General features: G+C 42.2%; 2 protein-coding genes across 4 annotated transcripts; one reads left to right on the plus strand and one right to left on the minus strand.

Annotated features, from left to right (window-relative positions):
• Positions 1-32,977: 32,977 nt before the first annotated feature.
• Positions 32,978-53,067, plus strand: dnajc19 (DnaJ (Hsp40) homolog, subfamily C, member 19). The gene is made up of 6 exons (XM_055645398.1): positions 32,978-33,147; positions 39,572-39,623; positions 48,671-48,744; positions 51,412-51,488; positions 52,738-52,808; positions 52,890-53,067. Exons 1-6 carry the CDS (start codon positions 33,145-33,147, stop codon positions 52,958-52,960), a joined length of 348 nt encoding a protein of 115 aa, XP_055501373.1. The 5' UTR covers positions 32,978-33,144; the 3' UTR covers positions 52,961-53,067.
• A 4,979-nt stretch (positions 53,068-58,046) lies between these two features.
• On the minus strand, positions 58,047-116,399 carry fxr1 (FMR1 autosomal homolog 1). 3 transcript variants are annotated; one of them, XM_055645396.1, is made up of 17 exons: positions 116,256-116,399; positions 106,967-107,019; positions 106,444-106,537; positions 100,130-100,201; positions 98,656-98,804; positions 97,502-97,595; positions 94,167-94,283; positions 92,162-92,332; positions 88,329-88,407; positions 86,334-86,443; positions 83,188-83,274; positions 79,190-79,382; positions 73,329-73,538; positions 68,963-69,172; positions 68,436-68,531; positions 60,403-60,500; positions 58,047-59,080 (listed from the first exon to the last, which is right to left on the minus strand). In XM_055645396.1, the coding sequence occupies exons 1-17, from the start codon at positions 116,304-116,306 to the stop codon at positions 58,919-58,921; spliced, it is 2,046 nt and encodes a 681-aa protein (XP_055501371.1). In that variant the 5' UTR covers positions 116,307-116,399; the 3' UTR covers positions 58,047-58,918. The 3 variants fall into 3 exon arrangements, with proteins under 3 accessions (XP_055501371.1, XP_055501370.1, XP_055501372.1); XM_055645395.1 differs by having other exon boundaries at positions 79,184-79,382; XM_055645397.1 differs by lacking the exon at positions 68,436-68,531 and having other exon boundaries at positions 79,184-79,382; positions 116,256-116,398.
• Between the last annotated feature and the right edge of the window lie 27,780 nt (positions 116,400-144,179).

Here is a 144,179-nt window from a genome sequence, read left to right on the forward strand (position 1 = left end):
CACCTCACACTTGTCAGAGTTAAATTCCATTTGCCATTACTTAGCCCACCTTCCTAATGGATCCAGATCCTGTTGTAACTTTAGATAGCCTTCCAGTTATTCCAGCAGTCATTCTATAAGCCAACATCTGCAGTTCCTTGTAATCAGTGCTCGATTTAGATGAAGAGAGGCCCTAGTCTATTGCACTTGTGAGGCCCCTCCCAGTCCCCCACGACTAGAGGAAGATGGAAGAGTCCACCAGATTGACACCGATGTGCAGCCGAGCGTAGTCAATGAGATAAGGGGCGGGAATTTGAGGCCCTAGGCTTCAGCCTACTAAGCCTATAGGTAAATCCGGCACTGATGAATAATGATATCATCTGAGATGTTTGCAGTTCCGGGAATCATCTTCAGCTTTGGAATGATCCTTACCATGTCCATGTCCTTTGGGAGTGCCAGTAGATGTCGTCTTGTTAACTTGACTTCCTCCATCCAATCCCATGGTCTGTAACTGGGTTTCTACAGCTTCAAATGAACAAGCAATTTTCAGTGTTTCACCTAATGTGAGCATGTCAACCTTCTCCAACAACTTGCGTCTTAATAATGCCCCTGTCCCACTTAGGAAACCTGAACGGTAACCTCTGGAGACTTTGCGCCCCACCCAAGGTTTCCGTGTGGTTCCCGGAGGTTTTTGTCAGTCTCCCTACCTGCTTCCACCACCTGCAACCTCCGGCAACCACCTGCAACCTCCGGGAACCACACGGAAACCTTGAGTAGGGCGCAAAGTCTCCAGAGGTTTCCGTTCAGGTTTCCTAAGTGGGACAGGGGCATAAGACATTTGATTTGCAACTTTGTACAACCTGATCCCTGATTTGATTATCCAACTCAACTCCAAAGTTGCAGCCCTCATAAACTTGACAAAATCTTGTGACAAACTGATCAATGCTTTCCCCCTCTCTCTGTGTCGTTTGCCAGAATACATGTTGTTGAAATGTAGCATTTGTTTGTGCCACATAATGCTTCTCAAAGCAGCAACAGCCATTGCATAATCTGCTTTTTTTCTTGTCTCCGGAAGTGTTTTGAAAGTCTCCCGAACAGAAGCACCAGCAATAACAATGCTCTCTGTCGTGTGACCTGCATCGGCGTTGCTCCTTCAACAAGCAGACCTAAGCTATCTGCGTAGGAGTCAAATTCCTCCAACCATGGCTCAAACTTTGCACTCACAACACTCACCTACCCATTCGGGTCGAATGGATTGAAACTTCTAATTCCAGCTGCTTCGTTAAAAGCCATATCTGCTTCAAAAGTTGAACTAAACAATTACTAGTTCATCCTCGTCGCCAATGTCAGATCCTCGCCTGGATCGAATTGTAATAAACACACTTCAAGGACATTGAACATAAACACTTTGGTTTATTCATCCACCATTCCTTTACATCCCGGCAACATGCGTCCTTTGAACTTTCTGACTCCCAGTAACATGTGATACATTTAAATATGCCGTCAGTTACCAGGACACAAGTGATTTGATTTTCTGAAGCAGCTCAATATGGGGGACCTTGTCAAATACTGAAGTGCATGTAAGCCACACTCACTGCCCTACCCTCATCAATCATCTTCATAACTTGCTAACTTGCATAATTGTGAAATAGGACCTTACTTGTAGAAAAACATGCTGATTATTCTCCCCAACAAATTCATGCCTTTCCAAATGTGAGTAACTGCTGTCCCTCAATCTTCTCCAATAATTTCCCTACCATTGATGCAAGGCTCATGGGCCTGTAGTTTCCTGGTTTGCACCTATAGCCATGAAGCCATCGCAGTTAAGGATTTTGTCTGTTAATTTCCTCGTATTGCCCCTCTTAAATAAAGGAACATTGACTTCTCCAGCGTCTGGCACCTCACTCATGGGTAATGAGGATACAATGATTTCTGTTTATGCCCCAGCAATCTCCTGCCAGAGTTCTCTCAGTATTCAGGGGACTTAACCTTCATAATGTTCTTTGAGGCAACCAACACCTACTCCTACTTTGAACACAAAGTGCTTGACGAACACTGCGGTCAGGCAGCATCTCTGGAGGGCATAGATAGACAACATTTCAAGAAGTGACCCGCTGAGTTACTCCAGCACTTTGTGTTCAGCGCAAGATTCTAGAATATGCAATTCCTTGAAGCTCTACTTCCTCTTACTTTACATCTATATACCCTTCTCTAATATCACCGTCATCCATGTCCTACTCCTTGGTGAATACAGATACAAAGTACCATCTACATTTTCTGGCTCTAAACATATGTGTATTTTTACAATACTGGAGAGATTTTGAGGAACAAGATTATTATTCAGGTGTTTTCACCAATACACTGTTCTTAACTAAAATCTACCCAGCATGTGAAAGCTTATAAATAATAGATACTAGACTAAGTGGGACCCATTGGGTCCCATGTTCACACGGGAGGGCTGGTCCCCCGACGCAATATTCCACCTCTCCACCAATTCCAATATTGGTGGCCAGTGGGGGGGCTTTTGGGAGCGCTGGTATGGGTTCTTTGGGTGACAGCTCAGTCCCTCAAGCCTGATCTGCTGGCAGCTCACTCACGGCTGGTGAGCTGGCAGTTGACTCATGGCTATTCCTTGAAATTCCATTTCAAGCAGGGTGTAAGGCCACCAAATTCAAATCCATTTTCCTACCATTTCAAGCAGGGAGAAACGCCACCAAATTCAAGTGCAGTTTCTTACCACTTTGAGCTGGGTGCAAGGCCACCAAATTCAAGTGCAGTTTCCAACCACTTCAAGCAGGGTGCAAGGCCACCGAATTCAAGTGCAGTTTCATACCACTTCAAGCAGGGTGCAAGGCCACCAAATTCAAGTGCAGTTTCACACCACTTTCAACAGGGTGCAAGGCCACCAAATTCAGTGCAGTTTCATACCACTTCAAGCAGGATGCAAGGCCGCCAAATTCAAGTGCAGATTCATTCCACTTCAAGCACGGTGCAAGGCCACCAAATTCGTGCAGTTTCATTCCATTTCAAGCAGGGTGAAACCACCATAAAACCACACAAAACACCAAACTCACAGTTCACTAGACATTCAGTGTGTTCAGTTGATTCACAGCTCAGACAGAGACGTGACCTCTCCCTCCCCCATCATGCAGAGACTGAGCCACACCCACACTTCTGGGTTTTATAACCCCTCCCCCTCCCACCAGAAAAGGCGTGGCCTTCATGGCGTGATTGACAGGAGAGAGATTCTCAACATTTTTTTAACACTAATAACACTTTTACTTTTCATTGATGGGAAGAATTCTCTGCACCTAAGTAAGATGGCCAAAAATCACAGCCGTAAGTGGTAGCGTTTTATCTAAAATCAATATACAGTGCAAACAGGAAGTAAGTGCATTTGCAGTAGTGCCTTTAACTTCAAGCCAAAGCACCCAAGCCACCTTTTGCAGTAAGTAGTGCCTTTCAACTTCAAGCCAAAGCACCCAAGCCACCATTTGCAGTAAGTAGTGCCTTTCAACTTCAAGCCAAAGCACCCAAGCCACCATTTGCAGTAAGTAGTGCCTTTCAACTTTAAGCCAAAGCACCCAAGCCACCATTTGCAGTAAGTAGTGCCTTTCAACTTCAAGCCAAGGCACCCAAGCCACCATTTAGGTACAGGTCGCTAAAGTCACGCACTGCCGGACTCAAGAACAGCTTTTACCCATCAGCAATCTTGGAACTGAACTCTGTCTCGGGAGCGGGTTATGGGGAAGGAGGGGGGGGGGACAGTGTTAATTTATGTAAATGTGAATCCATGAGGGGGGGGGTTGGGGAGGGAGGGAGGGAGTGTAAAAAGTATGAGTATGTGAATGTTTGAAGTTCTTTTAAATGGAGAGACATAGTAATCTCATTGTATGTGACACATGCAATGACAATAAAGCATTCTGATTCTGATTCAAGCCACCATTGGCAGTAAGTAGTGCCTTTTAACTTCAAGCCAAAGCACCCAAGCCACCATTTGCAGTAAGTAGTGTCTTTTAACTTCAAGCCAAGGCACCCAAGCCACCATTTGCAGTAAGTAGTGCCTTTTAACTCCAAGCCAAAGCACCCAAGCCACCATTTGCAGTAAGTAGTGCCTTTTAACTCCAAGCCAAAGCACCCAAGCCACCATTTGCAGTAAGTAGTGCATTTTAACTTCAAGCCAAAGCACCCAAATAACCATTTGCAGGCAGTGCCTTTTTACTTCAAACAAACCATATTTTCATTTTCAAACAACATTAAGGGGACTCACAGTTGAGTAGACATGTGTTCAGTGTTATTCAGAGCTCAGAGAGACGTGACCCTTTGGCTTCAGCCATCTTGCAGAGACTGAGTGAGGCACACCACTTCCTGGTTTTATAGTCCCTCCCCCTCCCTCCAGCAGGGGCAGCAGAGAGAATGGTGATTTTTTTAAAAACATTAATATCTCTCTGATGTGTCATCGATGGGAAAAATCCTCAGGTCCAGGAAGGCGGAGGGGGACTTTGAGCGAGGTGGCCAAAAATGACGGCCGTAGGTGGTGGCGTTCTCTCGGAAATCTCAGCACAGTGGGCCAAAAGTGGTCAAGATCAGACTTTTAGTAATATAGAAGATAAATGAGATAACCTAAAGTCAAAAAGTTTTTTCATTGTCATGACAAATTTTCATCGTTTTACCACCATTTTGGACACCAAAAAATGTGACATAGAAACTCTGCCACATTTAGTCATGAATATTGAATTCATAAATAAACTTCATATGGCCCCTCGTACATATACGTTTTTATATTGATCTAGGGAAATATCTTCATGAATACCAGGAGAAAAATACTAAGTCTGGTAATCCGCCTAGCAAAGATCCGGCAACGGTCGTTGTGCTTGGTGTCCATTGTCACAATGACTAAGCCTCTACCGCTTTTCACAAACCCCAACGAGGTATCCTATGGTAGTAGTGATTTTTGGGCGAGTAAATTATTTTTTCTTATATTCGCATTTAATATATCAAAAACATCATGGTGTCAAAAACACAACGATTGTTTAAGATATATTTTCTGACTTTTAAAGTCAATTAAAAAATGTGGGGGCATAAATTGGTCATCAAAACTAAGAAACTGAGCCAATCTTCAATTTGGCAACATACTGTCACTTGTTTACATTTCGTACGGACCACGTCGCCAACTTAATTCCTTCGTGTCAACTTACGGAAGCTCCACAACGACCGTGACGGAGACATTTTACTTACTAAAAAATCATCCCGAATCAAACCTTCTGACGAATCATCGGCCATTGATATAGCTCGAATCCATTAGGTAACGTACCGTTTAGATCACATTGGTGAAAATGTTTGGTTTTCTCTAATAATGTAACGTTCGTTTTCTGGGACACCAAACCTTTGATTGTCCACCGCAACATACGTTTGTGTATATGATCGTGTAACACGCGTCATGGTGTCCACTCAGATGGATGCAGTATTCTACTACGTGATCAGGTGAATGAAGTGAAAACTGTGTTTGCAATTTTATTGTTCCGTGTGGTATTCATTAACATAGAAAGTAATACGAAACACGTGCACTTACTGTGCCAACCAGGTCGCTGATGGACACTACACGACAACCGTTACAATGTATTTGTGTATTCTGATGCCATTTTCGGAAACTTGCCATCAATATGCTATATTTTCTTATATTTTTTGTTGATAGTTATGAACCCAATAAAGTGCTTGTCAACTTTTTTTGAAGGAATTTGTAATTTGCCCCCTTTGTCACATTATTGTGTGCCAGTATTATAAAAATACACATATATCTTCTCTTTGTCCTTGAGTGGATCATCCCCTTCACCAGCTACATTCTTGCTCCTGTTCTTTGTATAAAATACCATGGGATTCTTCTTAATTCTATTTGCAGCAAGTTTGTGACCCCTTTTAGCCACCCAAATTTCATGTTTCCTGCTTCCTTCACATTCCTCAAAGATCTGTCTGATTTCAGCCTCTGAAATCTCAACATAATTATTTTTTCTTTCTGTCTAAAGATACTAAGATTCTAAGATTCCTGAACCTTGTGAACCTTACCTTCCATCCATGCAGGAACATGTTGGTCCTGAATTCTCATCAATTGGTCTTTAAATGACTCACACCAGATGGGATTTAGCCACAAACAACCACCATATTCTTTTTCACATTCCTGACTAATTAGCATGATTTTTTAAATTTGTTTATGTTCAAATTATCCACATAATATAAATTTAATTAGAATATTAAATTTGAAACATCTCCAGGTGCATGCAAACATAGTACTAATTTCAACTTTTATATTCCAAGCAGAATAATTATATTTACATATATCAATAGTCTGTAAGTAATTTACAGATCCCAGTTTCCTATCCCCACCAGCAATAGTTTTCTGTCCTTTTTAACAAAGAATCTCATCACTTCAATGCTATAACAATGTTAATATTAACAAGCAAATATTTAATCATGCTAACCTAGTCTGCACAGCAGGCAGTGCAGACTGAATTAGGTTTCTACATATTTCTGCTTGCTATAATCAGTTTCATGACCAAACATCAGCACATTACAATCCAAAATCAATTGGTATTTTGTCCAAATCATCATGGGCAAAGCTAACATTTTAGATTGAAATAATTAAAGAAAGAAAAATCAGTTTGACTTTGTCCACAATCTAAACCTGCTGAAAAAAATGTTCATCATCAGCACAGTTCATTGCACTCAGCTGTAACCTTGAATTTATCCTGCACTTTCTGGTAAGGTATCTAACATTATGCTGTCACGAGAGAGAGGTGAAATGTAGGAATTATTGCTGAGAGACAATCTTTGGGAAGGCAGTTAAAGGCTATGGCCATTCCAACGAGCAGGGAAGATTAAAAAGTACATAGAAACAATAAGAAATAAGAGCTTCTTCCAATCAGTTTGCCATTTAATTAAATCAAGAATTATCCACCAAGTTCCTACTCTGTGCCCATAACAATTAATGTTCTTTGCATCTCAAAATAAATGTATTTCCTTCTTAAATATTATCAGCAACTTAGCCTTGACAGCCTTCTGCATCAGCCTGATGAGCCCTGTCAGAATTTTTGATATTTCAATGTGATTTCCTCTTATTCTTCTAAATACCAGTGAAAACAAACTTAGTCAATCCAATATTGACTCGTAAGATAGTTCCACCATCCTAGAGCCAGGATTTTGCCATAAATGCCTTTTTTTGATGATTTCACCAAGATAAAGCCTTTTTCACGATCGAGTGCCTAAATCAGCCTTTTTTTGCCATTTTGCTAAAAGGTCGTGCTATTTTCTCTAGTTGTACCGTGATTACAATTACGTTTTCTATGTTAACACGTTAATATTAATGTTATTATTAACATGTTAACATAGTATAACTTATGGGCCTGTCCCACTTACGCAACTTTTTAGGCGACTATGAGGTCGCCACATGGTCGCCACATGTTCGCCGGGGTGTCACCTACATGATGGTGAGCCATTCCCGTATTGTCGTAACTAGTCGCGGCTTCATTCTGGTCGCTGCTAATTATTCAACATGTGGAAAAATTAGCGGCAAACAGAATTTTGACGTCATGGAGAGTAGCGATAATTCTCATGACGTAGGTGCAGTGGTAGTGGGTCGCCATGAGATCGGAGCTTCTCGTAGGTTGTCGCTGGTGCTGACCAGTGAATTTCATTGGCTCATTGGGGAAAAACAACATAAACAGTAGTTTTCAGAACCAAGGATAGCCGACAGGTAATGTTAATGTCCGCCGAGCTTCACAGCTGTGTATCTCTGGCTTCTTAAAAGTTGTCTCCACTCCTTCTCCCCACCCCGTCTCCCCCTCCTCCCTTAGACAATAGACAATAGGTGCAGGAGTAGGCCATTCAGCCATTCGAGGCAGCACCACCATTCAATGTGATCATGGTTGATTATCCCCAATCAGTACCCCGTTCTTGCCATATCCCCTGACTCCGCTATCTTTAAGAGCCCTATCGAGCTTTCTCTTGAAAGTATCCAGATAAACGGCCTCCACCGCTCTCTGAGGCAGAGAATTCCACAGACTCACAACTCTCTGTGAGAAAAGCTGTTTTGTCTCCGTTCTAAATGGCTTACCCCTTATTCTTAAACTGTGGCCCCTCGTCTGGATTCCCCCAACATCTGGAACATGTTTCCCGCCTCTAGCGTGTCCAAACCCTTTATATGTTTCAATAAGATTTCCTCTCATCCTTCTAAACTCCAGAGTGTACAAGCCCAGACGCTCAATTCTCTCAGCATATGACAGTCCCGCCATCCCGGGAATTCACCTTGTAAACCTATGCTGCACTCCCTCAATAGCAAGAATGTCCTTCCTCAAATTAGGGGACCAAAACTGCACACAATACTCCAGGTGTGGTCTCACTAGGGCCCTGTACAACTGTAGAAGTACCTCTTTGCTCCTAAACTCGACTCCTCTTGTTAAAGGCCAACATGCCATTCGCTTTATTCACTGCCTGCTCTACCTCTATGCTTACTTTCATAGACTGAAGAACAAGGACCCCCAGATCCCGTTGTACTTCCCTTTTTCCCAACTTGGCGCCATTTAGATAGTAATCTGCCTTCCTGTTTTTGATACCAAGGTGGATAACCTCACATTTATCCACATTAAACTTCATCTGCCCACTCCCCCAACCTGTTCAAGTCACCCTGCATTCTCATAGCATCCTCCTCACAGTTCACACTGCCACCCAGCTTTGTGTCAACTGCAAATTTGCAAATGTTACTTTGAATCCCTGCATCCAAATCATTGATGTATATTGTAAGTAGCTGCGATCCCAGCACCGAGCCTTGTGGTACCCCACTAGTCAATGCCAGCCATTTTGAAAGGGGCCAGTTAATCCCTACTCTTTGTTTCCTGTCTGCCAACCAATTTTCTATCCATGTCAGCACTCTACCCCCAAAACCATGTGCCTCAATTTTGTCCATTAATCTCCTATGTGGGACCTTATCAAATGCTTTCTGAAAGTCCAGGTACACTACATCCACTAGCTCTCCCTTGGCCATCTTCCGAGTTACATCCTCAAAAAATTCCAGAAGATTAGTCAAGCATGATTTCCCCTTCGTAAATACATGCTGACTTGGACCGATCCTGTTCCTGCTATCCAAATGTGCAGCTATTTCATCTTTTATAATTGACTCTTCCCCACCACCGATGTCGGGTCTATAATTCCGTTTTCTCTCTCCCGCATTTCTTAAAAAGTGGGATAACATTAGCTACCCTCCAATCCACAGGAACTGATCCTGAGTCCATAGAACATTGGAAAATTATTACCAATGCATCCACGATTTCTAGAGCCACTTCCTTAAGTAGCCTGGGATGCAGACAATCAGGCCCTGAGGATTTATTAGCTTTCAGTCCCATCAATCTACCCAACACCATTTCCTGCCTAATGTGGATTTCCTTCAGTTCCTCCGTCACCCCAGATCCTCTGGCCACTACTATATCAGGAAGATTGTTTGTGTCCTCCTTTGTGAAGACGGATCCAAAGTACCTGTTCAACTCATCTGCCATTTCCTTGTTCTCCATAATAAATTCACCTTTTTCGGTCTTCAAGGGTCCAACTTTGGTCTTAACTAATTTTTTCCTCTTCACATACCTAAAGCTTTTACTATCCTCCTTTATATTCTTGGCTAGCTTACCTTCGTACCTCATCTTTTCTCCCTGTATTGTCTTTTTAGTTATTTTCTGTTGCTCTATAAACATTACCCAATCCTCTTGCTTCCCACTCATCTTTGCCACGTTGTACTTCTTCTCTTTTATTTTTATACTGTCCCTGACGTCTCTTGTCAGCCACGGTCGCCCCTTGGAATCTTCTTTCCTCTTTGGAATGAACTGATCCTGCACCTTCTGTATTGTTCCCAGAAATACGTGCCATCGTTGTTCTACTGTCATACCTGCTACCTTTCCAGTCAACTTTGTCCAGCTCCTCCCTCATGGCTCCATAGTCCCCTTTATTCAACTGTAACACTGACACCTCCGATCTACCCTTCTCCCTCTCCAATTGTGGATTAAACTTGATCATATTATGGACACTACCTCCTAATGGCTCATTCACCTCAAGTTCCTTTATCAAATCCGGTTCATTACGTAACACTAAATCCAGAATTGCCTCCTCCCTGGTAGGCTCCAATACAAGCTGCTCTAAGAATCCATCACAAAGGCACTCTACAAAATCCATTTCTTGGGGTCCAGTACCAACCTGATTTCCCCAGTCTACCTGCATGTTGAAATCTCCCATAACAACCACAGCATTACCTTTGCTACATGCCAATTTTAACTCTTGATTCAACTTGCATCCTATGTCCAAGCTGCTGTTTGTGGACATGTAGATGTCCCATTAGGGGCTTTTTACCCTTACACTTCCTTAGTTCTATCTATACTGACTCCACATCTCCTGTTTCAATGTCACCCCTTGCAAGGGACTGAATTTAATTCCTCTTCCCACCTGTCTGTCTTTTCGATAGGAGGTATACCCTTGGATATTCAGTTCCCAGCCCTGGCCCTCTTGCAGCCATTCCCACATCATACTTGCCAATTTCTAACTGAGCCTCAAGCTCGTCCACTTTATTTCTCATACTTCGAGCATTCATATACAACACTTTGACCTCCGTATTCACGTCCCCCCTCGCACCGCTCGCAATGGGCCCTGGCCTTACTCTTTTATCCCTTCTCAAACTTTCCTTCCCATTAATTCGAGAATCTTTTGTAATTTTTCCTGTACTCACTTCCCCTTCAACTCCATCTTTATACTCCCAATTTGTCAATCCCTCCCCACCACTATTTAGTTTAAACCCACATGTGTAGCCCTAGCAAACCTGCTTGCCAGAATGTCGGTCCCCCTCCAGTTAAGGTGTAACCCGTCCCTTTTGTACAGGTCACCCCTACCCCAGAAGAGATCCCAGTGGTCTATAAATCTAAATCCTTGCTCCCTGCACCAGCCCTTCAGCAACACATTCAGATCCCCTATCTCTCTGTTCCTGTCCTCACTAGCACGAGGCAATCTAGAGATGACCACCCTAGAAGTCCTACTTTTCAGTCTTCCTAACTCTCCGAACTCCTTCCTCTTCTTCCCGATGTTGTTTGTGCCTACGTGCACAACTCCTGCCGGCTGTTCATCTTCCCTCTCGAGGATGTTCTGAATTCGGCTCGTGACATCCTGAACCCTGGCACCAGGCAACAGACCATCCTCGTGTCTCGTCTGCCGCCACAGAATCTCCAGTCTGCTCCTCGGCCAATGGAGACACCAACCACTATGGCTCTGCCCGACGCCGGTCGAGTCCCATCTCTAGGATTGGAGCCACCGACATGTCCGCCACACTGACTGGAAGCATTGTCTCCCCCGACAGATCCCAAGAGGGCGTACCTGTTTTCATTAGGCACAGCCACCTGGGTCTCCTGCACTCCACGGTTACCAGCCTTTCTCTCAGTCACACACCTTCGTTCTTCCTGTATCCTCTGCGTGACAACCTCACTGTAGGTCCTGTCCAGGAAACTCTCATTTTCCCGGATGGCTCTGAGGTCATCTAGCTGCTTCTCCAGTGCCCCAACACTGTCCTCCAGGAGCTGAAGCTAGATGCACTTGCCACAGTTGTAGCAGCCAGAGGCCCCATCCATGTTCCTGGGCTCCCACATTCTGCAAGCATCACACTGTCGTGTCATGTGTTCATCTCCCCCATCTGCTCCCCTCTTTTAAAGGACTTAAGTGACCCTTCACTGTGTTTTCACCATCTAAATTACAGCGTCAACCTTCCTGTTCATCGTGGTGTGTGTCTGTATCACATTGGCTTTGCACCATGTGAATTTCACTCCGACAGCGCTCCCCCCGCTTGCCCTATCCCCCGCCTGCATAACTGGCTGGTGAAGGAAGCGATGTGTGTATGTGTGTGTGTGTTCAACTCTGACAGTTACCATTCCAGTCGACGGCAGTCGCCTGAAAAGTCGCTTAAGTGGGACAAGAAAATTTCCACCACCGGGGGAGCCACCATCGGTCGCTCATTCGTACGTGCTGCTGCCTGCTGGTTCAGTCTTCTCCAAGATATATTTAAGTAAGAACTGCAGATGCTGGAAAAATCGAAGGTAGACAAACAATGCTAGAAAAACTCAGCGGGTGAAACAGCAAAAATGGAGAGAAATAATAGGCGACGTTTCGGGTCGAGACCCTTCTTCAGACTGATGTGGGGGGGGCGGGAAAAATAAAGGACGAGGCAGAGACAGTAGGACTAGAAGGAGAGCTGGGAAGGGGGGGGGGAGGAGGGAGAAGACAAGGGCTATCTAAAATTAGAGAAGTCAATGTTGATACCGCTGGGGTGTAGACTACCCAGGCGAAATACCCAAGCTTGTCTCCTCACTACATTTACTGCTGGCTCCAGTCACAAATCTGAGTTTGAGTTATCTGTCTGAGGTTTTTTAGAGAAATACACAGAGGAACATATACCAAGCGAGTCATCATTACAGAAAAACTATGTTGACAGCAACTTCAACATTGTTGTGCAGAAAATTAGAGATGAAGTTGCATGCAGCAAAATATGCGTCTCATAAGAGGAGACAATGCTGTGGGGAGATATGTTGCCAATGTGGTCATCGGTACAATGGAGGCAGGTCAACCATCAAAGGAGTATTTGTTGACATCGGAAGTATTGGAGAAGTCAAACAGCTCAACTATTGCTCAGTTGTTTACATCTTCATTTGCTGTAGTTTGGTCAGAATGTCTAAAACATGAGAATGTTCTTGTTTGTTCTGCAGTTCAGTACATGAAAAAAGCTGCTCGTGTTCTATTCTACAAAATGTTGCATTTGACATGCTTAGCTCAAGGACTTCATTGAATTGCCAAGCACATACATAGCTTGTTTCCTAATGTTGATCGCCTAGTTTCCAATGTCAAGAAAATCTTCCTCAAAGCACCTTCACGTGTGCAGTTGTTCAAGGAAATGCCACCCGAGATTCCGCAACCTCCTCAGTCCATTTTGATTAGGTGGGGTACATGGCTCTCTGCTGTACGCTGCAAATTTTGAAAAGATAAAATAAATCGTCAACTGTTTTGAAGAAGGAGAATCTGCTGCAGTCAGGATCATCATGCAGAAATAGTTCCTCCACCGCAATCTTGTGTTTATAGCTTCCAATTTTGCAAACTTCCCGCAATCTATCACTTCCCTTGAGAAACCTGGCGAAACATTAGTGAATAACGAACAGGTTTTCCACAAAGTAACTGACGATATTCGTAAAGTAAAGTGCTGTGAGTAATTACTCAGGGTAGGCATTCAGTCGGCTTAAAAAAAAAATTTAAACCGCGCATGCGCAGATTGTTCTCTCCGAAAGCTGTCAGTCTTCGTCTGTCTTATGTCTTTCAGACCTGCAGCTCCGTTGAGACGAGCCAGACCAATGTGTCAGCGTCAGACCTCGGTGGCCGGTGTTTGGGGCAACTGATGACTATGTGCTCCATTGTCTGTGTTGCGTCCCCACACTCGCAGGAGGCGCTGTCCACAAGGCCCCACCTCGTCATCGCTACTCCATAGCGTCCTCAAGCGGTTGAGGGTTGTCCATGTCCATGTAATGGTGTAGCCTAGATGGTTCCGCTGACTTCCACTGGTCTCTCCATCTCGTCTTGACCCAGGCGGCCTTAGAAGTGTCAGCCGGTGTTGTGCAGAGCAGCTCTTGAGCTTGCTTGGCAAAGGGGTGTCGTGACTTGAGGCGCACTCGTTGTGGTGTCTCTGTGACGATCTGATGGAGGAGGTGGGATCACTGGTCTGTGCCTTTCGAGGGCCAGCGTGGCTGCTTCTCATCTGATGTTGGCTGGGGCGATGCCAGCGAGGCCAGCAGTTGGTTTACTGGGGTGGCTCGTAGGCATCCGGTGACAGTCCGCAGGGTGCTGTTGAGGGCAGCATCCAGCTTCTTGGTGTGAGGGCTACGGCACCAGACCGGGGCACAGTACTCGGCGGCTGAGAACACCAGGGCCACTGTGGACATGCGCAGTGTCCTCGTCGTGGCTCCCCATGTGGTGCCGGCTAGACGGCGAATCAGTGCGGACGGGGGCTTGTCTTTGCCTTGGCACCTTCCAGGTGTTGTTTGAATGATAACGTTCTGTCGAGCTTCACACCGAGGTATGTGGGGACGGGCTGGGACCGTAACCGGGCATTATCCACCATGACGTTCATCTCGCGGGTCGCCTCTCTGTTTTTGAGGTGGAACATTGAAGATGTTGTCTTACCTATGCTGAGCTTGAGGCGACAGTTCCTCAGATATGAAGACAGGATGTTCATGTTTTCAGAGAGGCCCTCTTCTGCTGCTTCCCAGGATGGCTTACTGAGTAGCATGGCCAGGTCATCAGCATAGCCATACTTCTTTGACTGGGTTGCAGGCAGGTCATGGATGTAGATGTTGAACAGCATTGGCGCCAGCACTGAGCCCTGTGGGACGCCGTTCTTAAGTTTCCTCACCCTGCTGCGTTGCCCGTAGCTGGTGTGTAGCCTGAAGTTGCGGTTGCTCAGCATCTCCATGATGAAGCTCAACATGTACTTGTCTGGGATGGTTTCCAGAAGCTTCATGTGTAGTCCACGCAGCCAGACAGTATCATATGCAGCTGTGAGGTCCAAGAAGACAGCGCCAGCCTTCTCCCCTGCCTGGAAGCTGTCCTCTATATCTTGGCAGAGCAGGGTCACCTGGTCCGCCGTTGATCTACCGCTTCGGAAGCAAGCCTGTTCATTGGGCAGCTGGGGGTCGATCACTGGATTGAGACGTGTGGAGGAGACGTTCCAGGAGCTTGTATGGAACACACAGCAGTGAAATGGGTCGGTATCCCTTGGGGTCATCGCTAGGCTTGTTTGGCTTCGGCAGAGCGATCACCTTGGCACGCCGCCAGATCTTTGGCTGCTTCAGGCAGCTGAAACACGTGGAGAGGAAGGGGAGGAAGGAGCACAGCCTTCTTGCCTTGGTGTTTTATGTATTCCGGATGGATGCCGTCGTTGCCTGGTGCTTTGCCGGTTTTCAGCCGTCGGATGGCCTGCTCGATTTCTTGTGTTTTGAAATCGTGGGATAGGTTGGAGTCGCAGCTCGGGGCCCTGTGCAGCTCATGGACTCTCGCCAACGTTTTTCTGGTGAAGTCCTTGTCTGCGTTGGGGATGCGGCTGTTGCTCAGCAGTAGCGACGCAATGGAATTTGCAGTGATGGGACACTGTGCTGGGGTTGTCGACCTGCCCATCAACTTGTTCATGGTCTGCCACGCCTGACAGCTGGAGTGTGTGAAATCAATTGATTCCACTGTCTCCGTCCATCTTTGCCTGCGTTTCTCATTTAGTCTGCAAATTAGGTCGTTCGCTGCTTTGTCCCTTGTCGCTGGCTTGTGATTCTGTGTGGGCGCGAAGTAGGTCTTCACAATCGTCATCCCAACAGGGAACATAGGCTTTACGTACACCGCGGGGGATGTTCTTCTTGGCGGCGGCCTGCAGCATCTTGCAGTATGAGTCGTAGGCATTGTTCAGGTTGGTGGGGCGTGGGTGTGGGAGGCCAACGGCTGCCTTATTCACTTGTTGTGTGAAGCCTACCCAGTTTGCTTTCCGAAAGTTCCACCTCTTGACATCTTTCCCTTCCACGGACTGGACTAGAGATGGTTGTGAGCGATGGTCGATGGTGTGACCGGGGAAACCTGTCCAGGATGTGTCTTACTGGGGGCAGTTCGTTGTTGCGACATTTTTCGAACGCCAGGTCTGGGTTGGTACTGTTCCAGCGTGCAGAGTAGAAAGTGCGTGGCTCCTTTGGGTCGTATAGGAGTGTTGCATCGGTGGTCGAGGCCCATTCTGCCAGGAAGTAGCCGTCAATGTTGAAGCTGTGGTAAGCCCAGTCTGTATGATGGCTGTTGAAGTCACCAGCAAACACGGCAGGGGCTGGGACATCTGGCAGAGATTTTGGGACCAACCTGCTCGGAGGCGGCTTGTAAATGGTGACGATGGTAGTGTCTTTCTCTTTGGTTGTGATCCATTCTACCTCTGCATCTTCTGCAGACTGTGCTATGGCTGACCAGGCCATGTCATTACGAACGAACGTAGCTATGCCATGATGTTTGTCGGCGGTGTGACCGGCCAGGATATACCCAGGAAGTTCTTGTTTTCGGTGTGAGTCTCCTGCAGTAGAACTATAGTCGCCTTGTTTTTGATGGCAATCTGTTCGATGACGTTGAGCTTGGCGGTGGTAATGCCTTCAACATTGAGCTGCAGTAGCGCTAAACATTGACAGTTGGTGGCATTTAACGGTGCCGCCTGGCCTGGGGAGGCATGGCTTTTAGCTTTTCCCAGCAATGAAAACGCATCTCCATTTTGAGTTGCTAAATTTTGAAAGAAGGCTGGTGGGACATAGAATTTCTCACGCTCAAAAAAATAAAAATAAAGAAAGCAATTTGCCTGAGGCTTCCAAATCTCCTTCATTCTGAATTACAGAATGGGTGGGGGGGGGTGGAATGGCAGGTGGAGAGATGGTGGGAAAAATGGGAGCACACCGGGACAAGTTGAATCAGTTGTGATCTTATTGAATGACAATACTTGTTCAAGGGACCAATTGGGGGGGAGAGTTCCTTTCACAGCGTGTGGGGAGTCTGGCCAGGGGTAAAGTTGCGGGGAGGGCAGGAGCATTGAGAAGGAGGGGGTCGGAGATCATGCCAGTAACTCACTCGCTCACCGCTGCCGCTTTGTGGCCGGGACGGGAAATAGCTCGGGTGTCTGCGAGCGGCCTCGGGACTTCAGCGCCTTCTGCTGGCCCGCTCACCTCTGGCAGTGCTCTCCGTCTGAATATCTCTCACCTGCCGCTCGCCGGCTTCGCTCTTGTCAGCCGCTTCCCGCAAATCCTTACATTCTGACAGCAGAGTAACCTCAATTGGTCCCTTGATCGCGCTGTTGGAATTTAAGGATTTGCAGGAAGCGGCTGACATGATTGAGGCCGGAGAGCGGCAGGAGAGAGGTTTTAAGACGGAGAGCACTGCCAGAGGTGAGTGGGGGCCGGCAGAAGGAGCTGAAGTGGCGGCCGGTTCCGCTGTCCACCTCCCAGCCACCCGACCTACTTCTCCCCCCGGCCACAATGCGGTGGCTCCGCGCCCGGTGCATCGTGGCAAGTGAGTTGCTGCATGATTCCCGAACCCCTCCTTCTCAATGCTCCTGCCCTCCCCGCAACTTTACCCCGGGCCAGACTCCCCACACATTGTGAAAGGAACTCTCCCCTCCTCAGCGGCGCTGTCCTTTTACAGCCGCTTCCCATCAGCTGCCAGCAATGAGGGATAGACTTTGCTATCCCTCAGTACAACAACATCGTTCTTGATATTGCTGTACTGAGGGATAGCCAAGTCTATCTTTCTTGGCTAACAACCTTCCAACTTTGGCTTCCAAGACACATGTAAATTTTCGTGCCTTATTTTTAGGTAAAAAATAGCGTCTTCATTGCTGGAAAATACAGTATTTAAAAACATACAGCAGCAAGAAATTTACTTACCACATCATTTGTACACAAACTCCATTCTTCTCTCTTTGTTTCATAAGATACTCTTAAGATAATGCAATCCATGTTTGAAAAACCCGCCACAAAACTTGCGCTGTGCATGCGCAGTATGCTGCCGCGCATGCGCAGTACTGCAAAGGCAGAATTTTAGCTGCCTTCAGTCCCCTTGTCATTGATGGCTTGAAGCATCCTCGACGGCACGGCAGCTGCACAGACCTTCGCGTGTTACATGTACTGCGGATGAAAGGCACGGAGAATTATGCCTACCTAAGAGATCGATCTCTTAGGTAGGCATTATTCTCCATGCCTTTACTATTTATATATAATTACCATTTTATTATTTTAGTCAGGGTAGACAGTGCCTACCTTGCCTACCCTGACGGCACGTGCCTGGTAAAGACATAGAAGGAAAACGTGAGAGAGTGATTTTAGCTAACAAAGATCTTGAAGAATTACAAAACATAGCTAAAGTTCTCAAAAGTAGTTGTAATGCACAATATATCGACATGAATATAGAGTTGGTTGCTTGTTTTGGGTATGCACCAGTGACCTCAGCTGGGTAGAAAGAGGTTTTTCACAACTGCAGCATATTCTGTCTGACAGAAGGCATAGTTTAACACCAGATCATTTGAAAATAATGCTAGTAATTATGTGCAACCAGGCAACATTGGTCATTTAATGTAGTATACCTTTATATTATAATTTTTAACCATATTTTGGTGGTGGAAATACATGGCTTTTTTTGTCAATAAATGCCTTTTTCGTGCCTTTTTTGTAATTTTATTATGCCTTTTTGCCTGCCTATTTCAGAGTTTTTTAGTGCCTAAACATCCTGGCTCTTGTCATCATGCTTGTTATTGTAACTATAGTCTCTTTGGGTAAGTAATAACTGCACTCCTCAGCAGTATAGTGAAGAAAAGATTGTAAAACCCATCAATCTTCTAATTTCATGATTGGTCTGTCTTTCCAAATAAAGAACAAAATTAAACTTGTTTAAAATAAACAATTTCATTTTTTTCTTCCACCTCATTACATCTAGTAAATATATTGTCGTAAATGGCAATGGATTTTATGTAAAGCTCCACATAAACCATGTAAATGGTCTTTTATGACTGTTTCTCCTGATTAACCACCCATTCCAGTGCAGAGAAAGTAATTAGATCCAGAGTTAAAACTCACCTTCAATCATCACTAAATCAAAGGAACTGAACTATTTGTCTTTATTAGATGCAACATTACTGGCATAGCTGTGAGTAAAGTAAACCAGGAAAGCATCCAATACAAAACAAGCTTGACGAGCTTAAAGCAAGGCTTCTTTGTTTCATTGAAACATGGCGCATACCTGACTCACCTGGTCTTGTTATACAACCTGAGGATTTGCCCTTACCATGGAATCTTCAGGCAAAGGAAAGGCAGCGATGTCTGCTTCTCATTCAACGCTTCATGGCGCACTGATCTGACAGTCTTATATCAATCCTGCTGCCCTTATCTGGAACACCCGTTCATAAAATGTTGTTCCCTTTACATACTGTATCAAAGGAAATCACATTTCTTGTCTTGTTGGTGGTCTATATTCTTCCCCAAGCCAACAACAAGGTAGAGCTGGTCAAATTATACTCAGTCATCAATGCTCTTGAGACAGCATACCCTGATGACCTGTAGTGTAGGAAGGAACAGCAGATGCTGGTTTAAACCAAAGATAGGCACAAAATGATCATAGGAATAGAATTAGGCCATTCGGCCCATTGAGTCTATTCCGCCATTCAATTATGGGGCTGATCTTTGCCTCCTAATCCCATTTTCCTTCCTTCCATCCCCAACGTAAGAGACCCCCTCATCCGTGACATCTGTTCTAATCAAGAATTTGTCTATCTCTGCCTTAAAAATATCCACTGACTTTGCCTCCACAGATTAGCTGCCCTCTGACTAAAACAGTTCTTCCTCACCTCCTTTCTAAAGGAGGCCTTTTAATCCTGAGGCTATGACCTCTGGTCATAGACTCTCCAGTGGAAACATCCTTTCCACATCCACTCTATCTATGCCTTTCATTATTCTGTAGGTTTCAATGAGGTTCCCCCTGAACCTTGTAAACTCCAGCGAGTAGAGGCCTAGTGCTGTCAAATGCTCATTATATGCTAACCCGCTCATTCCCAGAATCATTCTTGTAAACAATGTTGGAGTAACACAGCAGGACAGGCTGCATTTCTGGAGAGAAGGAATGGGTGATGTTTCAGGTCGAGATCCTTCTTCAGATTAGTCAGGGGAAAGGGAAACGAAAGATATGGAGAGTGATGTAGATATAGAACAAATGAATGAAATATATGCAAAAAAGTAACAATGATAAAAGAAAAAGGGCATTGTTAAGTTTTCTAGGTGAGAACGGGAACCTGGTGCAACTTGGGTGGGGGAGGGATGGAGAGAGTGAGTGCAGGGGTTACTTGAAGTTAGATAAATCAAATTCATACCACTGGGTTGTAAGCTGCCAAAGCGAAGTGTGAGATGATGTTCCTCCAATTTGCAATTAGCCTCACTCTGACAATGAAGGACAGAAAGGTCAGTGTGGGAATGGGAAGGAAAATTAAAGTGTTTAAGAATGAACTGCAGTTGCTGGAAAATCGAAGGCAGACAAGAGTTCTGGAGAAACTCAGCGGGTGAGGCAGCATCTATGGTGCAAAGGAAATAGGCAATGTTTTGACCCATAGATGATGCCTTCCCCCACTGAGTTTCTCCAACATTTTTGTCTACCTAGGAAAATTAAAGTGTTTGGCATTTGGCATATGCAAGGGAGTAGATTGTCTCCAGCGGCTTGTGGTCTGTCCACAACTCAAACTCAGTGCCATGTGAACACCAAAGCCAAAGCCTCCTATTCAGTCTGGGAGCATCTTCCTTGAACTTCCGTCAATTACCTGCTTGCATACACTATGACTCTTGATTGTCCCGCATGCTTCTGTACAAGTACCGCTCCTAGCCCCACTGGACTTGCATCTGCAATAATTTGGGTTGGGGCCTTCGGGTCATAGTATCCCAACGTATGGGACCCATCAAACTCTGTTCCAACATCTGACATGCAGCTCTTTGTTTTGGAATAAACGCAAGTGCACATTCTTCCTTGTCAACCTCATCAGTGGCTCTGCCACAGAGGCAAGGTTAGGTATAAATCTTGCACAAAATTTCACCAAAACAAGGAAACTCCATACTTCAGTTGTATCTCTTGGTTCTCAAACTTCTGCCACATCGTCAATCTTGCCCCCAGCAGGATTGATGCCAGTACTGGTCACCTTGTGGCCCATAAACACCAATTATGAAACACAAAGCAAACATCTGTTTATATTCACTGTCAATCCAGCAGCTTTCACCCGAGTTAGTGTCTGCCTGAGTCTCTCATCTGAGATGTTTGCAGTTTCAGGAATCCCTTAAATTACCTTGTGACTTTCATATTGGTAAATCTATGGTGCTGCATTGACAATAACATCTTATATCAGTGTAGTCCAGTGTGTGTGACAAAAGTAGTTATTTTCCTAGACAGGGTCTAACTCCAACAGATGATAACTTTATCACTTTAGATCCACCCCTGTATCTTTGAAAATACTATGCTTGTAGATAGTTCTTGCAGGACCTCATCGACAGAAGATATGGGGTGTCTCTTTCATATTATTGCCTCATTTACTTGTCTCATGTCCACGTGAAACCTTATCTCTCCATTTGGTTTTGGTACTACTACAACTGGACTGGCATTGATTCTTCAACATGTTAAATGATATCCTGTTCAATGAGCTCTTGGATCTTAGGCTCAACCTTTTCACTTAATCCAAATGGAGCTGTTCTCATTGGTTATGCCACAGGCTTAACATTTGGGTCTATCTCGAGTTTGACTTGCTGATCACACAATTTTCCAATGCCTTCACTGGCTTCAGATTAGTGTCCACACCAGCCAACATGTCCCAGCGACACTAGTCCCACCTGCCCACGTTTGGTCAACATCTCTCAAAACCTGTCCTATGTACATGTCGAACTGTTTCATAAACGTTGGGATAGTCTCAGCCTCAACTACCTCTGCTGGCAGCTTGTTTCATTCACCCACCACCCTTTGTGTGAAAAGGTTACCCCTCAGTTTCTTATTAAATCTTTACCCTTTCACCTTAAACCTATGTCCCTGGTCCGCGATTCACCTACTCTTGGAAAGAGACTGCATCTTTTTTTTTCACTTAAATTTTTATTGATTTTTCAGAGATATAAACAAAACAGTGCAACACCGTCACCATAAATAAAACAAAATAAGAAAAATAGCAATTAAAATGAAAAAATAAGTAGATAGGGGGAAAAAAATAGATAAATAAATAAAAAATTGGAATAAGACCGTGTGGTTCATTTACCAAATTAAAAAAGAAAAAACATTACATTGATTAGTTATCTGGAGATAATTCAATATTCATACAAACATACCATCTAGTTCTATATAACACAATCTTCCCATATCTAGCTCAGCATTTATCTAATTGGTGTCATGGCTCAAATAAACGGGCAATTTTTCCCAGATCTTCTCAAATGAATTCTCCTGGAACCTCAAGGAATATGTCAATTTCTCCATATTAAAGATGTCTTGCACAATTTCTAATCACGGTTCCTGTTTTGGACTTTTTTAATTAAGCCACTGCCTGGTAATGGCCTTCTTACTTGCTGCAAGCAAAACTTTAATCAAATATGTATCTTCTATTTTTACAATACCTTTAATACGCCCCAGATACATCACAGGACGGGTATTTGGGATTTTATAACCCAAGATATTTTTTACAACTGCATTAACATTTTCCCAGTATGGCCTTATCTTCACAGTTCCAGAAAATTTGCGAGTGGTCTGCCTCCGTACTCCCACAGTCTCCAACAGTGTTGTTGGACAGCAAGTTCTCTGCTTTTTATTTTGGGTGTTATAAAAAAGCGAGAAAGATTCTTCCAGCAAACTTTTCTCCATACTAGTGAGCTTATGGATGAACATTGTGTTTCACACATTTGATACCATTCTTCTTGTCTTATTTGAATCTTTAATTCTGCTTCCCATTTTGTTTTTATGTAGAGCGTTGATTCTCCCCCGCTTCCCACCAGAGCTTGGTAGAGAACAGAGATGACCCAAGACCCCAACTGTTTGTATGCATCCACAATCACCTTGATCACATTATTTGAAGTTTCATCTAGTTCTGGCCTTATCTCTTTTATAAAGTAGTCTCTTCATTGCAAGTATCTAAAAATATCTTTGTTTTCGAGACTTTAAATCTTGGAAGTTCATAAACTTGCCATTTTCTGAAACTGTATACATTGCCTTTTTGTGCCCATTATTTGAATTTTGAATCATACACCCCTGGCTTAAACTTTGAGTCATATGCGAACCACTTCAATGCGTGAACCCCTCTTTTTAATTTGTATTTTTCCACTATAACATTCCATATTTCTAACGTAAATGCTACTATTGGACCCATAGCATGTCTCAAAGCCGCTCTCAGATATTTGTCTCCCACCAAAATCTGGGTCTGGTAACACTGTATCTCCCTTTCCATTTCTTTCCATCGAGATTCATGATCAGGTCTACACCAACAAGCCAGAGGTCTGAATTGAGCTGCATAAAAGTATTTCCTCAGATTTGGTAAAGCCATTCCACCCTTGCTTTTCGGCAGTTGAAGTGTTGTTAGTTTTATTCTTGGTTCTTTGCTATTCCAAATGAATCTAGAGATCATTTTATCCCAGGCTATGAATGTATCTCGGGGAACATTAATTGGGAGAGATTGGAATAAATATAGTATTTTAGGTAGGATATCCATTTTTACCATTTGTATTCTGGCACTGAAGTCTAGAGGAAGGGTCGACCACCTTGCAACATCCTTTTTGATGTTTTCTTCAATTTTGTTATAATTAGTTTCAAACAAGTTGGAAAGTGGTTTGGTTATAGTTACACCAAGATACTGCATCGTTTTAGAATTCCATTTCAGATTATATGCATCTCTGATTTTTTTTGGGATGGAGAATAATTGAATGAAAGAATTTGTGTTTTTGTTATATTCAGTTTATACCCTGAGTAGTATCCATATGTTTCAAATAGGTTCATTAGATTTGGGAGACATATATCTGGCCGTTCAAGAAAAATAATGACATCATCAGCGAAAAGACCAATGATGTGTTCTTTCCTCCCTATTTTGACCCACTGCAGGTCTTCTCTCTGCCTTATTGCTTGTGCTAAGGGTTCAATATACAAAACGAAGAGAGTAGGAGAAAGAAAGCATCCTTGCCTTGTGCCCCTCTCTAACGGTTTTAATACACCGAATTGCATCTTCATTGAAACCAAATCTCCTTAGTGCTTCATATAAAAATACCCAACTAACACTATCAAAGGCTTTTTCTGTATCTAAACTGACCAGGACCATATTTGTATCCTTTTTTTGAGCATTATCCACAATGTGAAGGGTTCTTCTAATTTTATCCTGTGTTTGACGCCCCCGAATAAATCCAGTTTGGTCTTCATTAATCAGATCTGGTACAAAAGTCTCGAGTCTTTTGCAAATGATTGAGGTAAATAATTTGTAGTCTACATTTAAAATTGAGATTGGCCTGAAATTTTTACATTGCTCTTTGTCTTTGCCTTCCTTGGGTAAAATGGTAATAATTGCTTCCTTCCATGATGGGGGAGCCCTGCCCTCTTTAAGGGTCCAGTTAGAGCAAGACAGGAACAGAGGTGTTAGCTCTTTCTTAAAGGCCTTGTACCATTCTGGTGGAAACCCATCGCTGCCTGGTGATTTACTAGCCTTAAGTCTACTGATTGCAGCTTCCAGCTCCTTAACCGGTAAATTGTGACGTAATGGTATTATTTTGTGTCTCACCAATGGATGGCATGTCAAGTGAGTTAAGAAAACTTCTCATTGTCCTTTCGTCAGCTGATGGTGGTTTAGAATAGAGTTTCTTATAGTATTCTTCAAATATTCTTTCTATCTCATCTGGTTCATATGATAATTGATTGGTTTTAGGATCTCTTATTTTATGAATTGTATTAGAGGCCTGCTGTTTACGCAGGCGTCTGGCCAGGAGTCTAGTTGCTTTTGGACCTGCTTCATAATAGGTCTGCTTTACAAATCTTGCCCTTTTTTCCCATATGTCCCCTGATTATCTCATTTATCTCCACCCTTATTTCCTTAATCTGTTTTAGTACCAACTGATGCTGTATGTTTTTTCTCCAATTCTTTCAATTTTTCTAATTTATGTTCATACGTAGCTAGCCGGGCCTTTTTTTTTGTGATGATGTCAGGGCGATCAGCTTTCCACGTATAACTGCCTTCATAGCATCCCACAGTATTACAGGATCCACATCCCCATTATCATTCTCTTCCATGTACCTTTTTATCTCTTCCCTTATTTGTTCCACATTTGCCATATTATTCAAAATACTCACATTGAGCCTCCAAACAGTATTTCTTTTTCTACTATTCAGGTGTACTGTCAAGCTGATCGCACTGTGGTCAGATACATCTGCCACCCCGGATTTTACATCCTGTGACTTTCACCCGTATTCATTAAAAAGTAGTCAATCCTGGAGTAGACTGAGTGAGGTACTGAATAGTGTGTGTAGTCCCTTTCTAAAGGGTGAAGTTCTCGCCAAACATCAATTAGGCCCATTTCCTGCACTGAAGTGTTAATAAACTTGGTCAATGCATCTTGGGGGGTTTTTAGGCTTGTTGTATCTAAATTATGATTCATGATCACATTGAAGTCCCCTCCACATATCAAAATGCCTTCAGTCTCTAAAGCAATAATGTCAAACAGAGTTTTGAAAAAACATTTGGTACTCTCTGGGGAGGCATATACATTGATCAGTGTCACTACTTTGTTTTCCAGCTTTCCTTTAACTAATACATACCTTCCCTCTTTGTCCCTGACTTCTTTATGGCATTCAAATTGGACTGCATTTGTAATAAGGATAGCCACTCCCCTCTTTTTTTAGTTGCTAGTTTTATAGGAACTATAAAATGCATTTCTAAAGCCAAAGCGTTTTAATTTCTCATGTTCTTGTTGAGGCAGGTGGGTTTCTTGTAAAAATAGTACCTGAGCCTTTTCTTTTTTCAGTTTAGCCAGAACCTTGCTCCTTTTAACTGGATTATTCATCCCATTTACATTGAGTGACACCAATTTGATAGTATTACATGACATTTAATTTACCTAATCCTGCCTTGCATTCATAAATCTCCAGATAACTTGAAACTGTGCAGGTCTGAACATCTGGACAACATGTGCCAAATAAAGAAAATTAAAAATAAAGAGAAAACAGTTGACTTCCAAGTAAGGGTGATTCCTTTCCACCCTGAGTCCCCGTTGGCAGGTATTGGGGAAAACCTCCTCCCAGAGGGCCCCTCACTAGAGGTGAAACACTCCATTTCAAGCATCCTAGTATCGTCCAATGTCATCCGATAGCACTTATTTTCTAGTCCAAAAGAAGTGATGACACAATAAAAGCTAGTTGGATGGAGTCTGCTCAGACTCCTGTAGTCGCTCTCTTGCTGTCCCACTCCCGTCTTCGCTCCTCTTTCCAACTCTCTGCCATGTCAAAGCCTGGAGAAGACGCTCCATTTCTGGGTCCGCCGGCTCCTCAGCGCTGTAATCAGGTGTCTCTACGGAGTAACCTCTCCTCCTCAACTCTTGCGCTGCATCTTGTGCACTATGGTATGTGCATGTTCCTGAGTCCCAGTGAATGCGCATCTTGTCCAGCAGGGTCTGGAAGCGGACACCTCTTTCCTTCAGTGCCCTCTTTATTCCCTTATAAGCCTTGCGCTTCTGGACAACCTCCGTTGCATAGTCGTGGTCAAATGTTAAACGTCGCCCGTCAATCATTATCTTCTTTCCCCAGGCCTTTTTCAATACAATTTCTTTGATATGGGGTGTCTCTCTCATATTATTGCCTCATTTACTTGTCTCTTGTCCATGTGAAACCTTATCTCTCCATTTGGTTTTGGTACTACTACAACTGGACTGGCATTGATTCTTCAACATGTTAAATTATATCCTGTTCAATGAGCTCTTGGGTCTTAGGCTCAACCTTTTCACTTAATCCAAATGGAGCTGTTCTCATTGGTTGTGCCACAGGCTTAACATTTCGGTCTATCTTGAGTTTGACTTGCCGATCACACAATTTTCCAATGCCTTCACTGGCTTCAGCTTAGTGTCCACACCAGCCAACATGTCCCAGCGACACTAGTCCCACCTGCCCACGTTTGGTCAACATCCCTCAAAACCTGTCCTATGTACATGTCGAACTGTTTCATAAACGTTAGGATAGACCCAGCCTCAACCACCTCCGCTGGCAGCTTGTTCTATTCACCCACCACCCTTGTGCGAAAAGGTTACCCCTCAGTTTCCTATTAAATCTTTACCCTTTCACCTTAAACCTATGTCCCTGGTCCTCGATTCACCTACTCTGGGAAAGAGACTGTGCATTTTCCCGATCTATTCCTCTCATGATTTTATGCCCTCTATAAGATCACGGCACGGTGGTGCAGTGGGAGAGTTGCTGCCTTACAGAGCTGGAGACCTGGGTTCGATCCCGATTACTGGCGCTGTCTGTATGGAGTTTCTACGTTCTCCTCGTGACCATGTGGGTTTTCTCCGAGATCTTTGGTTCCCTCCCACACTCCAAAGACGTACAGGTTTGTAGGTTAATTTGCTTGGTGTATGCGTAAATTGTCCCTAGTGTGTGTAGGATAGTGTTAACATGAGGGGTTCGCTGGACGGCGCGGACTCAGTGGGCCAAAGGGACTGTTTCTGCACCATATATCCAAACTGAACTAAACCCCTAATCCTCCGGCGCTCCTAGGAATAGAGTCCCAGTTTACTCAACCTCTCCGTATAGCTCAGACCCTCTAGTCCTGGCAACATCCTCGTATATCTTCTCTGTACCCTTTCCAGCTTGACATCTTAACCAGAACTGAAAATACTCTAAATGCGGCCTCACCAACTTCTTATCAAACTGCAACATGACCTCCCAACTTCCATACTCAATACTGACTGATGAAGCTTTTTTGACTACCCCATCTACCTGCGACTCCACCTTCAAGGAATCTTGCACCTGCACTCCTAGATCCCTCTGCTCTACAACACTCCCCAGAGCCCTACCATTCACTGTATAGGTCCTGCCCATGTTAGACTTCCCAAAATGCAACCTCGCATTTCTCTGTATTATATTCCATCAACCATTCCTCAGTCCACCTGGCCAATCGATCAAGATCCTGCTGTAATTTTTCATAACCATCTTCACTATCTGCAAAACCACCCATTTTTATATCATCAGCAAACTTGCTAATCTTGCCATGTATGTTCTCATCCAAATCATTGATATAGATGTTAAACAGTAACGGGCACAGCACGAACCCATCGGCACACCACTTGTCACAGGCATTCAGCCCAAGAAGCAACCTTTCACCATCACCCTCTGCTTCCTTCCATGAAGCCAATTTTCTATCAGCTACCTCTCCTTGGATCCCATGCTATCTAACCTTCCAGAGCAGCCTACCATGCGGAACCTTGTCGAATGAACTTCTCCTTTAAGTCTGCGTGACTTCAGTGAGTTCACATTTGTCCCAATGTAGCACACCTAATGCATGAGCAGTCTCTCTACTCATGAGTGGCTCTACTTTCTCCTCGATGACTACACATTTTTCCATAGTGTGCTTATCGCCTGCTTGGACCTCTACTTTGAAACATCCAACTGTCTGGAATGGTCTTCTTCTTACGTATGGCATGCATAGCCTAAAGTTGTAGGCCAACTTGTTCTATTTGATTTATTTGTTTGTGCACATCGAGTTGATTGCATTGGTCGAAACAGGGTGGACCACGTGAAGGTTGAAATCTTCCACCCCTCTGTAGTGGATTCAATTTCATCTCACTTTGTTTGAAGTGCATTTTATCTTATTCCGTTTTAAGTCTTTCCACAGTGCTCCACAGTGCTCTATTGGTAACATTCTTATCACTTCCAGAGTCTACTATAATGTCTACTTCCATACATCCAATTCTCAACTGCACCTTTGCCTGCTTATTGTTGATAGCAAAAGCATATCCTGCCTCCATCCATGTTTTGACACGTTTACATTAACTCGAATATTCATCAACATAGCGTACATTTTGATAGTATCCACCTCTCTGCCCTCTTCTTCCTCCAAATTTATTTGTTTTTTCATCATCTCTCTTTGGCTCGATACTTCTTTGCAAAATGGTCTTTTTTCCCCCACTTTCTCCACGTTTGACCCCTGGCAGGGCAGCATGAATCCTCGGCAAAATGTCCAAAATTCCCACATCTAAAACACACAGTCATCTTCAGCTTTGCTAGAGCCAGTAGACGTCATCTTGTTAATGTGGCTTCTTCCAACCAATCTCATGGTCTGAAACTGGGTTTCCATAGCCTCAAATGAACATCAGTGTTTCCGATAATGTTAGCGTGTCACCTTTCTCCAACAACTTGTGTCTCAAGCCATTTGATTTACAACTTTGTACAACCTGATCCCTGATTTGATTCTCCAACTCAGCTCCATAGTTGCAGTCCTCAGAAACTTGACTCTTGTCTTGTGACAAACTAAGCAATGTTTACCCCCTCTCTCTGTGTCGTCCGGCAGAATACATGTCGCTGATATGTAGCATTTGCTTGCACCACATAATGCTTTTTCAAAGCAGCAACAGCCATCGCATAATCCGCTTTGCCTCCCGTCTCTGGAAGCATCTTGAAAGTCTCCTGTGTAGGAAGAAGCTGCAGATGCTGGTTTAAACCAAAGATAGACACAAAATGCTGGAGTAACTCAGCAGGACAGACAGCATCTCTTAAGAGAAGGAATGGGTGACATTTCAGGTCGAGACCCTTCTTCAGACACCTGAACTGAAGCTCCAGCACTGTACAATAACAATGCTCTCCGTCGTGTGAGCTGCACCGGCGTTGCTCCTTCAACAAACAGTCCAAGGCTGACTGCGTAGGAGTCTGACCACGCTTTCCAACGTGCACTCACCACACTCAAACTTCAAATTCCACCTGCTTCGTCAAACACCATATCTGCTTCAAAGGTTATACTAAACAATTCCTAGTTCGTCCTTGTCGCCAATGTCAGATCCTCGCCTTGATCTGAATATAATACACTTCATGGACTCTAGAATACAGACATGCTGTTTTTATTCCACCTCCATTCCTTTACATCTCAGCACAATGTGACCTCTGACCTTTCTGACTCATAGTTACACGTGATACATTTAAATATGGTGTCAATTACCATGAAAGGCTAGCCGTATAGAAACATACCAGCTTTTTATTCCTGGGGGTTAATATCTCAGGTAACCCATCCTGGACCCAGCACACAGATGACCTCTTATTTCTGCAACCTTCAGGTAATAGGCACAGAACTCCCACACCACCAAGTTCAAGAACAGTGACTTTTGAACAACTCATCAGGTTCTTGATTTGTAGGAAGGAACTGCAGATGCTGGTTTATACTGAAGATAGACATAAAATGCTGGAGTACCTCTGCAGGACAGGCAGCATCTCTGGAGAGAAGGAATGAGTGAGGTTTCGGGTTGAGACCCTTCATCAGACATAGGGTCAGGGAGAGGGAAACTAGAGATACGGAAGATTAAAGTGTGAAAAATACGAATTAAAGCAGGCGACAAACAAGAGCGTGTAGAATGGTTCATTGGCTATCAGGTTCTTGAATTGACCTGCTCAACTCTAATCCCACCTCAGCAACATAAACACTTCTAACTCTACTGTACCTGTTTATCAAATTGTACTTTGCACTAATGCCATGTTTTTGCACATTATTTTATCTTTTCACTATCTTATTTTAGAGATAATTTATGTTACGATTTATTGTGCTTTGACGGAGACTGTGCCTTTCGATGCTGCTGGAAGCAAGACTTACATTGCACATTGCTATAAAACCTACCATAAGCTGCGCTACAGATCTGCCACTGCCTGTGCTTGCAATTCCGGATGCTTTGGGAGGCGTTAAAATGCAGATTTGTATTGGTTGTCAGGAGAGGGATTTCCTCGGGCTACCAGCTGATGAAGAAAAATCGTTCGCGCTTCCGTTCCCAGGTTTTTTAAAATAATTTGCTGGACCATTGCATCGCTGGGTTGAAGCTAAACGCAACTTCTAAAGCCTTCAACATCACGGGTCGCAATATCAGGACAAAAAAAAGGTATGTCGTTAATTTAACATATTATCTTGCTTTTTGGTGTGGTTTCATTTTAATCTTATGATGCGAAAAATGTTATTTAGGCATTTTACGATATCGGCTTTAAATTTATGGCAATGGCAACATTCCAATCGATCATATTCCAGAAATCCAAGATAATCAAATTCATTATTTCTTTGCACAATCATGTCATAAGAACATCCAAATCATCTATATTTTATGTTATTGTCTATCCATGATCAATATTTTCATACTAAAAATCCACAATACAGTTATAGTCAGACGTATTGTGCAAAAAATAATGATTTTGATCATCTTGAGAGTGGATGTTTCTGGATTAATTTATGGGAATTAAACATTAAATTCCTTCCATTTGGCATTTAAATTCATGACAAAGTGAGATTTAAAAATCATGTTATATTGTGAATTCTTGTATGAATGGGATCAGTTTGTTATTTGTTATTTGGATACTTCAGCTATTTAAATTTTTTAGCCTATTCTTAAGATAAAATAGGTTTAGATCTAGTAATTGAATTTGGATAAATTTAACTGATCAGACAAATTTAATTGATTTGATGAAACTGATGAATATGAATTTTTTGTTGAGTATTTACTATTTGTTTTAGCGTTTAACTTTATCATTTCTACCTTTTTTCTAAAACTGCAAATAATAACTTGTTTCTGTTAATGCTGTTCAGTGGGTTTTTTTCTTTACATTTTAAACAGATGTCTCCGAAGAAGAAATGCAAATTGTCAATCCAAATGCCCAGGAAAAGAGACTAATTGAGACAGCATTCGTAGAGATTATCCGAATTTGGACCTCCAAATGTGATGATCTACAGGACATTCTTAATGGGAAAGTAGTGGGCTGAAAGGCATGTCATGCGTGGTTTGAAGAGCAAAAACTCTTGGTAGTTTACAATGCCAAAATAGAAAAGTTGATGAAAAACAAGGTGTACAGAGTTGCTTATTGGTTACAATCTGAGGAGTATGATGATCCTACTGATTATGATATGCCAATGTACCAGCTAGCAACTGATCTTCTCCATAAAGACTTGGTATTTTGCTATAAATTGTAATTTATTTGCCTATCTGTTACGGACTTACAGCATATAATACAATAATATTAAAGTTTTGATCTTGAGAATATCACATTTTGGAATTTTCAAGGCAGTCTCGGTGTTTATTACTATTTCTATCACAACGATCCATTTTGTAATTAGCTACAATTAGGTAACTAACTAATTATATGCTTTAATTTCAGGCCATCCAAGTAAGATGTTTCATATTTGTTTCAGAATGCTTCAATCTATAATAACTGAAACTTTCATTCAGTTCTCTTAATTTTTAAGAAAGTTATGGGCTTTTGACTGTCCTTGATCACAGCTTTTGTTAAGTCAATGGAAAAGCAATAGGGAACAAGATGCTAATTTCCGAGTATGAAAATGGCCATATCTTTTTTAATACTGAAGATATGAAAGTGAATTAGGTATCAAATTAAAGTACTTTATGCTTTACATGATGGGATAAATTACAGGCTTGATTTTTAAAATCTCAAAATTTTGTAACATTCCTATACATGGTATATGTAGGAACAGCAGATGCTGGTTTGCACCGAAGATGGACACAAAATGCTGGCGTCTCTGGAGAGAATGAGTAGGTGACGTTTCCCTTCTTCAGGCTGTTTGTACCTATGCCTCGTAGTACTTGTGTATTTGACAATAAACTCCACCTGTTTGTTACCTCAGAAGTTGAAACGTTAAATATTGTTTCCCAATAAACACATAAACGCCACCTACGGTTTTGATCCCTTACCGAGACAAGCTACCGCCGTCAGCTTTACTCTGTGTGGGAAGGAATTGCAGTTGATGCTGGTTTAAAATGCTACAGTAACTCAACTTTTTTTAAATTTCAAAATATACTTTTTTAACTCAGCTTTACTCTGCCCTCTTATTGAGTGGCGGTTGGCAGCAAAGATGATGGAGCGGAACTCGGCTCGAGCAGTTGGTTGGCAGTTGACGCACAACAGCCCGACCGTGCGAGGCGGGACTCTCGTGCACGGCCGCCTCGGGGAGGAGCCGACCAATCAGCGAGCGAGAGACAAACCGGCCGCCTCGTGAGGAGCTGACCAATCACCGATCGAGAGACGAAGGAAAACGGCCACTCAACAGCCGGTTCGGAGGAGCTGACCCAATCACTGAACAGGAGACAAAGGGAAAACGGTTCAGAGGAGCGGACCAATCACCAAGCGAGAGACAAAGCGGAACGGCCAGCCCCCGGCCGTCACAACGTTTCGCGACAGCAATTTGCCTCACGGCAAATCCCTGACTTCAGGTAGCAGGTTGCTTGATTGCAGCTTCGATCAGCACCAAAGATCCTATAGCAATTGGGGGAGATGCCACTGTACTGTCTATGTCCTTTGTAATTGAAGATAATAATAATAATAATCTGCCTTTAGTTCAATATGGTAAGTGACTGAATCCGGTATAAACATTAGTTCTGTACAATATACATTATTGTTCTGTGTAATATTGTTCTATATAACAACGTTATTTTTGTTTAGTGAAGTGCATTGAAAGCTCTCAGCTGCCGAGAGCTTGCTCATTTATGCTTCAGCACAGTTTCCAGGATAATACACGATTATTGTGCTTTTGGTTGTCTTGGTATTTAGCACATGTGTCAGCTGGCTCGCGCCAAGGTGGCCTGTCAAATGCCACAGATTGCTTGATTGTTGCCCTTCAGATTTAGGTTATTATTGTCAAGTTTGTCGATATACAGTGAAAAGTTTTGTTTTGCTTGATATCCAATAGGATCAGATAATATTATACATAAATACAATTAGCCAAACTAAAATGCAATAGGGTGATTTTACGAAAGGTCACTGGAGCGTAGATCCGCACCCATGTGACCGAAAATTTAAAGTGGAGTACATGCGATACTTCCGGTACATGTTAGTGAATGGGAAAACACGCACTTTCACACCCGTTAAAAACATCGAAAATGGCCAGTTTTTGAGTTGCAATTTACTGTGCCAGTCGGGGTGACCGTGAGGCACAGCTACCTAAATTTACAGTCCAAAAAAAAGATAGAAACTAAGGTAAATTCAAGAGGGAGCTGAAGGTGCAAAACCAGCGGAAGTGATCAGCGGACATTTGTCGTGGTGATTTAAAGATCCAAAATATCGGGAATTATCGCGTTTGCTCGCTGCATTTCATCAAAAGTAAGGCATTATTGACTTTTTTTATCTTTATTCATTTGTTATATGAAAAGTTTTAAAAGTGAAAAATCCGTCAGTAAAATTGCAAAATCGCCCATGGTTCTCAGGTGGGTTTTAACATGCAAAATGAAAACGCTTCTGAAGCTACATTTACCATTTAAATAATCGTAAACTATCAATGCGTTTTGAAATAAATTTTCCTCAGATGCAAGCTAAGGAATGGGATAATTGTCAGCTTTTAGTTGGACAAAATTAGGACATTTTATTATTTGCCAAAATCAGGATTGTTGACATCATTCCATGCTGCAGGCTTGTCTGTTATTAGATGATAAATAAATAAATAAATAAATAAATAAAAAAACGGATAAATAAATAAATAAATAATAAATAAGCAGTTTGGGTGAATGTGCAGGCTTTAAACAAGAAACATTGAGAAATATATTTTGGCAAATAATAAAATGTCCTGATTTTGTCCAACTAACAGCTGACAATTATCCCATTCCTTAGCTTGCATCTGAGGAAAATTTATTTCAAAACGCATTGATAGTTTACGATTATTTAAATGGTAAATGTAACTTCAGAAGCGTTTTCATTTTGCATGCTAAAACCCACCTGAGAACCATGGGCGATTTTGCAATTTTACTGACGGATTTTTCACTTTTAAAACTTTTCATATAACAAATGAAGAAAAATAAAAAAAGTCAATAATGCCTTACTTTTGATGAAATGCAGCGAGCAAACGCGATAATTCCCGATATTTTGGATCTTTAAATCTCCACGACAAATGTCCGCTGATCACTTCCGCTGGATTTGCACCTTCAGCTCCCTCTTGAATTTACCTTAGTTTCTATCTTTTTTTTGGACTGTAAATTTAGGTAGTTGTGCCTCACGGTCACCCTGACTGGCATAGTAAATTGCAGCTCAAAAACTGGCCGTTTTCGATGCTTTTAACGGGTGTGAAAGTACGTGTTTTCCCATTCACTAACATGTACCGGAAGTATCGCATGTACTCCACTTTAAATTTTCGGTCACGTGGGTGCGGATCTATGCTCCAGTGACCTTTCGTGAAATCACCCTATAGATAGAGCAAAGAGAAATGTTCAACCTCAGGCGCCTACAGGCTGTTGCAAAGGTGAAGGAGACCGTCATCAGAGACTTCTTATTCGCTGATGACTGCGCCCTCAACACCAGCGCAGAGCAGAAGATGCAGCACGATATAGACTGCCTCTCATGAGCCTGTGACAACTTGGGTCTCACCATCAGCACTAAAAAGACTGAAGTTATCTAGCAGCCTGCGCCTGAAAAGCACTACCAAGAGCCACACATCACCGTAAAGGGGCAGAACCCACTGGCAGTCGACAATTCACCTATCTTGGCAGCACACTCTCACGAGCACTGAACATAGATGCAGAGCTCAATAACAAGATCTTCAAGGCCAGCGCTGTCTTCGGTAGACTTCGTGAAAATGTTTGGGAGAGGAGAGGACTCTGCATTCTCACCAAGATGAAGGTCTACCGTGCAGTAGTTTTCACTACCCTCCTCTGTGCCTGTGAGACCTGGACTGTCTACAGCAGACACGCCAAGCAGCTCAACCACTTTCACTTAAGCTGTCTCCGCAGACTCCTCCACATTAGGCGGCAGGACAAAATCCCGGACTCGGAAGTCCTGCAACGGGCCGGCATCCCCAGTGTCTACAGCCTCCTTCACAAAGCCAAAGCTAGATGGGCTGGCCATGTCATCCGAATGCCAGACCGTCAGCTACCAAAACAGCTGTTGTACGGAGAACTGTGTCAAGGCAAGCGCTCAGTTGGGGGGCAGAAGAAACGCTTCAAAGACAGCCTCAAAATGTCCCTCAAAGATCTTAACATCAATCTCAATAGTTGGGAGTCGCTTGCTCGGGACTGCCCAACTTGGTGAAGCAAGATCACCACAGGAACGCGTGCAGCTGAGAAGAAGCGCACCGCAGAAGCTCAGAGGAAACGCGCCGCGCACAAGGCTCGAGCCACTTCAACTTCTACTGCAGCGCCACCCAACTGTGTCCCATATGCGGGCGAACCTTCCGGGCCTGGATCAGTCTCACCAGTCACCTCCGGACCCACAAACAAAAACACTGAAGTCATGGTCTTCTTCGATTACGAAGGACAAACAACAACAGAATGGAGAATATAGTTCTCAGCATTGTAGCATAGAGACAAAGCCCAATATCCACAATGAGGTAGAGGAGAATTGGACTGTATCCCAGCTGATTGAATGACCATTCAGACGCCTGATAACAGAGGGGAAGAAGCCTCCCCTGAGTCTGATGATGCGCCCTTTTGTTTCTATATATTTTGCCTGATGGGAGTGAGGATAAGAAGGAATGACCAGGATGGGAAAGTCTCTGATTATGTTTGCTCCTTTCCCGAAGCAGCGTGAAGTGTAGAAGGAGGCACTGATGGAGAGTCAGTATGATGGGCTGGATGGACTACATCCATAACTCTCGGTTGCTTTTCCGAAGCAGCATGAAGTGTAGGTCCTAGGTCTGCAGTGGCGCTGAAAAAGCTAGCTTTCCAGGCTAGGTAGCTAGGTCGTCTCTTCCATAGGAAGACCTTGCATCTCAGCGTGGAGAGTTAGAGCGCTGTCTCTCTCTGCTGTAGGATGGCCTCACATTCCGGAAAGGAGACCTGGAGCGCTTTTCAGCTCCGCTGTAGGACGGTCTGGTGTCACGGAGCGGAGAGCTGGATCGCTTTTCAGCTTCACTATGACCAGAGTAAACACGGTCTACCAGAGATTTCCCATCTTGTTCTCAACTGCTCAGGTGAGGTTCTTTACTAGTTTGGTCTGTGTGACACGTAGCATCTATCTCATCTTCATTTCTTCTGAAGGTTACTTTTGATTGTTGTGCTACATACTCACTGGTGCGCTGCAGTGAATTCTCTGGTTGTGAAGGGGATTCCGTATCTTTGAAATATGCTGCAGGTAGGCCCAGTTGTGTAACAGCTGCCTCCATAACATCAACCTCAGTTTGAGCAGCTTCTACTTCTTTCTGAACTTTTATAGCTTCTAGCTTGGCTTCCAGTTTTGTCTTTTATATCTTTAAATCCAGTTCTCTTTTCAGGTAAGAAGCTCTAGCTTTAGCTGCGCCTGCCTGAAAGGCCATTCTCACGTTGCGAGTTGACACGAGAGGTAACCCGAGTTAAACCTCGTGGTAATAACGTACGATTAGCGTACAGCATTCGTGGACGCAACGTAGTGCATCGTGGCGCTAACGGCAGGTACTCGTGTAACTTGTCGACTCTTGCAAAAAATCAAACATGTTTGGAATTTTCCACGAGTCAATTTTACTCTTGTGGTTAAGAATTGAAACATTTTAACTCGTTGTAATAACGTAGTGGCCCGTGCGTTTACCTTAGTGTATCATGATTCTACCGTGGGAACTCTTTAACTCAGCGGGCAGGCAGCGGCAGATTGTGGATCCCTTCAGTTTCCCAGTGACAATCATCTGCCATAACGAGAGAGAAATCATGCACTGTTATAGGTCTCCTTTGCACGTCGGATTTTCTGTTTTTCTCCACTGATTGTTGGCCCTATCTATCACCACCCCCACCTACACCCCTCTGCTTCTCGGCCGTGTATGTGACCCCTTCCCTCCCCTCTCCAGCTCCCCACTGCAAGCACGGAGATCCCAGAGACCCATAGCAACTCCAGCCCAGCCCCGCTCCAACCCCAGAGGAACACGCTCCCCGTAGGGGCAGAAGCTGATGGTGTGCAAGGTACGTCTTGTTCTTGGGGTGGCGGATGAGGGGGCGCAACTCGGGCTGTGGGCGAACTGCCACTTGTCACCGTGGCGGCCCATCGGGGAGCGGATTCCTCTGGAGTTGGAGCGGGGCTGGGCTGGAGTTGCTGTTGGCTGTTGGCCTCTGGGTTCTCCGTGCTTGCAGTGGGCCTGGGGGTCGGTGTCCCGTTGGTCCTGACGTCTCCGGCCACCCCCCTGGACAGGAGCTGAGACTGGGAACTGTACCGCCCTTGCCCCCTCCCCCTGCAACTGCAAACAACCCCACTCTCCTGCTCACCTAACCCATCCCACCCCCCCACCTTTCCCTCCCAACTCCAGTCCCGTCCCGACCCCCTGGGAAACTGAAGGGAGCGCCTGCCCCGGTGCTGCTGGCATCGTCAACGTGAAGACTGTGCAAAGCCCCCGCGCCGGTGCAATGGGCGGGGAGCTGGAGAGGGGAGGGAAGGGGTCACACACATGGCCGAGAAGCAGAGGGTTGTAGGTGGGGGTGGTGATAGATAGGGCCAACAATGAGTGGAGAAAGACAGAAACACCGACATGCAAAGGAGACCTACAACAGTGCATGATCTCTCTCGCGCAATGGCAGGTGATTGTCGCCTGCCCGCTGTTTCTGACGCTAAAGCCTTGGGATCGTTGCCCTTCGTGTTGGCGTGGAGGGGGAGGGGGGGTATTGTGCTGTTTGGTCACCCCCTGCTATCCCAGGGACAGGGAGACACAGCGGCTTTTGAGACTGGTGGGCAATCACTTCCAAAGTTCTGCCCACACAGTCAGTACACCTATCCTACACTTGTCTCCCGCACTAAGATCACCCCGCAGAGAATGATCCCAGCCTAACCCAAGAGCCGTGTCACCCCAGCCATGTCCCCCCCCCAACCTCTCTCTATCTCAACTCACGCCGGGGCACCGAAGCAACTCAGGAGGCGAACCCTGAGCTCCGTCTCACAACAATCTGATGTGCACATCCGTCCACATTCAAAGATTTAATCTCCCATCTCCAGTGTGTAGACATGGCAGTAAATTCAATTAAAACATATCAAACCTGTATGTTTCAAACAAATCATAAGTATAACTGCTCTGGCACTGGATGGTGCGCATTTTCCTTTTGTAGGTCACATCAATAGATGCGGCCGCTCTGAATTATATCTTTAAACAGGATGGAGAGGTCTTCTTTAACACTGTTGCTTATTAAAACAAATCTTCAATCAGGATTGGCTCAAGAGGAACTCGGGAGACGAACTTGGAACATCGCAGAAATGACAAGTAAACGGCAAACTTGTCATACCTGTGGGAACTCGGTTAAACACTTGATCATGCACTTGCAATCTCGTACACAACCACGAGTCTTTCACTCGGGGTACCTCTTGTCTCAACTCGCAACGTGAGAATGGCCTATGAGCACGGGCTTTGGCTAGGGCTAAGCTAGCACTGGATGCTACTAATGAGCGTCCTGATTATTTGATGAAGATAAAGATGCCACTGATCTTATTTCTAGCCCTTCCTCCGGAGCAGCAGTTTCTATGTAGTCATCATCCTTGTTCATAACCTTCATTAAGTGTTGTTTCCATTAGTGGAGCTGTTTCAGAAACAATTTTGGAACCTGAATGTTTCCTTGGGAAGCCCGAATGCTTCCTTAAATGTGTTTACTTCGTGCATCATGTTCTGGAAAAAGGAATGAAGCCTCCATTGAAGCAGATATGGCATTGCAACTGTGACATAACAGGTTGTTATAGCGGATGATAAGCTGGTTTTGTGCAGTTTGTGTTGGCTGCAAAGTGCATAATTTGGAGACATTTTTAAGACGTTTCTGTGTGATAACTGCTGTGATTTGCCCTGAGCACATGTAAGCGAAAGCCACACTTGTTTAAAGGATGTGTAATAAAGCTCTTATTCTGTTTCTAGGCAAGCACAATGGTAGCAGTTGGCCTGACAGTTGCGGCTGCAGCATTTGCAGGTTTGTATTGAAACTATTATGTTATTTAACAGTTTTAATCTCAATGGTAGATTTAGTAAGAAATGGTAGAATGGTAAGAAAGTGTGGATGTTGATTTTTCCATGACAAAAATAATGAAAAAATACATTTTCCTACACTTGCACATTTGATTCCTTATAATTATTCATTACAATCATGTTGTGGCATGAATTAACATGTTATATAGAGAGTTAAAATTGTCATAAAAAATCATGGAATAAATTGTATTTGCTTATTTGGGTTAAAGATTGTGTCTCAACTATATAACTTCAGGATTTCCCACTTTGAGCTGGATGAAACATACATAAGGTAGAGAGGGCAGTCCCGGGATGATACAGCACTGATTGATATTGTGATTGTGGAAGATTATTGGTAAAATTCACAAGATAGTCCCAGTTTACTGCTTTTTCCACAGGCCTGTAAAAGGTTGGTTAAAATTTGTATCCAATTCCTTTATACAAATGAATCGGCTCTACCAACCTGTTGACAATGCAGTTTACGTTAAGATTTCTTGTGTGTTTTCCAGTGCAGATCACAAGGATGAATGGATCTTACAATCTCAGAAGCTGCATAAGTTGGCCAGTAAAAATTGAAATGGATTGACAAGAGGTTTTGATTTTTCAATACAAAAAATAGGGCTGTCCGTCATTATTAATACAAATCAATATGATGCGATAACCTCATGCCATGGCGAAAAGACTCACAATTTGAACACGCATTCAAAAAAACAGCGTAAGGCCAAGCCAGTTTCAATTGATTGAGCAGCTAAAAGGCAAAAATATAAAAAGCAGCTATAACTGGGAGTAACTACCGTTAGTGGTATATAAAGGGAAGGCAGGCGCTAGCAGAGCGGCCATTCAGTGCGAGAAAGCAAGACAATGAAATTTCCTTGTTTTGGCTTCTTTAGTCTAAGTGCAGTTAGGGCATTGGCATGGGCTGGATGTGGGAAGTCGGGGAAACTTTATTGATGATCATCTTGATGGCACAACTCAAAGACTATTTGACATCATATTTTAACTTCCCCACTATGTACTGGAACGACCATAGGGCCAAGAGCTTAGATAGGGTGGAATATGTCACGTGTGTTCAGGAAGGTTTCCTTGGTAATTCCCATTAGAGAGAAATTAAGGCTCTGGTCAGGAAAAGGAGGCATGGAACAAGTGTAAGCAGCTGGGATCATGTGTATCCCTGGAAGAGTTTCATGAACTGAGGAGCATACCCAACAAGGAAAATGGGGGAGGGGAGGGAAGGGGGCAAAAAGGGGACAAGAAATAGCCCTTGCAGGTAATATTAAGGAAAATGCAAAGAGATTGTACAAGTACATTAAGGGAACGATGGTAGCTAGAGAGTGAATGGGACCCCTCGGAAACCAAAGCAGTCATCTCAGTGAGAAGCTACAGGAAATGGGCATGGAACAAGGTCCTCAATGAGTATTTCTCTTGTTTTTACCTTGGAGAAAGACATGAAAACAAGAGAACTTGGGATTGTCCATATGATGGTCGAGAGGGTACTAGACGTCCTAAAGTGTATGTAGGTAGATAAATCTCCCAGGCCTGAGGGATACATCCAAAGACACTCTGGTACGTTAGAGAAGAAATTGCAGGAGCCCTGGCTGAGATATACCAATTATCATTTGACACAGTTGAGGTGCCAGAGGGCTGAAAGGGAAAACCCGTGAACTATAGACCATGGAGCCTAACATCTATCGTGGGCTAGTTACTGGGGAGTATTCTGAGGGATAAGATGGGATAGACGGGGATGATTAGGGATAATCAGTATGATTTTGTATGTGGGGGTTCTATTTTACGAATCTGAGTTTTTGAAGAAGTAACCAAAAAGATTGACAGTGACTGTATGGACTTCAGCAAGGCATTTGATAAGGTTCCGCAGTGGTATTCTCTCAAAGGTTAGATTGTGTGGGAGAGGAAGAGCCAGCCGACTCCATAGAGAATTGGCTTCATGGAAGCAGAGGGTGATGGTGGAAGGTTGTATTTTCGGATTGGAGGCATCAGTGTGCCTTAGGGATGGATCGGTGCTGGGCCCATTGCTGTTTTGTGGTATATATCAACAATTTGAATGAGAATGTTCAAGGCATGATTAGTAAGTTTGCGGATGAAACTAAAGTGGGTGGTATCGTAGATAGCTAAGATGGTTATCAAAATGTACAGCAGGTTCATGGTCAGCTGTGGAAGTGGACTGAGGAATGGTCAATGGAGTTTAATGCAGATAAGAGAGGTGTTGCATTTTATGAAGTCAAAACGGCAGGATCTTCACAGTGAATGTCAGGGTCCTGGGGGAGTGTTGTGGCACAGAGGGATCTAGGAGTGCAGGTACATAGTTCCCTGAAAGTGGCATCACCGGTAGATAGGGTAGCCAATGCTTCAGTACATTTGCCTTCATCAGTCAAGATATTGAGTACAGAATATAGAAATAAGGAACTAGAGATGCCGGTTTACAAAAAAAACCCCACAAAATGTTGGAGTAACTGAGTGGGTCAGGCAGTATCTCTGGAGAACATGGATAGGTGATGTTTCGGATCAGGACCCTTCTTCAGACACTCAGGCCAGGGCCAGTGAAGCTGCTGCAGCCCTTTGCCACATTCCTGGCCACAAAAGGGCCAGGCCTACCATCTTCAACCTTCACCACTTTCACAGCGGCTTTCAGGCCGTTGCCAGGATGTAAAGGACGAATAAAACAAAGCGTTTGTTGTGTCCTTGAAGAGTGTTTATTACATTCCGATCAAGGCGAGGATCTGACACCCCACCACCTTTTATAAAGGGCACTAAAAATGGTCCAAGAGATGTTGGCAAATTGTGTCCAAAAGTAATTCTGCGTCAGGAAGCAAAAAGTAATAGTAATTACTTTACATCCTGGCAACATGTGTCCTCTGACCTTTGACTCATAGTAACACGTGATACATTTAAATATGACGTCAGTTACCATGACATCCCTTCCTTATCAAACAAAAAGGATATCCACATCATCACATTGTAAAATGAACATTCCAACACCATTTTGGATATGGCATTCATTACATTGGCAACATATCACATTCACATGTCAATACATCTCATAGTCCTCATATCTCTTGGGTGGTCTTGCCTGATGTTTTGGTCTGACCACTGCCTCTGTTTGCACTGGTACTGGATTCTGATCTGTCATGTCCTGTTCCATCAGTTCATAATCTCGATTATGGTTTTGGATAGTCTGTTCCTCAGGCTCATGCATTCTTGGCATCAGTTTCGTAGTCTTGAGTCTGATCCCCCACAGTCTCAACTTCAGTTTGCAGTGTCCCTGGACTATCACATATTTGACTCCTTCTGGCGATTGGACCATCACCGTATTCCTTTGCCTGGCCACCACTGTGAATGGTTGTGGAAAGAAGGGTGTGTCCATTTTGCTTGAACTTTCTCTCCTCACTAGCACCTCATGTCCTGGCATCACACCTGATGGTTTGTCACCTCATCTCCTGTCTGCATAGAGCTTTGATGGTTTTTTCTTTTCTGCATCATGATCTCTCACCTTGATCATTTACCATGTCAGTAACCCATGGTATCTTGGTCCAGTTTTCCTTCCAAACAACAATTCTGCCGGACTCTTCCCTGTTCTGCTGTGTGGTGCAGCTCTGTACGCTGCCACATATGATAAGGGCATCTCCTTCCAATCTTCGCCTTCTGCTTGGGCAATTCTCAACCTCTTCTCTAGAGATTGGTTCCGACGTTCCACTTCTCCATTAGCTTGCGGTCACTTTGGTGTAACTTTATGATGGTACACACCTGTTCTTCATGTAGTCAACAAACTTCTGAGAAATGAACTGAGGCCCGTTGTCTAAAGTTGAGTATTGGAGCAAAGTGGTCCTTCTGCAGTTGTACAGTGCCCTAGTGAGGCCACACCTGGAGTATTGTGTGCAGTTTTGGTCCCCTAATTTGCGGAAGGACATTCTTGCTATTGACGGAGTTCCCAGGATGGCGGAACTGTCATATGCTGAAAGAATGGAGTGGCTGGGCTTGTATACTCTGGAGTTTAGAAGGATGAGAGGAAATCTTATTGAAACATATAAGATTATTAAGTGTTTGGACACGCTAGAGGCAAGAAACATGCTCTCGATGTTGGGGGAGTCCAGAACCAGGGGCCACAGTTTAAGAATAAGAGGTAAGCCGTTTAGAACAGAGACGAGGAAACACTTTTTCTCACAGAGTTGTGAGTCTGTGGAATTCTCTGCCTGTGGGCAGTCGAGGCCAGTTCTCTGGATACTTTCAAGAGAGCTAAATAGATAGCGGAGTCAGGGGATATGGGGAGAAGGTAGGAACGGGGTACTGATTGGGGATGATCAGCCATGATCACGTTAAATGGCGGTGCTGGTTCGAAGGGCCGAATGGCCTACCCCTTCACCTATTGTCTATTGTTATCTGGTTTGCAATATCACGTTGCCACATGGAATGAATGGACTTGACTAAACTTGCTTCTGAAATGGTGAGGATTTCTAGAAGCCACTTGAAACACATGGCTCAATAAATGATTCTTAATGGTTCAATGTAAAATAATTTACCTTTATAACTAGAAACAATGTCATTGAAAAGTCTCATCTATCTGTTCAAATTCCTCTCTGGGTTATCCTCCATATCTCTGAAACTTCATCTATAAACTACAGAACTCCGCATTCCTCCAGAAACTTCTTTAATTTGCTTTAATCCATCACTGGTGTATGTAAAGTCCTTCATCAAATAGCTTGATTACACACTGCTAAACCAAGGATAACTTTCTTCGATGAGATACTTAAAGTGATTGCTACCTGTGGAGTTGCATCCTGCCAGCAAAGTGAAGCAAAAACCCCGCAAAATTATGAACCAGGGAAGCCTACAGTCTGTCTACACAATGTTCACTACAGTTCTGTGACTTTTACCTCCAGCCTTAGCTTCATTTCACTGTTTAAAAGAGGAAACATATGTGCTGCATGGTGATCCCTGTTGCTGTATCGAGGTCCGCAGACAGCTTTTCCTGGACTGCAGGAATTAGAAGTCAGATTTTATACAAATCGCACATTGCAAGGCATGGGACCCAAGTAGCCGTGATTCAGATGTGAAAGTTGAGGGTAATACAAAGGTTAGAGAGCATTAATTTCAAAGCAAGAGACCTGACAGGTAAGAAGGATGAACACAGGCGTGGATCGTAATCTGGGACTGACATATTATAGCCATTACAGAAACATGGCTGATGTAGAGACTGCATGGGCAGCTCAATGTTCCAGGGTACAAATGCTACAGATGGGATACATGGGGAGGCAAGAAAGGATGGGAAGTTGCATTTTTGATCAGGGTGTACATTTTGGCTGTACCGATGGAAAGCATTCCTGGGGGAAAATTGCCTAGTGAGGATATATGGGTGAAATTGAGAACGCCCTGACCGTCAACAGGAATTAGATGAGGAAATATGTAGGGACATCATTACTATTACATAGTAACTGGGTGTTTTTTATCATCGGAAGACTATTCCACAGTTTTCTCTTTTTGGTGACAAAGTGCAGATGTTGAGATCTTGAGCAAAAACCCAAGTACTGGAGGAACTCGGTAGAGAATCTGTAGGAATGACGAAATAATTTATATTTCGTGTCAGAACCCTTCTTCAGGTTGATTGGAGTAGGAAGGAGTGAGGGGATTAAGCTGGAAAGGAGAAGGTGGTACAAAGCCTGGCAGATGATAGGTGAATACAGCTGAGGGGGGCTTAGATTGGCCGATAGTAGATATGTTGCAAAACTTACCTTCAGCGGCGCTGCAGTTCTGTCACTGCCCGTGTGCGCGACTTTGGCGCCTTTGAGAGGGGGGCGGGTATAAAACGCCGTTTCCTCCAGGCTGTTGAAATCGATGTTGTTCAGCCTGTTTAGTTGCTGACGAAAAATCGCTGCGACATTCGTTCTCTGCAGTTATTTTTAAACTAAGTTAATTGCTATAGTAAATTAAAAATCATCTTCTAAAGTCGCGAATGCCGACAATGGGACGGATCTCACGTAGGGGACATAGGAGGCAAGGTACGCTTTTTATTTTTACATTAAAAAGTGCTTCTTAAGATCCCTTTAATCTAAATTTTAAGTTGCGAGAAGGTGACTTGGACCCCATCCGAACCGGCAGTATTTTTCCTGCCGACATGGGGTTCAATTCACTGCAACCGCAATGTTCCATATGATCGCGTTCCAGAAAAACCCACTCGCAAGATGTTTTAAATGGCCATTAATTTGCAGGTATTAAACACTAAATTCCTTTCATTTGGCCTATGAGATTTAAAAATCATATTATATTGTGAATTTTTGTGTGTATGTTATTTGGACACTTAGGCTATTTAAAAATGTTGATCTTTTCTTAAGAAATGGATAGATGTTTAGACCTAGTAATTGAATTATGGAATTAGCTACAATTGGGTAACTAACTAATTATACGCCAATTTCAGGTCATCCAAGTAAGATTGTTTCATATTTGTTTCAGAATGCTTCAATCTATAATAACTGAAAATTTCTTTCAGTTCTCTTAATTTTTAAGAAAGCTATAAGTCCTCGATCACAGCTTTTGTGTTAATGGAAAAGCAATAGGGAACAAGAAGCTAATTTCCAAGTATGAAAATGGCCATAACTTTTTTAATACTGAAGATATGAAAGTGAATTAGGTGTCAAATTAAACTTCTTTTTATGCTTTATCTGATGGGATAACTTGCAAACTTGATTTTTTTAAATCTCAAAATTTTGTAACGTTGCTACAGATAGGGTGGAGCTGAAATTGCTGAATTTGGCAGTGTGGTTTAAGTAGGTATGTTGCAAAACCTACATTAAGCGTCGCTGAAGATCTGTCCCAGCCCGTGTGTGCGATTATGGCGCCGTTTAGAGGGGGGCGGGTTTAAAACGCGATTTTCCCTAGGCTGTTCAAATCGAGCTTGTTCAGCCTACTAAGTTGCTGACGAAAAATCGCTTCGAGTTTCGCTCGCTGGAGCTATTTTTACATTTTACGGGTTTATTGAATTATTATAGTAAGTTAAAAATTAACCTCTAAACCCGCGACCGCCGACAACAGGCCGGATCTCATACAGGGGACAACGGAAGGTAGGTTGTTTATTTTTACATTAAAAAGGGCTTCTTAAGATCCCTTTATACAAAGTTTAATGTTGCGAGTAGCTAATTTGGGGCCCCATTAAATCCCGCAGTATTTTTCTGCGCATATGGGGTACAATTCTACCGCAATGTGAACGTTCTAAACCAGCGCGTTCCACAGGATCCCACTCGAAACCTGATTTAAATGGCCATTAATTTACAGCAATTGAACACTAAATTCCTTCCATTTGGCCTATGAATTAATGTAAATGAGATTTAAAAATCATGTTTTATTGTGAATTCTTTGTGAATGTTATTTGGACACTTAGGCTATTTAAAAATGTTAATCTTTTCTTAAGAAATGGATAGCTGTTTAGATCTAGTAATTGAAGTTTGGAATTAGCTACAATTGGGTAACTAACTAATTATATGCTTTAATTTCAGGTCGTCCAAGTAAGATTGTTTTATATTTGTTTCAGAATGCTTCAATCTATGATAACTGAACATTTCATTCAGTTCTCTTAATTTTTAAGAAAGTTATGGGCTTTTGACTGTCCACGATCACAGCTTTTTTGTTATGTCCATAGAAAATCAATAGGGAACAAGATGCAAATTTCCGAGTATGAAAATGGCCATAACTTTCTTAATACTTGAGATATGAAAGTGAATTAGGTGTCAAATTAAAGTACTTTATGCTTTATCTGATGGGATAAATTACAGGCTTGATTTTTAAAATCTCAAAATTTTGTAACATTGCTAGTTTAAGAGGATGAAATCTGGTTGGTGTGAAAGTTTAGATGATCAATTGGGCAGTAAACTGCAAGTACAATTTAATCCATAAAGGTGCAAGGTAAAGGATTTGGGGAGGTGCAACAAGCCAAACAGAATACATAGCAGACAGCAGAATATTGAGATGCAGAGACCAAAAGGTGACCAGAAAGACACAGGATTTTATTTTTTGAGCCAAGGCATTGAATGCAAGAGTAGGGATTGTTAAGGTCTTACTAAACACTAGTTATTATTACTGCCCAAGTACTGTATGCAATTTGGGTCAGCACAGGGTAGGAATGATGTGTTAGAACTGGAGAAAGTGCAAAGGAGGTTTAAGGATTTTGCCAGCATTGCAGATTTGTAATTCATGTTATTTTCCTTTCAGAAGAGACTTGTGGTGGACAAAATTGTAAGAGCACTAGAGTCAAGAGAGTTTTTTGTCATGTGTCCCAGATAAGACAATGAAATTCTAGCTTGCTGCAGCACAACAGAATATTGTAAGCATAATACAGAACAGTTCTGTGTGTCTATATACCATAGATATACACACATAAATAAACAGATAAAGTTCAATAGACTGTTATAGTTCAGAGTTTGTTAAAGACAATTAAAGAAGCAACTATTTCCTTTGGGAGTCAAACTATGACACTATAAATGTACCATGTTTATGTACTATACAGTATGCTATTTTTATATATTCTGTTGTGCTGGTGCAAGTACGAATTTCATTGTCCTATCTGGAACACTTGACAATAAAACACTCTTGGCTCAATTTAAAGAATCGATAAAAGAATGAAAGACAACAAATAATTTTCTTCCTCACCCAGAGGGTCATGGGGTGTGGAACTCGCTGTACCTCGGTACACGTGACAATAAACTGAACTGAAAGGGTGGTAGAGGAGTAAACCAGAGGCTTGGAAATTTGGATAATTTTCTATGATTCTACAAAAAAATAGCCCTACCTGGAACATTCACTTTCCAAAAAAATATTACTTTACATCACCATTAAAACTAATTTAACAATTCACATTTTTTCTGTCTGCATTCAACAGCTCTGGAAGGAATGTCAGTCTGTCATCTCTCAATGAAACTGAATTAGTGGTTTTTTTTTTATAATCAAATTTAATTATCTGAATATTACATCACTCATTTTTATGAAGACTGGGTTTTTGTTTTGCCCTTTTAGGCCGGTATGTTGTTCAAGCCATGAAGCATATGGAACCTGCTTTGAAAAAAACCATTCAGAATCTGCCAAAATCGGTTAGTTTGTTTTATATTGTTTAGTATTTATATTGTTTGGTTAAACTGGTTAAAATCAAAGTCTGAAGCATGTCTTTACACCAATAAAGTTTTAATCATACCAAACCCTGTCTGGGTGTACTCCTCTGTAAACACCAGATGTAAATTTGGTTCCTTGTCACCACCTTTGTAGCTAGCAGTGGACCATAGTACATCAGATCGCTGTTTCCATACCGTGTAGAGCCTGTTTCTGTACAGTTCCCAAAATCCACAAGACTGATCTGGCTGGCCTGCTATTGCAGCCTGATGAGGGAAATACAAGTGGTTCTACTTCATCTTCATTGACCTGATTCGCATTAAGATTGCTCTCAAATGCTTATGATGTTAACAAGAAAATAGATGGCATAAATGTAATGTTTATTCATTTGCAATACCCTATAAAAGCATGACAGGACGTATGTTCCAGCAGATTTGAAAATGCCTTTGATACACTTGGGTTTGAACATTCTTGATGTTTAAAAGGGTGTTAGATTAAGATGAGGCAAAATAATTTGCAGTGGTTCCAGGCAAAGAGAAAACAATGGGTTTAAATGGATGAGTCTACAAGGTTGGCAAAATTAGTGACCCAAATGGCTTATTTTCACTATAGCCATCCAATTCTTTGATATCATCTTATATGTCTTATATCATCCTACACCTGGTTGACCCGAGGCCTTTTCAGTTCCTTGAATAGTGTACCAACCTCCCCCACCCCTCTACCATTGCCTTCCTTCAACTCACTGAATATGTGCTTGCAACAAACAACTTCATCTTTGTTTTGGTGAGATGTAAATGGGAGTATGTATATTGCTATGGGAACTTATACGAGTCCAAACACCACTCACATCTTCCCCTCTCCCGCACCATTCTGCTTTCTGCAGGGACCACTCACTCTGTTTGTTGGGAGATGCAACACTTAGCCGTAGGTATCATCCCACACTACCATCTAGTGATTTAAACAACCCTTCAGGTGCATTTCCTCAAACTTCATCTACTGTATTTAGTGCTCTCACTGAAGCTTCCTCTACATTGGGGAGACTGTGTATAGCCTGAGGCATCCGTTTGCAGAGCACCTGTACTCTTTGCGCAATGGTCATCTTGAGCTTCTGGTTGCATGTTACTTCAAGTCCCTTTCCCATACCCATGTGGACCAGTTTGTCCTCGACCTTCTCCATTATCACAGTGAGTCTAAATACAAACTACAAGTACAACACCCATTCACAACACAATATGAGCATTGGGTTTTCCGGTTTCAGGTAACCGACAACCCGTGTTCTTTCCACGTTCCATCTCAGTTGTTTATATTTATCCTGGCTATTTCCCCCTGTACATTCTCAGTCCAGATGCAGGATCTTGATCTGAACCACTGACTGTCGCTTTGCCGCCACAAATGCTGCTTGATCCACCCAATTGTTTCAGCAGTATTTTTGCTCAGGATTGCAGCATTTAGTCTGTGGAGTCTGAAGTTTTCCGTCCGCCCTGTTGAGTTACTCCAGCAATTTGTCTATCTTTAGTCTTCTGTGTCGTCCTGAACAATGTCCATCTCTGTGCTATATGTAAACGGTCCATGTTTCATTTCAATTCTTCCTTCCACCCTCCCTTTCTGCTTTTTCTGATTATAATCATGTTTCTTCGTTCTCCACACCTTTGATGCCCTTTCCATCCCTGCTGTTACTTCATCTGGCCTAATCGCAACATCACTTCCCTGGCCTTTATTTCAGGGGATACATTTGCAACCAGTACATTCCACATACACCTTCAGCAACCTGGTCATTGTCTGAAGGGGTTACTCTCTCAAGGGTACTTTGGGTCACTTCTCCATCTCCAGTATTCTCTCCATTTTCATAGTACCTTCCGATGTAACCTACTCTTTCATCTGTCTCATTGCTTTCCAAGGACCCAAATACTTCTTGTGACGCAGCACTTTGCTTGTACTATTTTCAGTTTAGTAAACCACATTCCCCTCTACATTGTGAAATCAAATGCAGATTGGGTGATTTTCTTGTATTTTCCTGTAATTATTCATTCCATGTCAATTCCACCTTCTACATGGTTCCAAAGGAAGCTTAAGAAATAATGCCTCAACTTCCTATGAAGCATATTATAATTTTGTGAACTCAAAGCTGAATTGGAGGTTAAGTCATTCCAGCCCTTTCCCTCACACTGAGCATTCAGGTTATTTTCTTTTCTCAAATGGTAACCTCTGATTTCATTTGTCTCCTATTTGCAACGTCTCCAGCCAACCCTTTTGTTACTCGTTCATCTTTACCATTATTTGTATAATTAGGCACTTTTCCATCTGTCTCAAAGGTATGAGCACAAAAACTACAGCTATTAAAGGGAAAATGTTACCCTTGTCGTGTCTGTGAAATTAATATGTCCTTTTCATTATTGCTCACACCCAACCAATATTTAAAAACTGGGATCTTATTGGGCCCAGACCAGTCAAAGTGTACCATTTTATTTAAAAAGCAAACTGCTTTGTAAGAGTGTGACATCTAATGCTGCTGAATATTTTTCAAGTACTTTATTCAGCTTCTACTCACTGTTCACAAATTTATATTAAAGAATGGTGCATTGTTTTGTCAGCAATGCCGAATATGCAAAACTATTTTAGTTTTTAATCACTGCTTAGAAATGTGATTTCAGGCTTTCAGTGGATACTACAGGGGTGGATTTGAAGCCAAGATGACAAAAAGAGAGGCCACTCTGATTCTGGGAGTGAGGTAAGATGATACTTCGTATTTTATGATAAAATGTCCTGCACAAGGTGGCATTATGGTCATAGGTATTTAATACCAAAATAATCATGAAATTATCAATTTTTTTTATGGTCAGGATTAATTTGACATGCATGCTGTTTTTCATTATATAGTCCTGCAGGGAACAGTGTCACGATGTATGCTAAATAAAACCACTTGTTGCTCTTGCTTATTCACAAGCACAACATGCCCTTAGAAAAAGGAATAAATATTAACCAATGTGGGTTCAGTCTCAATCATACAGTACAGAAATGGGCCTTTCAGCTCAACCCACGCATGCCAACCAATGGTCCCCATCATAGTTAGTCCCTCCTATCCACATTTGGTCCATATCCCAATAATCTTTTCCTATCCATGCACTTGTCCGTTTTTTTTAATGCTGTTATAGTACCTACCTAACCTCTCCTCCTTGTTTCATATCAACACTACCTTCTGAGTTAAAACATTTCCCACACCTTAAACCGATGTCCTCTGGTTCTTGATTCTCCTATTGTGGGTACGTCTCTTGTGCATTCACCTATCTATTCCCCTATTGATTTTATAAACCTCTAAGATCACTCATTAGCATCCCGCACTCGAAAGTATAAAGTCCCAACCGGCCCAACTTCTCCCTATAACTCAGGCCCTCGAATCCTGGCAACATCCTCATAAATAGTCGCTGCACTATTTCCACCTGAATGACATCCTTCCTGTAGCTGGGTGACCAAAATTTAACACAATACTCCAAATGCGACCGTACCAATGCCTTGTACAACCGTAATTTAATATCCCAACACCGATTGATGGCCAATGTACCAAAACTTTCTTTACCACCCTCTCCACTTGTGCACCTCTTTCTGGGACCCGTGTACCTGTACTCCTAGACCCCTCCACTCCATAGCACTCCTCAGTGCCCTATCATTCATTGTGAAGATCCTACCTTTATTGATTTCCCAAAATGCAACACCTCACTTATTTGCATAAAACTCAATTTCCCATTCCTCAGCCCACTTGCCTAGCTGATCAAGATTCCGTTGTATTTTTTGATAACCATCTTCACCGTCTATGACAACATCCTGAATGCTTTTACATACACATTGACAATTCACGTGGTGCATTTTATATAATAGCAACATTTAGATAATTCTGCATCGTATTAATAAATTGTCATGCGGTTACTGACAAGACAGAAAAAGGGTTGTAGTCCTTAACAGGATTTTAAATTTCTTAACAGCCCCACAGCTAACAAAATTAAGATCCGGGAGGCACATAGGAGGATCATGGTACTTAACCACCCAGATAAAGGTGAGGATATACTTTGAAAACCAAACAAATTCTCAATTTTTTATTGTATTTTAAAGTACTTAATCATTATTTATTTGGCAGGTGGATCTCCTTATCTTGCATCCAAAATCAATGAAGCTAAAGATTTCTTGGATACTCAGAACAAAAAGTAATCTTGTCCAAATGGCAAACTACGATCCCTTTACATAAATGGAATAAATTAGTTTGTTATTGAAGAAGTTTATTAAATAATTTATTCAATAAATCATTTATGAAGTGATATGTGTTGGCAGGTTAAAACTTGTCCCTTCTAATTACATTCACCTATTTCATTTAAAATAGCAACACTTGACAGAATTATTATGTAAAATGATTGTCAATTGTCAATATGGCCAAAGGATAATATTCCCATTTGTATAGAAAAGGTGACTCATTATGCAAGTGTATCAAATTTTTAAAAAGGATTGTTTTTTACTCTTCTGTCTTATTGGTGTAACAGGCAAGAAGAGGTCCCCCACGGCAAAGTTCTTTTCAAACTCTTTTTTTATGCAATGTGCCTCTGCAAAAAGTGAAATTACACAAAATTGGTGTCAAATTATTAAGTGCTCTCCAATTTATCTTCAAGAGTTAAACATCCGATGGAACATCCAAGAATACAATGAATTAGCAAAGAAACTTGCAGAAATATGAAATACATTCTATTTCATAGTTTAGCAAACACATGGTAAAATTGTGCATTGATAAAGAAAGAATGCAACAAGGAATTTATCAATCGTTAAATTGTGTAAAAAACAAGACTGAACCCCCAGAGACTGCATTGTTTTACTGAGTTGAAGAATGGAGGAGTGAAAAATGTGTAAATACCATATATCCGCTTTCAGGAGAATACAGGTGCACAACCTTTTATCCAGAGTTCCGGAAACCGAAAAACTCCGAAAACCGGCCATTTTTTCCAGATGTCGTCTGCGCACCAAAGCTCGCGTTTGGCGCCAAACTTGACCCGAAACGACCCACGGTCAACCCAGGTCTGTACTACTGTAGCGGCTGCCTCCTCCCCGGAGACCGGGAGACGCTTAAACATCTGTAAATCATTGCTTAAATGTTAGTCAGTTAGTTTGGAGGGCTTTTATGTGAAGGGGTAAACTTTAATTCTTAGTCCCCTACCTGGTCGGAGAGGCGGGGAGCGGTCAATGCCTTACCGGGTCGCCGTGCAGTAAGCTCCGCAGCGCTGTGGCCAGTGGGGCTGCGGGCGGCGCCGGTTGTAGCTCCGACCCCGGCAACTCTACCCCTGGCTGCGAGGCGCTCCAAATCCAGCGCCCGCGGCCGGACGCCCCAGCTCCGCGAATGTCGGGAGTCGGCGGCGTCGCAGCGCTGGGATACCAGCGGGGAGCGGGCAATGCCTTACCGGGTCGCCGTGCGGCAAGCTCAGGAGCGCTGTGGCCGCCGACTCCCAACATTCGCGGAGCGTCGCTAGATTTGGAGCCGCGCATCCAGGGGTAGAGCTGCCGGGGTCGGAGCTCCAACTGGCGCCGCCCGCGGCCGGACGGAGCCCCCAGCTCCGCGAGGTTGGGAGTCGCCGACCAGGTAGGGGACTAAGAATTAAAGTTTCCCCCTTCACCCCTACTCCACCACCACCACCACATAAAATCCCTCCAAACTAACTGACTAACATTTATGCAATGATTCTCCCGGTCTCCGGGGAGGAGGCAGCTGCTCCAGACTTTTCAAGCCGCCCGCGCTACCTACCTAATCTACGCTAAAAATCTTCCATTCGGAAATCCGAAAATGTCCGAAATCCGACAAGTGTCTGGTCCCAAGGCTTTCGGATAAAAGGTTGTGCACCTGTACTTGCCTTGGATTCAGGACAAATCAGTTTAGTGTTAGATAGATTCATTAAAGCTGAAAACAAATATTGATGGATTAAACTGCATAATGTTTAAAATTCACTAAGGTGACCCCGCTCTTTATTCTAATTCTTCATTCTACTTCCAGTCACCTTTGACCTCCAACTGCAGCCACCACTCCTCCTGCCATCAATGGAGCTCAATGCAATGAAAACTCACCCAATTCAAACTTGCCCTGAAAGTGCACTTTCAGATAAAAAGCATTTCATGCACTATTTTTTCCTTCAGACTGAGCAGCTACTGTGTTTTGTTTTAATGGTCTGAGAATAACTTTCTACGATTTATATCAAATTGCTGGTACAACTTGCACTTTGATCACTTTTTTTTGTTCTTTCCTTCCTTCCTCTCATTTTAACCAGCATATCCCAGTTTGAACCTAAAATGTTAACTATCACCTCCACATCTACTGTTTTTCCTGTTGAATTCTTTTCAATCTTTTCTGTCTCATTGACCTAATAAAATTCCTATGGGGTCTGATAGACCAGTGAAAAAATTGAGGATTTGCAGAACCGACTTAATGTTAAAGTTTAGTTCCACAGATAGTCTTGAATGCCAACACCCTTAGTTTCATCACTGATATATTTTTGATTATCAGATGAGCATATCTATTGAATTCCTGGATTTATTGGTCACTTACCTGAATTTAGTTCAGCCAGATCTGGAAAGCCAACCTTACTTGGCCAGGATGCCTATGCAAGCATGGTTTTATGTGAGCCAAGAGTGATGTTGTACATACACTTACACTGTATACACACCTGGCATAATGTCAATCTCAGTTTTGCCTATTAAAGTTTTCAAATGCAAAATAGGCATTTGAAAAGGAATACATTTTAAATGAAGAAACACGAACACATTTTAAAACTTTTTTTTAAATTGCAACAAATCAGAAAGGAACTTTTGTTCTTCCCCCAATCCCGAGAAATCAATTGACTTCACTATCGCAACACTTAAGAAACATTTAGACAGGTACATGGATAGGAAAGGTTTAGAGGGATATGGGCCAAATGGAGGAAAGTTGGACTAGTGTAGATGAGACTTGTTGGCCAGTGTGGGCAAGTTGGCCACAAGGGCCCGTTTCCAGACAGTAAGACCGACTTAAATTCTGCAGGTCAAACCTGATGTAGAATGCAGGATCAAATGTCCAAGAATAAATGATGGGGCAATAATAAATAAGGGTACACAGCCTCAACATGCGCCAAAGTCTTTACATCCCAAAATAGCAGTTTATAGATCAACTACGAAAATGAGCAATGGCAGATGGATTTTAAGGTGGTGGACTTTGGGAGGTCAAATGCAAGGAGGAAGTATAAGTGAATTACAAGACCATTAACATTTATGTACGGGGGGAGCTCGAAGTCTAGGTCCATAGCTCCCTGAAAATGGCAATATAAAGTACATAGTGCACTTGATATGCTTGCTTTCATCAGTTGAAGCATTGAGTACGTCAGGAAGTAATATTGCAGTTTTATGACTGTTAGGCTGCATTTAGAGTATTGGGTGCAGTTCTGGTCAACCCCATTACAGGAAGAATGTGCAGTCTTTGAGATGACACAACAACAGTTTACCAGAAGCCTGTCTGGATTAGAGGGTATTACGAGAGGTTGGACAAACTTGTTTCTTTTTACCTCTGGTGGACGGAGGTAAAGGGGAGACGTGATAGAAGAAATGAAATTGAGGTGCAGATGGGGCCGTCAAAAAAAAACCACACACACACAAAATGTAAAAGACTAGAGTACATAGCTTAAAGTTTAAAAGATAGGTGCAGGACAAGTTTTATTTTTTACAGATAGTTGCAAGTGTGCAAAACATGCTGTCAGGGGTAGTGGCAGGGACAGATATGATAGTGGCATCTAAGAAGCTTTTAGATAGGCACATGGATATGCAGGGAATGGCAGAATATGAATCCTGTGCAAGCAAAGGAAATTAGTTTATCTTGCCACCATGTTCAGCACAGGCAGTGTGGGGCAAAGGGCCAGTTCCTGTTCTGTACTGCACTAAATGCTTTTAAAGCTGCGAATGAGCATTTCAGCATGAACTCTCAAACGTTTTACCTAATAGATGATTTTGTTGCATGAGAGTTTCAGCCTCGAATAAATCCCTAAATCAGACCTATTCATTATTCCAAGTATGAAAACAGAAATACCTGGTGAACACTTTGTTAACCTATTAACACATTAACTAGAGAGAGGCTGTTAATGATACCCAACAAAGACCAATTCAATCAGAGTGATTCTCAAATTAAAAGTTCAAAAGATTACATAACCTATAATTTTCATTTGATCAGTGACGTAGATAAGTGATGCAAATCCATTCTGACATGACCAATTCAGAATTATATTACACCATGGATACCTGGTAATAAAGGACAATCACTTTTTGTCATTCTTTGAATGTGGTGAACAAAAAACTATCCTACAACCAGATGACAACGCCCTCACATTTTTACAAGCCAAACTATTCATATCAAACATCTTGTGCCTTAACCAAAATGTTCAATTAGCGGATAGTTGTTTGAAGTTTTAAAATTTCTCATAATCACAATCGAAATTGGATAGATTTGTTAGAGATCTGCGAGTGCAATTATATATATCCAATAGACGTAGCACTTTAACACGATATAAACAAATGTCAACTTGCTGTTTAGTAAATTGGTGAGTTATAGACTAATGTCAATGAGAAATGGCATAAAGTCACACAAGAATCAAAGTAGTAAGTGTAATCAGTGAAAAGTTTCTTCGATCAAAACACAAAATGAATCGTTTATAGGTTGGTTAAGAGTACATTACAGCTTATAATAGCCTACCCACGTGGAATAATAGATGTTGAACTAGAGAAATATCTAGCAAAACCCAGTATTATAGTATACAAATTTTATTTTGATAGCTAGAAAAGTGTGAGTGTGTCACACGTAATCAATGGGAAGATGCAAGAAAGATTATTTCTCGAACAAGCAGATAAAATGCGAATTTATGCAATCTAATTTGTCCCATTAGGATCAACATATGCATCAACTGCTAAATATTTCTTGACTTTTTGTGGATTATCATAAAATTGAGGTTAGAATAATGTTATCCTAAAAAGATTTTCAGTAGCAAGATTGGTGTCCCTATTTTAGTTATATTACATTCTCATGTTACTCTCTGTTTAATTCAGAGTACCAAGCTCAATATTGTGTGGCTCAATGTGCTTATGTTGGGAAGAGTCTGAAATTGTCTGGAGAGAAAGCATACCAATTGTTTCTAAAAGTTATGTTGAAGATAAATCACTTAGTATTATAATGTAGAATACATGTAGAATATTTATACAATACAGCAAAACAAAAACATTAAGCCTAGAGAAAACATTTGTTTGCATATTTGTCAGAAGATGGAAGATCAAACTTTATTCATCAACTATCTGCATACAAAACATATTGCACATCAACCAACCGAACAAAAAAACTCTAAGGATTCTAACTAATGTTGTTTACATGGAAAATTGTTTCTCTGGAACTTAATCTTACAGTAGTTGGATTATTTTGGCAATGACATCTACAACCAGTTTAGTGTAATATTTAAAGCATTGCTTGATTTTTAAATACTGTACAGTTAATAAATAAACCAAACAAGCCCCTTGTAAAATAGTCACTGCCAACAACATCCCATTGTCCCTGCAGATATATAGATGCAAACGAGTATTCTCCAGTGGTCTGCAATTTTCTCTACATACAGCATTAAAAAACCTAGAGATTTAGTAAAATTGACTAGTTCCCAGACTAGTATCACCTAGCATCCCTAATGTTAAATTTACAATTCAGTGCAAAATTTTGAAATTGCATTTTTCTATCTTATTCAATGAAAAAGTGGTTGCATATTGGAGAACTTGACAAAAAGCAGCCAATGCTTTACTCCATAACATATTACAGTAAATGTCAGTGATCTCCATCTCCAGAATGATCTGAAATTTCTTTACACATTTTAAAACATATTCCTACAACCAGCTAGCTCTTAATTTTGCATCTACTGTCTGAAGGCACAACATCTGATAATGTATTGAGAACTTAACTAGGTGAAAAACAAATGCATACAAGTGTTTTATTCAAGAAACCTCCCCATCTCCATTCCAGTACGGAGGAACTAGAAAAAAGTGCGCCGTAAAGTCTGGCAGTCCTTCCTCTATCTTTGGCAAGCTTTTACAAGCACTAATAGAAAATGTAACTTAATAGAAATGGATAATGATGGAAAAATTTTAAGAAACACCATTCATCACAACTTCAGTTCCATTTCCTTGGTGATCTCTTTGTTGGCTTTCATTAGAATCCTCATGTGCAGAGGCTTCCTCAGAAATATTGTTTGTTCCATTCACGGTCTTGACAGCTGGACAGACTTCATCAATCACATCATCTTGTACCTGTAGAGGAGGCATATTAAAATTGCTACAGAAAATGCATATTTTACACACAAATCTGAAAATTCCACAAAGATTACAGATTATGTCCTCTATAGCACCAACACGAGCTGCTGAACTGGTCAGTGCTGGTTTCAGCCAATCACTGAAGTTCTTAGGTATATTTCATTAACACCATTTGTAAAAAATGTAAATAAGGACAGCACATATAAATAAGAGGGACAAAAGTAAGATTTGATTGACCTGAGATGATAACTTATGCCCCTGTCCCACTTAGGAAACCTGAACGGAAACCTCAGGAGGCTTTGCGACCCACCCAAGGTTTCCGTGCGGTTCCCGGAGGTTTTTGTCAGTCTCCTTACCTGCTTCCACTACCGGCAACCTCCGGCAACCACCTGCAACCTCCGGGAACCGCACGGAAACATTGGGCGGGGCGCAAAGTCACCAGAGGTTTCCGTTCAGGTTTCGTAAGTGGGACAGGGGCTTTAGGGAAGGAGACAATGCTACTGCTGCAACTGTAGGAATGGCAGCTATGAAATTGGATCACAAGAAAAGGCATGAAGATTGCATATCAAACTGTCGGGAGGCCAGAGTGCACAGCAACAAGTTAGAATATGCAACTTGTATGGTTCCTATAAAGCTTTAAAGACAAGGGGCTAAAGACAAGTGATTCAAACAAGTGTTGTATGAGACTAAACATGGAGGTGGAAAGTGAGTGAAGTGTTTAAGAGGTCAGAGAAGTGGCACGAGGCAGCAATTGGATGCCATATGGACCAATGGAGAGTTATTGAGAGCCAGGTAATGGAACTTTTAAAGCAGAAGTTACAATGTACCAATAGAATTTATCGGTACATTGGCCATAAATCCCAGCACATGAAAATTAGTTAACCCAAAATGTACATGAAACATGTACAATGGGAGAAAAGCTGGTAAAACACACAAAATTAATGGGCAGAATAACACTTCTCTAAATGGGAATGAGTGAAGGAGGAAAGTGGTCAAATAACCTTCATTCATCATCTTGTGATTTTCTGATTTGGAATAAGAGGTAATCTTCAGAGGAAAGTTAAACAGCCTTGCTTGGACAGATGAAACTTTACAGTTCCTGTAACCAAGGAATACCCCATTTTGGAATGTTTGATACTAAGATGTGACAACATCCAAAGCGATTGAAAGGGGAGAAGTTTCATTCATGGCGGACTATCAACAGGCAAACTGTCAACATCACATTTTCTCTCATTAGATTTTCAGTGCATGAAGATAGAATAATCACATGCATGTGAGAACCAATCAGACCATCCCAATTTCATTGCTCAAGTTCTTACCAAGATAATTGCTTTTTTGCTGGCTGCAAGGTTCTCTTTCGGCTGGGTTCTTTGTCGACTCTGAGATTCTGCCCGAGATATATAATCAGCTACAGTTACTGCCATGAAAAACAAACAAAAAAAGATTTTTACAATTCATTCGGTATGCCCCTAAAATGGTTTTGCATGAATTAACTTTTATTTTCTGCCAATCATTTTAATCAAACAATATTCTAGAATGTTATGTAATACTGATAGTTGTGGATATATGTATAGTTAAATCAAGCATTTAGACAAATGTAGCTCTTTTGTTTCGATCCAGTACCACCATTTATCCAACCTATAAATCTGAGTTCAAGCAACTGCCTAATAAGTGAACAATTATCAACATTAATCAAGCTATTTTCCAGACTTAAGTCACCCAAGTTTAATGAGAGTTTGAGTGACAAATTGAAAATCACTTAATAGACACAGTAGATCTTTTGTACGCAAAACAATAATAGAAGATTAAAACTACTTCGACAGTTTCGATTTAATTTATCCTGAGAACCTGATCTTGCCCTACAGCATTTAAATCAGTTAACAATACTTCCTATAGGTGGTCAATCATGGTCATGTCTGCCCGGAAAGAATCACTAAATCAACAGCAACTTGGGTAGGATTACTATAGTAAAGAAGCTGGCTGTTTTTATCTACCATCTTCCCATGATAATCCAACTTTCCATTTTAATCCCTATTCCATATTCCCTACTCTGTATTCCACCCCCTCACTCACCCACATACACCCTCATATGTGATGGTGAATTCTTTGCCATAATAAAAATGTTTGGAATTTCTATTTTTAATTCTCCCTCTTCAATGATGCCCCCAATATTGGCCGATTTTTGGTAGCTTTTTCAGGGACTTAGGACAATAACAGACAAATCTTTTCATTAACAAAGTTAATGTCAAGGTTGGAAAAAGGCTAACGGGAAATTTTTACTTAAAATTACATTGCCCAATCATGAAATGTATTGATAATTTACACGCATTTAGTAGAATATTTCTGGAGACATAAGTAAATATTTTCAGATGTGCAAACAACTAAACATTTTTTTCATTAGCTTTGTATTTCAGGCGTTTCCCTCTCCACCAATGTCTTTGAGTCGGGGCACTAATTAATAACACTAGTTAATTCATTTGGTGAACTATTTAGCACCAAAAGACCATAAGCATTACAACCATAAGAAATAACAATTAGCTGATTGTGCCACTTGGTATTAAATGTATAGAGTATTCATGCTATTTATGATTTTGAACTATGTACAATTTGCATCACAGAAGGAGCTGAATCTACTACTTAGCAACATAATTTTTACCATGCAGATAAAGTTTAAAGTTGACCTACTTGGAAAATACCAATTCTATCAATCTCTTAATGATTCAGTTGCTGCTTATAAATTATTTAAATCTGTAAAACTAATCTAAGTAAATGTAATCAAAATAATTTTGAAAATAAAACACCAACATTTCAAATTTCTTTCTGAAACACAACCATGAATCACTACAAACATGTGCATTTGCAGGATTTCTTGAAAGTGTTAAACACGGAGCAAAATGTGAATAATCCAAGAAATATTCACAATTTAGTAACTCTAAGAGGGCCCTCAAAATAGTCACAGAGCACAAAACTAGGCTGATCAGCTCAACAAGTCCAAGCCAACCAAGCTGCCAACCTGAGCTATGATGGTATTTGCTGCGTTTTCCCTAAATCCCTCTAAATCTTTCATATTCATGTACTTGGCTGAATGACTTTTATACATTACTAGACCAAGTGTAGGCCCATTGCGTCTATTCCTCCAATGCACCCATTCCCTACCCGTAGCTCCCCCCCCCCCCCCCCCCCCCCGCCGTTGTGACGTCATCAGTTGAAGCTGGTCGGGTTCAAATGCAAGGTATTTTGATTTTGATTTTAAACTTTAATCAATAAGTCGAGAAATAAAGCATAAAATGTTGAGTGAAAGTTATCTTTGCCTAGAGGGGGGAAATGTGAATCAAAATGTGTAAAATTCTTGTGAAAGTTGGCATTTTTAAAGCTTTAATCGCAAATAACATGTCAAATATAGGATGAAATCTTCATTGAGGCCGAGCCTTTGTGATGTCATCAGTTGAAGCTGGTGGTTTTAATTTCAAAGTCTTTTGACTTTTTTTTTTACTTTTAATCAGTAATGAGTTGAGAATAAGTCGAGAAATCAGGCATAAAATGTTCAGATAAGGTGTTCCCGGCCTCAACGGGAAAAATGCCAATCGGAATGTGTAAAAATGTAATTTTTACCGCGTAGTGTTTTTGATATATATATTTATATACACACGTACAAGATCAGACTTTTAATAAGTATATGATAATTGTTCCTGTTTTACCATTTCCTCAAACAGCCTGTTACATGTCTGCACCAATTCTGGGAAATATCTAATCGACTCTGGCAGAAATCCAATCCCCACCAACTTTCATATATTCAAGTGCAAGAAACAACTGATGTAAACTATAAAGCCAGGATGTCAGTAACAAATCATACACATGTTCTGGGCAAATTGCACTTTGAATATCTAATCCCATCCCACAAGAGACACATTCAATTGCTGGAGTCAGTACAGTGAAAAGTCACAAAGCTATTTCTGACTATTAAAGATGAGAAAAGAATGGACTCAAGTTTTCAGCCTGAATAGCTGGTAAATAAGAGGTGATCTTAGAGGTATGCAGTTAGTTAAGGAAAAGGTAAATCCTAAATATTTATATTGCAAGACAAAGAAACAAATGCTTTACCATGGAAGGCTTCAGCACCCGTATATGGATGTGACTTCCAGATGGTACACATTCAAAACAATTGCTGGATGGTAGGAGGGGCGTGTGAAGAGTACAATTTAAGAGTAGGTGAATTAAGAAAAGTTGCACAGTATTCCTCGACCCAAATTATTTGTTCATATTGCAACTTGTCAAGGATGGATTTGGATAACTGCCAAATTGCAACATGACTTGTAGGCCCATGTGACATTAGTTCCCATTCCCCAAAACCTATAAAGGGGTGGAAGATTGCAACCTTCACGTGGTCCGCCCTGTTTCGACTAATGCAATCAACTCGACGTGCACAAACGGAAGATCAAATAGAACAAGTTGTCCAAAAACTTTAGGATGTGCACGCCAAACGAAAGAAGAAGAAAACATAAAGCAACTCTATTTTTGAGATAGAATAACTACATCCATGACGCTGAACATTGACGAGATACTGAACCGTGTTATGGAATTCCTTACCCTGTAACAAAGCTACATATTCAACAAATAATGTACCAACACGACAAAACTGGTTACAAGGATGCACAACAGTGAAATATCTGACAATAATAAACGTTACTTAATTTGAGATATTCATCAATCTCTACCTTTTGCATTAAATTATAAAAACAGAAGCACCAAGCACACAAAACTGAGAATGCACATTAGTGCAACGTAGCTTCCAGCTGAATTATGTATGCTTGATGTGCACTTGCGCAAATGTATACAAATGCACTTTGCCTGTGGTTTAGTTGAGAGACGTGTCCTTTAATTTATTCAATACAATTAATCTTGACCACTATGGCACATATGGCACCCTTCTAGTAATTCATATAGCTCTTTTGGATGCTATTCAATAGCAGTTTAGATTATAGCCAAAGTGTGGAAATAATTCCTCATCCAGTCAGATAATGTAGGTATTTTCTTGCAAACAATTTCAAGCCTTTTACAATTGCTATCAAAACTATTTTTTATCCCTTAAGCCCTTATTCCTACCAACTCTTACCAGTAAGACTGATAACAATCATCTGAGAGAAAACAGTCATCTGAGTGAATAAAGGCATCAGAAAGATCTATTTATTCTTAATAAATAAACAATTAAAACTTGCATGTGTAAATACAACAAGGAAAAGATGACTCCCTCCACTTCTTCTACTTTTCATTTACAATTTGTACCTCAACTGTCTATTCACCTTTTAACAATATTGCTCGGTACCTTAAAACCTAATTCATCCATTATGCAGTCTTTGAATATTTAACTATTACATTTGAGATTTCCTCTAATTCGCTAGGATTTCCTCAAACTCTAAGTGGCCTGTTTCTATATTCCACGATAAAAGGTGCATTTTCCAATCTTGCTCCAATTTTAAATATCTTAGATCACCCTCGGCCATCAATGTGCAAGTAAACAGAAGCATGGTTTCATCATTCAAACCCCAATATTGTTGACAAAATCAATACCGTACATCCACCAAGGATCAATGCATCTTTTGTGAAGTGCAGTGCATAAAAAATATTGTACTCTAGCTTTTAATTAATTATAACTTCTGCACCTGTACTTGGCAGCGCATAAACCTGGGGGTATCTGCCATCAATTTACCAGAGGGCTTGCAACTAATCAAATGGAGAGTCGGTATATTCTGAGTAAAAAGGATAGAAGAAACCACATTTCACCACGTCCTTCTGCCTTAAGCCAGCCATATCTGCAGCATCTAATACAGCCCAATTAATTTGATAGGGTTACCAGCATGGCTTAATCCATTGAATCTTGGCTGTGTTCTGACCTTAGCTTGTAGAATTCTCTTCCGCAACCTCTCGCAGCCCCAGGGTTTTATAAAGCAAACAATTAAAGGTATGTACCTTATTTTTACATTAAATGGGGCATATATATAACCCTATATATCAAGTTATCTATAGCGAGTAGTTCATTTTGGGCTTTTTATATCCCGCAGTATTTTCCTCGGCATTTGAGGGCACTAATCCAGTGCGATGTCAACGTTCTAAACCAGCGCGTTCACATGAACCCACTAGAAAGCCGATTTAAATGGGCATTTATTTACAACAATTGAACACTAAATTCCTTCCATTTGGCCTATAAATTAATGTAAATTAGATTTAAAAATCATGTTATATTGTGAATTATTTGTGAATAATCTTTGGACACTTAGGCTATTTAAAAATGTTAATCTTTCCTTAAGAAATGGGCTTTTGACTATCCAAGATCACAGCTTTTTTGTAATGTCCATTGAAAATCAATAGGGAACAAGATGCTAATTTCCGAGTATGAAAATGGCCATAACTTTTTTAATACTTGAGATATGAAAGTGAATTTGGTGTCAAATTAAACATTGTTATGCTTTATCTGATGGGATAAATTGCAGACTTGATTTTGTAAATCTCAAAATTTTGTAACATTGCTACAGAGAAAGGAATGCAGACGAATGGGTGCTAATTCGATAAGGGACACAGGGAAGAGAAGTGGGAAAAAAGGAGGGGAAGAAAGGAGAGAAAGTAGGGTGATTGTAGGCGAGTTAACTAAAATCGGAGAATTCAATGTTCAAACATTAAGTTGTAAGCTATCAAAGCAGAATATAAGGTGCTGTTCCTCTAGTTTACGTATGATCACATTCTGGCAATGGAGGTGGCCCAGGACAGAAAGGCCAGTATGGGAATGAGAAGGGGAATTAAAATTGTTAGCAACCGGGAGATCCAGTGGACCGAGCACTTGTTTGGCGAAAGTCACCTAATCTACCCTGGTCTCGCTGATGTAAAGGAGCCCAAATTGGGAACACCAAATGTTGATGAGGTTAGAGTAGTTGCATGTGAACCTCCATCTCACCCAGGACAGCAAGGGGTCCCTGGATGGATGCGAGAGAGGAACTGTAGGGACAGGTGTTGCATCTGCTGTGGTTGCATTAGAAATTAATTGCGGAGGAAATTATCTCGGCAGAAGGTGGAAAGGGATGGGGATGGGAAGATGTGACTGGTGATGGGATCAAGTTAAAGGCGGCGTATATATTGGATAATGATGTGTAGGATGTTGAGGTGAAAGGCGAGGATTAGGGGAACTCTATCCTTGTTCCACCTGGGAGCAGGGAGAGCGAGAGTAGAACGGGATACAGGAAAGTGGATCCATCTATGACTACAAATGTATAAAGGTCAGATTTGCTAGAGAAAGACGACATGTCAGATGTTCTAAAATGGAAAGCCTCACCTTGGGAGCATGTGGCAGAGACTGAGAAATTGAGTTGTGGATGGCTTCTTTGCAAGAAGCAAGGGGAGAGGAGGTATAGTACAGATAACTGCAGAAATTGGTGAGTTTGTAGACAACAATCAATAGTTTGTCCCCTGTGATGGAGACAGAGCAGTAAAGGGGAGAGGGGTGTCCGAGGTCCAAGTGAATTTGAATGCAGGGTGGAAGTTCATGGTAAATTTCTGCACAGGTGAAGGAGGCAGCCCCAATGTAGTCGTCAATGTAGCAAAGAAAGAGTTGAGAGTTGGTGCCAGTGTATATTTGAAACAAGAACTGGTCAATGGAACTAACCAAAAACGGCAGGCACAGCTGGGGCCCACGCATGACAAAATTTCAGTTTTAGAATAAAGAAACATCGTGAAAAATGACCAAACTACATTTAGTACTTCAAAGAACAGTAATATTACAATTATGTTATCTTATAAATTATTGCATAATAAACAGAGAGGAGGTTAATGAGAACAGCACATCTCAGGAAAACATGTTAGTAATTAGGACACCCAAATGGCAGCTTAAAATCAGAGGTCAACATGATTCATAATTGAAAGGGGAAAGTTATTGTGCCATTTAGTATAAACTAAGTAGGGTTCACAAATGAGTGTTCACAAACACAAATCTAGAAAAAAAAAGCATGCAAAGTGCATTAAAAAGGATTTTATACTAAAATAACTTAAACTATGTTTCTATGTAACTAATTTATACTCAGCTGGGCACCAAGAATTAGGACCGACTGTCAGACTGAAGTGGTTCCAGACGTATTGTTCAGAATATCAGAGGCGAGGGACAAATCTTGCACATAGATACTAGAAAATCCTACATTATTCTTTGAACAGAGAAGATCAAAGAAAATTCAAACATTGCTTAAAAGATTTTATAAAAGGGAAACAGAAAAGGTGTTTCAATCAGAAGGCAGTCTACTAAAGTGGAAAGGATTACAGTGCATGGGTCAAGAGAAGATTAGTGCTACCATTTAGATAGCTGGCACAGACATAATGCACCTACCAGCATCATTTCCATTTCATAGATACTGTATATGATGACGAATCAAGAATTAGACCACAAAATTTACTTGTCAGCGTTCAAAGGTGGTGCAATGGTTAAATTACATGATTAATATTCCAACGATAAGGCACTAACAATTGGGAGACCAAGTTGAAATCCCAACAGGGAATTCAAATTTAGTTAATAAAGTGGAACCTGGAAAGAATAGTTAATACCAAAACTAACGTAAAAATATAGTTCACCAGTGGCCTGAGAGGAAGGAAATCTGCCATCCATACCCAGCCAATCTGGCCAATATATAACTCCAGACTCCTAAATAGTCTAACAAGCTGCTCAGCAGCAGGTACCTCTTTAATGTGCATTTATCACCTCTAGGACAATTAGTGGGGGACAGTGTCCAAATCCCAAAAAATCATATTTGAAAAAAAAAATGGAATCGTCAATGCAAAAAAGGATGGCATGATGAAACGGAAAGCTAATCTGCATGCTGGATGGCTATTTTAATTTTTCTCTTTCAAACTAAGCACTGGAGTTAATTGTAATACCTTAAACAGATGGGATATTTTAATCTGGGATATTTTAAATGTTCACTTTAAATGGGATGAACTAAATTCAGACCTGGGATTTTCTTGGTCTACACTATTCAGACCCAGAAACCCAAGATCTGATCCATCACCTGGAATCTTAGACTTTTCATAATGTGGGCAACTTCCTTGAAAAAAACACCAGTTAAAGCCAAAATCCTAGATATCCTTCATAAATATACACTATTGCACCAAGATACTAAGTTTTTAAATTGCCATTTCTTCAGCACAGTAACTTTAAAAAATCAAATCTGTTAAGACTTTCAAAGCAACTTTATAATTTACAAGCAGCAGGCCCATGAAGACATGCTGTTTAAATTTAATTAATTAGATAATGTGCAACAGTGACACAAATTTAAAAAAGTTAATACTCTAAACACCCTAGCATGCTTGTTATGGGCGTTACCTGGCTGGTTGTCTCTGCTCAGAGAGCTTTCAATATCACCACGTAAACGACGCCTGCGGCTGCGATTACGCCGCTGTGGTTTCCTCTCATTATCATCTGTAAATGTAAATGGTGAGGGAGGCTTTCTCTTTAATGATTTATTTACTATAGCAGTCCTATGCATGGAGTTAATTCAAGTTACAGGCCGTCCCCAGTTAACGAATCGGTTCTGTTTTAACAGACATCCAAAAGTCGTTTTTGTCCACAAGTCAGAAAATACAGAAAAGTCACTTGATATTGGGAACCATACATGTAATAAATGGCATCAATCTCACACAAGATTGACTAGAACAATTACAACAAATGGAGAGAGAAACTAGTTCTGCCATTTATAGGAATGTCCATTATGTATGTAGACTTTTGAATTCAAAATATTATGGGAGATCACACATAAGTAGGGATGCCCATGTCAGGTGTACGTAACCTAGGCCAGCCCGTAAATATGAACTGGGCAAATAATCTTCCAAGTAAGTTGGGCATTTACATACCTACACCATTTTCATTAACTGAAGCACTGTCTGATTCTGTCATTCCATCAATCATAGTAGCATCATCATCAGTTCTTCGTCTGCGTGATCTCCTGCGACGGGTTGAGCTGCTGTGAGATTCACTACCATCAGTGTCTGCTGTTTGGTCTGTTTCCGTGTTATCAGCAATATCTAGCAAACTGTAAGGATTGCTATCTGGATCCTTAAACACTGAGTGAAAAATAAATATTATTAAGTCTATTTTCAAATATCTAAATGTACATAATATTTCTATTTCTTTACAATTTAATTGTGTACACGTTCAAGCAAGCTATTGGGAACATGTATATTACATGTTAAAAACTAGTTTTTTTGTTTTTTTTAAATTTTATTAGAAGTTAATACAGTACAAAACAGTACAGTGGAACCTAATTTTAGGTGCCAACTATGTCATACCATAATCCATTCTATGTACAACCTCTAGTTTTATGTTTTGAAAAGGAAGTAAGCAAGACAAGAAAAAGAAAACAATAGAAAGGGGAAAGAGGAAAAATAGATGGTAGAGAATAGAATAACGTGAAGTGTGTTTATAAAAAAAAAAGAAAAAGTGGAAAGTAGAAATAGGAGAGAAGGCCCCTTAAAAGAGAAATTTTCAAATCTTTATTCGGAGACGTAGATCTATCCACGGCATGAACTGAAATCAGCAATCTTTACGGTACCGCTGCAACACACGATTCCAAAAAGTCGATGAAAGGAGACCAACTCCTTAAGAATTGGTCATATTTATCTATTAGTCGGAGTCTAATTTCTTCAAGACGTGCTATGTCCATCATATTCCTAATCCACATTTTAACAGTTGGTATGGTTGTATTTTTCCAAAATTTAAGTATCAATTTCTTTCCAATTATTAACCCATAATTTAAATTAAAAGTTTTGGTCTTTATTTAAATTGTTATCTACTATTATTCCAAATATAATCCATTCCGTTTTAGGTTCTATTCTGGACTTGAAAAGCTTTGTAAATATATCAAATATATCGCTCCAAAATTTATTCAACTTTGTACATCCTACAAATGAATGTGTTATATTAGCGTTTTGAAACAAACATTTATCGCATCTGGGAGAGACGTTTGGATAAAATTTATTCAACCTCGTTTTTGAATAATATAGTTTATGTAATAATTTGAATTGAATTAAATTATGTCTTGCATTAATAGAACAATTATGTGTGTTCATCGGATACTTTTCCCATCTATCCTTCGAGATCTTTATCATTAGCTCATGCTCCCAATCTTCTCTTAGTGCTTCTGTTGAAGGTAATTCTCTATTTAATATATTACTATAAAAGTATGATATTAGTTTTTGTGAATCAGCCTTAATATTCATTGCTTCTTCTAAAGGGCCTAAAAATATAGTTTGAAATCTATGTGTATATTTCTTCATAAATTCACATATCTGTATATATATTTAAAATATTGATTATTCTTCAATTTAAATTTTAATTTTAAATGTTGAAATGATAACAGTTTGCCCAATTCATACATATCCCCTACTTTCCTAATCCCCAGTCTATCCCATTGTTGATATGTTTTGTCGATGAGAGATGGTTTGAATGCGGGGTTGTTCAATAGTGGGGTTAGTACTGATAGATTATTTAATTTCAAGGATACTTTTATTTGTTTCCAATTCTTATTGTATTGTGAATAATTGGGTTCTTCTTATATATTATACTATTCAATTTTATCGGTGAGAGCAAGATCGTTCCTATATCGTGCGGATAACGCTCCTCTTTCTCCATTCTTATCCACTCCAACTGCTGAGTGGAACTATCCAACCAGTACATTATGTTCTTAATATGCACTGCCCAGTAGTAATAAATAAAGTTAGGTAATGATAAACCCCCAACTTCTTTAGGTTTACACAAATGCTTTTGTTGAATTCTGTGTGCGCTGTAATCGCATATAAAATGAGTGATAGTAGAATCTAGTTTTTTGAAAAAGTATTTTGGAATATATATTGGGATCGCTTGAAACAAATATATTAATTGTGGTAAGAAAGTCATTTTTATAGCGTTAATTCTACCTATCAATGAGAGCGGGAGCGTTTTCCAAAATTTAATCATATCATTCAGTTTATTTAATAGTGACATAAAATTGGCACTAAATAATGATTTGTGTCTTCTCGTAATTTGAATACCCAGATACTTGAATTTTTCTGTTGCAATTTTGAAGGGGAATTTTAGTAAGTGTCTCGAATCCTGTGGGTTTTAAAGACATAATTTAGCTTTTATTCCAATTTATTCTATATCGTGAAATAAAAAAAAACTAAAAAAAACTAGAGCTGGATCATTATCAATAAAATGACTCAAATATTTGGTTCACTACACTTGTTTTGGGAGAGTAAAAGCAACTAGGCACAGTGAAACCTGTGCAAATGACACACCCAAGAGACCAACCGTTCCAAATAACATCTTATAATGTACACCATCAAACCATAATCCTGTAATCCACTGACAATTTATACTTCAATGAAAGAGAGCATCATGTGAAAGAAGCGTATTATTGAGATCTCTTTACCCAGCACCAGAGAATGTTTGAACCCTCTCACTTTCTTCAAGTTACTCACATGACCCCCAGCTATACCTGCCATTTGTTGATTACATCAAACAGTGCTTGTTCCAGGTACACACCGACACCATCCAGTATTCATTCTCCGCTACATCGGCGACTGCATCGAGGCTGCCCCTGCACCCGTGCAAGAACTCATTGATTTAATAAACTTCAGCACTAATTTCCACCCTGTTCTCAAATTTACCTGGACTGTCTCTAACACCTCACTCCCCTTTCTTGATCTCTCAGTCTCCATCACAAGGGACAGACTATCGAATGACGTCTATTACAAATCTACCAACTCTCAGTTATCTGGACTAACGTTGTCCTACCAGTCTTGCAAAGACGACATTCCATACTCTCAACACCTCTGCTCCCAAAATGAGACTTTCTATTCTAGGACACCCAAGATGTCCTCTTCCTTTAGTAAACGATTTCCCCATGCGGTCTTTGATAGATCCCCCACCGCTATCCTCTGTGTCTTGCTTGCAGTTCAAGAACTCTTTGTTTATAACCTTTCAGCACTAATTTCCACCCTGTTCTCAAATTTGATCTGGACTGTTCTAACACCTCACTCCCCTTTCCCCCCCCCTCCCAGTCCCCCCCACAGGGACAGACTGCGAGTTACGTCTAGCACTGTGTACCAACTCTCTTTGTCGGGACTCACGTTGTCCTACCAGTCTTGCAAAGACGACATTCCATACTCTCAACACCTACTGCTCCCAAAATGAGACTTTCTATTCTAGGACACCCAAGATGTCCTCTTCCTTTAGTAAACGATTTCCCCATGCAGTCTTTGATAGATCCCCCACCCATGTATCCTCTGTGTCTTGCAGTTCTGATCTTGCCCCCCCCCCCCCCCTTCCCACCCCCCAGTGAGAACAAGGATGGTGGTGGTGAGGGGAGCTCCCGTGGACTTCACCCTATCACCTCACCAGCTACACCCAACACATCATTCTCCGACATTTTCGTCACCGCCAACGTAATCTCATCACCAGTCATCTCCCATCCCCAGCCCCCACAGAAACAGCTCCCTCCACAACTCTTTGGTGCACTCACCCTTCCCACCAAAACCACCCCTTCTACAGGTAGACCCAGTTCCTCTGCAACTGCAAGAGATGTAATACCTGTCCTTATACCCTCTAGAATACCCCCGGGGACCCTAGCAGTCCTTCCAGGTTAGATAAAGGTTGACGTGCACCTCCTCTAACCTCAACTTTTGCATCCAGTGTTCCTGCACATCAACGAGACCAAGCGTAGACTCAATAACCGTTTCGCCAAACACTTGCACTCAGTCTGCTAAGGCCTAATGGATCTCCTGGTTGCTAACCATTTTAACTCCCCTTCTCAAACTTACCTTGCTGTACAAGGCCTCCTCCACTGCCAGAGCTAGGCCACACGCAAGCTAGAGGAACTGCACCTCGTATTCCACTTGGGTAGTTTACAATACAACGGTATTTACATTGAATTCTCCAATTTTAGGTAATCTCCAAGAACCCTCCACCTCACCATCCCCTTTCTCCCCCACATCCCACCTTTCTTTCCCCCCTCCCCTGTGCCCCACCTAGACTCACTCCCATTTCCCCCCTACCTCTCCGTCCACATTTCTTCCTTTGGCTTCACAAATTCCCAACTATTCAACCATTTTGTCTCACACCTTTGTTTTGATCTTTGGGCTTTGTTCCAACCTAAAACAGGTCATGGTTGTAATAAAATTAGGGAATATAAAGCATCATGTTCTGACTCTGCCACTCTGAAGGCCTATTTAAAAATCTTACCTGAACTAATTGACGAGCTGCCACCACGTGCTCCCCCATGCCCTCTGCTGGATTGCCCTCCACTCCGACCTCTCCCAGTTCCAGGCCGCCTTCGACTGTCACGATGTGGTCTCGACTCCCGATCATCTTCAGCAGCCTGTGACCAGTCACTTAGTTCATCTCTTCGTTCAGATTCAGTCTCTGAAGCATTTGACAATTCAGAGTTTGTACCTGAGCAACAAATAAATACACATTGTTGATGTAATGAAGCCATAGTCCACATACAATTAACCTCAGATATCCAATAAAACAAAAATAATCAATTGTTTCTTTTTGAATTATTGAGTCTGAAATATATTCTCATTGTCACAAAGTATTCTCATTGTCACAACCATGAGTACAAGCAGTAGGATCTTAAAGAACTCTAGGTTACCACTCAATCTTCTCTATTCTGGCAGAGAAGTGTCAGTTTGTGAAGATTTTATTTAAAATAGCCAATCACTCCAATGAATTTCCACATCTTTCCAATGCATTTTTATGTTTCAGGTAAGAACGCATCAATGTGTTGTGCAAATTTAATATTACCTCCACGATTTTGTATTCGGAGCTAAATACAAAGCCTCAGTCCTCATTTTCCTTATGACATTTTCTGCTTGCATTGCTGTTTTTAATGGCCTGAGTCAATACAATTAGCTGCCTTTGCTCCTTCACTCAATTAATAGTTTTACCATTTAATATTTATTTCACTTTATTTTTGATCTTGTATCTGAACTGAACTGCATCAGCTACGCCTTGTATTTCACAATTCACTTCACCTTCCCACCACCCTAATCACTAAACATCAAACTGATGTGCTCCCAGATTCCTGCTCCCAATTTTTGTTTGGACACATCATCTCTGGAACAACAGATGGATGGCCCAATAGAGTTCCCATTCCCGTAAACTTTGCTTTCAATGATCATATTCTAGTCACCAAACCGATATTATTTCCATTGCATCCAAAGGTTCCTTTACTGAAAGAATCAAAATGTCAAGATACCCAGCTGTAGCCCATAAATCAATTGTCTTAACCTCCTAATGAATTCTGTGCAACGTCACACAATATGAAATGATAGATTGAAGATGTGACTCCTATTAGAATATTGGAGTTTCATGAAATCAAGAAACTGGTAGGTGATGCAACATCTTTCTTGGCAGTGACAATTTAAAACTTGAACTCATTACATCTACGATGGAGACAAGACTTTTAGGATCAGTCAACTTTGTAAATAAAAGATTGAGGGGCGAGGTAAACATTTTTTCCCACTGAAAAACATTTAAGGAAGAAAATTGTAACGTGTAGAAACAATGAGATATGCGTAAATGACTACATCACAAGGTAAAATATGTAACAATGGAATAATACGAGAGTAAAAAGACCAAACAAACTTCCATCACAGATGAGCGAGTAGGTTAGGAGGAGCAAAGGAGATTAAGCAAATAGGCAGGTAAAAGAGAAAAATGGTGATTTTAAGAAATAGCAAGCTTCCATTGAACATAATCATGGAACAGACTATTTAACATGAAAGTACAAAACAAAGGAAATTTAAACTATGGGCAGATACACTGCACAAATGGACAGTCAAAAGTTAGTCTCATTTTAGCTCCACCTGCAGGAACTCATTGAAATTGATTCTGAAGCTTATAATGAGGATAACATACAATTGCACTTGATTATCCAAGCTAAAAGAGGGAAGCAGTTCCATGAAAAATGCAAGACATAAAGAAGCTAGTAACCACAAGGTGCACATTCAACCGGCCAAATCTCAAAACTCTACCCTCACTCCACAACCTTAATGAACAGGTTCACAGGTGCTGGCAAGAACTGCTGTAATGTCTGACATCCACACCTCAACTGCTTTACCAACAATCTCAATAACCTTCAGGAGCACAGCTTTAAAGGATAACATGTTGGAGTTTGAGGGCAAAAACTATTCAACCAACATTTTTCTGTTCTTTTATCTCCACTCTTGATAATTTCCTTCAAGTCATCCTTTCCCAAGGTAACAATACTAGTTTCCCATTCTTTCCTCTCCAGGACAGATACCCATTTTACTTCCCCACTCTGATCAGCATGTAACACCACCCTTGTTAAGACGAGGTTATTAAAATGACATGTTTTTTTGTTTTAACATTTTCACGGATCCATGGTTACAAAAATTCTGTGCATCTTGCAAGTGTCTACCTTGCTTTATGACCTTAACCGTTCCTTTTCAAAGTAATATGACGATCAGCTGATCCCTCTACTCCAATTACCTAGTTTTTAAAATATTTATCTTGTACACCAGTCACTGAAAGCTGACGTGCAGGTATAGCAGGCAGTGCAGAAAGCTAATGGAATGTTAGAAACATAGAAAATAGGTGCAGGAGTAGGCCATTCGGCCCTTCGAGCCTGCACCACCATTCAATATGATCATGGCTGATCATCCAACTCAGTTGGCCTTCATAACAAGAGGATTTTGATATAGGAGTAAAGAGGTTCTTCTGCAATTGTATAGGGCTCTGGTACGACCACATCTGGAGTATAGTGTGCAGTTTTGGTCTCCTAATTTGGAAGGAAGGACATCCTTGTGATTGAGTGCAGCATAGGTTCACGAGATTGATCCCTGGGACGGCAGGACTGTCATATGAGGAAAGATTGATAAGACTAGGCTTGTATTCACTGGAGTTTAGAAGGATGAGGGGGGGAGGGGGGGGTTCTTATAGAAACATATAAAATTATAAAAGGACTGGACAAGCTAGATGCAGGAAAAATGTTCCCAATGTTGGGCGAGTCCAGAGCCATGGGCCACCGTCTTAGAATAAAGGGGAGGCCATTCAAGTATGAGGTGAGAAAAAACGTTTTCACCCAGAGAGTTGTGAATTTGTGGAATTCCCTGCCACAGAGGGCAGTGGAGGCCAAATCACTGGATGGATTTAAGAGAGTTAGAGCTCTAGGGGCTAGTGGAATCAAGGGATATGGGGAGAAAGCAGGCACGGGTCATTGATTGGGGATGATCAACCATGATCACAATGAATGGCAGTGCTGGTTCGAAGGACCGAATGGCCTCCTCCTGCACCTAATTTATGTTTCTGTTTTCTATCAGAATCACCAAGATATAGTTTGCAACCCCACCCAAAAGTTGTCTCTCACTCCAATACTGCAGCAGTGTCTCAAGAATCATAATCCATTTCCCATAACTATCTTGAGCCATAAATTCAAACCAACAACAATTTGCATATGGCAACAGGTTATCGCTCTCTTTGAGATTACACACTCTAGTGTTGACCTATTAGTTCAAACTCTCTCATCAGAACAGTTTCCAGTTATTCACATGTGGACCAGAAATCGTCATCCTGCTGCTCCTCCTAAAAATAACATTATTTTGCCGTAAGGAGGCATCTAAGCAAGCAGACTTCATTGGCAATGTTAAACTTGCAGATTTAATGTTGTCTAAATTTCTATTAACTCGCCACACAAGCAATTAATTCATAAGAAGGGCAGGGCAAATTAGATTAAAGGCTTAAAATAGACATAGAAGCATTTAGCCCCTTGTATCTGTTCTGCCATTCATTAGGATCTTATACCCCAGTGGCATTTTCCCACACCAACTCCACATTCTTTCATATCTAAAGATCTATTCATCTTGGTCTTGAATACTAAGTGACCGGGTTACACAACATTCCCAAGGGGAAGAATGAGCAGCCAGAGGTGGTGCACATTGCTACCAATGACATGTTTGGGACAAAGACCCATCATTTATTTATTTGCCTCTGTACTCCACAATTTGAGATTTGTAATAGGAAAACAAAATGCGGTAAAAATGCACATTGTCAAGTTTTAATAAAGGGCATTTTTATACATTTTGGTTTCACCATGTAGAAATTACAACAGCATTTATACATAATCCCCCTCATTTTATGGCACCATAATGTTTGGGACACAGCAATGTCATGTAAATAAAAGTAGTCATGTTTAATATTTTGTTGCATATCCTTTGTATGCAATGACTGCTTGAATTCTACGATTCATGGACATCACCAGTTGCTTCTTCTCTGGTGGTGCCCTGCCAAGTCTGTATTGGTGCCATCTTTAGCTTATGCTTGTTTTGGGGGCTAGTCCCCCTCAGTTTTCTCGTCAGCGTATAAAAGGTTGGAGTAAGTCACCCGTTCCTTCTCTCCAGAGGTGCTGCCTGTCTCGCTGAGTTACTCCAGCATTTCGTGTATATCTTCTGTCCAAACTGATATATGCGTCTCTTTTTCTGTCCAGAGCTTCAATATCCGTCATCAGCCAAAGTTTCCTAAATTTGCCAAGCTTGACATTTAAGATAACAGGAAACTGCTGTTTCTGAACTCTTGTTATCACACTTTTAAAAGACTCCCGCTTTCCAGACATCCCTCTACCTGCAGTCAAACTCAGTTGTACTCTGCAAGTTCCCACCTATTGCCTCCAAAATTGGCCTTGTGTCAACTTAGGTCTTCAATTTGTGGACGGGTTGTATCTTTCTCCATAATTATTTTAAAAACCGGGAGGATTATGGTCACTAGTTCCAAAATGCTCCATTAACACTTCAGTCACTTGTCCTACCTTAATCTCTAAGAATTGCGTCCTCTCTTCGCATGGCTTCTATACATATTGAATACAGACATTTCAGGTCAAGATCCTTCTTGATACTGATTATAGGGGGGGGGGGGGGGGGGGGGGGGGGAGGGGAAAGGGGGGGGGGGGGCTGGGGAGGGAGAAGAAAGCTGGAAAAGGGAGAGGCAGAACAGAGCATGGCAGGTAATTGGGCGGCAGGAGCTCTCCTTTTTTCATAGACAGATGGTTGGAACAAAGGTCAACGCCTACTGGATCTCCCATTAACTTCCCTTCCACACTGACCTTTCGGTCCTGGGCCACCATTACTAGAGTGAGGCCACTAGCAAACTGGAGGAACATCTCTTGGGCAGCTTATCACCCAATGATATGACCATTTTCCAATTTTAGGTAACCTCTCATGAACCACCCCACTTTCCTTGTGCACAACACCCCCCCCCACCCCCCCCCCCTCTCTTTTTTTCACCCTTCCGTTCCCTGTGCCCCACCTGGACTCCCACCTATTCTTCCCTCCTCCCTTCAGCTGCACAATCTACAACTTTAAACCTGTGGCACACCTTCCTTCTTTAGTTATCTCTGGCATTTGTTCCAATCATCTATGATCAACCCCCACCTCGCCATGTTTCCCTATTGCCTGCCAGGTTATGTCTGCGCCTCCCCTTTTCCAGCTTTGTTCTCCCCCACCCGTACAATATGTCTGAAGAAGGGTCTTGATCCGAAACATTACCCATCCATGTTCTCCAGAGGTATTGCCTGACTCGCTGAGTTAGTTCAGCACCTTGTGTCCATTTTGAGTTCAACCAGCATCTGCAGGTTCTTGTTTCTGCGGTTTAAACCACAGTTTTTCCTCATTCCATGCCATACTACTAGTTGTCCTGTCTACTAAGCTTGTTCTCTGACAACAGTATATGCCCCCAACTTCTCATCCGTCTCATTTCTGCTCTGGGACCCACTCGCTCTGCCAATCTAGTTTACACCCTCTTGAGTAGCACAATGTTCCCAGAATCTGTTTCCTTAACATCGTACATCAGCTCCTCAGCCACATATTCATCTGGCCTACCCTTCCATTTCTGCCCTCAGTAGCATGTGGCCCTGGGAGTAATCCAGAAATTACTACCCGCGAGGTTCTGCTCTTTCCTAATTTTGTATTCACTCTGCATGAAAATTAATTCTAGACTCTGTAAAAAAAAAAAAAATATTCTACAAATATATAGTCTGAAGTATCTGAGCATCAATTGGTATTAAAATGTAATTAAATTACCATAACCTGATGTGTAATTTGGTCCTCGACGACCGCGGCCACGATAGGATCTGCCACCACGCAGTGAAGAAGCAGTACTCTCATCAGTGATGTAGCCCTTATCTTTCTCTGGTCGACTTGCCACTGGCCTATACCCCATACCAATCTGCCGGAGTTGCTCATCGATTTGCAACCGGTCCATTCTCAGCTGTTCTACTTCCTAAAACATGCAAAAACAAAGCAAATTATTAAGATTATCCATGAAAGTAACAGAGAATAATTTTGGATTAATACCAAATTACTATAATTAAAAAGGATGATCAACTATATAGCACTACTAAAGGGTTGGAAAGTAGATCTACTGTGAAAGTCAGCATTTTTTAAGAACAATCAAGTGTTTAAAGTATTGGTCTGCACTTGGGGTTTGATTGATGACCCATTTTCGCATGCGGATGACACCCAATCAATACTTTCTTTGTGCTGTACTTCAATTTTAAGTGACCAAAAAAATGTCAATTTTAATTATTAGAACAGTTTCTAAGAACAATGTACGATGCCCTCCATAATCCATCATTTATCTATTTGCCTCTGTACTCCACAATTTGAGATTCGTAATAGAAAAAAAAAACATGTGGTCAAAGTGCACACTGTCAGATTTTATTAAAGGGTATTTTTTTTTTAATACATTTTGGTTTCATCGTGTAGAAATTACAGCTGTGTTTATACATAGTCCCCCCATTTAATGGCACCCTTTGTTTGGGACACATGGCTCTAGAGGTGTTTGTAATTGCTCTGGTGTGTTTAATTGCCCCCAGCTACAGGGAGTGATTCTGTGTTGGTTTTCAGCCGTCGTGGCGAGGCGGCGACCGGACAGCAATGGTGGCCAGATCTCCCACAATGCAAAGATAGGGAGAATGTGCCTGGCGCCGACCAGTTGCCGTGGCAGTGCGCATGTGCAGAGCAGCCGAAGATGTGCTGGCCATGGTTGTGCGCATGTGCAGGGGGAGGATGTGCAGGCCGTGGCAGTGCGTATGTGCAAGGCGGCCGGCCATGCCAGCGGAGGAGCGGCCAGCATTTGCAGTTCCTTCTTAAGCATAGCTAAAGATGGCTGCAATACAGGCCTGGTTGAGCTTAACCAGAGAAGATACCCAGCAACTGGTGATGTCCATGAATCAGACTTCAATCAGTCATTGCATGCAAAGGATATGCAACAAAATACTAAACAGGACTACGTTCATTTACATGACATTGTTGTCTCACAAACTTTATGGTGCTCTGAAATGGGGGGGGATTATGTATAAACACTGCTGTAATTTCTACATGGTGAAACCAAAATGTATAAAAATTACCTTTATTAAAATTTTTCCTATTACATATATCAAATTGTGGAGCACAGAGACAAATAAATAAATGATGGGTGTTTGTCGCAAACATTATGGCGGGCACTGTATGCTAGTAACTCAAAACCACAATTAAAAAAGACAAATAAGCACCCCAATATCTCATTATTTAATTCTAAACAACACAAAAGGCACCTTTGTTCTTATGTTCTATTTTGAAAGTGTTCATTGAGGTTTATCTGATGCTATTGAAATTATAATCTATACTAGACCAAGTGCAGACCCGTTGGGTCTGCTCCCCCAATGGTGTGATCCCCCAACCCAATATTCCACCATGCACCAGTCTCCTCCAACGGAACTGAACCGTTCCCAAATGTAAGATTCCAGCACTCCCCCGCCTCCCTCAGCAGTGGATTTAAATAAAATTCCAATTTCACCTCCCCTGCCTGCTGCAGCAGTTCCAATTGCAATACCAATTTGCCCTCCCCCTCCTGTTGAAGCACTTGCTGTGATATCCCATTGAGGTGAAAAGTTCAGGGTGTTCATGTCTTGCAACTTTGTTTTGAAGTGTGTTGGAAGTGATAGGAAGGAGCAGCGAATCAAAAGGAAGGCAGCCGGCAGCCGGGCGGACGGACGGCAGGCGGCAGCCACAGACTTTTATATAATCACTAGACCAAGTGCAGACCCGTTGGGTCTGCTCCCCCAATGGTGTGATTCCCCCAACCCAATATTCCACCATGCACCCGTCTCCTCCAATGGAACTGAAGCCGTTGCCAAATGTAAGTTTCCAGCACTCCCCTGCCTCCCTCAATTCCACCTCCCCTGCCTGCTGCAGCAGTGAAAAGTTCAGTGTTCCCGTCTTGCAACTTTGTTTCGAAGTGTGTTTGAAGCTGATAAGAAGGAGCAGCCGTCAACGAATCAAAAGGCAGGAAGGGATCCGTACTGCAGGCGGACGGATGGGTTTGTATTTTATATATTAACTAGACCAAGTGCAGACCCGTTGGGTCTGCTCCCCCAATGGTGTGATCCCCCAACCCAATATTCCATCATGCACCCGTCTCCTCCAATGGAACTGAAGCCGTTGCCAAATGTAAGTTTCCAGCACTCCCCTGCCTCCCTCAATTCCACCTCCCCTGCCTGCTGCAGCAGTGAAAAGTTCAGTGTTCCCGTCTTGCAACTTTGTTTCGAAGTGTGTTTGAAGCTGATAAGAAGGAGCAGCCGTCAACGAATCAAAAGGCAGGAAGGGATCCGTACTGCAGGCGGACGGATGGGTTTGTATTTTATATATTAACTAGACCAAGTGCAGACCCGTTGGGTCTGCTCCCCCAATGGTGTGATCCCCCAACCCAATATTCCATCATGCACCCGTCTCCTCCAATGGAACTGAAGCCGTTGCCAAATGTAAGTTTCCAGCACTCCCCTGCCTCCCTCAATTGCACCTCCCCTGCCTGCTGCAGCAGTGAAAAGTTCAGTGTTCCTGTCTTGCAACTTTGTTTCGAAGTGCGTTGGAAGCCTGCTGCAGCAGTGAAAAGTTCAGTGTTCCTGTCTTGCAACTTTGTTTCGAAGTGTGTTGGAAGCTGACAGGAAGGAGCAGCCGTCAACGAATCAAAAGGCAGGAAGGGATCCGTACTGCAGGTGGACGGATGAATTTGAGTTTTATATATTAATAGATAGATAGATAGATAGATATAGAGAGATGCAAAGAAAACCAAACAATTCATTAAAGAGAATCAATAGCATACATTAAGAGATTTCTAATTAGGTAATCTTTAACGAGAGATCTTAAGGTAGGCAAAAGATACAACACAAAAAGCTGGAGTAACCCAGTGGGACAGGCAGCATCTCTGGAGAGAAGGAATGGGTGACATTTCGGGTCAAGACCCTTATTCAGACTGAAAGTCTGAAGGGTCTCGACCTGAAATATCACCAATTCCTTCGCTCCAGAGATGCTGCCTGTCCTGCTGCGTTACTCCAGCTTTTTTTTGTGTCTGTCTATGGTTTAACCAACATCTGCAGTTCCTTCCAAGGTGGGAAAACTCTCATAAGCCATTTTCAGGCAGTGGGAACTTCTGAAAGGTTCATCCTGACATTCCAGAGACATGGCTTCCAACAGTCTTCTTAATAGCTGAAACATATCTGCTTAAGATAAAAAAGCTGGGGTGTCTGCTTCTTGGGTAAAACTAGCATCTGCAGTTCCTTCTTAAACATATCTGCCTCTTGGGTAACTAAATCATCAAAAATAAAGAAATCTATCAAATATTTATCTACCTCTACTTTAAATACTGTCCATGATCCATCGTCCACCACCAACAGGACACAGAATTCTAGAAATCCACCACCCAGTGCAAGAAATTAATTTGTGCCTCATTTAAACAGGATTACAGGCCAAAACTATATTGAGTGCCTTGGTGGGACAACCCTCGCATCCCAGGAATCAACACATTTGTTTCTCCTTTACACTGCCTCTAATATTACAATGTGCTTTTTTAGATAAGAGGATCAAAACTGAATGCAGCATTCTAGGTTCGGGGGAAGGATAGCAGTGCTCGATGACAGTGACTTGGGATTGGTTTATTATTCCCCTATTTGAATAATAAACCACCACAAACTCTTCCCCTCCACCATACCGCCAAATGGTTTATTGAGGTTGAAACACTACCATAAGAAGACGACAAATGTGAATACCTTCAGGTAAGAGATATGATACTCCAAAAGAACCTGCACATTTCCAATGCTTTCCTTCGTTCCAACAAAAGTGAATGGAACCATTCCCTGTGGAAATTTTAGAAAATAAATCCACCATTACAATCCTTCCAAAGAAAATTGAACTTTTAATTTAAATGATCAACAATTTTAGAATGAACGTACTCCCATTGTAGTTAACATAATTGGAAGAAAGACACAAAAAGCTGGAGAAACTCAGCGAGACAGGCAGCATCTCTGGAGCAAAGAAGGGTCTCAACCCGTCACCCATTCCTTCGCTCCAGAGATGCTGCCTGTGAGTTACTCCAGCTTTTTGTCTTTCTTTAGTTTAAACCAGCATCTGCAGTTCCCTCCTACATAATTGAAAGTAAGTTACCTTGAGATATTACATCTTCCTTGATCCCATTCCTGCAGCCCCAACTGTTCACTTTCCCTTCCTACCATGTATCCTAAATTATAGCATAAATGACTCCCTTCTTGCCCCTTTCCTTCCATTAAAATGGTTTCAGTCATTTTACTCTATTATCTTCAAAACCTCTTCAGCGCTACGACTCGACAATTCTGCATTGCTGCCAGGTTATCTCAAGCATCACACATTCCTTATTCTACCACGATTCCAGCTGTGAAAAGCTCTACAATTCTAATTCTACATCTTCCAACTTCCCAACTTCTTTACAGTCATTCTAAACAACATTCGTCGTCCTCATTTTCTCCTCCTTTGGTGCTGTACATTTTTGTCAGAATCGTTGACCATCTTTCCACATTAAATAAGTGCAAATGCCAACATTGAAATATTGAAATGAGAGTGTGGCCAGTCTGATGTGGGTCTCTGATAATGCAGGCTGCCCATCTGAGGCAGCAACTCCTGTAGATCCCTTCAATGGTGGGGAGGTCAGTACACGCGATGGGCTGGGCGGCTGACACCACTTTTTGCAGTCTTCTTCGTTTCTGGACATTCAAGTTGCTGAACCAGGCTGTGATGCAACCAGTCAATGTGCTCTCTACAGTACATTTGTAGAAGTTCAAGAGATTATTGTTGAATCTCCTCAATCATCTAAGGAAGTAGAGGCATTGGTGGGCTTTCTTTATGATTGCATCAGTGTGCTGGTTACAGGTCAGGTCTTCAAAGAATGCACTCCCAGGAATTTGAAGTTTTTGACTCTCGCCACCACTGTCCCGTTGATGAAGACAGGTTTGTGGATCCACGACCTTCCTCTTCCAAGTCAACAATCAATTCCTTGGTTTTACTGTTGTTGAGAGGAAGGTTGCTGTCCTGGAGAAGGATCTCGACCCGAAACGTCACCCATTCCTTCTCTCCAAAGATGGTGCCTGACCCGCTGAGTTACTCCAGCATTTTGTGTCTATGCTGTTCTGGCACCTTTTGTTCAGTCAATCTATCCCCGTCCTATACTCTGACTCATCATCATTTGTAATTCACCCAACAACTGGTGTTGTCAGCGAATTTGAAGATCAAGCTGGAACTGTGTCCGGCTACAGTCATGAGCATAGAGCAAGTAGAACATGGGCCTGAGTATATAGTCTTGAGCTGCCCCAGTGCTGATGATGGTCATGGGGGAAATGTTGTTGCCAATTCATAGATTGTGGTCTTGTTGGCGAGAAAATAGAAGCATGCGCATAGACCCAGTTTCCTGAGCTTGGTAACCAGTTTGGAGAGGATGGTGGTGTTAACCGCCAAGCTGTGGTCTATGAGCAGAGATGATGGGGGGGGGGGGGGGGGGGGGGGGTATGGGGGCCCGGGAAGGTTCATCAGTGTTCTCTGCTCATCTGGGAGTGATGCATCACTGTTGCTCGAGCTGCTCCCTGGTTTTGCAGGAAGTTATAACGTGCAAGACCTACCGCACCTGTCAAACATCTGCCTCATTCTCCAGTTTAGAGCTAAAGATCCTTTTAGACTTTCTGATGGCCTTAAGCTCCTATCTGGACCTCTTGTAGGATGCTGCTTCGCCAGACTTGAATGCCCGAGATTAGGTCCTCAGAAGAATGTGGACCTTCTGGTTCATCTAAGGCTTCTGGTTGAGGAATACCTGGATGGTTTTCGTGTTCGTTCAGTTCCATTGCCAAGTTCTTGAACATGGCAGTACCAGTCTATATTAGGAAAGTTAAACTCTTCTACTATGACACTATTATTATTATTGCAACTCGCAGCAATCTCTCAACATTGTCTGAAGAAGGGTTTCGGCCCAAAACGTTGCCTATTTCCTTCGCTCCATAGATGCTGCCGCACCCGCTGAGTTTCTCCAGCATTTTTGTCTACCTTCCATTTTCCAGCATCTGCAGTTCCTTCTTAAACAACTCTCAACATATTTGTTCTTCCAATTCCCATTGACTATTTAGTACAGTACTACTTCCTATAGTACAATCCCAACAAGGTGGTCATCCCCTTTTCATTTCGTAGCTCCGCCCATATAGCCTCTCTGAATGACCCTTCAGTAATGTCATCATCCATTGCCGGATGGTTTCTTTGTAATCGATAAAGGAACTCCCCCCCCCCCCACCCCCCCCTCCTCATTTATCGCGCTAGTACCCTGGAACTTTAAACTGTCAGTCTTGTCCCTCCCTCAACATGGTTTCGGTAATGGTATAATATCCAATTTTCACTAACCTGTCAATGCCCCTAGTTTATAAGCCTTGCCTGTTTGGCCTCTTGGATTGAAAAAAATGCAATGTTATCATTCCTCACTCCCTGCCCGTCTTGTCTACTGAACGATATCATTGACTTCCGTATCAACTTCCAGCCTTTCAACAATCTAGGTTTAGTGCTACGGACCAGGAATAAATATTTTGGCAATGGGACTTAAATTGAAATGTTTAGTAATGCGACGATAAACCAATGTGTTAGCAACTGATCCTTCATCCTATTTAACACAATTAAACAGTGAATTAGTTTCTGTATTATCACAGAATAACAAAAGCAGAAATATAGCTTTAAAACTTTGTAATTTTTAGCAATGTTTCATGCGAGACCAAAAGAAAAATTCAGATGCTGAAAATCTGAAATAAAGAAAAATGTCAAAAAGATAAATGTGGGTGGATTCCCAAAAAATGTATACAGCATGCATTATAACATTCTGCACAAAATATATGTGAGCAACATTTCAATGGATTACCTCTTCTCTTGGTTGCCTGCTGTCATTATCGCCTTCAATTCGCACTCTAACTACTCCCGATTTGTCTACTATCTCCTGAATAACTTTACCATTTTTACCAATTACTTTTCCTGCAATAAAAAAAAAGATTAGCAATGAAAGGGAAAAGACCAAATGAAGATATTTTGCAAGTCATGTGTATTACAAACCCATTGATGGAGTGAATATCAAGAAAAGTACAGTGAACTCTCACTTCAACAAACCCCTTTGTAAGATTTTGGTTTTACACAACAGATCTGTCGATGCAACCCCCATCTCGCCGCCTACAGCCCTGGCTCTCAATGCTAACCCCGACTCGCAAGGTACACCAGCGAGCCCTTCTTCACCCACCGCATGGTCCGTTGACATGGCTGTTGTTGCAGCTATGTTGTAACCCCTTGCGAGAGCCTTCTTCGGGCTGCTGCCACCGACAAGACACGCTCGGTCACCATGGGGCTCCCTCCCCTCCCACCAGCTGCTGCTCCTACCTGCCAGCCCATCTCCTTGTCCGCTCCCTGCTCCACTGCCGCTTCCTCCTCCTGTCGCTCTGTCCACGCAGCCCCCCCATCGACACTGCCTCCTTCTTCCGTTGCTCCATCCACTCGGCCTGTTCTCTTTCTTCTCCGCCCACAGCCACCATCTACAACAGCTGCCTCCTCCCCTCCTCCCTCCCGTCCACCCAGGGTCTGTAGTAAGCGCTGCCAGCAAGGGGATACAACGCGAGCCGCAATGATAGCCCTCTCACCCAACACTGCTGTAGATAGTCATGAATGGCATGCTAGTACAGGCCAGTGGCATCAACGCATAATTTTAAGATGAAAGTGCAGGAGTAATTCAACAAACAATCAGTCTGAAGAAGGGTCCTGAAGTCACCTCCCCGTATTCTTTAGAGATGCTGCCTGGACCGCTGAGTTACTCCAGCACTATGTGTCCTTTTGTGTATTAACCATCAAGTGCAGTTTTTTTAGGTTCAACTACATACAATAATACTTTACTCAGTTATAATGGGCAATCAGTAATAACAAATCCCCCCCCTCCCTGTGCTTGGTGAAATAATTTCAAAAGCACACTAATACAATGCTCTATATTTGACTGCTATTTTGCATTAAATTTCAAATTATGAGCACAAGAAAGCCATTTGACCCAATATTAATTCATCTATCCAGAAATATGTTATTACCCGCCATAGCTTAAGTTGACAACTTTCCAACCCTGTAGTCAATGTCATGTTGGTTAGCACATCAGATTAGCTTCCAAATTTCAACTAACCTTTCTCCAGTCGCACTGTACAATTTTGCTTTTAAATGGCGATTGCACCCAAGTAGTTTATACCATTTGCAGTACAATATCTGCTACAATAACATTGACCAAATATTTCTCCCAAAATGGAAGGCTCCTATTTCTAGCCTTTGATTTTGAAAAATCAAGTATCCAATGTTATTAGTCCGATAACTTTCTTGAATTACTTCCAATATTTCTGCCCTAGTGAGCAGAATTAAGGCATATTAATGGGCCACAGTTTAAGAATAAGGGGTGGGCCATTTACAACTGAGATGAGGAAAAACTTTTTCACACAGAGAGCTGTGAATTAGTGGAATTCTCTGCCTTACAAGGTAGTGGAGGCCGATTCACTGGGTGCAGTTAAAAGAGAGTTAGATAGAGCTCTTCGGGTTAGCAGAATCAAGGGGTATGGGGAGAAGGCAGGAACAGGGTAGATTGTGGATGATCAGCCATGATCACATTGAATGGCAGTGCTGGCTCGAAGGGCCAATGGCCTACTCCTGCGCCTATTGTCTATGTATATTCCGACAAGAGTTTATATAAATGGTCACACAATTCATAGTTTGGGTTAAACTATTTTCATATTTAATTTGTTTCCTTAACAGTCATTATATATATATTTACATTAATGTAGTGCCAATGAAACCCATTGATCTCAAACATGCATAAGAGTAATTTTTTTAATGCAACACTTACCTACTAATTCCCTGGGAACCTGAACAGAATCTTCCACAAACTCAAGATAATTTCTAGCTTTCTGAACTGCTTCTTCAGACTGTAAACAACAGATGAAAATCTTAATGTTACGATGAATATTAAATATTGCGCGTGGTATTCTCACTTGCCAGCATTTTGTTTTATGGTGATGTTTCCCCCCCCCATATTTAGACAAATATTAACCACCAAAAATATCAAACAAGCTTACTTGTTACTTCTTCCTCTCTTCAGGGATACAATAAAACATGAGCTTGCAAGGTCTCTTTCTAAAATATTATTTTAATGGAGATAATTTAAACTTAGCTATTTTCAAAATATGTATTGTACGTACAATGTGTTTTGGTGCAAATTCAGGGAAAAATTAGGACAGCATTTAATCACTCACAATAATAAATTATATTTATTAATTGAACATTATAAACAAAGTAATTTGGGGAAATATATACTTGATAAGTACACACAATCTTTATACTTATCAAGTGTATGAGTAAATTGTAAATATTTTTCTAGCCTTTCAGGGCCAGCACTTCACAAGTCCCATTCCCCAAGAGCTGCTCCATCTGCACAAAGACAATGGACTACAACTGAATTATACAGTGAATTCTATTGTGGGATATTAATCGGCCCAGTTTCATCTGATTTACGTGGATAATTGAATTATCTCTCAACCTATAAAAAATGCAGTGGGATCTTTTATTTTTATTTTTTAAATCACTTTTTTTTTTTTTTTTAAAACGGTGGCACAACAGTAAAGCTGCTGCCTTTGAGAGCTTACAGCGCCAGAGACCCAGTGCTGGATCCCGACTGTACGGAGTTTGTATCTTCTAACCGTGACCTGTGTGTGTTTTCTCCGAGAACTTTGGTTTCCTCCCACTGCAAAGACTTACAGGTTTGTAGGTTAATTGGCTTGATGTAAATGTAAACATTGTCCCGAGTGTGTAGGATAGTGTTAATGTGTGGGGATCGCTGGTTGGTGCAGACTCAGTGGGCCGAAGGGCCTTTTTCCACGCTGTATCTCTAAACTAAACTAATTTGTCATTGTGATACCAATGACACTTCACAATCCTCAATAAAACTAGAGTTCTTATCCAATGGATTAGATTTCAGATTTCAATTTTGGAAATAGAATGTATCTAAGTCACAATGCGTCAATCAAAAGTGAACCTGGACACAGTGTTCCACAGATCTTAAATTTCTCAATATAGAAAATAGATGCAGGAGTAGGCCATTCGGCCCTTTGAGCCAGCACTGGCATTTAATATGATCATGACTGATCATCCAAAATCAGTACCCCGTTCCGGCTTTTCCCCCCCATATCCCTCGATTTCCCTTAGCCCTAAGAGCTAAATCCAACTCTCTCTTGAAAACATCCAGTGAATTGGCCTCCACTGCCTTCTGTGGCAGAGAATTCCACAGATGCCATATGTGTGAAAAAAGCAGACAAAGCAAGCCTAAAAGCTTACAAACATGACAGTCAAGTGATCGAACACCAAGCTGCACATGTTGTTGCAAGAATAAACAAGTTCGGTATTCTGAAACATGCACGGTATCATGGGATTTGTCAAAGGTCATTCGCGATAAAGAAAAAGCGGACCTAGCGCTGACTGTATAAACTGTGTATAAAATCCTATCTTTATTCATACTTTATGTGTAAAAATATATTTAATATGAGGAACGGGGGTGCCAGGTAGCGGGAGAGCAGGGTGTAACAGTGAGTGAGAGGGGGCAGATTCGAGCGGGAGACAGGGGGAGAGACTGGACCGGCGGAGAATCATTCTCAGCAGCTATGCTGCTGCGAGCACACAGAGCCGCGCCTCATCCGCAGCCAGCCACTGGCCATCACCAAACAGGGACGGGACACCCGGGAGGGGACAGAGACAGCCCAGCAGCAACTCAACAGCTCCTGCAGCACCGGAGACCCAGGCCCGACCACGGATGAAACGCAGGCCTACACACACGAAGCAACACAGCTGCCGAGAATGTTTGTCGAGAGTGACCTATGGGCATGCGCAGTCGGAATACCAAACTCGCTTATTAAGAACACTAATTATCTAACTGAAATTGATGTCAATCCCAAGCAAGACTTCCAGTTCCATCTCATCTCTCAGATTGCAACATTATTGGAAATTGCTTTATTGAACATAGAAGCTTATGTTCACTAGGATATTCTTAGACTGTTGCCCAACAGATAAGCACCAGTCAAAACAAATCAAGAGTAGATATTTTGAATAACTATATCAGTATTTCCTTTAATAAATAACATTAAAAATTGATATTCTTTTTAAATCATTTTGTATTTCTGCAAAATCTCAGATATCTGTCCTCAATAAAAACAGGATATCAAATATTATGAAAAGATAGAAAGAATCCCAAATGATGATGCCATGTGCTACAACAAACATTTTTGCGAGGACATGTCTAAAAGTGTAAAATGGCATGAATACCATTGAATAGCTGGTTATGGCACTCATCCTACCAAGCAACCTTGATCCACTGCAGTTCACTTATTGCCACAACAGGTCCACGACCGCTGCCATCTCCCTGGCCCTACACTCATCCCTGGAACACCAGGATAAGAATAACATTCACATCAGCCTCCTATTCATAGACTAGGCTCTGCTATCAATACCATTAGCCCAATTTAGGTCATCTCCAAACTGGTGGAACTTGGGAGTCAGCCCTCTGCAACAGGATCCTCGACATCCGGACCAACAGACCACAATCAGTGAAGATAAGTGACAAATCATCCTCATCCAAAATTGAGGCAGTCGAAAACTTAAAGTTCCTAGGAAGAATTATCACCCACAATTTGTCCTGGACCAGCCGCTTCAATCTAAGACCATGAAAACACAGCAATGCCTCTACTTCCTCAGAAGACCTCCGAGCCATTTTTAATCAGATGTTATCTCAAACTAAATTTTGCACTCTTTATCCTTTATCTGTATACTGCGGACAGTAGAATTGTTATCATGCATAATCTTTTGGTCGACAGAATAGCGTGCAAACGAAAGCTTTTCATTGTACCTCAGTACACGTGATAATAATAAACTAAACTACATTTGAGGCACCGTTATGTTTCTAAGTTGCAACTACTAATTGCAATAAGGTTGGCTATTTTATGCTATGCAAGAGAATAAAAATATACTTCCCACAGATTTCCAAATGGGAAATTGACACTTGACAAAGCAGTCAGTTATTTTGTACATTAACAGTGTTATTTCATTTGATACAAGAACCTGGAGATATCATGTAGACCTAAGTGCAAACGTTTTTGCTGGTAATTTAAATGCATTACTTCATTGTGATTAAAATTCATACTTTTCTCTTGGAGGTGACAATGGCAAATTGAAGTATATAATGTGGCTCTGCATTTAATCTACCTTTTCTTTGAGAAGGTTTCTTGGTCTCAATAGTGCTTTATTTGTCACATATACAACTGCACAGTGAAATTATTTTTGCATATATTACAGATGCAGGCGCCGATATTATTGGCGCCTTTATTCAAAGTCCAGTCGGCCCAGGGGGGGGGGTTTAAGCAGACCCAAGTAATACAAACAACACGAGAGGAAGATGAAAGTGTCTCTCTCCTTAGTCAAAGTGATTGATATTATTTATTTAAAAAATGTCTTCCAATTTAGTACAAAATTATTGAAGCTTTATTCCAAGTTTCCATTAAACTGTGCCAACTATTATATATCAATGTTAGTGGGCATACTACTTAAATTATTTGAAAAAAACGTTAAATATAGTTCCTATCACTTTGTCAGAGCATTAATGAAAACAAAATTTATTAAAATTGCCTGCAGACGTACCTCTCCATAAATCCTGAACGTCCCAGTTTCTTCATCAAGTTCAATTGCTGTAACACCAGACACCTTTCTTGCTTGCTGGATATTGGAACCATGTGTTCCAATTGCTAGTCCCATTAGATCCTCTCTGACAGTGAATTCCTCTTGGAATGCAGCTGCTAGCTGTTTGGTACTCTGGCAGTTTGTTAAAAACAAACAAAAGCTGTGATTATTTCAGTTGATTGCAGATCAGGCATTTTAATAGATCATGAAATAAACTGTTCAAACTGATTTTACAAAAATGCTTCTTAAAAAGAAATAATTTTGCATGTAAAAGATAGTTGGCATTCATTTAAAAAGGTAAACTTGAATGCTAATGATCCTGTTGGTAGCAATTACAATTGCTGTTAACAATTAAAATCTCCAACAAAAAAACATTAACATTATGCAATGATATGTCGAGTCTCCAATCATAGCGACATTACACACATTGTATCAATCTCATAGTAGGGATAAAAATAATTGCAGTCTCCATGGTTAATTTGCATTTGATGCAAGGTCATTAACCTAAAAGATTAAAGTGTTTCACCATCCACAGATGCTGCCCCTCCTGCTGGTGATGGTCTCTCAGGTTATAAGCCATCACCTTAAGGCTATCAACTGACCAAAAATATTTCTGAATGTCAAGATCTCCTACTTACAGTTCTTAGGAATTTAGGTGCGTTGTTTCTGTCGTTGCACTATATTATTTGTTGTTCGATATTGTTGTTTATTACGGTGTGTACTGAATACTATGTTTACATAGTAACATTACATGTTTGGGGGGGGTTGTCCGTCCCCCACCCTAGTTGGCTTGTTAGTTTCACTGTTTGTAGCCCTTCATTATCACCTCTTCCACAACCAACAATGGACCACTGTGGGCTCTATCTTTCTCAAGTCATCGGTGCCGGTTTGTGCTGTACCATTTTATACCTCTAGTTTCCCTCTCCCATGACTCTGTCTGAAGAAGGGGCATGACCTAAAATGTCACCCATTTCTTTTCTCCATAGATGTTACCTGGCCCGCTGAGTTACTCCAACATTTTGTGTCTATCTTCGGTGTAAACCACCATCTCCAGTTCCTACTTATATATTTACATAGCTGTTGTGCTGCTGCAAGTGAGAATTTCATTGTTCCGTTTCACACAATATGACAATAAAACCTTCATGACTATCAAGTACTCTCAAATGATCCAAAAGCAATTATTTCACAACAGGATGAATGGCAGATACAAATAATTGCGGATCATGGAATGTTGAAAAAAACACACAAACTGCAGGAGTAGCTCAGCAGGTCAGGCAGCATTTATTGAGGGAACGTTTTGGATAGACACAAAATGCCGGAATAACTCAGCGGGTTAGGCAGAATCTCTGGACAGAAGGAATGGGTGATGTTTCGGGTCGAGACACTTCTTCAGACTCATAGTAGTGGGGGGGTGAACAAATCTGGGAAAAAAAAAGGTGGAGGCGGGACAAAGCCTAGCATGTGATAGGGGTGAGGGAGGTGTGATTGGCAGATGGTGGAAACAAAAAGGTGTCAGATAAGAGAAGAGTGAAATGTAAAGCCAGAGGGAGGGATATCAGTGGAAGGGAATACGGGAGAATGAATGGCAGCATATTTTAACTTGGCCATGATAATTGTAGCAAAATATCTCATTCAGTTTTCTGTTCAAATTATTCGGCTCTATTTTAATTGTAGCAGTGAATAATTTTATAATTGTTGACAACATCCCAAACTGAATAAAACTCCAAACTTTCAAATGATTAACATTAATAAAGAATTGAACATCCTTCGTGGAACATTCAGCATAATACAAAATACCATTTATTTTACAAATCACAAGAATCTTACATCACAAGTACTCAAATATTTCAGGCTAAAAATGATTATACTGGAAGGACTGGGGATTTCTCTAGAAATAAAACAATTGATTAAAGTCACCTTCAGTCTTTGAAACGTTGTTGTTAGAATGGAAATTAGTTTTACTCACCTCTAAATGCTTAGTTGCCTCTTCATTTCTGGACACAAGCATGAGTTTTGTACGAATGCTACGCAAGTGCATATCACTAAGGATGCTAACTCTCTTCACTGTAGACTCTTTGGTAGACTGGATTTAAAAAGAAAAGTTATATTTTATGCATACAACCATCAATAAAAGCATTCAGCAAGGCTTCTTCACATTTTTCTTGCAAACTTTATAAATCAAAGAATAGATTGGAACTTACTTTCATTAGTGCTTAGATATTGTTTACCTCATGATTATGGTATAGGAAAAAGTAATGTTAAGCAAAATATTAAAATTTAATAGGCAATGCCCATTAGTTTCAATGTAAAAGTCTGGTTATAATCTCCAAGCTCAGCAGTTAAAACATAATAGAAACATATATCTGTACCCATTCAACAGGTTAACCGTGCAATATCCTGAGGATATTGATAGGGTGGACACATTGTCTAAATGGACAATATAGAACTAAGAATCATTGTCATGGGTTTGTCCCTTTTAGACAGAATCCAATTTCACTTCATCTATCAGTCTATCTTTGGAACTCTTCATCCTCGGTCAGTGAAAGCAACATTTTTCTTTGAACCAGTGATAATAGTGTTTTTGCATGTTGAGATGGTAGCGAGTGAAGAGGCAGAGATGGCAATGATAATTGTACGATGGTGGCACCAGCAAGGAGCTCTTTTAAAATTAAAGCTCACAATTGAAGTGCACTGTGCCTTCCATCACATAGCCCCATATAATGCTAAACTCCATATTGCGATCATATTTCAAGATGAAAGGTAGACAAAAATACCAGCGGGTGAGACGGCCAGGAAAAATGCCAGCCAGGAAACTCAGCGGGTGAGGCAGCATCTCTGGAGCAAAGGAAATGGTGACACTAGACTAAGTGGGACCCGTTGGGTCCCAGCATCACACGGGAGGGCTGGTCACCAATGCAATATTCCACCTCTCCACCAATTCCAATGTTGCACGCTAGTTGGGGGGGGGGGCAACGATTTAAAAAGCCAAGGCGAGGCAAACAATTGGGCTGCAGCCACACCTGACACCCAAAATTCATTTTGTGAACACAAACATTTAAAAAAAGGCGAGGCAAACAATTGGGCTGCAGACACACCTGACACCCAAAATTCATTTTGTGAACACAAACTTTAAAAAAAAGGCGAGGCAAACAATTGGGCTGCAACCACTTTACAGCCGCATCGAGGGGACTCACCCTGGAGTAGACGTGCGTTCAGTGTGATTCGCAACTTAGAGAGCCGTGACCCTCTCACTTCCTGGGTCTGGCAGAGTCCCAGTGAGGGACTACACTTCCGGGTTTTATAGTCCCTCCTCCCTGCCGCCAGCGGGGGCAGCAGAGAAAATGGCAATTAAAAAAAAAACATTAACATCGCTCTGATTTTTCATCGATGGGAAAAATCCTCCAGACCCGGAAGGCAGAGAGGGGCTCTGAGCGAGGTGGCCAAAAATGACGACCGTATATGGCGGCGTTCTCTCGGAAATCGCAGCACAGTGGGCCAAATGCGGTCAGACTTTTAGTAATCTCGGGTCGATAATATCATTATCTTCATATAGCTGAATGCCTCTTAAAGCTTTGTCATAACAAGCAGTTTTGGTGGTAATAATGTTATGTCAGTAACTTTTCGTTCGCCTTGATATCAGTTGCTCAAGTTCCAACAAACTCCTATTTGTGATGCTATTTCCATACAATTCCAGTAACCCTTCCACAGCATTCTGGCTCACATAAACAAGTCATGCCTTGTTTGCCAATTGCACAATACCTTTTCAGAGATTTTTCAGTTTCATAGATCCATGGAAATTGTGCCAGAACTTCTTGGATACACCATTCATTATTGCATTTGTTACATTAGCCCAAAACCCACCAATGTGGGCTCTGGCTTTTTCAAAGATTACAAATAAGGCTGTGATGGCAATTCAACTCTGAAATGACTTACTTCATTAAGCTGCAAATAGTAAGCCTTCAAAGTAACAATACACCCATGTTTGTGATTTATTTTAACAATGGAGTGGTGTTATGTGGCTAAAAGACTAGACTGGCACCTTACTCAATGCACAGGATATAATCCCAGGAACAAGCAAATTAATGGAATCTGCACTAAAAGCAATCATAATATTTGCTGACCCGAGTTACGATAAGAAGAAACTGGCATAAATCCCTACCCTCTACTCGTAGTCTTGTAGCCATGCATTGCCCAGATTTCAATGCATAGACACTGCCTGTAAAGGCTAATGTTTTGCAGGTTGGGATATGTCATGGAGCCATTTAGCAGCAAGATGAGGAATAATTCAGGCTACATCTGAACAAGCAGTGAGTGCAGGCCTCTATTAGGAGTGGTAGCAGTTACCGTGTGTGTTGACAAGTGGAACTAAATACTGTCAGCCACATTCTCAATGTCAACCAGTTATTGAAAGGCTCTTATGGATGAAGATCAAAGCTTTGTTGCAGATGATTCCTCACAGAATACCATTCAATAAAGGGGATAAAAATATATTGATATAATCTTGCAAATACAACACACTCATCCAGGCTTTGTTACAACACCACATTCCCAGAGGATTGACTTTTGAAAATAGTTTTCAAACTCTGGGTTCCAAGTGGGAGATTAAGAGAAGGTTCAACCAAGATGAGAAAGGCAATCGTTAGCTGCCTTGAAGCCTGCTGCAAGTTCCTCATCTCTCAAGATTGATGTGTGAGGGCATCCTCCTCCAAGAATAGCAAGTCTCACTCATTTTAGTGAGAAACAGCCTTTCTTGATGATATAGAATAAGATTGTTACTAATATTTTATCTCAACTCAACTTTCTTCATTTCTCCAAACTCCATTCTAAATGTTCAAAACCTCAGGCCTTAAAAGTTACTAATAATGAAGATCCCCATTCCATTGGAATTGGGACCTCCAAAGATTCATAACCCTGAATGTAAAAACATAATTACATTCAGAAAGCCATTTTCTCATCCCAATATTATTACAAATTCCCACCGCCTCAAAAACATAGAAAAACAGCATCTCAACATCTATTCTGCTAAGTACTCATTTAGAATTTAAAAACATTCAATGTCATTTTTCTAAATGTTTGCAAATCTATTCAATTTTTCATACATTTGTCCTCTCTTCCCAACAGAGAACAATGCAAGTACATGCCACTCCCATAAAATAAAGAAAATATTTTCGAAGATAAGCAGACCAAAACTAGAGATAGTACCCCAGCATAATCTCAATGCCCTATTATGATCTGTACACATGAAGGACGTGCTTTAAAACAGTTTTGAGATTTAAATGCGAGCATGTCCTCGATTCTTACCAAAACCAATAAGTGACCAGTGTCAGCATCATAGAAAACGCAATCCGCCTCAGTTGCCTTCTTAAAATCTTTATGTGCGCTTTCATTTGCACAGCTGCATAAGATAAAATAAACATGTCAACACTGGATAAAATACTTCAATCCGCAATTAAAAGAAAAAAAATACAAGATTTAAAAAATTGCAAGACATGCTTTATAATAAATATGGAAATTGTAATAAAATAATAATAATATGATGGTGCAGGAATGGTAACAAAACTATGCAAATACTAGTTTCTAGCTGGAGCATCAAATCAGACAGCACAGGTAGCAATTCAGCCCAGCACATCTGCATCAACTTTCCAAATGTTTTCTTTACAAGTAAAATTATAAAATGAACTGTTATGTTAATTACCACTGCTTCTGGCCATGTATACTTGATCATACTTCATATAAATAGAACTCTTTTCCTGTCAATTATTTTAAATCTAGCCTTTGACTGTTAATTTCAATGGTACAGGAAGTTTTCCATTTACTTTAACAATTCTATACATTTTTAAATCTACCACCCCTCCCATTAATTTTCCTTTGAATCCTGTAGAACTGCAGTCTCACTAGACCTTCCACTTAATTTACTGGAAGAATGCCAATGGTCTTTAGTTATCTGCAAAGTATGTACTAAACTTTAGAAATACTGTCACCAAGGGCAACCAGCATACCAAAGACCACAATTTTAATGCATGCATTCTCTACTTTTATTCATAAAAGCATTAACAATTTTCCCTGGTACCTAGTACTCCCAGCATAATCTCAATGCCCTATTATGATCTGTACACATGAATTCCTCGGGTCTCTATTGAAGAACATGCTTTAAAACTGTGCCATTTAGTTTCTTAGCCGACTAATGTATAATTTCTGCAATATTTTTCCTCTATCTTGTTTGTCCTGTTATCTTTATCAATGGCAATTAATACAAACTACAGCACAACCATATTCACATTCAGTGGTCAGCCAATGTCCTTAATTGCTAATTGTCAATGCTTATCGATATTCTGAGATACTTGCATGAAAGATGCCAAATAACTGGGCCACCTCATGATCCACCTCATAGTGAGGAAAAAGCAAGGTATGCAAAGTAAATAAAAACGGTTAAGGTATTCGTCTCTTCTACTTACGCTTCCTTTAAATCATCTGGAACATCAACTGTGCATTTAAAGAATGTGTTCTTTGTAATTGCCTTATTCGGATTCATCGGACGTAATCGCTCAAAAGTAACAATTTCATTGTACGTAGCGTCACAGGCAGCATATTCAATGACATAGAACTACACAAAAACAAAGCATCAAACTTTACAATACACAACTTTATATACAAAATGGTTTTTAAAAAATGTAGTTGAGAAAATACGAAAGGTAATGAATTTGCCTGCTAAAGAAATAGTCAATACAGACAAATGTACCAAAGCCGCTTCCCAATGGAACCCGATATTTCAAAAATGCAGGTGTTAAATTTGCATTCAGTTGTACAGATCAAATTTTATATGTAATTCACTTTCTAAAGAAAACTTTCAAGCATAAAAGCAGCATACTTTCACACTTAATCAAACCTTTTTAATAAATGTACAAATTGTAGAAGTTTCAACCATTCTATGCAACATTTTTTATTCACTTTTACGGATTTGGGCATCTTGTGATCTTGGCTTGGTGGTGGTGAACCATCTCTCTTGAACCTTTGAAGTCTTCTGCTGAAGATGCTCTTAAGTCATTCCTGCATTGGGGAGTTCCAGAATTTAGCCACAGGGAGGAAAGATGAAGCAATAATGCACTTCCAAAGAAGGTGTATGACTTGGAGGGGAACTTGCAAGTTTAGTTTAGTTTAGAGATGCAGCGTGGAAACTCGCTCTTCAGCCCACCAAGTCCATGGCAAATATCGATCACCAGTACAATAGGTCCATGTAATCACATTTTGCATCCTACACACTGTGGGTAATTTACAGAAGTCAATTAACCTACAAACTTGCACATCTTTGGAGTGTGGGAGGAAAGCGGAGTACCCGGAGAAAACCCGCACGGTCCTGCGGAGAACGTACAAACTCCACACAGACAGCACCCGTGGGCAGGATGGACCCAGGTCTCTGGCGCTGTGAGGCAACAGCTCTATCACTGTGTCACAGTGAAGTGCTCCTATGCATCTCCTACCCTCGGTTGGTAGAGGTGATAGGTTCAGATGTGTCTGTGATGGTGGGAATCTCAAGAGGTAACCAAGACAGATCATCCACTCAATACTTTTGGCTGAATATGGCTGACAGGGATTTTCTTGGAGCCACCTCATGGTTACACATTTAACAATCCAGCACTATTCGGAACCAGATGCAAGATGATTTTGAGCTGACCTATTAATGGTTGGATCACTTGGCATGGTGTTCAGCACAATGTCCAGCGTTGCAGTTTCAGTAAATTAGCACTTCACTTTTACGTATGCCTAATGCTGCTCCCAGCAAGAGATTCAACAAAATGGAAATTACAATCTTTGCCAAGTCACAACATCAAACTGCTTCATAGTTTGGTAACTAGTACAATTTCCAACCCATATCTGCAAAAACAAAAATTAAAATCCAATTATCTTAAACTTCAGGCATTTTTCACTTACATCTCCTTTCATCATCCGAACCTTGGCAAGCCACCAGCCACAGGGTTCGTGTTCATTTGCTCTTGAGTAAACCTGAGAGGGATGTCAGAAAAAGAAATACTGGAATTAATGATTCATTTAAACTTTTTAAATTATGATACTGTACACACCTTTCACTCATGTTAAATGCTAACATCTCTCTCCATAACCACACCTCTGCTACAACCACAGTCACTCAAGGCGTTCCCGAAGGCTCCGTACTCGGCCCCCTCCTCTTCATCATCTACATCCTCCCCCTTGGTCAGATACTCCGCCACTTCAACCTGGACTTCCACTGTTACGCCAATGACACCCAGATCTACCTCGGCACCAAATCCCCCCCACAACCCCCCCCCCCCCCCCCTCTCCCATATCAACTCCTGTTTGTCAGCTATAAAAACCTGGATGCAACATAACTTCCTCAAACTCAACAGCGATAAGACAGAAATCCTCCTCATAGGCTCCAAAGCCACACTCAGCAAAATCAATAACCCCACTCTCACCATCAACGGCACCACTGTCTCCCCATCTCCCCAGGCCTGCAACCTTGGCGTGATCTTTGATTCCACCCTCTTCCTTGAGCCTCACATCCGCCATGTCATTAAAACCTCCTCTTTCATCTCCGCAAAATCGCCAAACTCAGACCCTCTCTCACACCTCCCGCTGCTGAAAGACTCGTCCATGCCTTCATCTCCTCCTGACTGGACTATTGCAACTCACTTCTCTTTGGCATCAGCTCCACCTACATCAACCGACTCCAACTGGTCCAGAACGCAGCCGCCCGACTCATCACCCACACCAAATCCTGGCAACACATCACTCCAGTCCTCAAACAACTTCACTGGCTTCCCATCTCCCACCGGATCACCTACAAAATCCTGGTCCTCACCTACAAAGCCCTCCACCATCTGGCCCCCCCATATCTCACTGACCTCCTCTCCCCCTACCAACCCTCACGGTCTCTCAGATCCACATCAGCCGGTCTCCTCTCCATCCACAAGTCCAACCTCCGCAGTTTTGGTGACAGAGCCTTTTCCAGGGCAGCTCCCAGGCTCTGGAACTCCCTCCCCCAACTGATACCTACTGATGACTTGGTATCACTAGGAAGTGTGAATACATTATCCTTGCTCTCTTCATTTAAATATAGTTTATGAACAGGAGGGACACAAAAACTCATCGCTGCCCACACTCAACTGATCACAGCCTCATAAAAATAAGTTTATTTCCAGTTTGCTTTCAGTCCATTAGCCAATTCTCAATCTCTGCTAGTATGCTACGCCCAATGCTACATGCTCCAGTCGTAGAGAGGTCTTCAGGATCCGGTGATAAGGGATCAAATTTAAACTTAGTTAATAAAATAATTTGGAAGTTGATGAAGCAGCAAACAGGATGGTGACTATTGGATAAAGAAACAATTGCAAAATTCCATCTATTTTACTAATCTTCTTAAGAGCAGGAATACAATTACATATTATCCTAGTCCCGTCTATGTATTTCCATATCAATACCAATGTACTCAAATGTTAATTGTTATAGATTTAATCATTAATATTTCAGAAGATAAAAGAATTAAAGCTTGATGAAAACTACAGCTATGGAAAGTTACTGAACTCGATATTTCAAGTGCATTGGTTGATCTTAAAGTGGTTGTTTCCAACTTGTATACAGATTGAGAAACTGGAGCATCATGGAATTTTTAGAACATAAAACCATTCACTGAAATTATCATCCCAGCCCTATGTGATGCAATAATAAAGTACAGTGGATACCTCTTGTAATCAAGACAGCAGAAGAGCAGGGCATTGATTGCCAATCGGGAATTGATCAAATAGTTGATTATGCATTTTCAACATCAAACAATGAGAATAAAGAGGAAGCACAAATAATTACTGCCATCGGCAACATGTAAAATTGTTCTCAGAGAAGTCAATCTAGTCGATGACAGTGTTTTCTCAGACATACCTCAGACTGGCTATCTAAGAAATATTCATCTACATCAACTACTAGCTAAGCTGGAAATCTAGTGCCCTACACAATGTTTGGGACAAAGAACCACCATTTATTTATTTGCCTCTGTACTCCACAATTTTAGATTTGTAGTAGGAAAAAAAAAATCACATGTGGTTAAAGTGCACACTGTCAGATATTAATAAAGGCCATTTTTATACATTTTGGTTTCACCATGTAGAAATTACAGCAGTGTTTATACATAGAAATTACAGCAGTGTTTATACATTTCAGCGCACCATAATGTTTGGGACACAGCAATGTCATGTAAATGAAAGTAGTCATGTTTAGTATTTTGTTGCAATGACTGCTTGAAGTCTGCGATTAATGGACATCACCAGTACAGTGGATACCTCTTGTAATCAAGACTACAGAAGAGCAGGGCAGGTGTCTTCTCTGTTGATGCTCTGCCAGCTCTGTATTACAGCCATCTTTAGCTTATGCTTGTTTTGGGGGCTAGTCCCCTTCAGTTTTCTCTTCAGATATAAAAGGCATGCTCAAATGGGTTCAAGTCGGGTGATTGACTTGGCCACTCAAGAATTGACCATTTTTTAGCTTTGAAAAACTACTTTGTTGCTTTAACAGTATGTTTGGGATCATTGTCTTGCTGTACAATGAACCACCGGCATTTGTTTGAACTTGAGCAGAAAGGATGTGTCTATACACTTCAGAATTCATTATGCTACTACCATCAGTTGTATCATCAATGAAGATAAGTGAGCTAGTACCTTCAGCAGCCATACATGCCCAGGCCATAACACCCCCACCACCGTGTTTCACAGATGAGGTGGTTTGCTTTGGATCTTGGGCAGTTCCTTCTCTCCTCCATACTTTGTTCTTGCCATCACTCTGATACAAGTTCATCTTTGTCTCATCTGTCCACAAGACCTTTTTCCAGATCTGTGGTTATTCTTTTAAGTACTTCTTGGCAAACAGTAAGCAGGCCATCTTATTTTTGAGGCTAACCAGTGGTTTGCATCTTGCAGTGTAGCCTCTGTATTTCTGTTCATGAAGTCTTCTGTGGACAGTGGTCATTGACAAATCCACATCTGACTCCTGAAGAGCATTTCGGATCTGTCAGACAGGTGTTTGCGGATTTTTCTTTATTATAGAGAGAATTCTTCTGTCATCAGCTGTGGAGGTCTTCCTTGGCCTGTCTTTGCGATAAGTAAGCCCACCACTGCTCTCTTTCTTCTTAATTATGTTCCAAACAGTTGATTTTGGTAAGCCTAAGGTATGGCTGATGTCTCTAACAGTTTTATTATTGGTTCTCAGTCTCATAATGGCTTCTTTGACTTTCATTGGCACAACTTTGATCCTCATGTTGATAAACAGCAATAAAGGTTTCCAAAGGTGGTGGAAAGACTGGAAAGACTAGGTACTGAGAGCTCTCTTGTAATTGCATGATGGAAGCAATTAAATACACCTGAGCAATTACAAACGCCTGTGAAGCCAGGTGTCCCAAACTTTATGGTGCCCTGAAATGAGGGACTATGTATAAACACAGCTGTAATATTTACATGGTGAAAACAAAAATGTATAAAAATACCCTTTAATAAATCTGACAATGTGCATTTTAACCACATGTGATTTTTTCTATTACAAATTTCAAATTGTGCAGTATAGAGACAAATAAATAAATGATGGGTCTTTGTCCCAAACATTATGGGGGAACTGTAAGATAGGGCACAATCTGTACTTGTTACAAATATTGATGGTACTTATAGAAGGTGCAACAAGTAATCTCAAGCTAATTACTGCTTTTAGTCAAATTTATTACAAATCACTAACAATAGGCATTAGACAATAGGTGCAGGAGCCAGCACCGCCATTCACTGTGATCATGGCTGATCATCCACAATCAGTACCCCGTTCCTGCCTTCTCCCCATATCCTTTGACTTTGCTATCTTTAAGAGCTCCATCTAACTCTCTCTTGGAAGCATCCAGAGAATTGGCCTCCACTGCCTTCTGAGGCAGAGAATTCCACAGATTCACAACTCTCAGGGTGAAAAGGTTTTTCCTTATCTCTGTTCTAAATGCCCTACCCCTTATTCTTAAACTGTGGCCTGGTTCTGGACTCCCCCAACATCAGGAACATGTTTCCTGCCTCTCGCGTGATCAATCGCTAGAATTTAGAAGATTGAGAGGGAATCTTATAGAAACTTACTTTGGACAGGCTAGATGCAGGAAGATTGTTCCCGATGTTGGGGAAGTCCAGGACAAGGGGTCATAGTTTAAGGATAAAGGGGAAATCCTTTAGGACCGAGATGAGAAAAACATTTTTCACGCAGAGAGTTGTGAGTCTCTGGAACTCTCTGCCACAGAAGGTAGTTGAGGCCAGTTCATTGGCTATATTTAAGAGGGAATTAGATGTGGCCCTTGTGGCTAAAGGGATCAGGGGGTATGGAGAGAAGGCAGGTACAGGATACTGAGTTGGATGATCAGCCATGATCATATTGAATGGCGGTGCAGGCTCGAAGGGCCAAATGGCCTACTCCTGCACCTATTTTCTATGTTTCTATGTAATCCCTTAATAATATTTTATGTTTCAATAAGATTCCCTCTCATCCTTCTAAATTCCAGTGTACACAAGCCCAGTCGCTCCATTCTTTTAACATATGACAGTCCCACCACCACGGGAATTAACCTCGTGAACCTACGCTGCACTCCCTCAATAGCAAGAATGAGCTCCCTCAAATTTGGAGACCAAAACTGCACATAACACTCCAGGTGTGGTCTCACCTGGGCCCTGTACAACTGCAGAAGGACCTCTTTGCTCCGATATTCAACTCCTCTTGTTATGTAGGCCAACATGCCATTAGGTTTATTCATAGCCTGCTCTCCCTGCATGCTTACTTTCAGTGACTGATGTACAAGAACACCTAAAACTTGTTGTACTTCCCCTTTTCCTAACTTGACACTATTCAGAAAATAATTTGCCTTCTTCTTCTTGCCACCAAAGTGGATAACCTCACATTTATCCACATTAAACTGCATCTGCCGTGCATATGCCCACTCACCCAACCTGTCCAAGTCACCTTGCATCCTCATTGCATTCTCCTCTCAGTTCACACTGCCACCCAGCTTTGTGTCATCTACAAATTTCCTAATGTTACTTTTAATCCCTTCATCTAAATCATAAAGTTTGTAAATAGCTGCAGTCCCAGCATCGAGCCTTACAGTACCCCACTCTGAAAGGAACAAAGACAAATGAAAAGACTAATTCCTAACCTGTAATCACAAATGGCCTCACAAGCCTCTCAGTTGCAAAAAACTGCTTGTCAACAATTAACTAAATGGACAGCTACATGGGAAACAGCCTGGCATTGACAACAGGTATATTAACCAAACACATTCACATTAGCTTTTAAAACTGTTTTAACGTGTTTTCAGAAATGACACCTGCATTTTTACATTATATCAAACTGATTATTTAACCAAGATAGAGTTGGGCTATGGGCACAGCAGCCAATCAAAAGTGGAATACGTCTCCATATAACTTCCTGAGAAACCAAGTGCCCAGTGTGCTACGAGGTCCACTCCACCATGCACTCAGACCAAAAGTATGCAAAGCACACTGTTAATTATGCTTAGCTATTTCTGCCAAAATTAAACCACGTAAAGAGTTTCGCTGTTGGAAATTCACGTTGAATGGAATTCTCACAAGCAGCAGATAAACACTAATGCATAATCATCCTTTTTTGAGCCACACATAATACCATGTTCTATACCTCAAATACTTTTGAATTGTGCTTCAAGAAACCTCTTGACAGCTAATGTGTGGTTGGGCATCATGGAAAAGCCATAAACATTTTTAGCAAAAATATAAAACAGCAGGTAGTTTATTTATTTATATAAGGGAACACTGTACTTTGAGCAAATCAATCTTTTCAAAAGGGATTGTTTCAGGATTTGTATAACTTTAGTACAAGGTGGAACCAAACTCTATTTCGGTAGCAAGAGAAGGAACGATACAGACACAAGGACAGCAGATTCTGAAGAAGGGTCTCGACCCGAAACGTCACCCATTCTGTCTCACCAGAGATGCTGCCTGTCCCGTTGAGTTACTCCAGCTTTTTGTGCCTATCTTAAGCAACTCACTGCTGAATAATGCACAAAGCTTGTAAATGCTATTGATATTTCTAAGCTGAATTTAAAAGGTTTTTAAGACACAAAAATCATTTATTTTTGCATTACTGACATTAAGATCGTTCATTTTCAATGGCAAAGCAGTGAAAAATCATTAATATTTTTGTTCAAGATGGCTTTGTAGTTTTGAAAAACATACCTCAACCTCATCACCTTCACTTATGTCCTTTTTGACATCAGATGGGGGTGGTAATCTCACATCACAGAAAGGAATCTGACGTGCCGGTTGCCAACTATTAAAGGGGAAAGAGTTCTCATTAGGGAAAGATACTGATATTAAATAAGGTCAGATTGTAAAATACGATCACTTTTCAATTTATTTATTTTTCGTCACTTTAGGATCAAAACGAAATACATGAAGCTACAGGTTAAAAAGAGAGTCTCACAAAAACATTACACAGTAATACTAACAATTAATAGATTTATATATCCAAAGTTGCATCCCATAAATATCTTAATTCAAATTTTCCATCTGCATCGTTGGTGCAAAAATAGTGACAGAGAAAAGAAGTGGGCAGGAAAGACAACAAAACTGATGGATAATTTGAAGCATTCATTCATGTATTGCATTGGCTTGGTCCTAAAGTAAATGGTTGAGATCTGAACTTGCTCACAATTATATGGTGCATTTAAATTTTACTATACGAATCAAAATTACTTACTTATTCTCAAAGGTAATGGAAAGCGAATCTTCAAATACATCTTTAACAAATGCCTAAAATCAAAATATACAACAAAATCAGTGCATTACATATCATACCTTGCCATCTAAGTCATATGAAAAGAAAACAATTAGTTAAATCAAATGGATTGATTATAAAAAGTCAATAATTCCTCAAAAATTGATAACTTATCTTAAATCCGCTTTAATACTTCTCACATTCACAAAAAGGGATTTACAATTAAGTTCCATTTTTGTTATATTCTACTCTATGCTGCTTTCAAATGGATCCAACAGAAAAGGCTGCAGCAATACAAACTCCAAAGGTTCACCTGGTGCAGTTTGTGTGTCAAATTTTGAGTAGACAAATAAACAAGCTCTCTTCATTTCCCAGATTAGATGTTTGGAGGGGGGAGCGGCCAAGTGGACAGAGCAACATGCAAAGGTGATGGTGCTGGTGCAGGGAATGGACAAAGCAACAGTTCAACAGGAAGCAGCAGGGGGGAGTGGAGTGAGTCCCACAGTGACAGAACACGTCCTGCATTTGGCAGTGGCCTGAATTAAGCATGTCCCCAAGCACTACAACATGAGCCACTACTGTTGTGTCAACTGGACCGTACAGTGAATGAAAAGGTCTTCGCTGGTGCACGTTGCTAGCCAGAGGTGGAGACCCAGGGCTGTAAGAGACTTGCGACACGGTGAAAGCTGGAGTTGGTGTCGGCAGGTTATAACCAAAATCTATATTACTAAAAGTCTGTTCTTGACCAGTTTTGGCCTTCTGTGCTGCGATTTCCGAGAGAACGCCGCCACCTACAGCCGTCATTTTTGGCCACCTCGCTCAGAGCTCCCCTCCGCCGTATATGTGCCGAGGATTTTTCCCGTCGAAGAAAAATGACAGAGATATTAATGTTTTTACAAAATTCCCCATTTTCTCTGCTGCCCCTGCTGGAGGGAGGGGCAGGGACTATAAAACCAGGAGGTGGTGTGCCTCAATCAGAGCTCAATCAGTCGCTCAGAGCTCTGAATGACACTGAACAAATGTCTCCACAGCTTGGTTAGTTTGAGGAAAAAAGCACTGCCTGCAAATGGTTGTTTGGGGGGTTTGGGTTCTCTCTCTCTCTCCCCCCCCCTCCCCCCCTCTCCCCTCCTCCCCCCCCCCCCCCCCCGTCTCTCTCCCCCCCCCCCTCTCTCTCCCCCTCTCTCTCTCTCTCTCCCCCTCCTCTCTCTCCTCCCCCCCCCCTCCTCTCCCTCTCCCCCTCTCCTCTCTCCTCTCTCCCCCTCCTCCCCCTCTCTCTCCTCTCTCCCAACCCCTCCCCCACCGTCCCTCCCCTAAACCTCCCTCCCCACCACACCCCTACCCCCTTCGCTCCACCCTTCCTACTCCCCACCTCTCCCCCCCCTCTCAGCACACCCTCTCTCCTCCCCTCACTCACTCACCCTCTCTCTCTCTCTCCCCCCCCACCTACCCTCCCTCTTCTCCTCCTCTCCACCCCCCTATCCCTCTTGTCCCTCTCTCTGTGTCTCTGTCTCTGCCCCTTCTCTCTCTGCCCTCACTCTCTAACCTTCCCTCCCCCTCCCTCTCTAGATGTGACTGCAAGTTGGGGGCTATGCGTCAGTAGATAGGGTGGTTATGGGGTAAAAGGAACAAATTAATAATATTAATATAATATCAAGGGGGGTTAATTAGCGCGAGTGCGGGGGGGAGATAGTTAGTGTGTGTGATGCTGCGTGCCGCCTCCCCCACCCCCCACAACCGCACGTTGGGGGAACAGACCCAACGGGTCTGCACTTGGTCTAGTCTATCATAAAGGGGTCTGTTAAATCGAGGGTTACTGTATTCCATTCCCCAATTTGTTGGAACTCCTATGATTTGCCTTACTGTTTAAACTTATAGAATAACCAATTCACCGTACAATTTAATGTACTACTGCGTAAAGATCAAAAAAATCCCAGTCTTACACCAAAGCCCTGAGGGTTTTAGATCATTAGTTTTACTGTGCAAAGTTGGCAAATGGAAGTGACACTGGAAGCTCTCTGTTAGCCACATTACCAAATGGGATAATTGGAGAAAATTCCCACTGTAAATACATGGTGCCTGGAAACAGCCCTGTCTGGAACTAGCCAAGATTGTCACAAAGGCAAATGAAAATCACAAAATACTGGCAATCTGAGAAAAAAGCAAGAGAGGCTGGAAGTATTATGCAAGTCAGAAAGAAACAGACATAACGTTAGAGAGATGACCTTTCATCAGAGCTGGACTGTTCCAAAAGAAACTCGAAAGAAAGGTTGAGACATAAGGAGCAGATGCTGGTTTATAAAAAGGAGTTGTAGTAGTGGCTCTGAAGAAGGATCCCAACCCAAAAGTCATCTATCCACGTTCTCTGGTGATGCTGCCTGACCCGCTGAATTACTCCAGCACTTAGTGTCAAAAGAATGATTATCTGAAATTGTTGAATTCAGAGTTAGAAAATTAGATATTTGTTGCTTGAGCTTACGTTGGAATTCACAGGAACAAGTTGAGAGAACAAGACAGATCAATGTGGGAGTGGGACAAAGTGACAGGCAAAGAGATCAGAATCACACCTAATCCGGAGTGGGATACTTTGCGAAGCAGTCGTCCAATCTGCGTTTGGTTTCTCCAGTGGGTAAGATCACCACATTGCGAGCACCACAGATCAAACAAAGACCCAGCCTGTAGGTGGAAGCCACCGAGCCAAGCCGCTGCTCGGCCCCTGAAGACCGGAGAACCAAAGAGGAGGGAGCCGGCAACAACAGGTTCAAGAAGCAAGGCCGGTAGTGAAAAGAACCGGTGTCTAATCTTCCGCGCTGTCATGGTCGACTGCGGGAAGCCCCCCCCCCCGGGACATAAAGGTGGCCGAGCGAGGAGAAGGCGGCAGTTCGCAGGACGATCCAGACGAAGGTGACGTCTGGAGGCCCTGCAGCAACCGGGGGTGCGCCTTGATCGGGCGCTATTCCGTAAGACCATGCGCGCAGACCAGACTTTGGAACTTTAGAAATGGCGCCAAATCTGGCGAATCAAAAACGATTCTAGGATGTATCTTCATGTTGTATATCAATGATATGGATGAGGGAATTGAAGGCTTTGTGGCCAAGTTTGCAGATGATACAAAAATAGGTGGAGGGGCAGATAATGTAGAGGAATCAGGGACTCTGCAGAAGGACTTGGAGAGGTTGGGAGAGTGGGCAGAGAAGTGGAAGGTGGAATATAGCGTAGAAAAGTGTGGAGTCATGCATTTTGGTAGTAGGTATATTTTTTCTAAATAGAGAGAATCCAGAAATCAGAGGTGCAAAGGGGCTTCTGAGTGCTGGTGCAGGATTCCCAAAATGGTAATCTGTAAATTGCTAGCATTTATTTCAAGAGGGCTGGGATACAAAAACAAGGATGTATTGCTGAGGCTCTATAAGGCGCTGATCAGGCCGCATTTGGAGTATTGTGAGCAATTTTGGGCATCATATCCGAGGATGGATTTGCTGGCTCTGGAGAGGGTCCAGAGGAGCTTTCCAACAATGATCCTAGGAATGAGTAGGTTAACATATGATGAGCGTTTGATGGTACTGGGCCTGTACTCGCTGGAGTTTAAAATGAAAGGCGACATCATTGAAACGTACAGAATAGTAAAAGGCTTAGTTAGAGTGGATGTGGAGAGGACATTTCGACTAGTGGGATGAAGTCAGAGCCTCAGAATTAAAGGACTTCCTTTAGGAAGGAGATGGGAGGAATTTATTTTGTCAGAGGGTGGTGAATCTGTGGAATTCTTTGCCACAGAAGGCCGTGGAGGCCAAGTCAATGGATATTTGCAAGACAGAGGTCGGTAGATTCTTGATTAGTACGGGTGTCAGGGTTTATGGGGAGAATGTAGGAGAATGGGATTAGGAGGGAGAGATAGATTAGCCATGATCGAATGACCGAGTAACTTGATGGGCTGAATGGCCTAATTCTGTTCCTATCACATGACATTGCAACATGTTCTCTCTCTCACATGCTCCTTTAACTATTTAGTCACTTACCTATACCAAGGGATAATTTACAATAGCCAATTAAACATTGGCTCCTTTAACTTATGAATTGAAATCAAAGTACCCAGATGGTCACCAGGAGAAAGTGCAAATTGCCGAGACATGACCAAAACTCAGGATCCAACTCAAATTCCTGGAGTTATGAGGCACCTTTAACTGTTGACTATCCTTGCCACCTAGCAAATGAGCTATTGCCGCCACCACCACGACCATACAGATGGGAGAATGGAAGAGTCCTTCCAGGAAGTTGTAGTCAAGATCATATTGAGAAACTGTGGGCTTGTAACGGATATTAGCAACTAATCAATCAATGCAAGATCATTGGAGAACTCATTTATCCCATTCATTGCATTGTCTCCATAGTATTGCAAATTGTTTTCTACACATATAATTGCTTTTCTGAAGAGAGTGAATAACACAAAACAACATGTATGGTGTTTCATTGTTCCGGTTCACATCCGGTACATCTGATGAATACTCTTGAATGATTTTTAAATCTGATGGAGCACAGGGGTGGGGGATTGCAACCTTCACGTGGTCCGCCGTTGCAATGAATGCAATCAACCTGGCGTGCACAATCAAATAAGATCAAATAGAACAAGTTGTCATACGCAAGAAGAAGTTACGCAAGAGTAAAAATTTAATCATTCTTTAAAATGTATTGCTTCATTTGATCCACTGCAATTTGCAAAAGGTTCATGGCATACATTTTCCTGGCCTTACACTCATCACTGGAACATCTAGATACCAAGGACACCTATATTAGACTTCCATTCATTGACTAAACCTCCGCCTTCAACACCATAATCCCAACTAAACTAATTTCCAAACTCCTACACCTGAGAATTCGCCCACCCCCCACCCCACCACGTTCAGACAACTGACTGGTCTTCCCACACCGACCTTCCAATCTACCGTATTGAGGATTTGCACATTTTCTACATCTGCATTTTTTTCTTTCAGACTATAACAATGTAACACAATGTTTTCCTGCCTTATTTGTGTATGGCTTGAATACATTTGTGTGGCATAATTAGACTGGGTGGCACACAAAGCTTTTCACTGTATTCAGAGACGATTTATCTTTACATCTGGCACATTTCATTTTAACATGGTCCGTATGCATTTCTGAACAATATCCATATGGAAGAAGGCAATGGAGATTATATTTCCAAGTTTAAAATTCTGTGGAGGAAGCAATGTTTATATTATTGTACATGCAAGTCTAAGGAAGAGGAATAAGGTAAGTATCCGATCACAATATTTTCAATTAATTTTCTGTCAACAAACCGGATTGTTCTAGAATCAAAGAAAATTAATCTTGCAAATCCTTATTTATTAAAGAAAAAAATATTTTCAGTATAGTTGCCATTCCTGACAAAAAAAAGTTATAATATTTAAAAGGACACAAAGTGTAACTCAGCAGGTCAGACAGCATCGCTGGTGAACACGGGTAGGTGGCATTTCGGGTCGAGGCCATTTTTCAGACTATTAGGGGGCAGGGGGAGAGAGGTTATTGTAAATCATTAGAATACAGTTCGAGGTTTTAAAAGGAACTATTCCTACATGTTAAGGATTGTGCCCAAGTGAAGATAAGAGACAATTCTGCAACCAGAGGATAGTAAAAATTTAAGATACTACTGTGAATAGAAATTACAATTATTACATTTTAAATACAAGATTCATATAGGCTGTGGGCCTATGTGTCTAGAATTTAACTTTCATGGCCCATGTCTCGGAACCACATGAAATTTTGCACAGATTTAGATAAAATATAATTGAGAAGGAAGTCATGATTCGTCAGTGCCAAAAGTCGCACATTAATTAATTAAACTAATTATAAAATGAGATTGAAAGCGCCATCTAGTGTCCAATGCCCATATTACACCATGGGGAGCCTAATTCCGTGCTGCCCATATGTTGTTATACTATAGATATATATATGTGACGTGAATATGACTGTAATCATATAATTATGTATTCATTACCTTATACCTGAGGAAAGCAGGAAATGCACAGTGGTTCATTATATTCAGATTGGTAGATGTTTAACTACAGAGGGTTTGAAAATGTATAGGGAATTCAAGGAAGATAGGTTTATTTTTTATCATCCAGTCACAAGTACAGTGAAAAGCTTCGTATTGCATACTATCCTATCAGATCAGATAATTACATAAATACAATCAAGACAAATTCAAGTATCATAAGAAAATCAACAGGGCACAGAATGCAGAATATTGTTCTTAGCATTGTAGCACAGAAGTTCCAATGTTCAGAAGACTCCCAGGGATGCGCAATGGCAAAAGGTTCCTGTGATGTGCCTCGGCAGGAAGACCCGGCAGGCCATGGCCTGCTGCAGGGAAGTGGGAAGGGGGGGGGGGGGGGGGGGGGGGGGGGGGGGGGGGGGGGAGGGAGATGTTTATGTTAAAGACTAGCGTATTCTGTGCTATTTTTTTATTCGTATGGCTGCATGGTGAGCCCAAATTTCACTGTACCAATTGGTGCATGTGACAATAAATGTATCTTGAATCTTGAATCACATGAAGTGAAAGTAACTTTTTTTCCCATTTATTCCATGCTATACAACGATTATAGGAATTAGATCTTATAACAAATAGTTAAAGTTGTCATTGGTCTCATTTCACATATTGGTATCACTAGGAAATAAAAACTACAATATAATTCAGTCTTTAGCAGTACTGGACAGGGAACAAATTTGTTGTAAAGCTTTATAAGTGTACTGGATGAAAATCCATCATTTAGAAGTAATATAGAAACATAGAAAAAATAGATGCAGGAGTAGGCCATTCGAGCCAACACCGCCATTCAATATGATCATGGCTGATCATCTAAAATCAGTACCCCATTTCTGCTTTTTCCCCCATATCCTTGGATTCCTTTAGCCCTAAGAGCTAAATCCATTTTGCTAGTTTTGAAAAACTCCTGGCTTTCAACATCCCATTCAACTTTAAAATTCAGTACTTAAAAAGCTTGTATATCCAATTATTTTATTGAGCACGGAAGTTTATAAGCTCAACTTTCAAGTCACATCTTGATTATTTTGATGGTCAGATTTGTAAACAAAGATTATGGCAAAACTTTCAAAAGTATCTGTACCAGACTTTTTAAATCCATGTAAAGATGCACTCCTACTGTAAAACAAATCTTTCTTCTCCTGGTTTACACAAAAAGACAAGTGTTGGAATAACTCAGCTGTTATATTAAGAAATCAGGATTATCCCAGCAAAGCCTTTTCACCAATGACAATAATTACTTGAAACATCACCACATGACCCATTTCAACTGCGACGCTCCATACTTTGAGTACCACAATGAAAGCATACCTCCTGATTCAATCTTATTTTCATGTCAATTTTTTTTAAATGACCATATTCAGCAGCATAAACATGACCTAAGAATTACATGGGAGGGCAAACTGTTATTTAAATATCATGGTATTGAAGGAGCAAATAAGTTAAGCCAATATTTTAAAAGTTACCCTCATGTTAACAATTCACTGCAGTCAGCCCATGAGCTGAAGTTGCTGGTACCATTCTCATAAAACCTCAAGATTTACTCACTTAAAATGTACACCAATTTAATCATTAGATGCAAAGCACTACTGCAGCTGTGAACACAAATATTCCATATACAATTTGAATTTTTTGCTATCAAATGAAACTGAACAAAAAACCCCAAACCATAATTTGAAGGACAAAACAGTAAGTTTTAGGTCTGATATTAATTCAAAATGACACATCCAAGATAAACTGAAAGCATAAAGACACATTGAAAATAAACCACGTGGGTGAAAAAAATAGTCAGACATTTCTCCAGACTAATATTCCAGGCATCCGAGGTGATGGAGACCCTCTTTTTTTGAAAAGAAAGGGGAACTGGTGCTTGCTGTTAAAAATAACCATCGGATCACAACAGAGTTCAAAGACTTTTGGGAAGCTTTCCCGGTATCCTTATCGCTCATTACTACATAGCCATAGTTACGTTCTTAATGCTCTATCCTAAATTATTGTACTGACAGAGAGGAAGTTGGAACCCTTCAACTGTGATAACCAGAATTTAGTTCCAGAGAAGTTCCAGAGAAGCAAAAAGCCTTAACAGTTAGCGACTACATTTAAAAAAACGTACGATGCAATCTAGAATCAAGAAGTAAATAGTGTCAAGGAAAAGGGCAAGCATCTGAACACAAACTGAAAACATTGGAAGCGTTTCATTCACAAAACATTTGGAAATAAGTCGTCATCTAAGGAATCTATACAAAACAGAAAGAACATTTTTATTCAAAGAAAGGCCCGAGATCAAATAATTAACCCAGCCTTGGGTATTCGAGATTAAGCGATCCTAGAAGCACGTTTGCCTCATTAAATTTGTTCCACCGCCACTCTCATCCTCCATTTGTTTCCACTGTTCAAAGTCAACAAATATAAAGATTCATTGTTTAGACAGTTGACGTTTGAAACATAAAGCCGCGTCAAAGGGATTCGAAGACGGGGGGGGGGGGGGGGGCAGAAATGGTAAAACTCTTCCTCCATGTTTTCCCCACCAAGGAAAAAAAAATCCTTTGTTATTTCTTTACGTATCTATTATATTATCTGTACACCAGGTATCCCATCTTCAAAGTACCACGCTAAAAGCTCGCATTAATTTGAAGTTCTTATGCACTTTTATGGCCAAAAATAACATGCTTCAGCCTCCAACACATGTTCCCGGGTTAAAAATAACCTGAAACTGGACTCCAGGCGCATTAATAAACTTGATAAAACATGACAGACAAGTAACAGCCGGCAAGGCATGTCCGTGGGTGACGTACATAAAATAGTTGCTGGATGAGAAGATAGCGTTTTTTTAAAATAAAATATCAACTTTTAGGACATGAAAAGAAGAAAACGTGAAATACACCACGGATGTCAACAAACGAGGGAATTACTTTATTAAAACATCAAACAGATTTCTGAAAAGTCCTGTCTACACTTGTCGTTATTTATCTCAAGTGGTATTACATTATGGGTAGAAAACACGGTAAATAATAAGATTACGCTGAAACATGAAAGCAGGGCCTAATAACAATGTTCAGCGCCAGGCCTGACCACCGATCACACGAGTTCCCGGGGAGGTGAGGCCGCGGACACGCTATCTCTCTCATGTCTCTTTCCACTGGGTTTCACCAGATCACCACACCGCATTTGGTTGGAGACGATGGAATAAAGGCGAGGGTGCGACCGGGCGCCGTTTACCTTGTAGAAAGCTCCGTTGGAGCCGCGCACTTCCACCGCCAGGTCCTCCATGTTGGCGCGCACGGCAGCCTGGGATGGCTTTCTAGAATTTGTACCGAGCGCCGCCGGGAGAGACAGTGAGGAGCAAAGATGATAGCGGGCGGGGGGGAGTGTGTGGAGCAAAGATTATAGCGGGCGGGGGGGAGTGTGGAGCAAAGATTATAGCGGGCGGGGGGGGGTGGGGGCAAAGATTATAGGGGCGGGGGGGAGTGTGTGGAGCACAGATTATAGCGGGCGGGGGGCGAGTGTGTGGAGCACAGATTATAGCGGGGGGGGGGGCGAGTGTGTGGAGCAAAGATTATAGCGGGCGGGGGGGAGCGTGTGGAGCACAGATTATAGCGGGCGGGGGGGGGAGTGGGGGCAGAGGGTGGGGGGCATGAGAGAGGGGGGGAGAGGGAGAGAAAGAGGGGCTGGAGAGAGGCAGGAGAGGGGAGTGAGAACGGAGGGGCTGAGAACGGAGAGAGGGGGGGGGGGGGTTGCAAGAGAGAGGCGGAGAGAGTGAGAAGCAGGGGGGAAAGAGTGAGGGGAGACAGAGAGGGAGGGAGAAGAGGAGCTGGGGGAGGGAGAGATGAGCGGGGGGGGAAAGTGAGGAGCAGGATGAGAGACTGAGGAGCAGGGGGAGAGACAGTGAGGAGCAGGGGGGAGACGGAGAGGGGAGAGAGGGGAGGAGAGAGAGACAGGGAGTAGCAGGGGGAGAGACAGCGAGAGGGGGGGGGGGGAGTGAATAGCCGAGGGTGTAAAATGGCGAGGGTCTTGGGGAAGGAGGACAGGGAGAAGGGTCTGGGGGAAAAGGGGACGGGAAGGGGGAGGAGAGGGTTGGGAAAAGGCGACGGGAGGGAGGGGGGGGGGGCAGAGGAGGAGAGGGGTTGGGGGGGGATAAGGGGACAGAGAAGGTTTGGGGAGAGGGGAAGCAGGGAGAGGGGTTGGGTGGAAGGTGGTCGGAGAGGGATTTGGGGACAGAGGGTTTAATGGTATAAGGGGGCAGGGAGCGTGTTTGAAGGGTGAGGGTTGGGGAGAAGAAGAGGCAGGGAGGGGTTAAGGGGGCAGGAAGAGAGGTTGGAGGAAAAGGGTGGAAGAGGGGTTTGGGGACTTGAGTTGGGGAAAGGGGACGGGCAGTGAGGTTGGAAAAGAGGGAATGGTAGAGGGCTTGGGGGGACGAGGTGGGGGGGGAGAGCGAATAAGGATAGTAGGGAACAAGGAGATAGAAGTTGGGAAGGAAGTGAGTCGCACCGGAAAAGAGGGAAGTGAAGACAGGGAGGGGGAGGGGTGGGATCGGGACAGAGGCTAGGTTAAAAAGGGGATGCGGAAGGGGAAAAAAGGAGAGGTAGGAAAGGGGGGAGGTGAATTCAGGGAAGTGGGGGCGGGGAAGGAGAAACATGGGCAGCGGAAAAGGGGCAGGGATGGGCAAAGAGAGCTATGAAAAGGGTCACGGTACGGTGAAAGGTGGGGCAGGGAAATGGGAAAGAGGTTTCAAGAAAGGGAGAATAGGGGACAGGGAAGGGAAAAGTGGTAGGCAAGAGGGAAAAGGGCATGGGAAAGGGAAATAGGTGAGGTGAGAGAATGGGTTGGGGGAGGGGTAAGGGGACGTGAAAGTGGTTGGGTAAAGGGATGGGTTGGAGTAAACGGAAGTGGGGTGGGAAGGAAGAGGGGGGTGGGGTAATGGGATGGAAAAGGTATTGGGGTGAAGAGAGGGTTGGAAAATGGGATTTGGGAAGGTGGAAAGGGGTTTGGGGAGTTAAGAGGGCACAAGAAAAGAGGTTGGGTAAAGAGACGAGAAAGGGATTTGGATTCCAGATGGAGTGGGGATAGGAGTAAAGAGGGCAGGAAAGCGGGTTCGGAGAGGGGAGGGATAAGGAGACGAAAAAGGCTTGGGTTAAAGAAGGGGTGGGGAAACGGCGTGGAGTAAAGATGATGTGGGAAAGTGATGGGGGTAAAGAGGGCTGGGAGTGCGGTGTGAAAGGGGTAAGAGAACTGGAAATCTGATTGGGATAAAGAGACGGCAGGGAAGTTGGATGGGAAAGGGGTATGGACATGAGTGTGAAGGGTTAAAGAGGGCCAAGGGAGGGGAAAATGGATTGGGGTTAAAAGGGAGTGGAGTTAAGGGATGGGGTAAACGAGGTTCGTTCGCTCGTGTGTCAGTCGACACATAGCTCGCTGTTGTCTTCCGTCGTCGTTCAACATGTTAAAATTGGTTGCCCGACCTGTCACTGAGTGCATCATGTCGTCGTTTCCGGGGAGGCTTCTGCCATGATCCCCGTAAAGGAGGTGAAGATGATGGAAAGAGGTGAGCTCGAAGAAATCCACATGGGAAGAGGCCAAAGATGGTGGAAAGCTGGCTGCAGACGATTGGGAGAAAAGTGGGTGGTGAAGACGATGGAGTAAAAGGAGGCAAAGGAGAGAATGAAAGGGGAGAGGGGGCAGAGATAGAGTGGGGGGAAATGGAGTGTGCTGGATAGATGAGAAGCCAGGGGAATGGCTAGAAAGGCTGCAGAAGGAAGAGGATGGAAAGAGGTCAGAAGAGATGTATGAAAAGGCGTGGAAAGAGGAGCGGGTGTGAAAAGAAAAGGCAGAGAAAGGAAGAGTGGTAGGGTAGGGAATGGTTGAGGGGCAGAGATGGGGAGGCAGTGAATTGAAGGGAGTAAGTAAGTTTATTGGCCAATTATTCACATACAAGGAATTTGCCTTCGTGCTCCGCGCACAAGTAACAACATGACATACAATGACAGTTACGAATGACTCAGAAAACACTAAACATTAATAATAATAAAACATTAATGATAAAACACCATTGATCAAGCATGTGAACCAACAAAATACCAGATCAAAGGGAGGCTACAGATTTTTGACTGTTGAGTAGAGCAACTACTCGTGGATAAAAACTGTTTTTATGTCTGGCTGTGGCAGCTTTGACAGTCCCGAGTCGCCTACCAGAGGGAAGTGATTCAAAGAGTTTGTGGCTAGGGTGAGAGGGGTCAGAGATGATCTTGCCCGCTCGCTTCCTGGCCCTTGCAGTGTACAGTTAATCAATGGAGGGAAGGTTGCAGCCAATAACCTCAGCTGATCGGACGATTCACTGCAGCCTCCAGGTGTCGTGCTTGGTGGCTCAGCCAAACCAGACCATGATGGAGAAGGTGAGAACAGACTCTACGATGGCCGTGTAGAATTGGGCCATCATTGCCTGTAGCAGATTGTGCTTCCTCAGCTGCCATAGGAAGTACATCCTCTGTTGTGCCTTTTTGACTGTGGTAGCTCCCCACTTAAGGTCCTTGAAGATGATGGTTCCCAGGAACTTAAAAGACTCCACAGATGTGACTGTGGTGTTGATGGTGAGTGGGGTGAGGGGAGGGGGAGCTCTCCTAAAGTCTACAATCAATTCCACTGTCTTAAGAGCATTGAGCTCTAGGTTGTTGCGATGGCACCCGGACGGCAGCTATGACACTTCCTGTCTGTAGGCAGGTTCCTCCCCATCCTGGATCAGTCCAATCAGGGTTGTGTCATCCGCAAACTTGAGAAGCTTGACAGAGGTGTCTGTGGAGGTGCAGTCGTTGGTGTAGAGAGAGTAGATGAGAGGAGAGAGTACGCAGCCTTGCGGTGCTCCTATGCTGAGGGTTTACGGGTCCAAGATGTGCTTTCACAGCCTCACATGCTGCTTCCTGGCTGCCAGGAAGCTGGTGATCCACCGACAGAGGGGATCAGGCACAGTCAACTCGGAGAGTTTGGAGTGTAGTAGCTCTGGCACAATGGTGTTGAATGCAGAGCTAAAATCAACAAACAGGATCCTCGCATAGGTCCACAAAAATGCTGGAGAAACTCAGCGGGTGCAGCAGCATCAATGGAGCAAAGGAAATAGGTAACGTTTCGGGCCGAAACCCTTCTTCAGACTGATAGGGGGTGGCGCGTGGAAGGAAGGAAAAAGGAGGAGGAGGAGCCCGAGGGCTGGGGGCTGGGGGATGGGAGCAGACAGCCCGAGGGCTGAGGAAGGGGAGGAGACAGCAAGGGCTAACAAAATTGGGAGAATTCAATGTTCATGCCCGCAGGATGCAGCCTCCCCAGGCGAAATATGAGGTGCTGTTCCTCCAATTTCTGGTGTTGCTTACTCTGGCAATGGAGGAGACCCAGGACAGAGAGGTCGGATTGGGAATGGGAGGGGGAGTTGAAGTGCTGAGCCACCGGGAGGTCAGGTAGGTTCGTGCGGACCGAGCGGAGGTGTTCGGCGAAGCGATTGCCCAGCCTCCGCTTAGTCTCACCGATGTAGATCAGCTGACATCTAGAGCAGCGGATGCAGTAGATGAGGTTGGAGGAGATACCGGTGAACCTCTGTCGCACCTGGAACGACTGCTTGGATCCTTGAATGGAGTCGAGGAGGGAGGTAAAGGGACAGGTGTTGCATTTCTTGCGGTTGCAACGGAAAGTGCCCGGGGATGGGGGTGGTACGGGAGGGAAGGGAAGAATTGACAAGGGAGTTGCGGAGGGAGCGGACTTTGCGGAAGGCAGGCATAGAAGGGAGGCAGACATGGGGGGAGATGGGAAGATGTGGCGAGTGGTAGGGTCACGTTGGAGGTGACGAAAATGACGGAGGATTATTTGTTGTATTCCTCCCATAGGTCTCCTGGCGGTCTAGGTGCTGTAGGATGAAGTGCAGGCCCAGGTTGACGGCATCATCCACAGATCTATTGGCCCGCAGGGCGATCGTGATATTTTTCAGCTTGGCCAGCACTAGCCTTTCAAGTGGTTTCATGACTACAGAGGTCAGTATGACAGGCCTGTAGTCATTAAGACAAGTAATCCTTGCCTTTTTGGGTACAGGGACAAGAGTGGAGACTTTGAAGCAGGCTGGGACAGTACATGTTTGCAGGGACTGGTTAAAAATGTCTGTATAGACTGGTGCCAGTTGTTTGGCACGGAGTTTGAGAGTAGAGGGGGAAACATAGTCAGATTTCTTCATCACACTACCGGAGACCACGGCTTCAAGATGATGTAGGCCGCATGCCAGTTTTTTTTTTTGAAATATCGGGAGGGAGGGGAGAAGGATTTGATTAAAAATATCTACATAAATACGACAAAATTGCGGTCGAAGATCTAAGTCAAATCCAATTTATTTTAAATAATCAAACGCGCCGCGGCTAGAAGCACCGCAGACCCCAGCCTCAAGATGTCGTAGGCCACGGGCCGGCGGTCGAAGCTCTTCTCCTCCGAGGTCCCCAATGAGGGATCCCAGGCTCCGCAGACAGCAGCTTCAGGATGTACAGTCGGCGGGCCAGCGATCGGAGCACTCCCTTCTGGCGACCCCCAGTGAGGGCTCGCCCGCTCCGTGATGAAAAGATCATGCTGCACCCGCTGCTGAAGCTCCGGGCCCGACTCCGGGAAAGGCTGCACCAATCCTTGGTGTTACGCTGTGAGGGAGGGGGCATGGAAAAAGTTGCCTCTCCGTCGAAGAGGCTACCGAAAGCGGTTCCCCCCCTTACCCCCCTCACCATTCCACACCAAGAGACATTAAAACAAACATTTGGACATACTAAAAAAACAAAAAAAAGTAGAAATGACTAACAAGCAGGGCAGCCGTATCGCAGCGATCCTGGAGATTTCCGGCACTTCTGTCTTCTGGAAAGCCACTCCACCTCCTCTATTTTTATTGTTGATGAAGTGATGTTGTTCAGCAAGGAGGGTGTGGGTAATTGGGTGTGAAGTGGTGATCTGAGGGCGGTGGGTGTAGAAGGGCCCAGTCTTTGCAGACTGAGGTCAGGCTGTGAGTGGGTGTGAAGTGTTGGTTGGGGTGGGAAATGGTCCAGTCTTTTCATACTGGAGTCTTGCCTTAAGTAGGTGTGAAGTGGTGAATGGGAAGGAGAGGGTGCAGGGTCCATTCTTTGCAGACTGGGGTCTGGCTGTGTTGGTTGGGGAGGGGAGCGGGGAGGGGGTACCAGGGTTACATTTCTGATTTTCAAACCTGCAGTAAAACTCATTCAGGTCGTTTGTCAGCTGACGATTGTCCAAAAGAGCTCTTGTAGCTGGTGATTTCTTGCAAGCCCTTCCAAACTGAAGAAGAGTCACTAGCTGAGAACTTGCTCCTCAACTTCTCAGAGTGACTTTCCTTGGCAGCTCTGATTCTTCTTCTCAGCTTGTACTTGGCCTGCCTGTAGAGGTCTGCATCCCCGCTCCTGTAGGCCTCCTCTTTAGACTGTCGGAGCTGTCGTTGTTGTTGAACCATGTCCGGGTCCTAAGGGAATGCAACTGTCTTCGTAAAAGCTGACATATGATAATACAGTGTCCGTATACTCATTGAGGCTTGTGGTTGCTTCCCTGAACACATTCCAATCCGTGCAGTCAAAGCAGGATTGTAGGTTCTCAATGCCCTCGCTTGTCCACCTTTTCGTTGTTCTGACCACAGGCTTAGCAGATTTTAGTTTCTGCTGTAGGTCGGAATAAGGTGAACTAGACTTCAAGTAACCCTTGCATCCCTCTCTCTCCATCCCTCCCCCACCCAGGTTGCGTCAAAGTTGACTTGTTGAGTCTCATTGTACTTGTTTTCATCCAGGCCACAGCTAACAATGGCCTATCTCCTTTATCATCGTTACATTTTTGCATATCTTTCATTTGTTCTATCTCTCTCTACATCACCATCTATATCTCTCGTTTCTCTTTCCCAAGACTCGGTCTGAAGAAAGGTCTCGATCCCAAACATCACCTATTCCTTCTCTCCAGAGATGCTGTCTGACCCGCTGAGTTACTCCAGCTTTTGGTGTTTATCTTGGGTGTGTGACAGTTGGCCAATGAGAGTAAACAGTAGAAATAAGTGAGAATGTATCGGAAGGAGAGAGGACCAAGGCAACAAGTGTGAGAACAGTGTTGGAGCAACTCAAATACAAAGAGATAGCAAACTTGATTGACTGGGTGATTGTGAAGCATCCAGGCAAAAAGAGATTGGGAGCCTGGGACGGAGAGAAGGAAGCACAGAGGCAAAGAGAAAGAGAAGCAGCACCACAATGGAGTGAGGCATCAGACATAAATGGGGGACTGAATGAAGAACCAAATCAAAGCGAATGTGAGGAAACTAGGCAAAGTCAGAGAGAGCAGTGGGACTGGAAGAGAATTAGATGAGGATCAAGGAAACGAGATTGAGGGGATTACGTAGAACATGAGAGACAGTGGATTGTGATCTGGACCTGCAGTCAAAGGGGCAGACAGTGCAATCAAGATCATGGCCGTCGGAAGGGGGGGGTGCGTTGGGTGCGACCGCACCCCCCTTTTATCTCCCCTAAGAAAAAAGTCACCAAAAACAAAATCGAAAAAAAAAATCAACTTGGAAACGGCCAGTTCTCTGTTCTCCCGTCCCCAGGCGGGAGTGGCTGAATCTGAACCCAACGGCTGTAACCCCAACACCAGACGCTGCTGCAGTGGAGCCCGCTCCCCTCGCCTCCCCCTGCCGCCGGGGCCCAGGCCATCTTCCTCCCACACCACCCCTGCTGACCCCTGCTAGGCCCACGCCACCCCCGCTGGGCCCACGCCACCCCTGCTCGGTCCACACCACCCCAGCTGTGCCAACGCCACCCCTGCTGGGCCCACGCCACCACAGGTGACCCCCGCTGGGTCCAGGCCACCCCCGTTGGACCCGCGCCACCTTCATCTCCCCCCCCCTCTCCCCCCCCCCCTCCCCCTCTCCTCTCCCCTTTCCCACTGGGCCCGCGCCACCTTCATCTTTTGCAAGAGACGGGGTGATTGTGAGAGGGGGGGAGAGAGAGAGAGGGGAAGGGAGAGGAGAGAGAGATGGGGGAGGGGAGAGGGAAAGGGGGATTATCTTGAGTGAGATTGCAAAATTAAGGTAGGTTTTAGAGCTATTATATTTTCTCCTCCATATGAATAATATTAAACAATTTCAAATAATATCAAACAATTGGAACTGCTTTCTTTTGATAACAATACTGAAAAATATGAATTCCATAGTTTGTGACATAAATACACATTGTAATGGGATCATTACATACAGATGTAACATTTCCATTTTGAAATCGGGGAGGGGGGGGGCTTCCCATTCACCATTTCACACCTACTTAAGGCAAAACTCCAGTATGAAAAGAGTGGACCCTTTCCCACCCCAACCAACACTTCACACCCACTCACAGCCTGACCTCAGTCTGCAAAGACTGTGCCCTTCTACACCCACCCCACTCCAATCACCACTTCACACCCAATGACTGCACCTCCACAGACACCTCTGTCAAGCTTCTCAAGTTTGCGGATGACACAACCCTGATTGGACTGATCCAGGATGGGGATCTCTGTACTCTTTTCAGTTTGACATCTTTCCTATAACATGGTGCCCAGAACTGAACACAATATTCTAAATGCAGTCTCACCAAGGTCTTATACAACTGCAACATGAACTCCCAACTTCTATACTCAATACTCTGACTGATGAGGGCCAAAGTGCCAAAATACTTTTTGAACACCTGATATACCTGCGACACAACCTTCAAGGAACCATGCAACCATCAACCATTCCTCTGCCCACCTGGCTAATTGATCCAGATCCTGGCAATCTTTCACAACCATCTTCACTATCTGCAAAACCACTCACTTCTGTATCATCAGCAAACTTGCTAATCTTGCCCTGTTCTGTGACGTTTCACAGAGTGCTGGAGTAACTCAGCGGGTCAGGCTGAGTATAGAAGTTGGGAGGTCATGTTGCAGTTGCATAAGAACCGCATTCAGAGTATTGTATTCAGTTCTGGGCACCATGTTATAGGAAAGATGTCATCAAACTGGAAAGGTTACAGTGAAGATTTATGAGGATGTTGCCAGGACTAGAGGACCAGAGCTATAGGGAGAGGTTGAGTAGGCTGCGACTCTATTTCATGGAGCACAGGAGGATGAGGGATGATCTAATAGAGGTGTATAAAATCATGATTTGAATAGCTATGGTTGAGTCTTTTGCCCAGAGTAAGTGAATCGAGGAGCAGAGGACATAAGTTTAAGGTGAAGGACAAAAGATTTAATAGGAATCTGTGGGGTATGTTTTTCACACAAAGGGTGGTAGGTGTATGGAACAAGCTGCCAAAGGAGGTAGTTGAGGCAGGGACTATCGCAACATTTAAGAAACAGTTAGGCAGGTACATGGATAAGACAGGTTCGGAGGGATATGAATCAAACGTGGGCAGGTGGGACTAGTGCAGATGGGACATGCTGGGCCGAAGGGTCTGTTTCCACACTGTATCACTCTATGACTCTATCTTTCCCTCTCAAACCCATTCTCCTGCCTTCTCCCAATTACCTCTGACACCCGTATCAATCAAGAATCTATCAATCTCCTCCTGAAAAATGTCCATTGACTTGACCTCCACAACTGTCTGTGGCAATGAATTCCACAGTTCACCACCCTCTGACTTAAGAAATTCCTGCTCATCTCCTTCCTAAAGGAATGTCTTTTAATTCTGAGGCTGTGGCCACTGGCCCTAGACTCTCCCACTAGTAGAAACATCCTCTCCAAATCCACTCCATCCAGGTTTTTACCAGGCTGGGACAGACGGCAGCAGCTTCACACCATGTCCCAAAGCTTGTGTCCTATCCTGCATCACCCAAGGCAGCAGAGACGTTATAGGAGAGGGCAAGCACCGTAACAAAGTAGCTCACAATGGTTTGTATAACATTCAGGAATGTCTATGCATGCCACATCATGAATATTACTGAAGAACGGTCTTGACCCAAAATATAATCTATACCTTTTCTCCAGAGATGCTGCCTGACCCACTGAGTTACTCCAGCACTCTGTGACATATCACCTATCCATGTTCTCCAGAGATGCTGCCTGACTCACTGAGTTACTCCAGCACTCTATGACATGTCACCTATCCATGTTCTCCACAGATGCTGCCTGACTCGCTGAGTTACTCCAGCACTCTGAAACGTCGCCTATTCATATTCTCCGCAGATGCTGCCTGACCCACTGAGTTACTCCAGCACTTTGTGACTATTTTCCCTTCACCCATCTGCCCAAGCCCACTCTCCCCCCTCCTTTCCTATGTTCCTTTCCACCCAAAAACCTCTCTCTGCCTTTACATTTCACTCCTCTTTCAAATCTGCTCTACTTATCTACATGCATTTTTCTTCTTCACTTTTTAGTCATAGAATGATGCAGTGTGGAAACAGGCCCTTCAGCCCAACTTGCCCACACCGACCGACATGTCCCATCTAAACTAGTCCCACTCACACGCGTTTGACCCATATCCATCTGAATCCGTCCTATCCATGTACGTGTCCAAATGTCTCTTAAACATTAGGATAGTCCCAGTCTTAACTACCTCCTCTGGCAGCTTGTTACATACACCCAGCACCCTTTGTGTGAAAAAGCTACCTCAGATTCCTGTTAATTTCTGAAATATTGGTCATAAATTTGGTGCAAAAATGCTCCAAAACAAGGCTCAGAATGGATCAGACAGCATCTAAAACCCCAGATCCCAGAGACCCACAGCCAGCAGCAACTCCAGCCCCGCTCCAACTCCAGAGGAATCCGCTCCCCGATGGGCCGCTATTGGTGACAAGTGGCAGTTCGCCCACGGCCCGAGCTGCGCCCCCTCATCCGCCACCCCAAGAACAAGACGTATCTTGCACACCATCAGCTTCTGCCCCTACGTGTTCCTCTGGAGTTGGAGCGGGGCTGGGCTGGAGTTGCTGCTGGCTGTGGGTCTCTGGGATCTCCGTGCTTGCAGTGGGCCTGGGGGTCGGTGTCCCATTGGTCCTGACGTCTCCGGCCACCCCCCTGGACAGGAGCTGAGACTGGGAACTGTACCGCCCTTGCCCCCTCCCTCTGCAACTGCAAACAACCCCACTCTCCTGCTCACCTAACCCACCCACCCCCACCACCTTTCCCTCCCAACTCCAGCCCCGTCCCGACCCCCTGGGAAACTGGAGCGACTTCCCTGGGGCGACTGGCACGGACCTGTTGTCATCGCCGACGTGAAGACAGTGCAAAGCCCCCGCGCCGGTGCAATGGGCGGGGAGCTGGAGAGGGGATGGAAGGGGTCACACACATGGCCGGGAAACAGAGGGGTGTAGGTGGGGGTGGTGACAAATAGGGCCAACAATGAGTGGAGAAAAACAGAAACACCGACGTGCAAAGGAGACCTATAACAGTGCATGATCTCTCTCGTGTTATGGCAGGTGATTGTCGCTGGGAAACTGAAGGGATCCACAATCTGCTGCTGGCTGCCCGCTGAGTTAAAGAGTTCCCACGGTAGACTTACGATACACTAAGGTAAACGCATGGGCCACTACGTTATTACAACGAGTTAAAATGTTTCAATTCTTAACCACAAGAGTAAAATTGACTCGTGGAAAATTTCAAACATGTTTGATTTTTTGCAAGAGTCGACAAGTTACACGAGTACCTGCCGTTAGCGCCACGAATCTCTAAGTTCCGTACATTAATCGTACGTTGTTACCACTAGTTTTAACTCGGTGTACCTCTTGTGTCAACTCGCAACGTGAGAATCAATTAGCAAGGAGGCTGATGAGAGGGGGAAAGCAAGATATGGTAAGGTTTTTTTAAAAGACTCTTCTTTAGTTTAAGTGTAGCCAGGATAGCAGTAAGGACATTAGCGTGCTCCTCCTGCCGGATGTGTGAAGTCAGGGAAACTTCCACTTTCCCTGACAACTGTACATGTGGGAAGTGTGTCCAGATGGAACACCTGACTTACCGAATGACAGAACTGGAGCTTCTGCTAGATGCAACACATCATGCTCCAACATTTCCGTCATGTTCATCGTGATCCTGTTAATTCCGGATCTAATCTCACCCCCCCTGGTCTGGTTCAGTCAAACTCCGAATACGAACACTGGAATTCAACTCTATTTTATTGTATACAATACCGCGGGGCCGATCCTCGGATCCACTCACTCGAGCCCAACATAGCCTCGCGAAAATAGAACAAACTAAAGACCATCTGTACACCACAATGAACTACCCCCCCAATTATACCCCTTCGAACTAAGGGCGCGGAGGTACTTGGGGGAGGCAACCTCTACAAGCCATTTACTGATACCGGCTGCAAAATACATAAAATGGCAACTCTGGCCCAATCAAATAACAGAACATAACATAGTTTCAACACATAACACTTAGGGAGAAACATTTCCATTAAGTAAAGAAACATTATCGTTAGATAAAGAAACATCTTTGGTGAGGCCATTCTTCTGGACCAATCACAAGTACAGGCGGGAAGATACCAAAACATAGTTAAGACATAACATCTCCCCAACCAATCACAAGCATGCCTTCAGCATCAAGGCATTACTGCACCTGCAGAATCCCAGACATCGTGGCAACATGTCTGCCATCTGGACAGAAACCTTCTGCAGCCCCTTCCCAGGCTTCAGACTCCCTGGAGCCATTTATGTCACATGGGTCTCCAGCCCCCTGCAAATGATGTCACCCTTAGTGAAGCAGGTTTCACAGACCTGCCATTTTCCCAAGTACCCAAACCCCTGCATGTTCACATTCCCCCCATTTATCATTCTATGATAAATAAAACAAAACAATTTTACAGACAGGGTAAAATGACAACTGTTCACAGCTCAGCAGTACGACGGCGTTGATGATGTAGTGTCAGAATTCTAGGTCACTTCCCGACTTTTCATGGGCATAGATTCGAAGACTTCTGACGGACGAGTCTCCACCTCCCGAGTTTGCATGGCATGAATTTGGTTGAGTCATCACGTCAGCTTACTTCGCTCTTGACCATCGATAATGTTCCTGTATTAAGAGATTCCTTAAGGAAAAGAAGTTAGCACCTTAAGTATTTTTACTAATAATTTTACAATGGTAAAGATGGACCCACACATTCCTTCCTTCCACCTTAGCAGCAGTTGGGGTTGTCAGGAGAACCTGTTCAGGTCCCTCCCACAAAGCCTCCAAACCTTTCCTCATCCAATTCTTCACCATCACAAAATCACCAGGCTTGACCTTAAAAGAAGAAGCCAAGGGAGGTAATCCAATATATGCTGCTCGCATCCTGGAATGTAAATCTCTTAGTACTTTAATCAAGGATAGAACATAATTGGTCATCTCTGTAGTCATATGATGGAAATTGACAACCTTCGGAGTACTTTGGTTCCTTGGAGTTCCAAATGGACGTCCATATATAATTTCTGCTGGGCTTAATGATCTTGCAGGTGTAGTTCACATCTGATACTATGCTATAGGGAGCAATTTAAGCCAATTAGTTCCTGTCTCAGCCTTTAATTTAGTTATTTTCGTTTTTAGGGTCTGTTTTGCACTATCCACAAGTCCAGCAGCCTGTGGTCAATAGGCATAGTGTAACTGCTGCTGAATGCCAAGTTCACAAAATTCTTTATTTATCTGTCCTATGAAATGAGACAGCTGAATTAGAATGCCAAATCTGGGGATAATTTCTCGCATAAGCACCTTGACAACAGTAGAGGTTTAGTTGTCAGGTGTTGGGTATGCCTCATTCCATTTACTGAATACGTCGACAATCACAAGTGCATACCTATATCCTTGGCACCTTTCCAACTCAATGTTATCCATCTGGAGGGTCTCAAAGGGACCCATGGGTAAAGGTGTTTTCTCATTCTCACAACTTACTCCTTTCCCAGGATTATGTTGTTGGCAAATAAGTGCTACTAACTTTATGAGCCAAAGTCTGTAATTTTGGATGCCACCAAGTAGCCGAAAGAGCATCGCCAATTGTTCTAGCACCACAGTGAGTTGCAAAAAGCTTGCATTCTATAACCCATACTGCAAGTGTATCCGGCATACATGTCTGTCCTGCTGCAGTAACCCCCAATCCTGACATACAATCAATTGGACAACCAAGCTGCTTCCACAATCTTATATGTTTATCTGGAGTTCCTGGATGGCTGGCATTGGCTTTTCCGAGGGAGACCTGTCTTTACATTTACATTTAATCTGCCTCATCATTTTAGGCACTCTCCGCTCCCGGGCCACCTCCTTAGATTCCCTATGTCTACTGGGGTTTGACCCTTGGTGTGGGCATTGCACTTTATCACTGAAACTTGCTTCGGCAACATCAAATCTTGTAATAGATCCGACACCAATTGCTGGTGGAATATTGGTGTTCCAGTTGAAGTTAAGAATCCTCTGTTCTTCCATAATTGGCCAAAGTCGTCAACTACTTCAAATGCATATCTTGAGTCGGTATATTTATTTACTTTCAAATCCTTCCCAATAGTACAAGCTCTTATCAGGGCAAACAGTTCCGCCTGCTGGGCAGAGAATGGTGTTTTGAAGGCAGCTGCCGCCTCCACGCCATTTCCAGTCTGATCTACAATGGCATATCCAGAAAGCCTTTCTCCTAGGGGTCCGATTGATGCACTCCCATCCATATATAAAGTTATATCAGGATCTGCCATAGGGACATCCCGCAAATCTCCTCTGACAGAAGTATCCTCCCTGATGACAAACAGACAGTCATGGCCTAATTCTAATTGTTCCTCAGGTGGTTCAGTGAGGAATGAGGCTGGATTAATAGTGGTGCAATATTTAAACTGTAATTTAGGATTATTTAACAGGTATATTTCGTACTTGTTTTGTCGAGCCATGGTCAGGTGTTGGGTCTGTAGTTGTCCTAGTAAGGCAGCAACTGAGTGAGAGCTATACACTTGTATCTTGTTGAAGGGTCAGATTAGCAGCCGATTGTAAACTTGTTGTTGATCACAGTCAAGACCTGTGTGCAAATGGGGTGCCCCTGTGCTACAGGATCAAATTTTGAGGACTACTTGGCTACTGGTCGATATTTGTCTCCATGTTGCTGGGTAAGAATCGCAGTGGAGCATCCAGAGAGGATGTTACAATACAATTAGAATGGTCGGTCATAAAGTGGCCTTCCCAAGGCTGGTGCCTGCGGTAGAGCCTTTTTCAAATTCTCAAAGGCTTTTTGAGCCTCTTCAGACAGTTGGAATTCACCCTCCATGCAGGTATATGGTGTTAACTTTTCAATGTCCAGAGCAATGTTTTGTATGCATTCTCTGCAATAATTTATCATGTTGAGCCACTGTCTCATCTGTCTTGCCTCGCTTGCAGGGCTCGAAATTAGCGGTTGCCTGGGTGCCACTGACCACTCAAAGTGCCGCCGGGCAACCTAAACGCCGAGTCATTTTGCCCGGCTTGAAAACTTGGTTTATACCAAAAATATACCATGGGAAAGATGCTAAGTGTGGCGTGACGGAGGGTCGGAGCGAATGACGGGCCCCGCACAGCAGCAGCGGCGGCTCCATCTCCTCCTCCTCCAGCACCCTGGCCGGCCTGATAATGCTACAGGATCTTTGCTGATTAACGCCCGCTGCTGCCACTCCGCCAACGGCGCTTTCAAAACAAACCCTTGGAAGAGGGTGTCGGTCAGAGGCGGAAGTAGGGGGGGAGGGCTGAGGAGCACGGTGATTGGAGGAGGGAGACATGCCAAAACACTTTCGGCAGCCCTGCACCGTAGTCAGGATTGATCCCGCTCTCCAGTGCTGCAATCGCTGCCGAACCGCCACTGGACCTTCCCCGTCCACACCCGAGAGCCCCCCCAGGGGGTGGCCTCAATCCATCCATTCCGCACCGATTGCCTTCTCAACACCACCACCTTTCCATCCTGCACTGATTCCCCCCCCCCCCCTCCCCCGACCCTATTATGCTTGAAATGTCTTCAGAGCGAACATTGACTATGTTTGATAACGGAATGCAATCAAATATGTTTTAATTCCCAATGTTATTATTTGTTTTAATCCATAAAGATGGATTAATTAAATTGTGAACACGTGAAACATTAATACCGCAGTGTTCGATTGTCACTGCTACTGTTGGCACGTTATTACAGAATTCATTTTAACGGCAAATCAATGCTCTTAATATGAAGTAACAGTACTGTAGCTATTTAATGAGCAACATTCACAACCATACATTGGATTTATCCAGGTTTTACTTCTACAGTCAGTCATATACATAACAAATTTGGTCAGTAGATATTTCAGTTGAAATTTTAATGTTAATTCTGAAGTGGGAATGATGGAAAAAGCTTTTATCAACAATTTTTTGTAAAATTTGTTGCTTACGAACTGGGTATCTTCATTGCTGTTCACAACACATACAACTAACCTGAATGTTCAGTACTGTGGCGTCTTGACACCTTTAAATATGTTACCAAAAGAACATTTGCTGCATTTATGTCCTTTGGCCATCTCTTGTTGGTTAGTGTAATGCTTAACCTGTCAGATGGGTATAGTCAGTTTTGACAGCTATTATCATAAAATGCCTTTAGAAAATTCCTTGCAACCTGTATATTTTGTTGTGGATAAATTATGTGGGAAGCGAGAGTGTTTCTGTACCAATAGCAATAACGACCCATGCTATGGCCATGTCATGATAATTTTCGGTTCTTCACAGAAAACAAGCTTGCATCAATCTGTAGTGTGCATGGTTAAGCATATATGTTATCATGGTCCAGGATTTATTGACACAAGCTGATCATACGCCATCTGACATAAAAGTACCAATGTAATTTATAATGCAAGACGACGTGCAAAAGAAAATTGGAGGAATTACATTTTGTAGCTGGAACATAAGGGGTGCTAATGAGCCAATTAAAATAGGTAAGATTCTTGCCCAATTAAAATCACTCAACGCCGATATAATATTTCTTCAGGAAGCACACTTGAAACTTCAAGCTCAGACCAGGCTGAAGGCAAATTGGATCGGTCAAACATATCACTCCTCCTATCTCTCTAAATCTAGGGGTACTGCAATTATAATTCGTAAAGGCATACCATTTAAACATAAGAATACCATCGCAGACAAAGAGGGGCGGTATGTCATAATTACTGGAGAGATACATTCTATTCCACTCACCATGGTAAATATTTACGCTCCTAATTTTGATAATCTGCAATTTTTTAATAAAATCCTGGATATAATTTCTGAGTACAATTTACCAAAATGTGATAATTGGGGGAGATTTCAATTGCGTTCTGGATCAATATCTGGATAAATCTGCCCAACAAAAGAGACTTAATATAAAATCAAAATCCAGTGAACTTTTAAGTACATACATAAAAAACACAAATATAACAGATGTTTGGAGGATTGCAAATACGGCCGGAAGGGAATATTCCTTTTATACATCAGTACATAAAACCTATACACGTATTGACTACTTCTTAGTGGACACAAAATTAATTCCATTTACAACTAATCCTAAATATCATAATAGTGTCATCTCTGGTCATTCTCCGTTAACCTTCTTCCTAAAACTGGAAGGAATGTTCAATAAAAAATCGTTTTGGAGGTTCCATCCACAAATTTTAAACAACCCGGACGGTTTTAAATTTAAATTTTAAACAACAGATGTAACTTTTCTTTGAGACTAACGATACCCCAGACATCTCACCCTCCCTATTATAGGAACCCTTTAAGGTGTTTATCAGAGGTTCTATTATTTCATACCAAGCTTTTCAAAATAAAAAGAATAGGATGGAACAATTACAACTCGAAGAACATATTAGACAACGATTTAGAAAACGCGAAAGATCCAACTATAGATAAATACAACAAAATAGCAATATTGAAATATAAACTAAACCGAATTTTATCTGCAAGTCATTAAATTATTTCAAATTGCAAAACAGGAAAATTTCGATTTTGGCGATAAGCCACACAAACTTCTGGCACGTCAGCTGAAAAAAGTGGAAAAGGATCATACTATTCCAAAAATCAAATCAGATAAAGGTGAATTGCTAATGCTGCCTAAAGACATTAATAAAAGATTTGCTCATATAACCATATAACCATATAACAATTACAGCACGGAAACAGGCCATCTCGGCCCTACAAGTCCACGCCGAACAATTTTTTTTCCCCTTAGTCCCACCTGCCTGCACTCGTACCATAACCCTCCATTCCCTTCTCATCCATATGCCTATCCAATTTATTTTTAAATGATACCAATGAACCTGCCTCCACCACTTCCACTGGGAGCTCATTCCACACCGCCACCACTCTCTGCGTAAAGAAGTCCCCCCTCATATTACCCCTAAACTTCTGTCCCTTAATTCTGAAGTCATGTCCTCTTGTTTGAATCTTCCTTATTCTCAAAGGGAAAAGCTTGTCCACATCAACTCTGTCTATCCCTCTCATCATTTTAAAGACCTCTATCAGGTCCCCACTTAACCTTCTGCGCTCCAGAGAATAAAGACCTAACTTATTCAACCTATCTCTGTAACTTAGTTGTTGAAACCCAGGCAACATTCTAGTAAATCTCCTCTGTACTCTCTCTATTTTGTTGACATTCTCTCTATTTTGTTGACATCAATTTTATCAAAATTTATATACATCCAAAACAACAACAGACAGCAATAAAATTATAAACTTTCTGGACAACTGTAATCTCCCAACACTTAATCCATTGGAACAAGAGGAATTACAAGCACAGGTTTCAATCAAAGAAATAGAAGAGACAATAAACTCACTGAAGAATGGTAAAACACCGTGACCAGATGGATTTAGTAATTAATTTTATAAAAGATTTTACGAGGTAATCTCACCACGTTTACATAAGGTTTATACATATGCATTTAAAGAACAGATACTACCAGAAACACTAGCGGAATCAACTATTACACTCATACCCAAAAAATAAATACAGATCAGAAAATACTAGCGAAAACTCTGGCAAGAAGATTAAGTAAATACGTTAGTAAATTAATACATGCGGATCAAACAGGGTTTATACCCAAGAAACATTATTTAATAATCTGAGACGTCTTTTTAATATCATGTATTCACACAAAATTGCAGAAGAAGACATCAATTATTTCATTAGATGCAGAAAAAGCTTTTGACCCCAGTAGCATGGGAATACCTCTTCACAGTACTGCAAAATTTTCAGATGGGAGAGAACTTCATCTCATGGATAAAATTACTATATGACAGGCCGACTGCTAGAATATTGACCAACCACATACTTTCTCCGAAATTTCACTTATCCAGGGGCAATAAACAGGGTTGGGCATTATCACCCCTGCTATTTGCTCTTGCGATAGAGCCCTTAGCGGAAAGTATAAGAATGCATCCGAATATTCACGGTTATAATACTAAACATTCCAATAACAAAATATCATTATATGCAGATGACGTATTATTATACATTACAAATTTTCAAGTTAGTATACCAAATATATTAAATCTAATAGGGGAATTCGGTTCTTTCTCAGGATATAGAATAAACTGGAATAAAAGTGAAATCATGGCGATAAAACCCCAAGAGTCGACACACCTTTTAAAATTTCCTTTTAGAATTGCTACAGAAAAATGTAAATACCTGGGTATCCAAGTAACCAGAAAATATAATTCTTTATTTAATGCAAACTTCCTGCCTTTAGTTACTAAATTAAACGCTCTGATTCAATTCTGGAAAACACTCCCGACGCCTCTAATAGGCAGAATAAATGCCATAAAAATGATTTTCCTCCCACAAATTCTCTACCTATTTCAATCAATACCGATATATCTACCTAAACATTTTTTCAAAAAACTTGATTCCAACATTACAAATTTTATTTGGGATTATAAATCACACAGAATTCATAGACGACATTTATGTAAACCCAAAGAAATCGGTGGACTGGCGCTCCCCAATTTCTTGTACTATTACTGGGCAGTGAATATTAAAAATGTAATTCACTGGCTGGACAATTCATGTCAACAGGTAGATTGGTTAGTAATGGAGAGAGAGGATTGTTCGCCTTTTAACATAGGCGCGATCCTTCTCTCCCCAATAAAGTTGAAGAATACAATATACAAGAAAAACCCGATTATTCATAGCACTTTACGAATTTGGAGACAAGTAAAATTTACTCTTAAACTAAGAAATCTATCTCTTCTTTCTCCAAAGGCTAATAATCCGTCGTTCAATCCATCTATTATAGATAAAACGTTTATTCAATGGGAAAGACTAGGATTTAAAAAGGTTGGAGATTTGTACGAAATGGGAAACCTTTTATCATTTCAGAAATTACAATCAAAATACAGTCTGAAAGCTAATCAATATTTTAAATATCTTCAAATTCGAGATTATTTGAAAACATACCCACGAATATCAAAATCTGTGGCCAGATATGTTAGATGAAGGTATGAATAGAAACGCAGTCAAATAATTTAATATCATACTTGTACAATATCATTCTAAATATAGAAATTTCATCATCAGATGTAATTAGAAGAGAGTGGGAACAGGAATTAAGCTTAAAAATTCCCAAAGACAGATGGGAAAAATATCTTCTATATGTACATAACTGTTCGATTAATGTAAGATATTCTAATCAATTTAAAATACTACACAGACTATATTACTCAAAAACTAAACTTAACAACATTTTCTCAAATGTATCTCCCATCTGCGACAAATATTTATCTCAAGAAGCAACTATAACACACTCCTTCGCCTCTTGCATAAAACTCCATAAATTTTGGAAAGAAATCTTCAAAATCTTTTCAAAATTATTAAAAACAAAACTAGACCCCAATACAGAATTGATTATTTTTGGAACAACAGGTGCCTGCTCTGAGCTTTCAATATTTCAAAGACGTTTCCTCAATTACGGCCTGATAAAGGCAAAAAAATTTCAAACTTAAATTTTGGAAAAATGCATCCACCCCAACGCTTAAAATGTGGATCACAAGCATGTCTGAGACGCTACATCTTGAAGATATGAGACTCGTCTTAGCAGGAAAATCAGAGCAATTTTTAAAGATATAGTCTCCTTTCATTGATTCACTACAAGTATAGTATGGTGCAACACAACTCTGGAAGTAAACCGATTCACGGACAGGGTGATGGGTGTGGCAAGAAATAAAGCAGGTATATCAACATGTAAAGGTCCCTTTTTAATTTTTATTTATTTTTGGTTTTTGTCTTCTTATTCTTCTATAGGCTTTTACTCATCCACTCCTGGACTGCACTATCCGGTAGTCTAGGGGTTTACACATTCACTATTTCTTTTTCTTTCACTCTCTCTCTTACTCACTCTTTTTCTCTTGTTCTATTTCTTTCTTGTTAAATTAAAAATGGAAGATGTACATTAAATGTATTTTGTCATATGTCGCTGTTTCTACTATTGTATATTGCTTCTAATAAAAATATTTAAAAAAAAAAAGAAATTTCCTTGCAACCTGTATATTTTGTTGTGGATAAATTATGTGGGAAGCGAGAGTGTTTCTGTACCAATAGCAAAAGCGACCCATGCTATGGCCATGTCATGATAATTTTCGGTCCTTCACAGAAAACATGCTTGCATCAATCTGTAGTGTGCATGGTTAAGCATATATGTTATCATGGTCCAGGATTTATTGACACAAGTTGATCATACGCTGAATAATCCAACCACATTTTTGTTTGGAAGTGGAAAAAAATAATAAAAATTGCATTAATTGCAATGTGTAAAATGAGTTGAGATACTGTATTACAATTTTACTGCATGTCATTGTGGTATATATCATGTCTTGATTGGTGAATACGTTTAGTTTGTGACTTTATTTGAAGCAGAAATAATGTGCGAATGCTTCATTGACCATAATTCCGACTGGTAACTACGCACTTCGTCCGAGCACATTATCGCACTCGTCATGCAAGCTATCTTAAATGACCACCTAAACTGTTATTTGGCAGCCTTGGTGTAGGGAATTGACAATATGCTTTGACCCTGCTGTCCTCTAGACTCCGCTGTGTTGCTGTTGGTATTACACCAAGGATCTTCACTTTCTGCTGAGCTGTCAACACTTTGGGAGACCACATATCCCAGGGACGACAGGTGATTTCATAACTGGGCGGAATCCTTGTGGTTACATCCAAACTAGCTAGAAGTATATCATCTACATACTGGACCAATGTGGATCCACATGGGAAGCTCAGGGTCTGTAACTGTTCTTGCAGGCATCTAGAAAATAGTGTTGGTGAATTTACAAATACCCTGTAATTGAGTCCATCTATATTGCTGTCCTTTATAAGTGAAGGCAAAGAGGTATTGACTATCTTGGTGTAAAGGCTGCAGATCCACAATCGAAATGATCTTTGCCTGAGCCGGAATCTGGGCGAAAATGTGCGCTGGATTGGGTACCAGGTCATGAAGTTGTTCTATGATGGTATTAATGGATCGCAGATCCTGAACCAATCTGTATTGATCTGGTTTCCCTGCTCTGGGTACTGCGAGGATAGGAGTGTTGCAACAGGATTGGCGCTTAACTAGAATGCCCTGTTCCAGCAGTCCATGTATTAGTTTGTCAATACTGGGTATTGCCTGTTGCTTCGGCGGATACTGTTGGATAGAAGGCAGTGTCACATTTTCCTGGAGAGCTACCTGGATGGGATCAATATGATCACATCCTACCTGAGTATGATCATCTGCCAACACCTGCGGGTCCACATACTCTTGTACCTCACTCCCCAGGTGACTGTGTAGCTGTGTTGTGACCTTTGGTGGCTGGTAAAACTGAGCAGTACAATCATTAAAGGTAGATAAAAATGCTGAAAAAGCTCAGCGGGTGAGGCAGCATATATGGAGCGAAGGATAAGGTGACGTTTCGGGTTGAGATCCTTCTTCAGCGAAACGTTGCCTTTTCCTTCACTCCATAGATGCTGCCTCATCCTCTGAGTTTCTCCAGCATTTTTATCTACCTTCGATTTTTCCAGCATCTGCAGTTCCTTCTTAAACAGTACAATCATTAAGTAGTGTTTGTTCCTGGTTTATGTTTGGATCCGCCAGAATGATTGCCCGCTGAACCATCTATATTACTAAAAGTCTGATCTTGACCACTTTCTGTTGTTGTGTACATTGATTTTAGAAAAAACGCTGCCACTTACGGCTGTGATTTTTGACCATCTTACTCAGAGTCCCCCTCCGCTGTGCAAAATATACATCACTCGATGAAAAATAAAAGAGTTATTAGTGTTTAAAAAATGTTGAGATTCTCACTCCTGAAGGCCACGCCCCTTCCGGTAGGAATATAAAACCCGGAAGTGTTGAGTGCCTCAGTCAGTCTCTGCAAGATGGGGGAGCGAGAGGGTCACATCTCTCAGTTGAGCTGTGAATAACACTGAACACATGTCTACTAAATTGTAAGTGTGGTTTTACTGACCTTGAGTGCCCTTAATGTGGTTTGAAAATGAAAATGTGGTTGGTTTGAAGCACAGCAAATGGCTGTTGGCGGTGGTTGGTTTGAAGTGAAGCACTGCAAACGGCTGTTGCTGGTGGTTGGTTTGAAGTGAAGCACAGCAAACGGCTGTTGGCAGTGGTTGGTTTGAAGTGAAGCACTGCAAATGGCTGTTGGCGGTGTTTCGTTTGAAGTGAAGCACTGCAAATGGCTGTTGGTGCTGGTTGGATTGAAGTGAAGCACTGCAAATGGCTGTTGGTTGTGGAAACTTGACAACTTCCTGTTTGCACTGTATTTTGATTTTAGATAAAACGCTACCACTTCCAGCTGTGATTTTTGGCCATCTTACCCAGTCCCCCTCCGCTCATCAGGTGCAGAGGATTCTTCCCATCAATTAACAAACAAAAGTGTTATTACTGTTTAAAAATTGTTGAGAATCTCTCTCCTGTCAATCACGCCCCTTCTGGTGGAAGGAGGGAGGGATTATAAAACCCGGAAATGTAGGTGTAGCTCAGTCTCTGCAAGATGGGGGAGGGAGAGGTCACGACTCTGGCTGAGCTGTGAATCAAATTAACACACTGAATGTCTACTGACCTGTGAGTGTGGTGTTTATGTGGTGTGTGTGGTTTTATGGTCGTTTCACCCTGCTTGAAATGGTATGAAACTGCACTTGAATTTGATGGCCTTGCACCCTGCTTGAAGTGGTACGAAACTGCACTCAAATTTGGTGGCCTTGCACCCTGCTTGAAGTGGTACAAAACTGCACTTGAATTTGGTTGTCTTGCACCCTGCTTGAAATGGGATGAAACTGTACTTGAATTTGGTTGTCTTGCACCCTGCTTGAAGTGGTATGAAACTGCACTTGAATTTGGTGGCTTTGCACCCTGCTTGAAATGTCATGAAACTGCACTTGCATTTGGTGGCTTTGCACTGCTTGAAATGTCATGAAACTGCACTTGAATTTGGTGGCCTTGCACCCTACTTGAAATGTAATTTCAAGGAATAGCCGTGAGTCAACTGCCAGCCCACCAGCCATGAGTGAGCTGCCAGCACATCAGGCTTGAGTGACTGAGCTGCCACCCCAAGAATCCATTTGGCCCACAATGTCCATACTAGCCCTCTGGAAACCAGTCCCTTCAGCACACAACACCCATACTAGTGCTCCAGAAAGCCCCCCTCCCCCACTGGCCACCAATATTGGAATTGGTGGAGAGGTGGAATATTGCATTGGGGGACCAGCCCTCCCGTGTGAACATGGGACCCAACGGATCCCACTTAGTCTAGTAAGAACTATAATCAGCAAGTCTTATCCACATGAATATTTTCATATTTGTGATTATTATATATATGAACATAAACTTTTTTGCTTTCCCTTATTACATTTCCAGTCTCACGATTTTTAAAAATGCCACCTGGTTTACGAACTGATGTTGCAAAACAAAGGAGCGTGAATCACACAGGACAGAGGGTCTTAACAGATGACCACGGACATGCTTGTGCACAATGCCTTGATGAAAATCTTTGTATCTTCTCCAGCCATAAACAAGGTTCCAGATAGCTGGGGGTGTAAGAAGGAACTATACAGCACAGAGCAAGCAAGATCCTTAGTAGCACGGAAGTATAGAGGGATTGGAGACCTGTCAAGAAAATGCAGCAAGGAAAAACAGCAAGGAAAAACAGCAAGGAAATAGAACATAGAACCGTAAGGTCTTTCTGCCCATAATGTCTGTGCCGAACATGATGCCAAGATAAACTCATATCATCTACCTGTAAATGTTCCGTATCCCTCCATTCCCTGCATATCCATGTGCCTATCTAAAAGCCTTTTAAACACCACTATCATATCTGCCTACAGTTACAGTTTACAATTTAGTTTATTGTTGCATGTACCGAGGTACAGTGAAAAGCTTTTGTTGTGTGCTATCCAGTCAGTGGAAACATAATATATTATTAGGTACCCGAACGGGACGTCGAAGGACGAGAAGCCGAAGCGAAGAAGTGGAAGCCAAGATACCGAACGGACACGACGCCTAAAAGCCAAATAACCGAACGGACACGACGCCGAAAGGATACGAACCTGAACGGACTCCACGCCGAATGGACAATACGCAGAACGGAAATGACGTCGAAAAGCCGCTGAACGGACATGACGTCTCCGGGACTGAGATTTGTCTGAGATCTTGTCAGCGATAGGTCCAGACCCCCCGCATCCATCACATAACTGGCCGGCGGAGACGGGAGGTTGGGGGGGGGATTTTTAATTTACCTTCGCCGCTTTTGGACTTTGAATATAAAATAAAACCCCATGTGATTGGATCGCAGCAGCTTGGACTCACTGCCAAAGATCATAGAGCGGATTATTTTTGTAAGCGTTGATCTATCACGGTGCTTGGGGTTAAGTGGCTGGACTCTCTCCCTCTCTCTCTCTCTTTTTTCCCCGGAATCATTTGGCATTTTGCAACTGCATCTGCAGTTCCTTCCTAATGAACAAGAACCATGACTCGAAACAACTCCTAACCAATCCCTCCACAGATGCCGCCTAGCCCGCTGAGTTCCTCCAGCACTCTGTGTTTTTTATTTAACTGAAATTGAAGATAGACACAAAAAGCTGGAGTAACTCAGCGGGACAGACAGCATCTCTGGTTAGAAGCAATGGATGTCGTTTCAATCAATCCAATCAATCAATCAACCTTTATTGTCATCTTGCAAGCAACAGTTGTACAGTGCAAAATGAAAAGACGTTTCCCAGGGAATACCGGAGCATCGCACATGAAATTTAAAACATTTCACACATAATAACACTAAAAACAATCCAGTCCCTGATTGAACAGTATAAATAGTTAAAAGCAGGTAAAACAACAACGTTAAAATACAGTAAAACCAATCATAAAAATGTCTGGGGCAGCTGATTTGAGTGGCCAGTGCCAGTTATTAAAGTGTCCGTGCCAAGCCTCAGAATCGGGTGACTACGAGTACAGAGTGACTGTTTAGCAGCCTCACAGCCTGTGGTAGGAAGCTGTTTAGCAGTCTTGTAGTCCGGGATATCCTCTCATCCTTCTAAATTCCAGAGTATACAAGCCCAGCCACTCCATTCTATCAACATATGACAGTCCCGCCATACCGGGAATTAACCTTGTGAACCTACGCTGCACTCCCTCAAGAACGTCTTTCCTCAAATGTGGAGACCAAAACTGCATACAGTACTCAGGTGTGGTCTCACTAGGGCCCTGTACAACTGCAGAAGGGCCTCTTTGCTGCAATACTCAACTCCTCTTGTTATGAAGGCCAACATGCCATTAGCTTTCGTCACTGCCTGCTGTACCTGCATGCTTACTTTCAGTGAGTGATGAACAAGGACCCCCAGATTTCTTTGTATTACCCCTTTTCCCAACCTGACACCATTCAGATAATAATCAGCCTTCCTGCTTTTGCCACAAAAGTGAATAACCTCACATTTATCCACATTAAACTGCATATGCTATTCATCCGCCCACTCACCAAACCTGTCCAAGTCACCCTGCATCCTCATAGCATCCTCTTCACAGTTCACATTGCCACCCAGCTTTATGTCATCTGCAAGTAACTAATGTTACTTTGAATTCCTTCATCTAAATCATTGATGTATATTGTAAATAGCTGCGGCACCCAGCACCGAGCCTCGTGGCACCCCACTAGTCACTGCCTGCCATTCTGAAAGGGACCCGTTAATCTCTACTCTTTGTTTCCTGTCTGCCAAACAAATTTTCTATCCATGTCAGTACCCTACCCCCAATACCATGTGTCCTAATTGTTCCCACATCCCCAATGTGGGACCTTATCAAATGCTTTCTGAAAATCCAGGTACACTATATCCACTGTCTCTCTCTTGTCCATTTTCCTAGTTACATCCTCAAAAAATTCCACAATATTAGTCAGGCATGATTTCCCTTTCGTAAATCCATGCTGACACGGACCTGCTATCTAAATGTGTCGCTATTTCATCTTTTATAATTGACACCAGCATCTTCCCCACCACCGATGTCAGGATAACTGGTCTATAATTCCCTGTTTTCTCTCTCCCGCTTTTATTAAAAAGTCTGATAGCATTAGCTACCCTCCAATCTACAGGAACTGATCCTGAATCTATAGAACATAAGAAAATGATCATCAATGCGTCCACAATTTCCAGAGCTACCTCCTTAAGTACCCTGGGATGCAGACCATCAGGCCCTGGGGATTTATCAGCCTTCAGGCCCATCAGTCTACCCAACACCATTTCCAGTCTAATGTGCATTTCCTTCATCACCTTAGATCCTCTGGAGATTGTTTGTGTCCTCCTTCGTGAAGACGGATCCAAAGTACCTGTTCAACTCATCTGCAATTTCCTTGTTCCTCATAATAAATTCACCTTTTTCAGTCTTCAAGGGTCCAAATTTGGTCTTAACTAATTTTTTCCTCGTCACATACCTAAAGAAGCTTTTACTATCCTCCTTTATATTCTTGGCTAGCTTACCTTTGTACCTCATCTTTTCTCCCCGTATTGACTTTTTAGTTATCTTTCTGTTGCTCTTTAAAAGTTACCCAATCCTCTGGCTTCCCGCTCATCTTGGCTATGTTATACTTATTCTCTTTTATTTTTATACTGTCCCTGACTTCACTTGGCAGCCACGGTCGCCCCTTACTGCACTTGGAATCTTTCTTCCTCTTTGGAATGAACAGATCCTGCACCTTCTGTATTATTCCCAGAAATACCT

This window comes from Leucoraja erinacea, chromosome 14 (genome assembly GCF_028641065.1).
Source record: "Leucoraja erinacea ecotype New England chromosome 14, Leri_hhj_1, whole genome shotgun sequence".
NCBI classification, from domain to species: domain Eukaryota; kingdom Metazoa; phylum Chordata; class Chondrichthyes; order Rajiformes; family Rajidae; genus Leucoraja; species Leucoraja erinaceus.

Coding starts and splice junctions, on each gene's coding strand:
- fxr1 (XM_055645395.1), bottom strand. CDS start 116,306: ATGGAGGACCTGGCGGTGGAAGTGCGCGGCTCCAACGGAGCTTTCTAC. Junction 100,202..106,443: donor GTGAAGGTGATGAGGTTGAG/GTATGTTTTTCA, acceptor CATCCCTCTCAG/GTTTACTCAAGAGCAAATGA. Junction 73,539..79,183: donor AAATTACACATCAGGTTATG/GTAATTTAATTA, acceptor TTTGTTGCTCAG/GTACAAACTCTGAATTGTCA.
- dnajc19 (XM_055645398.1), top strand. Junction 48,745..51,411: donor TTCAGAATCTGCCAAAATCG/GTTAGTTTGTTT, acceptor ATGTGATTTCAG/GCTTTCAGTGGATACTACAG. Junction 51,489..52,737: donor ACTCTGATTCTGGGAGTGAG/GTAAGATGATAC, acceptor ATTTCTTAACAG/CCCCACAGCTAACAAAATTA.